Source organism: Wolffia australiana, chromosome 5 (assembly GCF_029677425.1).
Source record: "Wolffia australiana isolate 7733 chromosome 5, ASM2967742v1".
NCBI classification, from domain to species: domain Eukaryota; kingdom Viridiplantae; phylum Streptophyta; class Magnoliopsida; order Alismatales; family Araceae; genus Wolffia; species Wolffia australiana.
This window is the reverse complement of record NC_135839.1, coordinates 7,784,902-7,929,080: the sequence shown is the minus strand read 5'-3', so window position 1 is coordinate 7,929,080 and position 144,179 is coordinate 7,784,902. Positions and strand designations below refer to the sequence as shown.

The following is a 144,179-nucleotide window of genomic DNA, read 5'->3' as shown; positions in this document are numbered from 1 at the left end:
GTAGAGCCCATGTCTCCCGTCGAGATCACTCCGAGGAGATGTTAAAGCGCGCCGTCGAGATCACTCCGGTGCGAGGAAAGAGTTTCAAGAAGCCGCCGCCATCAAGAATCGAAAGAAGCCTTCGTCGAGATTACTCCGGGGGTCTTGGGAGATTCAAGAAGCGTCGCCGACACGCCATCAACCGGGAAATCTGCTCCGAGGAGCACACCCAGATCCGTCAAGAACTCCTCTTTCTTGGAGGGTTCTTGGTTGTTACAGTTCAAGAAAGCCATTTCTTGGTACCTTTTTCCACCCTTCCACCATTTCTTGATCGCCCACCCCCCTTTCCCCCTCGTTTCTTGATTCCCACCCGCCCCGTCTTGCCTTCCTTGATCGCCACCCCTCCTTTCCCATCGCTTTCTTGATTCCTAACCGCCTCGTCTTGCCTTTCTTGATCGCCCCCTTTCCCCATCATTTCTTGATTCCCAACCGCCTTGTCTTGCCTTTCTCGATCGCCTACCCTCCTTTCTCCCATCGCTTTCTTGATTCCCAACCGCCTGCCTTGCCTTTCTTGATCGCCCACCCTCCTTTCCCCATCGTTTCTTGATCCCCAACCGCATCCTCTTGTCTTTCTTGATCGCCCACTTTCTTTCCCCTTGATTTCTTGATTTCTTGATTTCTTGAATTCTTGATTTCATGATTTCTTGATTTCTTGATCTCACCATATCTCCTTGATTCCCCTTCGTTCTCCCCTTCGCCCTCATCTTTCTTGATTTCTTGCTTCCCTGCCTCTACGCCATAACCGTTTACTTGGTTTTCTGCCCCACCCCCACGACTATTCCCACGATACTTGGTTCGCTGTCTTGCCCGCCCACACGACACGCCGTCGTCAGCTGCCGCGCGCCTTGTGCGCCCTCTGCTCTGACTTTTGTTGCACGCCACCCGTGGACTCAGCTCTCTGCTGGTAGTTACGACCGCACCGTCCGCACCCGGTTTTGTCCTCGCCAACGACACTCGTCCGCACGACCCGACACTAAGCATCCGCTCGACGACTTGGACGCCTTGGACTAAGCGATACAAAGGTCAGTCTCGTCTCCCCTCTATAAACTCCAGTATTATTATCTTCGACAGTCTCGTCTTCCCCTATCGCGTCCGCTACCATGATATTCTCGAACATCATCGGATAGGACTAGCCACCTTGTCGAGCATAGGGATTCTTGTGGTAGACGGACTGTCATCCGACTTGGACGCCGAACGCTCCAGGGCTGTTAGATGCCCCTCACTTAGTAGACGTCTAGTAGGTCCAGCGGGTCATTGGGAGTTTGATCTTAGGTTCACTCGTCTCTCATTGATCGGTACGGCCGACGTCGCTATCCGTCAAGTCCTTATCTGCTCATTCGTATTTTCTCATCATTCGGCTTACATCCCATACATTCGCATCATAACCCTGTGACGTGAAACGCGCCGATCGATCCCGGCCGTCGTCGTATCACATCAATGCCCTTAACATGTTTCAAAGACTGATGAACAAGATCCTCCACCCATTCTTAGGCAAATTTGTCGTCATCTATTTTGACGACATACTGATTTTTAGTCTATCTTGCGAGTAGCACCTCCGCCTATAGGAGGCATGCGCCCCCTTACAATGTGAGAAACTCTACACACATCCAAAGAAGTGTAGCTTTTTCATGATGGAGGTGGCCTTCCTCACGTTTATCCAGTCCCTGCGTGGTGTCTTTGTTGTCGGAGGTGGCCAAGGTGGAGGCCATTACAGCATCGCGACGTCCACAGTGTTTGTAGCTTGATGGGTTTGGCTACCTTCTATCGGAGGTTTTTCCCAGGGTTCAATGGCATCACAGCCCCAATCACAGATCCGATCGGGCTAAAAAAGTTTGAGTGGGCAAAAGCCGTCATTAAGGCTTTCGAGGAACTTAAGCACCTCATGAGCAAGGCCCCAGTATTGTGATTACCTAACTTCAACAAAGTTTTTGAAGTCGCTTGGGATGCGTTTGGCGTAGGAATCAGCGAAGTGCTCAGCCAGGAAGGACATCCAATCGAGTACTTCAGCGAAAAAGCTGAACGACACAAAACGTCGATATGACAAATATGAGCGAGAGTTTTATGCACTCGTCCAATCTCTCCGGCACTAGCAACATTATCTCCTGCCGAAATAATTTGTCCTCTACTCAGATCACAGTGCCCTTCGACACTTATGTGATCAGAAAAAGGTCAGCCATCAACACGCCCACTAGATCACATATCCACAAGATTACACATTTGTGATCAACATGATGAAGATGCAAGTCCTTGGTTTTGAGCAGTTGCCATTGGATTACATTGACTGCCCCGATTTCAATAGAATAGTTAGTGCCCTCTAGGATGGGCCCAAGCCTGACTATCGAGACTACTATCTATTGGAGGGGTACTTAAGGAAGGAAGTTGTGTGTGCCCCGCACATCCCTATGTGATTTTGTCATATGTGAAACGCATGCCGGAGGCCTCACTGGCCACTTCAGTGTCAACAAGACTATTCAGGCCATAGAGTACCAATTATTTTGGCCCTTCCTCAAGAAAGATGTTGGAGACATTGTCTCCCGATGCCTAACTTGCTTCAAGGCCAAGATGACCCGGCAAAACGTCAAACTCTACACCCCCCTTCCAAGGCCCACGCGCCCATGGGATGATGTGAGCATTGACTTCGTCCTGGGCCTGCCTACGACCCAACAATGACATGACTCCATCATGGTAGTTCTCGACCACTTCTTCCAGATGACACATTTTGTGCTCTTCTCTAAGAAGGCGGACACATCGGTACCTCCTTGACCTCTAGACCTCTTGCATGTAGAACCTCATGCTAGAATCTCCAAAGATGGCTTTTCATTCGCTCATCATGTTCGGAATATATATCATGACATTCATTCACGCATTATTTCACAAAAAAGAAAAGTACAAGGTTGCTGCCGACATAGGTCGTAGGTCTATTAGATACATAGGGTGATCTGGTCATGGTCTGGTTGTGGGCTGAGAGATATTCTCCAAGGGTCGTTACGAAGCTTCACGCTTGTAGTATAGGGCTTTTTCCGATAGCCCATGTGATCAATGAGAACGCTTACGTTGTGGGCATTCCTCTTAAAAGGGGGATCTGTTCTACCTTCAACGTTAGCGATCTAGTCCGCTACGATCCCAGGCCACCAAACATAGAGCCTCACAGCCCTTCGAGCCTTAGTTGTGATGAGAGTGAGGGATATCCACGGTCTTCCCCCATCCAAACCCCTTCAAGGCGTAAGAATATCGAGTCCGTATTGGAGGAGGTAATTAATGCTATAGGGAGTAGTGGGAATGCAAATTCCTGGTTCACTGGCAGGGCCGGCTGGCATCAGACGACACCCTAATCTGAAAAGCAGAACTTCAGTACCTCCCCCCGGCACTCATCCACCCGTTCGACAACTTCATGGGCTCTAACAAGCCGGAGCTGAGTTCCTCCCACCTGAGGCAAATGATGGGGCACCATCAAGTGGACCAAGCCCAAGCACGATGACAACCACATCGAGAAGCCTGAGCTGGCACCAAGGACCCGAGTTTCAAGTACCCGGCTTGACTGTCGACCCCAACAGTCATTTACCATGCTTTATAATTTACTGAATTTTACGAGGCCCGCTGTGTTTTGGCCCCTATTTTATATTTTCATTTTTTTGTTTCAGCCATCCGGATCGTTAGGGGAATGTCTCCCGTTGGACATTTCCCATGTGTGATCCATTAGGGAAATCAACCCCACCCCCTATATAAGGGTGGTGTGCCCTAAAACTTGCTTGGACTTCTGACATTAATTTTAAGTTCACTATTATTTTCGTTGTCCCATTGAGTTTTCCACTCTTATATAAGGAGGTCACATCAACCTTAGGTCAATCAACAATGACACAGATCGTCAAATGTGGCTGCCACCCGGTTCTTCCTCCACTGTTGAAGAAGAAGACGCCTCTCCTTGTCGGACAAAACACAGCGTCCTCGCCGCTCGACCTGACTGCACATCGATTGGCTTCTGCCCCTTGTCCTGATCGCCGGTCTGAGCCGCCGTTGTCGTCTTCCTCTGCTAATGAAGAGAGATCGCTGCCTTTCCCGGGACAGACTTGCTGCCGCCGCCACTCGATGACTATCCTCCTAATCATCTGTTGCTTGCGTTCAGATTGTTGCTCCCTACCTCTATCACCACGCGTCCTCCATTATTGGAGAGAAGATCCCCGCTCCTCATCTGGGAATAGGCCGTCACCGCTGTTTACAGATGACTATTGTGGTCGACACTTGCCCCATCTCCAATGACTCCTCCCCGCCCTAAATTCCCTCTTCGGCGAGGTCGACAATCCCCTATCCCTCTAAGAAAAGGGAAGCGGTCATCACCATCACCACCAAGACCCTCTGCCCCTGGTGTGGAAACGTTCGTGCCTCCCCAGGCCCCCTCTCTGTCACCCCCAGTTCACTGCTAGGTCAACCTCCTGCACATAGAAGAGGATCGGATCAATCGAATCTCCATCGGGCCTCGTATCCATCAATGGATCGGGCACATCCTTAGGTCTTTCTGATCGATTGGGCTGAGTCATCAATCGGTCAATGCCCGGTTTAGAGTTTGGGTCAATCGAGCGGACAAAGTACAGTCCTCTATTCTATTTCGCTGACCGAATCGCTTGGCGCTAGGCCAGAGCATGAGCCCCTTGTCTCATCCAAACTAATCATTGTCTTAGGTGCCCGGTCCACCGTCGATGTCGACCTAGCACCCAGATGCCCAATAATCGCCCAGACGACCGCTCCATGACTCAGGACTGCTCCCAATCCATATTCTGGCAGGCTCTATGGTCAGCGCCCACTAGGTTTCATTCCTCCCCTCTCCCCTTCAATTTGCGGTATCATTGCCTTTTTAGTGCCATCCTCGACGTTTGCCCCATTTTGTAGTGACAAAATAGGTTTAGCCACCAAAAATATAGTGAGTATTTTTTTCCTTCTTGGTAGTGGACTGAGTCGCCAACTACGAAGGCCGAACATGCTCGAACAGTGATTATCAATCTCGCGCGTCTACCTCCTTATTGTCTGTCAGGTCATTGGGAACCAGACAGGCCCAAGACACCTCCGTGTTATCTAACAATCATGCTATCTATTCGGCTGCTCCCAAATATTGCTCGTTATCAGATTGCAAAGGACACATCATTGGACTGCCGCCTGTGAATTTTTATCGTGTGGTGTAACCTGACCTTTGGCTTGATCGGTCATGTTACATCAATGAATGCTGTAGGAACCTTGGAATCTCTTCAACGGGGAGTCGATAGTGGGAATCTATCTCGATGGACTTTATTACCTACCTACCACGCGTGAATTGGCACCATGCCATCTTGGTGGTCGTCGACTTTTTTTCCAAGTACATGACGTTTATTCATACTACGGCGGAGATGCATGCCAACGACATGGCTCGAGTCTTCATGTTTCACGTGGTAAAGTACTAGGGCTTACACTTGACATTATTAGTGAACGTAATACATGATTTGCGAGACATTTTTGGAAGTCAATGTCCAATTACATGGGCTCCAAGCTCCATTTTGCAACGAACTTCTGCCACCAAACTGATGGGCAGACAAAGCATGTAAATGTGTTGCTTGAAGAATATCGACGGCACTTTGTCTCGACTAACAATAGAATTGGGTGGAGCTACTAGATGCAGCCCAATTCATACACAACAGCAATTGGAGCTCACCTACAAAGCAGGTGCCATTCGAGATTGTAACTGGAAGGCAGACATTAACCCCTCTAGAAATGGTGAAAAGAAAAGGGAATGGTCATTTCCCTACGGTTTACTGATTTGCTTCTGATTACAATGCCCAGATTGAGAAAGTGCATGCGGCACTAGAGCGAGCTACTCCATGCATGAAAAAGAGTACGGGTCAACACAAACAAGATGTAGAGTTCTAGGTAGGTGATTGAAGAGGAACGCCCAGATGTTAAAGGCAGAGAGGGTGAAGCAACAGCACAAAGGATTGGTACCACATTATGATCATCGTTTCCAGGTGGTAGCACCGGTTAGACGAGTTGTTTACCAGCTCAACATTCCATGATGGCTAGCTGTCCATTCGATCTTTCACGCCTTTGTGCTTAAGAAGTACTAGGTGCACCCTGAAATCGCAGAGAGATCCAGGTCTGGCATGCACCGCCGAATGTGCGGGAACAATTTGACTAGGAGGCAAAGGCAATCCAAACGAAAAGGGATATAGATCGAGGAGGAAGCATGGTTGCTATCACAAGATACACAGTACTGGATTGAGTGGAAGAACCGCCAAGATGAGGCAACAACATGAGAGCATGCTTAGACTTCTGGCAGTTCAAGCAGTTTCTATGAGCGTATGAAGCGCAATTAGCATCGACAAGGGCATCGACAAGGGCATCGACAAGTTGAAATGGTGGGGGCATGTAAGGCACTAAAAAAGGCAGCACATTTTGCAGAGAGGCCTGCGTGGTTATTGGGAGGATGTGTCTATGTACAGGGAATCATGATTTGTGATCGAGTCCTTAAGGGTGAAACACTATATGCATCAGGGAGGTGACACCCCACCCTGATATTTAAAGCCAAGGCCCTTTTGGTGCTTGTATTTGTTGCATGCAATGGTGGTAGATCAGGGCAAGGTGGTGTGTGGGCTACGTGCATGAGGCGCTAGCAGCGCGCATGCATGCAGGATGCAAAAGCTAGGTGATAAGTTCAAAAATACGCGTTATATGTCGTTATTTTAAGGTTTTTTTTGAACTTAGGCAATAATATTTATTTTATCCCTTAGTGTTCAAGTAAGGGGTCGAACCTTAGGGAGGCGATAGGGAAATTCAGTTTTCCTCAAATTGGGGATTAGCACTCTAAGTTTTAATAGCTATGATTTTATAGCTTTTGATATATTTTATGATTAGTTACCAATCCTTGATAAGAATTACTTACTAATCCCCTACTAGATTGTTTAAGTATCCAATGGATCTTAGATTTTTTGGATACTTATTCAGTTCTCTTGAACTGAATTAGATCAACAGTTCTCTTGAAACATGTTTTACTTGTTTATTTAACCTGAATACTTAATTCAGCTTGAATAGTGTTTTTATTTTATTTTATTTTTTATTCACTCAGAAATTATTTCAAGAAGAAAATTGATCCCGATCGTTAATACCAATATTTTTATAAGGGATGATCCAAATCTCTAATGGACTAGAGACCGTAAGGTAAAATTTAGGAGTTAAGATGATTAAAATCAAAATTCAGAAAAATGATGAACGTGAATGGGATTGCAAACCTGAGACCAATAGAATTTAAAATTAATTGTAAATGTGTTCAGAGTGAACCTAGAAGTACCAGGAATGCCAGAGAATCGATCTGGGCAACCTTCAAGCAACGAACACTGAAAATTCTCCACGAATCTGACTTGAAATAGCTAAAAAATGCAGCAACGGATCTTCAAATTTCTTCCCCAAATTGAGCTCCAAATCCTCCCCGGTTGTTTCTTGAGTCTTCGAGAAGGCTAGTGATCACTCCTCAAGCTTAAAAATCAAGTAAAACAATAAATTTCAGTTTTTCCCCTTTTATCGTCGTGGAATCAGAAGAACAGCTCTTCCGATTCCGTTATATTCTTTCTTCTTATGTGCGTTGTACGCAGAGCATACAATGCGTCCTTATTTGCTCTGTGCGTCCGTGTACGGGTCTTCCTTCATGCGTACCACACCGATATGTGCGCTTTGCAAGGTGGAAGACCCGCCTAGTGCAGTGTATGCGCTTAATTTACCGAGTTAAGCTGCGCGCGATTGGTCAGCACATAGGTGCGTGTGGTGCGTGTGATGCCCGACATGCACGGCGCTGCGCATGTGCGCATCATGCACCAAAAGTACCGATCTAAGCATTGATTGGTCCACGCTTGTCTTGCATGCCCTACGCCATATAGCACCCACGTGAGCGTCAAAACTGGCCCAATAAGGGCCAGTTAAAAAAAAACATATTGTAATTATAAAAATACCTAGAGTAAATCCTAAAAAATCTGTATTAATGACTAATTTTTTTATTAATTTCTTAAATTCGTTTTATTTTTTTATAGAAATAGATCAATTCAACATTTAATTCCTCCCAAATTTCATTTTTAAAAATGTTTAAAATGTATGAATTGACCTAGTTATTTATAAAAAATCTTATTTAACTTGAAACTTAAGGAAATTCTTCTTTTGACCACAAATCATGATAACGTGCATTAAAAAATAATGTTTTAAAGCATTAAAAACCCAAAAATATGATGAAATTAGCACTTATTTAGCTCCATTTTGCATGTTATCACTAGGCAGCATAAGTGCGGATGACCCAGGCTGGGCCACTTTGCATCGTGCATGCACGTGTGCTATGGGGAGAGCAAGCAAATGTCGCATGAACTGCATGTGTGGGCCATAGGGTGGGCAACTTATTGCCAAGAGAGTAAGGCATAGGTGCATAGACAGCCCCAAGATGGATGTGGGGGATGTGGCACTCCCGCAGGTAGTGCACACAGTAATAAGTTCAAAAAGTACGTGTATATATGTCATTATTAAAGGGTTTTACGAACTTGATCAATAAAATGTATTTATCCCTTAGTGCTTAAGTAAGGGGTCGAACCCTGGGGGGGTGATAGGGACATTCAATTTCTATCAAATTTGGCTTTAGAACTCTTACTTGAACTAATGATGTGGTTTTACTCAAGTGAAATTAATTTTGTAAGTTACATTTCAAATTCAGTTCATCCCAAGCAACAGATATTAATTGCTAAAATTTTTATCAATGAGAATGAAATTTATGATTAGTTAGCAATTCATGAGAAGAATTACAAACTAACCAGATTGTTTATGTGTTGATTTGATCTTAGATGTTGAGAATCTTAGCATTACTTTTTACCAAATTATTTTAATCACTAACCCAAATCAAAATCTGCCACTAGTATTCCTTGTTTATTATACCCAACAACTTAATTTAGTATGGATTATGTTTTTGGATTATTTAGTGAATTAGAAATAGTTTGGACAAGATAGTAAATCCTGATTAGTTATTACAAATTTTTTCGTAAAGACTAATCCAAACTTCTTACGGACTAGAAGCCCTAAGGTAACATTTTATGGCATTTCGCATATTTATCTAATTTATTTATCACGGTTTTAGAATGATAAGATGGTTTTTATTGAATTTTTATTTCACTCTAGTTAATTAGAAATGGTAAATCTGTCCTAAATTAGCAAATTGTGAATAGGATTTGGTATTTTGAGAACTAAGGGACTAAAATGAGTTTTGGTCGAATATCATTCGAATGATTAATATAGACTCATGGAATACTAATTGAATTGAATAGAAAGTAAATATCAGAATTAAGAGGATTAAAATCTGAATTTTGGAAAAACGGCAAACATGAAGGAAACTACAAAAATTGCGAAAATTGAACGCCAAATCAATTGTAAAATGCAGCATTCAAAATAAGCCTAGAAGTACCAGGGATGATCAGAAAATTGATCTGGGTAGATTCCATGCAACGAACACCCGAATTTCCCAAGAATTTTGGCTTGACTTTGGGGAAGAAATGCCGCGACAGATCTGAAAAATTACTACCTAAAATTGAGCTCCAAATCTCTCCTCGTTGCTTCTTGAGTCTTCAAGGGACCTAGGCCTTCTTTCCTTGAGCTTAAAAATCAAGAATGGCAACTCAATTTCTCCTTTTCCCCTTTTATCGCTGCGGAATTGGAACAACGATTTCTTCCGATTCTGTTATTATTCCCATCTTTCGTGCGTCGTACGCAGCGTGCGCGATGCATCGCGATTGGGCCACTTGGCGCCACAAATGCGTCACCCTCGTACGCACGGCACCCGGTGTACAGGTGCTTCACACGAGCGCTGCTTGCGCATACCATGGCACTCTGCCATCCCATTGGTCCATGCAAGCTCTGAGCAATTTAACTTGCTGCGTCGCTCGCATCGAGATAAGTCACACGAGATTGGTCAGTGCAACATTACGTGTGGTGCGCGACACACATTATGCTGTGTACGAGCGTGTCCAGCACTGAAGATGCCTAGGGCTGCTCTGATTGGCCCGAGCGATGCGGCATGTGGTGCAGGACACTGACGATGTTGTGTACATGTCTGTCCTACACCGAAGACATCTAAGGCTGTTCTGGTTGGCCGCTGCACTTCTTGGTGAGCTTTCTGCGCATTTATCGCCCAATTAGCACTTATACTGGCCCAATAAGGGCCAGTTTTGGTAAAAAACTACTTTTAATCTAAAATGGCTGAAAAAAATCATTAAAAATTTATTAATGCAGAAAAAATTATTAATTTTCTATAAATAAAAAATTATTAACAATAAATTTTCTAAAATAAAATTTATTGTTAATTTATTTTTATTTATAGAAATTGATGAATTAAAACATTTTTTATTATAAACATCATTTTAAAAAAATTAAATGAATAAATTGACCTAATTATTTGTCCAATGTGTTGTTTAACTTCAAATTTTAGAAAATAATTCTTTAACATAAAATCATGATAACATGCATTAAAAATTATTATTTTTAAGAATTAAAAGCCCAATAGTATGATGAAATTCTTACTTTACTTGCTCTTATTTGCATGTTATCATAACCCCCCACTTTACCTATTGCTAGTCCCTTAGCAATAGCTGATATACCAATAGTGAGACAAGTCCAAATTTCCCTTGATGCATTGTAATATCGGGTAGTTTGAGTTTCCCCTTCAAGTGCCATGCAAAATTTTCTTATAAAGAACAGACCTTTAAGGAAAAGATTAAGTAGGTCATAAAGGTTCCTCGTTTTTCTCAACAATAGTCATTGAATCTCAATGCCTAAAGATTATAACAAAATAGAACAATGTTTCTTTTTGCATGATTTTTCACCCTTATCCTTTTGTCTTGGTGTTTAGGGTTTAAACTGGACTCCTATGAGCACTTACGACGAGAGCATCCTCTGTGACATTCTTTCTACGAAAGTAGGAAGTACCATCCTAGGTCATCCTTGGATCTATTACCACGATGCCACCATAGCAAGCAGGATGACCACGTGTTCGTTTATGCATCAGGGATGACGAGTTACATTGTACCCTTACACTATGAAGCCGGCAAAGAAGAGGGCCTCGGCCAACCCAGTTTGGTTAGTGGTCATTAGTCGCCCCTTGATGCCTCAAGAGAGGGAACACGATCGCAACGACACATTGTCATGCTCAGCCAGCCGCGCCATCCACCTGGCCACCCGCAGAATCAGCCAGGCCACTTGCGCCGCACACCGTGCCGCCCGCGCTGCCCGCTCAGCTACCAGCGCCACCCGCCGCTCGTGACGCCTTTGCCACTTGTTTGGCCACTCGTGCCGCCTACCTGGCCACTCACGCTGCCCGCCTGGCCACCAGCACCGCTCGCCCTAAGCAAGCACCGTTCGCCCAAAGGCCTCATCCACACAAGCCTTAGACCTTGTGTGGATCCTGCACCCTTCATCTTAGAGAAGGATGAAAAGTGGCGCACCCGTTGTGAATGTCGTACCACCCATGAGCTCCCTTCCGTGCGCAAAGTATGCGCATAACTCCTCGGAGGCTCGCACCACCGGGTTGAGTCCTTCCAAGATCCCATATGGCCAGATTCCTTGTCGACCCCTCGCCCTAGCACAAATAGAATGCCATGCTCTTGCATTCGCCCAGCATGTTTACCCTTGCATTTGCCCAGCATGTTTACCCTTACATCAACATCGTCATGGTAGAACCACAAGTCATAATGCATCGTACAAGTAGGTTGCCGACTTGCATCGCCAGTTCCAAGTGTTCGACGTGGGAGACCGTATGATGATGATACTTCGACCAGAGAGTTATTCCCCTTGGGTCGGCTAACCTACTACCTGTTTGTAGTGCTGGCCCGTTCTCGATCCCCCAACGAGTGGGTGACCACACCTATGTCGTCAAAATTCCTCCGTCGTGGGGAATAAGCTCCACCTTAATGTAGCGGACCTAGCTCCGTATCGAGCCCATTCTTGCCCCTCTGACCCAGCCTTTCTAGAGCTCTTCAGTGTGAGTGAGTTTGTTGCGACCACTTCCCTTACATTTTCCCCTGATTGCCACGAGTCAATCGATTATATACTGCAAGAGGTAATTAACAATGCATGGGATGAGGTATCACGGAGGGTTTTAGTGCGCTGGCAGGGATGTATAGGGGCAAATGACTTGTGGATCATGGAGAATTTATTATGATGTCTGCTTTTGAATCTTCTTCAGCTGCCACCAATAGCTACCCCAACTCATCGGAGTTGAGTTCTTCTGACCCGAGAAGGCTAATGGAGCACCCCAAACGATACCAAGGATACATCATCGGAGCTGCCCTCGGCGTCATCAGCATCACCACCGGTCCGTGTCCAGCCTGAGCGACACGCCAAAGCGTCTGTGAAGACGCTCGGGTTTAAATACCCTAGATTAAACCCGTACGTGCACGTGCTAGTGTTTAACTCTCCATTTTCGTTTGTCAAATTTATGTTGTGTGTTCATCGTGATGAGTTCACCATACTCATCGTGACGCATTCATATTGCATGCTTTATTCATCTTTTTCATTTTCGAGCCGTTTAAAATTTCCCCTTTTTTAGACTGTGTTGTAAAAAGGGGTCCCCTGTTGGGCCCCTTGTCTAGATGTTTGTAATAGGCCCATCATGGCCCTATATAAGGCCATGATGTGGCACAAACATGTTCAGATCTGGTTTTATTTTGTGGTAGTTATTTTCTTAGAGCCAGGTCTCATCGAGAGGAAAGGAGAAGAAGAGAAGGAAGAAGAGGGAGAACTTAGGAGCAATGTCATCAGTTGCCTATAGCCTTGATGCACCCTCACCTATCTGTTCAAAGATCCATCGCACGTCGCTGGTGGATGCCCCACACGACTTTCGCCATTGGGTCAAGTGCCTAGGGGTGACTCTTCACCCTTCGCGTCGTGCCAACTACGAACCTGCCAAGCATCGCATGTGGAGTCCATCACATCCAATTTGATCTGCCTGCGTTCTGCTAAGCGAGAGGTCTACGGCCAGGCATCAGTTGTTGTTTCACAGTAATCCAATTTCATAGGGGGGGATTCACACGTGTCCCTCTGCTGATCAATGCAGGTTGAATTTGTATAAGTTCTGCTACGTGAGAGGTCAACATACCAAGAATCGGCCATGGTTCGACGATGATCCAATATGTGGGCAGGAGACTTGCACGAGCCCCTCCGTTGGTCAACGTGGGTTGCATACCTGCGTAGGCAGGAGATCTGCAAGGATTCCCTGTGCAGAATGAGCCTTCATTAAGAAGACGACATCATCTTCGGCACACCCGAATGCACCACCACGCCAGATGATCATTCTCCGATTCATTAGGTCCACTAGGACCTTTGACCCAATGTGGCATTGCCGCATTTAACCATTTGGGTACTGGACTTTGCCAGTGTTGCCTCCACGCGTCTGACCACTGCTGTTGCGGACCATTTAAACCTGTCACCCAGATGGTTCTAAGGATGTGTCGTTCATCCCAATGCGCATGAGCCACGCTCCTGGTGCATCACATGTTCATCTCCCCGGCTGAATTCTGATCATCTACGACTACCTCCGTATCTCTTGGGCCCATCCCCGTCAACACACTTGCTGCGCTGCATCCATGATGCACCTCACACTGGTCGCTCCCTGTTATACACACTAAGCAAGTTGCGCCGCGCCAAACAATCATTTTGGTCACACCTACCAAGCCATGGTCACTCGCCCATACTGTTGTGCTGGCTCTCTCTTCTGACTCTATCTTCATCCTGAATATCTCCGACTATCGCTCTTGCGCCTCGACACCACCCCGGTCGAGCCAAGCTGTGCCCATCAATAGCAAGCCTCAGCCTTTCTGCCCACATCGGCTCACACATTGATGAAGACAATGATGAGTAATACCACCGCCGATGAGGTACATCGTTCCCTTTGCATATTTTCAACTGCGTTCCACCACGCTCGGATTATATTAGGTGAGAGAAAATTATCAAAAAAACTACAATGTGAGCGAATTCCAAGGTATGGGTCGAGCCTGTCCGTTACGTGTGAGTCCCTACAAAATTATCCTGTTCGACGCCGTGGTCGCCGTCATCACTCTGACAAGGGTTAGAAGGTCACCCTCATTGTCATTCGGCTGTCGCCCCGGAGCTCGCGATTCAACAATTTCTTCTAAGCCGGACCTACATATTCACTCCACCTAGGTCATTTTCACTAACGTAGTTACATTAACGTTAGAAAATCATCCATCGGACATGCCTTCGATAACATTCGTTTCACTATGTATCTATCTATCTATCTATCTATCTATATCTCTATCTATCTATCTATATCTATCTATCTATATATCTATCTATCAATCTATATATCTATCTATCTATCTATATATCTATCTATATATCTATCTATCTATCTATATATAACTATCTGTCTATTTATCGATCTATCTATCTATTGATAAGCTCGATTTTAGTGGTTTTTACTGGTTATTTATCAGTCTAATCGTGTGAGGATTGAGCTTATGCAACACAATTTATAACCTCACTGCTTTAGGGCAAGTAAGGGTCGAACCTCAGAGAGCAAGGAAAACAGTGGTAGTTCTTTTCAGTTCAATCTGTATATTCAAATCTATATTTTCAAATATCAAACTCTCTTAGAAAATTCTTTAGTAAAAGCTACAGAGATTTCTTTAAAGTATTGGTTCACTCAACTCTTCAATTAGATTATCTTTAGTTAGGTTCCACAGAGTTATCTTGGTTAAAACTCAACTGAGCAGAACCGTCAGCAAGAATTTCTTTGCTGACGGTTTGCTGGTGCTCTATGAAGCAATAGAGCAAACACCCTGCGCGCGGACCGCTGCTTGCGCGCAGGGGTGCCACTCAGTCGCCCTGGCAGCCTGGGCGGCCGATGGCCCTAGCTGCTAGCGGCGTGGGCTGCTAGCAGCGTGGGCTGTTGGCTGCCAACAGCATGCGCTGCTGGCGGGTGAGCGGCTAGCGGCTGTGGCTGCCTACAGCTCGCGCTACTGGCAGCTCACACTACTGGCGCCCTTGGCTGCCCGCAGCTCACGCTGCTGGCAGCTTTGGTTGTCGGCGGCTTGGGTCGCTAGCAGCTTCCACTTCTGGCGGCCTTGGCTGCCTGCAGCTCGGGCTGCTGGCAGCGCAGGCTGCTGGCTACCTAGACTGTTGGCGACCGAGGCTGTTGCCCTGGTCGCTGGCTGTCTTGGCTGCTAACAGCCCAGGCCGCCCACCGTTAGGTAGCTGTAATTGTGTTGTTGGCAACCTAGGCGGTTGCCTTGGTTGTTGGCTGCCTGGAAGCTGCCACCAGAGGTGGTTTCACCTGGACAATGGAGAACAACAGGGTTTATTGGGAGAACGAAAGGGAGATGGATTTGAACAAACAGAAACTCGAAACAAAATCAAAAGCGAAACAATCTCTGCTGGAAATATTGGAAGATCACTGGTGTGAATCTTCCAACCCAATCTAGCTTGTCTGAAATGGAGAGAATTACACCACCGAAACTGGAGATATCGCTCCGACCTAGTGTCACGTCCTTGCGGTGAGGCGGAGGTCTTCAATCCCCAGCTAATCTTCAGCTCGTTCCTCCTCTCCAACTCCAAAGCTCATCAGCTCCTGGAGGGTCTGCAGAAATCCTTCCTCTCCAAGCCCTAGCTTCCTTGAGAGAAATTTTGGACAACCCAAAGTGAACTCTCATAGAGTATTTATAGGTTTCTCTTAACACATGCCCAGGGGCATTTTTGGAATTTTCTTCTTCTTTGAGATTTCGCCAGCTCCTGTTGATCCTTGACGTCCTCCTTGGTTGTCTTAACCTGTTTCTGAACTTACTAACCAAAAAATGTCAAATACAATCCACTTGATTCTTCGAATCAAGTGGGGTTAGTAATTTTATGAAATAATGCATATGCATGACAACTCACATGAATTAACTAGATATTCTTGATGCTTTAATGCTTAAAAGTCTAAATATTTGATGACTTATTGAGAGTCATCAAACACCCCCCAACTTAGATCATTACTAGTCCCTTAGTAATGAAATGCAAGTGAGAATAAATGATGATCCCTAGTTGACTTTCGACTTTTGATAACTTTGACTCATGCTCGTTTCAAGGAGTGTCTTCACCAATTGAACTTGACCAACTTAGGAGAAAACTTAGGATCTATTTCAGCCCTTCTACCTCAACTAAGTGCACTTCTGATTTACGGAGTACATATAGTAAATACATAGTATATGGAGTAAGGTTGAGTCAACACCCCAAGCGCACTACTGAACGAGGCATAGAGAACGGTGCTAGTGCTAGCTCAATACTATGGCTATAGTAGCATCGGCTCAAACACATGGGAGACAGCTTTTCCACCTTTATTTTCACTAACATTTGCTGCTTGTTGGTCATGTTTGATGACAATCAACTTTGGTTGCTTACGATGCAAGCTTATGCTTGTTTTGCGCAGTGCAGCTTTCACTTTGCATTTTGGTGGCGCTTATCCACTACCCATGTGCCGTCCTTAGTAGACCGGCAGCTTATTCCCCCGAAGAAGTTTTGTATCCCTCTTGATTCAGGGAGCTTCACTCACGTCATAATAATATTGCCAATGAACCAACACTAACCCTACTCTCCACTAAAGCTAAAAATTTTGTGCATGTAAGTGCTAACTCAACCCGAGGTGGATGGCCAGATGAGAAAAATATGGTGATAAGATATGCGAGTGTGAATAGTAGGATCATTGTGCACCTAGCTAGGCCTATTTCACCTAGGATTCCCTAATTGGCCAGTCTTTCACTTCTACACCTTTGAACAGAGCCTAATTATCATGCGTATCATTGTACAAGCATCTTCTAGGATCATCAAATATCCATGGTTTGGTGGATGCAAAACGAGAAAAAATTTCATGGATGATAGAGTAGGTATGCATGCAACTCTAATTCCCCCCCTCCCCCCATAAAAAGACATGTTCCTACATGACAGGAAGTAAATAAGAGTAAGGGGAAATGGAGATCAAACCATGGAATGGAGAGCGGCTACCGGCATTCGAGTTGTCCATTTACGGTGTAGGTGAGCTTGGATAGGACTGGCTGCACATGAAGGCGCAAACAAAAACGAAGGAAACAAAAACAGAACCAAATAACAAACAGAGAGAGTAAGAAAGGAAACAAAAATACGAATCAGATCATGCTGCTATCATGCGGTGGTTTCTCTATAGTGATATTCATGGGGCTTTGTAGATCTTCCCCTTCTAAATAAGGTTTGAGCCGTTGCCCATTAACAGTGAAATGCTTTTGAGATGTAGGATCTAAGATTGTGACCGCACCATTCTCAAACACTTGTTGGACAATAAAGGGGCCATCCCATCTAGTTTTCAATTTCCCTGGGAAGAGTTTCAACCTAGAGTTGTAAAGCCATACTTTCTGGTTTTCTACAAAGACTCTTCTCCTTAAGCTTTTATCATGAAACGTTTTCATTTTGTCCTTGTAAATTCTCGAATTTTCATAAGCCTCATTTCGTAATTCTTCCAATTCATTCAACTGAAGAAGTCTATGTTTGCCGGCTTTATCTAGTTCCAGATTGAGCTTTCTAATAGCCCAAAGGGCTTTGTGTTCTAGCTCAAGAGGTAGGTGGCATGCCTTCCCAAAAATAAGTCGAAATGGGGACATGCCTAGAGGGGTTTTGTAGGCTGTCCTATAGGCCCATAATGCATCCTCTAGCTTCCTAGAACAATCTTTACCATCAGGACGCACTATTTTTCTCAAGATTTTCTTGACTTCTCTATTGCACAATTCAACTTGGCCATTGGCTTGAGGGTGATAGGGGGTAGTGACTCGATGATGGACACCAAACTTCTTAAGGAGGTTCCTAAAGTTGTAATTTGTAAAATGGGAACCTCCATCGCCAATGATGGCTCGTGGGCATCCATATCTATAGAAAATATTTTTCTCAATAAAATTGATCACTACCTTACTGTCATTGGTTTTGGAGGGAATGGCTTCTACCCATTTGGAGACATAATCGACAGCCATCAAGATATACTCATATCCATGAGAGTTAGGAAAAGGACCCATAAAATCAATTCCCCATAGATCGAAAATTTCTACTTCTAGGATGGGTTGTAAGGGCATTCTATCCTTCTTGTTCATATTGATGGAGGCTTGGCATGCTAAACAGGTATTGTAAAATTTTTGGGCGTCTTGAAATAAGGTAGGCCAAAAGAAACCCGATTCGACAATTTTATGTGTTGTTACCTTCGCTGAGTAGTGTCCTCCTCCGGGCTTTGCATGACAGAATTCCAGAATGCTTCGTTGCTCGTTCTCGGGGACGCACCACCTCAAGACTTGGTCTTGCCCTTGGTGAAACAGCTATGGATCTTCCCAGAAATAAAATCTTGCATCTTTCAACAGCTTCTTTCTCTCGTGGGATGTCCAACCTATAGGAATTTTTCCTGCAACAAGAAAATTGACAATATGCGCGTACCAAGGAACCAATGTTCCTTGTGCGGTTAGGACGTGTTCATCAGGAAATGTATCATTTATTAGTTCAGGTTGGGCGCCTATGATTCGGGAGAGGTGATCGGCTACTACATTCTCACACCCTCTCTTATCCTTGATTTCCAAATCAAACTCTTGTAATAAAAGCAACCATCTAATAAGCCTAGGTTTGGCCTCCTTCTTTGTTAACAAATATCTAATAGCTGCATGATCAGAAAAAACAGTAATCTTACTATCTAGTAAATAAGACCTAAACTTTTCTAATGCAAAAATAATAGCTAACAGCTCCTTCTTGGTGGTGGTATAATTCAGTTGTGTGTCGACTAAGGTTCTCCTGGCGTAGTAAATGACCACGGGTTTCTTGTCAATTCGTTGACCTAACACTGCACCTACTGCAAAATCTGAAGCATCGCACATTAGTTCAAAAGGAAGGGTCCAATCGGGCCCTTGCAAGATAGGCGCATTTACTAAAGCTTCTTTCAATTTATCAAATGCATTTTTAGCTTCTAGTGTTAGTTCAAAATCATTGTTCTTAGACGATAAAAGATTTGTGAGAGGTTTAGAAATTTTAGCAAAGTCGAGAATAAAACGTCTATAGAAACCCGCATGGCCGAAGAAACCCCTAAGGGTTTTTAGGTTGGTTGGAGGTGGAAGGCCCTGGATGATTTCGATCTTGGCCTTGTCCACTTCCAATCCACGGTTGCTTACCATGTGGCCCAGCACTACTCCCTCCTACACCATGAAATGAGATTTTTCCCAACTTAGGACAAGGTTGGACTCAATGCACCTCTTTAATACTTTGGTGAGGCTTAGGAAGCAGTTTTCAAAAGTAGATCCAAATACAGAAAAATAGTCCATAAAGATTTCTAAACACTCTCCCACCAAATCGAAGAAGAGTGCATTCATACACCGCTGAAATGTGGCGGGAGCATTACATAGCCCGAAGGGCATACGCCTAAAGGCGTATGTCCCTACAGGACTCGTGAAGGTCGTCTTCTCTTGGTCATCTGGATGAATATTCACTTGGTTGTATCCTGAATAACCATCTAGAAAACAGAAATATTGTTGCCCCGACAGTTTTTCTAGTATTTGATCCATGAAGGGTAGTGGATAATGATCTTTCTTGGTCGCTTTGTTTAATTTCCTATAGTCAATGCACACCCTCCATCCCGTGGTTAATCTCTTCTGCACCTCCTCCCCTTTTTCATTCACTTCTACTGTCACTCCAGACTTCTTTGGAACCATGTGTACGGGACTCACCCACCTACTATTGGAGATAGCGTATATAATTCCTGCATTTAACCACTTTAAAATCTCTTTCTCAAGGACTTCTCTCATGTAAGGGTTGAGCCTTCTTTGATGCTCTCTACAAGGTCTAGATTCCTCTTCCAAAAATATCCTATGTTCACATATTGAAGATGGAATTCCTCTAATATCATCAAACGTCCAACCTATGGCGTTCTTATGCTCTCTAAGTACCTTGAGCAAGTCTCCTTCCTGTTTAGGAGTTAGTGATGAAGAAATGATTACAGGTAGGGTTTTCTTCTCATCTAGATATGCATATTTGAGGGATGAGGGTAAAGGTTTTAGTTCTAGGCCTACCTCCACTGAAGGGGAGTCCATGATCTCTTCATCTAGCTCTCTACCCTCTACATGTGAGACATATTCCTTTATCACTTCCTCCTCTCCTTCATCTTTTGTACACAGTTTTAATTCTTCATTGCTTCCTAAGGGGCACTTCATCATTTTTGATATGTCAATTTGAACTCTCTCTTTCCCAATCTTAAATTCTACAGTCCCCTTCTCCCAATCCATAGTTGTTTTCGCCGTGACTAAGAATGGTCTTCCTAAGATTATAGGAGCTAAGCTAATGTTCCCCGATATCTTCACATCAATCACTATAAAATCTACAGGTATTTCACAGTTCTCTACAGTGATCATGACATCAATTAACCTTCCCTCAGGTTGCCTAACAGTTCCGTCAGCTAGGAGTAGGTCCATATGTATTTCCTCCAACTCTCCAAACCCACACTCCTCGTATAAGGCTGTTGGAATGATACTTATGCTTGCTCCCGTATCTAATAAAACTTTAGAAAATGTGTTTCCTCCTATTTCACATGTAATGAAAGGGGCTCTGGGATCTCTCATTTTGATAGGGATGGCATTCAAAATGCTAGCGGCATTCTCAGAAAGTTTAACTACTTCCCTAGGCTTCCTAGTGGTGCAAGCATCCTTGAGGTATTTCTTTAGGGAGGGTGCACACCTAAGCATGTCTTCTACAGTAACAGTCATGGTGGCTCTTTTAAAATTCTCTAATAACCTATGTTCATAATCAAGAACAGGTTTTTTTCTATTCAAAGCTGAAGGGTAAGGAACATCTTGCCCACTTGTAGAAGGTAGAGGTTCTTCTGCGTAGGGAAGATCCTCTCCTTCTTCCTCTCTTGGCTCATTCCCCTTCCTAGAATTATCTCCAGAATTCTGATAAGGGTCCTGAAGTTCCTTTCCATTTCTCAACTTTGAGATTGCCAGAACTTCATGATCTTCTCCATTCATCTCATCGTGAGTGGAGTGTTGCACATGATGTAAGTTGCATGGGTTAATTAAAGGTTTCATGGGAAATTTATAATATGCGCAAGGGAGTTCTGTAATTATACCTCGGTGTTCAGAAGGTGCAGGCCTAAAGCTCTCCAACAGCTTCCTCATTTGTTCCTGGGATTCCAACATCTGCTTTGTCTAAAATTCCATCATGACCTGCATCCGCATCTCCATCTCTGCTCGCAACTTTTGGTTTTGCTTCTCTATCATATCTAAAATGACGGGGGTGAATGTAGAAAAATCAGGTTGGTTGTGAGAAGAAACCTGATACTGCTGTTGGGGTCTGGACTGGAACTGCTGTCTTTGTTGGAATGGAGGTTGAGCTGCCGGCTTACTCCCTTGGTGGAAGGTCTCTTCATTTTGAAAATTCGGCCTCTTTTGCCCTGGCCATGGTTGCTGCGGTTGGTTGAAGGCTTTCACATCTAAGAAAACGTTCTTCAAGGTGGAGGTGAGCTCCTCCAATTTCTGGTTGGTTTCTCTTAAACCCGCTTGCAGCTCGCCCTCCTTATCATTAACTTGCAGAACTCCTGCTCTCTTGGGCTGCAGGTTCCTCCCAGTTTCTGCAACTCTCTCCAAAATATCAAACACTTCATCCTCATATGCGGTATAGAAAGTTCCCCCGAAGGCTAAGTTAACCTTATTTTTCATGAAATCTGATAAAGATTCATAGAAAATCTGGGCTAACTGATAATGTTCAATTCCATGATGAGGACATTTCCTCAGCAAGTCATTGAACCTCTCCCATGACTCACTAAAAGCCTCACCTTCATGGGGATGAAAGTTATGAATTTCTCTTCGGTAAAAATTAGTTTTGGAGAGAGGGTAAAATTTCTGCAGAAATTTTCCTTGCATCTCTTCCCAAGAGTTAAACGTGATTCCTAAATTGCGATAGCATGAAAATGCTTTATCTTTTAAGGTAAGAGGAAAATACTTCATTTTCAAGATTTCCGTAGATAGTCCAGGAACGTTTTGAGAAAAACATTTAATATGAAAATCATCGAGGAATTCTAAAGGATTCTGTGCAGGTAGTCCGTTAAATTCAGGTAAAGAGTTAATCAAAGCATTATCATATCTAAATAAAATACCTTCACCTATGTTCAGGTTGACATCGGTTTGTCTAAGGCTACTCGACGGTGTCGACCTGTCCAGCATTGTCCTCCTTCTCTCATTCTGCTGATGTCTCTCTTCTGCCATTGTTTCCTGCTGAATTTCAGGTTCCGTCACTGTAGAATCTGAAGTTACGTCGCGTGCAACGTTCTCTGTAGATCTTTCACCAGCTCTTGAACGTGTCACTACCATAGAACTTCAGCAGAGAATTAGAAAGACAATACGCTGAGGATTTCAAGCCCTGCAGCTTTAGGAGAAGGAGTTGAAGATAACTGAAAACACAGAAAAGATAATTCTACTGTAATACCGTGCTCCCCGGCAACGGCGCCAGTTAATAAGCTCGATTTTAGTGGTTTTTACTGGTTATTTATCAGTCTAATCGTGTGAGGATTGAGCTTATGCAACACAATTTATAACCTCACTGCTTTAGGGCAAGTAAGGGTCGAACCTCAGAGAGCAAGGAAAACAGTGGTAGTTCTTTTCAGTTCAATCTGTATATTCAAATCTATATTTTCAAATATCAAACTCTCTTAGAAGATTCTTCAGTAAAAGCTACAGAGATTTCTTTAAAGTATTGGTTCACTCAACTCTTCAGTTAGATTATCTTTAGTTAGGTTCCACAGAGTTATCTTGGTTAAAACTCAACTGAGCAGAACCGTCAGCAAAGAATTTCTTTGCTGACGGTTTGCTTATGCTCTATGAAGCAATAGAGCAAACACCTTGCGCGCGGACCGCTGCTTGCGCGCAGGGGTGCCACTCAGTCGCCCTGGCAGCCTGGGCGGCCGATGGCCCTAGCTGCTAGCGGCGTGGGCTGCTAGCAGCATTGGCTGTTGGCTGCCAACAGCATGCGTTGCTGGCGGCTGAGCAGCTGGCGGACGTGGCTGCCTGCAGCTCGCGCTGTTGGCGGCTCGCGTTGCTGGCGGCTCACGCTGCTGGCGTCCTTGGCTGCCCGCAGCTCACGCTGCTGGCAGCTTTGGTTGCCGGCGGCTTGGGTCGCTAGCAGCTTCCGCTTCTGGCGGCCTTGGCTGCCTGCAGCTTGGGCTGCTGGCAGCGCAAGCTGCTGGCTACCTAGACTGCTGGCGACCGAGGCTGTTGCCCTGGTCGCTGGCTGTCTTGGCTGCTAACAGCCTAGGCCGCCCACCCGTTAGGTAGCTGTAATTGTGTTGCTGGCAACCTAGGCGGTTGCCTTGGTTGTTGGCTGCCTGGAAGCTGCCACCAGAGGTGGTTTCACCTGGACAATGGAGAACAACAGGGTTTATTGGGAGAACGAAAGGGAGATGGATTTGAACAAACAGAAACTCGAAACAAAATCAAAAGCGAAACAATCTCTGCTGGAAATATTGGAAGATCACTGGTGTGAATCTTCCAACCCAATCTAGCTTGTCTGAAATGGAGAGAATTACACCACCGAAACTGGAGATATCGCTCCGACCTAGTGTCACGTCCTTGCGGTGAGGCGGAGGTCTTCAATCCCCAGCTAATCTTCAGCTCGTTCCTCCTCTCCAACTCCAAAGCTCATCAGCTCCTGGAGGGTCTGCAGAAATCCTTCCTCTCCAAGCCCTAGCTTCCTTGAGAGAAATTTTGGACAACCCAAAGTGAACTCTCATAGAGTATTTATAGGTTTCTCTTAACACATGCCCAGGGGCATTTTTGGAATTTTTTTCTTCTTTGAGATTTCGCCAGCTCCTGTTGATCCTTGACGTCCTCCTTGGTTGTCTTAACCTGTTTCTGAACTTACTAACCAAAAAATGTCAAATACAATCCACTTGATTCTTCTAATCAAGTGGGGTTAGTAATTTTATGAAATAATGCATATGTATGACAACTCACATGAATTAACTAGATATTCTTGATGCTTTAATGCTTAAAAGTCTAAATATTTGATGACTTATTGAGAGTCATCATCTATCTATTTATCTATCTATCTATCTATCTATCTATGTATCTATTGATCTATCTATCTATCTATCTATCTATCTATTGATCTATCTATCTATCTATCTATCTATCTATCTATTATCTATCTATCTATCTATCTATCTATCTATCTATCTATTATCTATTGATCTATCTATCTATCTATCTACCTATCGATCGATCTATCTATCTATCTATCTGTCTATCTATTGATCTATCTATCTATCTATCTATTGGTCTATCTATCTATCTATCTATCTATCGATCTATCTATATATATATATATATATATATCTATCTATCTATATATATATCTATCTATCTATCTATCGATCTATCTATATATATATATATATATATATCTATCTATATATATATCTATCTATCTATCTATCTATCTATCTATCTATCTATTCATGTATTTTGGTATTTATCTATTTATGTTTAAATTTCTCCATCTATGTATCTTGAAATGCTACTATTTATCTATCTTCTTTATCTATGTATCTATCTTCTACATCTATTGACCTATCTATATCTCTATCTGTCTGTCTAGTTGTCTATCTATCTCTATATCCATTTATTTATCAATATATAACTCTATCTATCTATTTATCATAATCCTCTGCATTATCATAATTTTGTCTAATTATCTCTATCTATCTTTTTTATGTAAACATCAAGATATTCATCTATAGTATATTAATGTACCGATGTATCTTTCAAGCTAGATTTCTGCATGCTTGCCTATGATTTTTAATTAGTGATCAGTTTCTGATATGAATCAGGTAATGGATTATTCATATATATGTATCTTTATGTAAATATCTGTTATAATTATTGTCATATTTCCAGTTATGGTGGATTTGTTAACTTATAATTTGTTTGGTCTTTGGGTTTTACTGTTTTGTTGTTTCTAGAATATTTGTTTGTAGTTACTCCTTTATTTTATTGAGTTCTCTCTGGGAAGAGGATTTAGTTCCATTTTTGTGGCTCTCTATTTATTTGTCTAGTCTTTTCATTTATGTAGTTGCATACTTTAGTTATTTGCTTTGCTCCTTTGTATGCTGGGATTGTGTTCATACTTTATTTTATTCTTTGTGAAGGTATTCTTGTCGTTGCCCTCCAACCTAAGTTAATATGATATTTGCTAGTTTTTTTTTCCTTGTATGGACTATATCTGTGAGAATTTTAATCTAGATACTAGACTAAATCTGTGCAGGTTCATCTTAAGCTACAGGAAATAGATGTGCACTTGCTCCTTTGGACATTGTTTCCTATTTCTACAGCTAGACATATCTGTAGCTAGAGACTAGACTATGGTTTTCACTGAGGCCATATAGGTTTATATATCTATTGAATAATCTTAAATACCAACACTGAGTAAAATACCTAATTTGAGATTAATAATTGGCCCCCTTGCTGGGGAGGGGGAGCTTACTTGCACTCGCAAATCACCGTGGTTTATGCAAAACAAAAGGATCTACAGTAAGCATCCTCCATTGATATTGTTATTTATCAACATGGTTGATAGAGTAATTTGATTCTATGTTCACATCTTACCGTCACATCAACTCCATTTAGCTTCAAAATCAAATCTTACCATCGCCACACCATTCACTTACTCACTAGTTCTCATAATTGGCTCATTCTTTAAGCCACTCCTGTCACGCCTCATGTGATCATTATTTTATTCTCGCTTTCACCTATTCATTGTAAACTTGAAATATCACTATCCACTCTCTTTTAATCGATATCAAGACCTCGCCCAGTTATTTCTTGAAACTTGACATCATATTAAGAATTTATCAATCCATATGGAGACGATCTATACTCGTCACTAGCTAGATTTTACTAAGTTCATGTTTATATATTTATTCAGTTATGTCAAATCCAAACAATGAATTAACTCCCAATCATCAATCCATATGGAGACGATCTATACTCGTCACTAGCTAGATTTTACTAAGTTCATGTTTATATATTTATTCAGTTATGTCAAATCCAAACAATGAATTAAAACTCTAGTTTTGAGATTATCCATTGGTGCTGTTGCCATGGAATAGTAGCCACTAAGGATTGTGTAACTTTATTTTGGGGATTTTCTAACGACTACTGAGCTTGATCAGAGAACTGCTATCAGCTCCATGGGACAAGGGACATACATAGATAATGTAAAGTTCTCATCTCAATTACTCTTTAATTTTTGTGTTGTAGAACATATCTCGTCTTGAATGGTAGACGATTACTTATGCAAAATGAAATGAAATTAAAGGATATAAAAGGGAGGCTTCAAATAATAGATGATCCTCTTGAATATTTATTATAAATAAAAATGATGGAATAAGAAGATGAGGATTAAAAAATTTTGAGTTTCCCTGGAATAGGAGCCATTTACTAAGATGAATACTCATAAAGATTAAAGATTAAACTTCAAAATTGATCATAATTTATATCAGGACGAGCTACATAAACTTTTGGTAGAATTTATTTTCATTTGTAAAATATTTCACTTAAATAATGTTACAAATGGGGTTTACAAATATGCAATTATTTCCCTTTAATAGTCAAGATAAAGCTAGAAGTTCATTTACATCTCTATGTGTAAACTTTGATTCGTGGACGGAAATGGAAAATGCATTTCTAATGAAAATTTATTCTGTTGGAAAAATAATGCATACCCAAGAGTGATAAGAGACTTTTGTCAAGGGCCAAATGACTCTATAGGTGAAGCCTGGAATAACTAGATGAGTTAACTCGAAAAGATAGGGAAACCTTTTAAACTGTTTAGGCAGTATTGAGAGATGTGGACAGAAAGATGATAGACACAACCAATGGAGGTAGCTTATGCATAAATATTTGGATGAAGCACTTGCCCTTGTAAAAACATTAGCAAATAATGAAGAAATGTTATTATGTTGCCCTAAATCATAATGGAGAAATGCAAATTCTAAGAGAGGTGACATAATTGATGCGATTAATATTTAGCCTGATATGTGAATTGAACAGCTAGTAAAAGATGTTTCTGATTTAAGTACACGAATTGATAATTTAATTAATCTTATTCTTCTCATCCTTTTCAATTTAACATTTCACATTTTTATTATTGCTCCATCACTGATCATGCAGAAGTAGATTGTCAGTTGGATGAGCAAGTTATGACTATCGGTAGGTCTAAGATGAAAGAACTATAGATCAAAAATCTTAGAATCCTAGAGATAGTGGGTACCCGAGGAATTAGATGCAAAGAAATGCATATAGAAATTCTCCCCCTTTACGACATGAATAATGTACTGTATACTCAAGGCCCAATCACAATAACATTCATCATACTACAAACCCTTTGTATGATCCGTTTAATAGAAACGTGCAGGAGAAGGAAGATAAAACAGAGTGAATGCATACTCAAATGATCGGGACGCTTCAAGAACTTCAAAAGGACATGAAGCATATGAGGTAAGAATTTAAGTCCACGGCAGAGCTCAAACACAAAAGGTAAAATTGACCAGAATGGATTTTATCCATGAAACAGTTTTGACTCCCAACTCAACCCCAAATTTATCCAACGAACTTACATTTGGTTGAAAATCATAGTTTATTACTGAATAATCACAAAGCCATGCATTAATGTCTAAATTGATAAATGAAAATAAATTCCTGATATTTCTAAACTTCAAAGAGAAATAGACGTACCTGTAAAACAAATAGAAGATTCTGTCAAATTTGTGCCTAAGCCAAAATATTTTGTTCCGCCTATTCCTTTCCTTCGTGGTTCCAATAAGTCTCAGCGTAAATCAAACCCTAATGATGTAAGTTTTCCTAAGATTTTTAAGCAAATTAACTATCAATATTCTAGTAACAAATGGAATACATTATATTTCATTCTATGCTAAATGTTTGAAGCATCTGTGAAAACCTAGTTGAAATGACAAAAGAATTGAATCGCCTGAAAATGTTAGTTCTATTTTAAAAAATATTCAAGAAAAGGTTAATGATCCAAGAGTTTCCTTAATCAACTGTGAGATGGTATGAATGATGTTTTCAATATCATTACTTGATTCAGGAGTCAGTCCTGCTATTTTGGCGAAAGCATTGTACGATAAATTTCAATTTGGGTAATTAAAACCTATATTTTTAGAATTATAATTAGCCAACGACTCTGTTAGGCCACCCTATGGATTATTAAAATATATTGCTGTTAAAATATAACCTTTTTATTTCCAGTTGATTGCATCATTGCTAATATGAAGTTGACGAATGATCTTACAAATGCTTCTATCATTCTAGGTAGACCATATTTGCCTACAACTAGGGTAAACACAAATTGGAAAAAAGGTGCTAGTTGAACTTAAAGTTGCAAAAGAGAAAGTGTAAATTAGCATATCTAAATTGATGAAATATGTAGAAAAACCATCTAAAGGTTATGTTTTGTAGATGTCTTTGATCATATTGATTATAAATATTTCTATGCATCATCTCAAGAGCTTCTGGATCCTTAAAATGGTTAGAATCTGGATTTGGTGACTCACTTTCCAACAGTCCTTGGGTAAGCCCTATACATGTAGTCCATGAAAAAGGACAAGTTATTTATACCATAAATGATCAACGGGATGAAATTCAAACTAGACTTGCAGCTAGTTGGAGGTTATGCATCAATTATAAAAAATCAATGTGTTTACAAGAAAGGATCACTATCTGCTGCCTTTCCTTCATCAGATTTTGGAGATATTAGCAGGACAAAACTATGTCTATTTTCTAGATGACTATTCAGGATATATCCCAACAGAAATTCACTTAGAAGATCAAGAAAAGACTATGTTTACTTTCCAATCTAAAAATTGTGTATTTAGAGGAATGCAATTTGGAGTTTGTAATGCATCAACTACATTTCAAATATGGAGGACTGCCTTGTTTTCAGAATTGTCAAAGATTGTCTAGAAATTTTCATGGATGATATTTCGGTCTTTGGTCAAAATTTTGATGCACGTGGGCTAATTTAGAAAAGGTTTTGCAGACATGCATGGAGAGATCGCTAATGCTTGGTTAGGAAAAGTCACACTTCATGGTCCAAGATTGAATAGTAATGGGACACATGGTCAGCTGCCATGGGTTAGAGGTGGCAAGGCCAACCTGGAGTGATGCAAAACATTCCATTCCTCACGAACACCAAGGAACTTAGATGGTTTCTCAGCCACAGAGGCTTGTACAGACGATTCATTTATCATTTTGCTAAATTATCCAAATATTTGATTTACTTAATGGCCAAATATGCGAACTTTCCAAGTAACAGTGCAGGAAAGCATGCCTCCTTACATGTAAAACAATACTTGGTGAAAGAACCAGTTCTACAAAATCCAAACTGGAATCACCCTTTTGAACTTATTTGGGATGCTTCTAACTTTGTAGTAGGGGTGCTGCTTGGTAAACAGATCGGAAATAAGCCAATGGCCATCTACTATGTTACCAAGACCTTAGGAGATTATCAAATCCAAATGCAGGTTGATAATTTAAAGTGAGTGGGCAAATGTTGAAGCCATATCTGGAACTAGAACCTCAACCTATGGAATATGGAACAGACCTTCATGATGAACCACAAGTTTAATCTTGCACTATCAAATTAAGAATAATTCATAGAGTTGCTTCTTTACATATTTTGTTTACTTTAAAACTTTTTAAATAATTGGCTATGAAATTAGCTGCTTGATATTATTAACTATCTTTGTAGAAATTTTTTGGGTTATTAGGAGATTAATCGTGTTGAGGCAAGTTTAGTGAGCACAATAATCCAAGGCAAGAGATTAACATCAACTAATTGGGCATAATAATCATACTTTAACGTCTATTCTCTTTCTATTTTATTTCTCACTTTTCGGGTAATCCAGATGTTTAGTTGGTGGCTGAAAACGGTTGATAATTTCTAATTTATGAATCCATTCAAGTGGGGGGTGAATTGAGTTTCCAAAAATCCACTATTTTTGAAATATTTTCCTTCATTTATTCCAACCCGACCATGGAAAGTTGCTACGCTTTAATATCCTAGAAATATGGGCATACAAGTTAGCCTAGTGTAGCAGATTGAGTACACCCCTTGATGGTAGGAGTCATGATTCTAGAATTATGCTCTCCTCCAGGAGGGGTAGATATCTGATTAGGTAATGAACCAATATGAAAATCAAAATGTTCAATCATTATTTTCCTAGGTTGAGAGCTTCATACCACTTGCCACTACTTGAATCTATCCCATGATAGGGATCTCTATTGGCAGGAATCTTGATTGGGTTATAACTTATCACTTCTTTAAGTCTTAAATGGTAGAATCACATTTTTTGGGTCACCTTCACACATGTTTAAAAACTTTATAAATTAATCCGTTTCTCCTTTCCTCCTAGCCTACCTTAAGACAGTTCACCCATTATTTTTTATCCCTATAGGGACCTATAGATACCATTATCCCCTATTGCTTATGACACAATTTACTCCCATACCTTTCTACCCTTTCCCTTTGTGGTATAATTCTTTCATGATATATTTTGATTTTTATCCTTCCCTTTGTTTTCACCTACATCGTCTCATCTATCATTTTTCTTAGCCGCATGAGACAATTGTCTATAAAAACTACTACTTGATCGAACACCTTTTCTTAGTTTCCATTTTTACTGCAGTATTCAAAAGAAGGGAGGAAAAAATGGGTTTCTTGTTCCGGAAGCGTATGTGCTTATTAGTTAAGGGAAGAATTGGTCAGTCCAGTTATCATCTCATTGTTAGGTGGACATGCAGTTACGTATTCCATTCTGAAATATATCCTCTATTATCATTTATATCTACACCTTTCTGATGCGTTTGGCTCATTCATCTATTGTTAGGAGTAACCTATCTAAGTATTGCCCATTCATCTGTTTTTATCTTGATACAAGTTTCACCATATATGTTTCATGGGAAACAATGGATATTATGTGCTTAAACAAGAGGACAAGAATGTTCAAATTTTACTTTGAAGGAGGAGGAAGGTTAGTAGGCAATTCGAGAGGTAAAAAGTAAGAGAGGGCGATATATAATATATTAAGAAAGAGCATGACCTTGATTATAGTAGCATGCCTGGCGAGAAGTTAGCTCCCCTCCTTAGGACCACCAACACTTTTCAGAGAATCTAAGAGAGTTTGTCATTTGTGGTTCAGTAATGAATGGGGATATTATTATTTAAAAGTGTATTGAGTATTATAAACAGTTTATACTCACGTTTCTAGGATCACAATGTGAAATCAATCCCATGAAACTTTAAAGTCACTCCTAAGGGACTAGTAATGAATTAAGTTGGGGAGGTCTGGTAATAGACAAATTACTGGTTTGATTCTATGATTTTACAAATTTTATGTATTATGAGATAAGTAAATATGTATGCTATCAAGATTAATAGAGTTAAATCTATTTTTTGATTGATAATCTGAGTTTCGTGGATTAATTCAAGTTTTAAATTATTTCTCCATCAACGTATCTTTAATAACCTTAATTTATGATTCAGAATATCTTTTACACTTTTTTGAAGTTATACTTAAATATATGGGAATTTTTCTAAGTCGAGTTATATATTTATTACATTTTATGAAATCATATTATTTGTAATAATTTATTAATCTAGTTTTGGTCTTAAATGTGCTAGCCAAGTGCCGGCATTGGCTTCGTCTAATTGTAACCAATCATGCACTCGCGCAGTGATTGGATATGTTTACTGTGGCATGTTGAGACACACCACATCATGCAAAATTGTAATATTTACAAGCACATGTTTTTCTCGTGTAGGTCGGTGTGATGTGAAGCATGCAAACAAGGATAATATATACTTAAAATCATTGCGGCTATTTGACAATTAAAAAACGCAACTGAAAATGGAAAATAGGAAGTGTTAGTGCCAATTAGGAAGAGAGAAAAAATAAAGGGCAAGGATTGATTAAAATTCAAGACTTGATATCTGATGCTGAACATGCTCAATTGAGCTGACATTTTCAGGGTTTCTTCTTGTCCATCTAATCATCACATCCATAATCTTTGATATATAACTAGAGGTGTGAATCGCTATCAAAATCATACTTAAACTTGCTTCCCACTAATATGGGCTGATTGAAAGATAGTGAGTTTTTGAGATCCCTCAATTATATTCTTCATGGCTTGGGTGTGTGGGAATAAGCATTAGTTAAGAGGGGGAACTTACATACACTCAAATACCCTCGTGATCTCTATAGACGATTAGGATCTACTCTAGGCATCTTCCCTTTTCAGTGCTCTTTCTTGACATGGCCCCTAGCGTAATTTGATCCCACATTCACATCTTGTTGTCACACCACCTTCATATGTCTTCAAAATCACATCTTAGAATCGTCATAACATTCACTTACTTTCAAATTATAGTATTCGACTTGTTCTCTACCTTACTCTCGTCCAGCCTCGTGTCATCATTATTCCATTCTCATTTTTACTTGTTAAGTGGAAACTTGAATTAGCACTCTCTACTGTCCATATCTGGATATCAGTTCTTACATAGTATTTCCTCAAAACTTGACTCCATATTAAGAATTTTCTCTTCTCATCTTGATAATTACCATCCCGAGAATATTAAACTCTTAATTATTATTCCCTGTGGAGACCATCTGTAGTCATCACTAGCTAAAAATTACTAAGTATTTGTTTATATATTTGTTGAGTGATGTCAAATGCAGATACCAAATTAAAACCCTAATTTTGATATTATTGTGATTTATAAGAAAAAATCAGCATGTGACTGTAACAATTTGTTAATATAACCAGTTTATCACCCCATTTTATTATAATGATGAAAAACATCTTTATGCATGTGATTGTCATACTTCATGTGATTTAAGGGAGATAACAGGTGGTCAATCATAATTATGATGGCAGTACCTGCTGACATGTGATTCATTTGGACGATTATGACATGTAATCTATGACTTGTTAGGTACACATAGTCTATTATTTTTCATCCAAAGAGAGGTATGAATATACATGAATTAGATGAGGGTTAGCGACAAGCATCCTTGAGCCAAGACTAAATATTATGATGACAACTGAGCTAGAAGGATTTTGTTCTTTTATTGCTTTTACTGGTTCATGTTTGACCAGCAAAATATTTTGTGCATCTACTCGAAGTAGTTTTTACTTTTGCCATATTCTTACTCTGATGTTTCAGTGCATGCTTTTTGTCTTGGGGTTTTGACTCAAGTCTCTTAGTGCCATTTCTTTGATTTTTTCTATGGTCCCATGTCATGTAATTAGTTCTCCTTTTTTCCCAGTTATGATGTATTGGTTTCCTATTTGCCTACAAAGACGAGGTATAACTAAATATAGAGAAACTGGTGTGCCTTGCCTAAAAACATGATCCGTTCTGATTTTCCATACAACCACTGTAGGTAGATCCATTTCCCACAAAAAACCAGACCATAGTACTGAATTCGGACTAGTGAGAACATTAACAATATAATTCCCTTCAAAAAGAAATATGTGTGATATGTGCTATTCTATGAATATGTGTCACACGGTCAAATCCCGAGCTAGGTCTCTTGCTCGAATTTGGCGTGTGCCGGCCTCAATGTTCAGGGCAAAACACTGAGCAGCCTTGATCTCTTGCAGCGGAAGCTTTGCAATTGTTTAAGATTGCATAGAAGGAGTTAGAGGAGATGGTGGGGACACAGCCACGTAAGGGAATAGGGTCATTGCATTAATATCATAAAAGAGTACATCATCATAGGGATCATTACATCGGGGAAGACGAGGGGTGATACAACGAATGAGACGAGGCGCTTTGCGCTGAGGTAGTCTCGCCACACCGCCTCCAGGCAGTTGCTCCGCACACGCGCGCCCGCTCCTCCGCTAGCAAGTATGCCGGGCTGGGCACCGTGTACCTGCGGGCGTGAAGATCACACATGCCACCCTTGCCTTGACACCAGCTCCCGTGTCTACACTATCGCGCGCAAGCTGCGCGCCGTCGCTGCATTCGACGCCCCCGAGATGGGCGCTACGCGCCCAGCACAACCCGCGGGAGCGCTACGCGCCCTCTATGCCGTCTCGGTGCTCTCAGTGTGCCACATACCTTAGTCTCTTGGAGGGATGTCTCTTGGCCCCGCACCCCGCACACGCAATGTGCGCGCTGCCCGCACGGCCGCTATAGGGTACCCCGCACAACTCCACGCGCTGCAATTGCGCCACGCCGCCTGGCTTGCGCGTCTTGCACCCGCGCGCAGCGCTTCCCGCTCCTGCTCGCAGTGCTTCCCGCTCCCACGGGTAGTGCTCGGGGCTGGCTCATAGCGTTGGTGCCTGCCCGTGGCACTTGCCGTTGGGCTGCGACGCTTGGTGCGCGCACACACACCGATCAGCATGCGCGCCTAGCACACACGGATCCTACCTGATCTGTCCCACCTTGGGCGTGGATGCGCACGTGCACCGTCTGTAGTGTATCAGCACGTACAGGGGCAATGGCCTGATAGATCAGGTATTTGGGCATCGCTAGCCATAATGACTCAGTCCTTTAATGGCGTGAGTTAAAAACACGAACACACCCTCCCCATAAGCACGCAGGCCTCTAGGTAGGGAATGCCCCCTAGTTAGGGGCCTAACACGCCCCCGCCGCCTGAACTTGTCGACACCCTCGTTGACGCCCGTTGCTCCGCTTCATATGCTCGTAGTACGTCCACAAACTGCCATAAGTCCGAGTCGCGCTCCTAGGTGGCTGATTCCTCTGGTCTGTTCTTCTAGTGGATTAGGTACTCGATCTTGTGATAGCAACCGTGCTGTCCTCCCCAGTCAATTTCCCGCTTCGCCACTACTGCATCTACTTCTTGGTCGAAATGTGCCCGCACATTGGGGGCCGCACGCTGGGGTTGGTTCCTCGTCGCGTCTTCGGGATCTGGTATATATTTCTTCAGAACCGACACATGGAAGACCGGATGGACCGCCAGCTGACGGCGAATGTTGAGCCGGTAGGCAACCCCTCCGATCTTCTCCACCACCTCAAAAGCTCCACCATAACGGGGTACCAGACCCTTGTGACACTACTTTGCTTGCTTCATGTTCAACATCTGTGATTTGGTCTTCAACAAGACCCGGTCACCGACTTGGAATTCTACGTCCCTTTTGTGTTGATCGGCATACTCCTTCATTCTTTGAGCAGCACGTTCCAGTGCCTCACGGGCTTCCTCAATGCGAGCATGATAGTCGCGTGCAAATCGGAAGGCCGTAGGGAAATGTCCATTCCCTTTCCTCTTTACAACGTGCGGAGGTGTCAGTGGATGTCTTCCCGTTGCAATCTCGAACAGCGAGTGACCTGTAGCTGAGCTCCGGTTGATGTTGTTGTGCAAATTGTGCTACAGCCAGCAGCTCCACCCAATTCTCATGATTGACCGAAACATAATGCTGGAGGTATTCCTCGAGTATGGAAGTGGCACGTTCCGTTTGACCATCTGTCTAGGGGTGGAAGCCCATAGAAAATTTGAGCTTGGAGCCCATGTACTTGAACAGCGACTCCCAAAAATGACTATTGAACCTTGTGTCTCGATCGCTAATTATGTCCAGTGAAGACCCTAGTACTTTGCCACATAGGACATGAACAGACGAGTCACGCCATCTGCGTGCACCTTTGACATGGTGGGAATGAACGTCGCATATTTGGAGAAACGATCCACGACAACCAGGATGGCGTCGTGCCCACCAACGCGCCAAAGGTAAGTGATGAAATCCATTGAGATAGACTCCCACGATCTGCTTGCCCTCGGAAAAGGATCCAGCGTTCCGGCTGCCTTTGCCTTCTCCGTCTTGTCTTGTGGACACACCAGGCACGAACGAACATAGGCTTCTAAATCACGTTCCATTCCTGGCCAATGATAGCTACTGGAAAAGAGTGCAAGCGTCCGGGCCTGCCCTGGGTGTCTAGCATGGGGAGCGTCGTATGCTTTGTAAAGGAGCTTCCAGCGCAACCCATGCGCACGCGGCACATACCACCTGTTCCCATTTGCGTATATGATGTCGTCCTCAGTCCAAAATCTCCTTGTCTCCCCCCAGCAATGCCCTTCATCAGGCGAACAGCTTCTGGGTCATCTTTTAGCAGCAACTTGATTTCGTCGAGGATACTTCCTTGGACTACTGAAAATGCGGCCACAAACACTTCTGGTTCTTTGTGGCTTAGGGCGTAGACAACTTGATTGGCGCACCCCAGCTTGTACCTCAAATCGAAGTCAAACTCCGCCAGGAAGTCTTGCCATCTCACTTGCTTTGGTGTCAGCTTCTTTTGGGACTCGAAGTAATTGGTGGCCACATTGTCAGTATAGACCACAAATTTCCCTCCGAGGAGATAATGGCGCCAAACTCCCATGCAATGGACCACCGCTGTCATCTCCTTCTCGTGTATTGAGTACCTTCTTTCCGCGTCACTAAGCTTGCGGCACTCGTAACCATCCTATATCAAGACACCTCCAAGTGCGAAATCAGACGCATCAGTGTGTACCTCGTACGGCTTGTAGAACTTGGGCAATCGGAGCACCAGCTCGCTGGAGACTGCACTCTTCAACTTGTCAAATGCTCTTTGACACCGTTCTGTCCACTGCCACTTCACATCTTTATTCAACAAGTCTGTTAGAGGGGCAGCTAGTTGAGATAAGCCTTTGATGAACTTCCGGTAGTAATTAGCCAACCTAAGGAACGATCTCAGCTGTAGCACTCCCTTCGGCTCCTTCCAATTCCTGATGTCCTTCGCCTTCGAGGGATCCATGTGCACACTTCCCTTCATGACTAGGTGTCCGAGGAACTCAATCTCCTACAAGGCAAACTCATACTTTTTCGGGTTGAGGTAGAGCTCATGCTCCTTGAGCTTGGCCATCACCTTCCTCATGTGCCTTACATGGTCATCCAAGCTCTAGTTGTATACAAGAATATCATCCAAGTACACAACAACAAAATCAGCGATATAATCCCAAAAAATATTGTTCATAAGGCAGCAAAATGTCGCAGGAGTGTTCGTGAGCCCAAAGGGCATCACACAAAATTCGAAGGATCCGTAGCGAGTCACACACGCTGTCTTTGGTTCATCCCCCTCCTTGATCTAGACTTGGTGGTACCTGCTCTTCAAGTCCATCCGTGAGAAGTAGCGAGCCTCACCGAGCCTGTCAAACAGCTCTTCAGCATTCGGTACAGGATATTTATTTTTTATTGTTACCTTGTTCAATTCTCGGTACTCCTCACAAAGTCAGAGTGACCCGTCCTTCTTCTGGAAGAGAACTGGAGCGCCGAAGGGAGCCTTGGACGCCCAGATGAGCTTGCTCTCCAGCAATTCTTGAAGCTGCTTCCTCAGCTCCTCCAGGTAATTGGGGGGCATCTTGTAGGGTGCCCGTGCAGGGGGAATTTAACTAGCAAATAACTAGTAAATTTAACCCAAAGTGTCTTCCAAAAATAACTAGTAAATTTAACATCTCAATCGGAGATGATAGTTTTGGGCACCCCGTGTAATTTGACAATGTTGTCAAAGAAAAGTCGGGCGACTCGGGATGCGTCGGATGTCCATGAACATGGCACAAAATGTGCCATCTTCGAAAATCGATCAACTACAACCATGACGGAGTCGTGGTTCCTAGATGTCTTAGGTAATCCTAAGACATAATCAATACTAACCTCTTCCCACGGCTTGTCGGGAACGGGAAGTGGAGTATAGAGTCCGGTGTTTTGTTTGGTAAGTTTGGCCCTAGCGAATGTTAGGCATCGAGATATAATCTTCCCCACATCTCGTTTAAGGGATGGCCAAAAAAACTGCTGCTCCATGGCTTGAATGGTCTTGTTAACTCCAAAGTGTCCGCTCAACCCGCCGGCATATATCTCCCATATTAAGAAATCACGTAGGCAAGTTCGGGGAATGCATAGCCGCTTGCCGTGGAATAAGTACCCGTCATCAATATAGTAATCCCGCAATTTAGGGATTACGTTCTCGCGGACCTGCGCTAAAATTTTCCCAAAATTGGGACAGTTGATGTAATCGTCTCGTAATTGCTCAAATCCGAGGACTTGAGTCTTCATCATGTTCAAGATCAAGGGTCGTCTACTTAAGGCATCGGCCACGACATTATCCTTGCCCTTTTTGTGGCGAATAACAAAGGTAAAATCTTGCAAATATTCTATCCATCGCGCATGGCGGTCGTGGACTTTGTGTTGGTCATGGAGGTGACGTAACGCGCTGTGGTCAGAAAATAGGACGAACTCCTTTGGCAAGAGATAGTGACGCCAATGGCATAAGGACTGCACCAATGAATAGAATTCTCTGTCGTAGTTATCATACCTCTTACGTGTATCATTCAACTTTTCACAAAAATACTCTATGGGATGTCCTTCTTGACTTAGGACTCCCCTTATTCCGACATCGGAAGCATGACATGATACCTCGAAGACTTTGGCAAAGAGGGTAATCTCAGTATTGGTGCCTCCGTCATGAGCTTCTTGACCAGCTCAAACGCGTGATCTGCTGAGGACATCCACTCAAATTGTTCCCTTTTGAGGAGGTCAGTGATAGGTGCAATCACACCACTAAACCCCGGTATGAACCTCCTATAGAAGGTAGCAAGTCCAATGAAACTTCATACATCATGCACATTCTTCAACTTTGGCCAAGAGGTGATCACTTCCACTTTAGCTGTATCGGCCGCTACTCCCTTTGATGACAGTATAAATCCTAAAAAGGATACCTCAGATACGAAGAAACTGCATTTCTTCGGATGCGATACAGCTTTTCTTGGTGTAGGGCGGCGCAGACTTGTCGTAGATGTTGGAGATGATCGCTCCTCGTATAGCTATAAACTAGAATATCATCAAAATAGACTACAACAAATTTTCCTATAAATGGGTGCGAGTACTTCGTTCATCAACCTCTAAAAAGTACTCGGGGCATTAGATAGCCCGAAAGGCATGACGTTCCATTCATAAAGACCATCTTTTATTTTGAACGCCGTTTTCCATTCATCTCTGGGTCAAATCCTGACCTGATGATAGCCACTTCTTAAATCTATCATTGAAAAGATTGGCGCCGACCATTTCGCCGAATAAGTATTGTACTCTAGGTATCGGAAATCGATACTTCGCCGTGATTTTGTTTATAGCCCTAGAATCACAGCACATGCGGCAAGTTTCGTCCAACTTGGGTGCAAGTAAAGTTGGCACAGCACACGGACTGAGGCTCTCTCTAACCAATCCTTTGGAGAGCAGATCTTTTACTTGTTCGTATAGTTCCTCATACTTGATCGGGTCCATCCTATAATGAGGAAGATTTGGGAGGGAAGCTCCCGGAACTAAGTCTATGGCATGCTGAATATTCCTCAATGGAGGAAGCTCGCATGGTAACTCAGTAGGGAAGACGTCCCCAAACTCCTCTTTTAGTTGAACTACCTCAGGGTCCTTCGGCCTTGTCTTTTCCTCTGCCATAGACGGAGATATGGTTAGTGCAAAGCATAGTGGCAAGGTATCATCTACGGGCTCTAGGTCTCGCCTAAAGATACACCCATTGGTGATAACAGGTCATGGTTGTGAATGATCCTATCTAGAAGTGGGAGCCGGTGATGGGACGTGAGGGCGGGTCGAGGGATACCAAATGAGGCATCGACCTCCATAAATGAACGAACAGTTGTTCGCTCATCCGGATAGCTGGTCATTGTGATCAAACAACCAAGGTCGCCCGAGGATAATACTACCAATTTTCATTGGTAGTACATCACAGAGTACCTGTTCATCATATGTGCTCATCTTTAACGGGACATAATATTGCATCCTTACCGGTAGGCTGGATGCGTCAATCCATGACACATTGTACGGCGTTGGGTGCAGTATCAATGTGAGTCCGAATTTCTGAGCTGTGTCTTCGGAGATGGCATTGACACAGCTCCCACTATCTACTATAAGTTTATAAGTACGTCCCGCAATTTTGATGAACAAATAGAAAATAGACGTTCACTGAGTAACATCAGCGTGGCTCGGAATAGGTGGCTTTGGCGACGTGGTAGAGGTGTGAGGTGTGGTTGATGTAGTAGGACCGGAAGGACGTCTGCTCGTCCCTGGAATAGCAATGGCCACAGGACTCGATCGTACCGGTGTGGTGGTAGCTAAACGCAAAGGGGTACTAGAACTGTTCAACTTGGCACCCTGCTGGATGCGTAGGGTCGCAACGGGTTGAGGAGAAGTCGGGGGAACTGGGGTTATCTAGATATAACCAAGGGGCTCCTCTAAGTCCTCTCCTTCAGGGCACTCTCCCGGATATTCATCTACCTCCAAATCATCCTCCGGTGGTATATCTAGTGGGTTCCCATGGATGTCCATATGCAAGAGTGAGGGACATTCAGTGCGGCGATGTCCAAACCCTTTGCATTTAAAGCATTGCATAGGTTCACGAGCAGCCATCGGGGCTCTAGCGGTCGACACTACGGAGGGTGTCAGTGTGGTCGGAACGGGTGTTAGAGTCGGTGCTGGTGCTCCCGGGCGCGGTGTTGCATGGGCTCCTCGGGTCCATCCGGATGTCTCTCGAGTTGTCGAACTCGTGGACGAGTCAGTAACACTCGCCCGAGGTGCAACAGTAATTGGTGTAACTACATCATCATGAGAGTATTCATTACTCTCGACTAGACTATAATCTAAGTCTACGGTGCTAGGGTTTTTCTCTAAGACTCTAACTCCTAAATCTAATCGGAGTCCATGGACGAAAAAGGCAATTTGAATCTGAGGGCTGTCTACGAATTTACACCTCATGCGATATTCCTCAAATTCCTCAAAATACTTGTTGACCTTTTGCCTTCCTTGTTTTAGATCCATCCACTTGAGCAAAAGGTGGGTCATATAAAGCTTAGGGATATATTTATCCTTAAGCTTTTGGGACATCTCGTCCCACGTCATGGGAGGATCACCATGACATCGGGCAGCTTCCTTTTCATTCTTCCAGAAAATCTTAGCTTGCCCTCTGAGACGAGCTTCTGCATAGGATACGCATAGATCATCCTCCATCTCGTACCACTGGAAATAACTTTCCAGATCTGATTCCCAATCCAAATAATCCTTAGGATTTCGTGATCCCTCAAAGATCGGTACTTCTATGCCTACGCTTTTCTGAATCATGGCGCGATGCGCCTCTCGTCGTCTCTCTTGTTCATCATCCTAATGACGAGCAGGTGGCGGCCGGGGAATTTCCCGTTGATCTACGTGGCCTAAATAGTCCTGGACAAGAGCAACCGGTGGAGCCGGTTGGGGATAATAAGCTCCGTCCTGGGCATACCCTTGAGGTGGGTATGGAGCTATCAGTGCTCGGGGCACAGTTTGGGTGATTTGTCCCTGGTACGGGGGTGGTGCATAAGCGGGAGCTAGAGTGGGTTGACTAGACACACCTAGTGGATACACGGGTTGTGGTGCTGGTGGATATCCCGCTGGATATTGCAGCGGTACCGTAGGAGGTGCAGGCATAGTACCTTGGGGCTGGGGCACGGGTACATGTGCTGTACTATAATAAGATTGGGGTCCAAGGTTGGGCCCATAAGGGATAGGAGCGGATGGAGGGACGGTAGCGTATGCTACTCCGTTCGGTACCATCGGTTAAGCCTGCGTGTAGGGTGCAGGAGGACGGGTTTGAGGGGGAACTACTCCATATGGTTGGCTCTGTGGCTCGTATTGGGGAGGTGCTCGTATTTCCGGAGGGTAATAATTCCTATCGTGAGGATAGGACCGATCTTCATGGTATCACTGGTGGCGATACCCTTCAAGGGGCGGCGATCTCCTTTGTTGATGCTCCTAGCTCCATTGCTTGTATTGTCGCGGTTGGTAGGTAGGTTGACCATAGGGGCGTGATGTTGTAGGTCTTGGGGCCACATAGGCTGGAGCCGGAGCGGGACTGCTCGGCATAGGGGCCTTGCCTGGGCATTGAGGGACATCGCTGGTCCAGCTGGTAGTCATGGGACCACCGGATGGAGCTCGAGGACTAGGTGCTGCAGTAGCGGAGTTCCGATCTTCGGATCGGGCACGCTGAGCCGAAATCACTATGCCACTATTTGGAGTGGGGACCCGAGTAACAGGTTCTCTAACCGGAGGAGGAAGAGGCGGTATTGGTATCTCCTCATTCCCTAAGAGTTCCTCTTGATATTGTGCACCTAAGGGATCTTCATGAGGAAGATCCCCCTCGATTGGATCAAATCCATGATCCTCATCATGTTCAACCATGTCTGCGTTCTGCAGTTGGGCTCGCGTACGAACCATATTATGGTCAACTTCTTTCGATTCGACTACGGAAAATTATCTAGATGATGGTATGAAATGAAATGAAATGACATGCTATAATGCAGATGATCTTTGAGGTATGAGGTGCGTAAAAGAAATGAAATTCAAATGATATGCTACCCACCGTGTTAAAGAAGAGTTAACACGACCGGCTCTGATACCAATATGACGTAATACGTTGTCAGCTGGGATCGACGGCACGTATTACGTCACAACTATACGCGAGAGATGATTATTTAAAGCTGATGAGTTATGCAACTTTTTTAAGAAACTCTATTTGAGCGCGAAGGACGGTCTGACTAAGGGGAAATGACTCAATAAATCCTCGAGAAATGACTCGGATAGTAGACTCTAAATGACCCTCAGAATCGACGAACAATTGCATGACGGAGAGGCAGTTCACGGCCCGTCGGAGTTGAACCGTCACTATCAATGGACTGGTCGTCAATCACAAGAAAGTCCCTACATCTCGACAACTGTGGTTATCCTATCGAATCTTAATCAAAGTCGACAGAGGAATTCGATAGGGGGGACGACACTAGAGAAAATAATGATACTGAAATTTAAAAGGGGAGTCGGAAGTAGAACCTGGTAATAATCATTCCTCGGACCGTGAGCGAGAGATACCCAGGAACCACCAGTAGATGCAGACATAGCAGCGTGTGGGCGGTCGATGGGTTGAGTAGTCGGAAGGCTGGAACTCTGGGCGGGGGCACGAATGCGAGGCTCCAAGGAAGGGCGACAAGGCTGGCGAGCGGACGGCAAGGTTCGCTCGCGAGATTCCGACAAGGAGGGCCGCCCACAGTTGGAGTGGCAAGTGTGCTGTCACGTGCGTGTTGGCGGGAATCGGGGCCGACGGCGCGCACACAGTCACACCACATAGGCGGGCGACAAGATCGGGTAAGCGGATGGCAAGTTCGGTGCGAGCGCGCGACCTAGTGTTGTATTCGACGGCGGCGACAACAGGTGGCCAGATCTGCCGACGGCAACGGTGGGCTGTGATGGAGATCCGGCTTCTTGCGGTTTCCAGATGTGAATCCGCCAAGAAAACTGGATCTGGTTGAAGGAGCCTCCAGGCAGCACGATCTCATGACCTAGCTAAAGAAACGAACTGATCACTCAAAGAAAGAATGGACTAAAGGAAAATTAGAACAATTTGATTTTCCAATTCTCAAGTCTACTTCTCCCTTGGGCATACCTTCCCCTTATATAGGGAGGAAGGGTGCGAAGAGACCGTCCTTAGAGGAGGAAACCGTCGCGAGACGTGGTCCTCTTTACAAGTATTTCAAAAGCAGAAATGAAAACATGGACGAGGCCCAAAACAACGGCCCAATCCAATCGTCCTAAAAATTACAAGTAAATGAAATAATAAAGAAACTTACAAAAGATCACGACGAGTACTTGAATCCTGGGTCGCGTACGTCAGCACAAGCAGCTCGAAGTGGTTGGGCTCGTCTAATGTCGGTGTTGGCGCGATGGCCCCCCATCAACGTGTACCGGGGAGCCATTTGATCTCATGGTCCACATCCTGCTTGGGCGGCAGCTTCGAGCAGAGTTGCGCGGGCATCATCCCAGCAAACTCCCGTAGTACGTCCGCAATCGGCCCCGGCAGTCCTCCCGCGGCTGCCCCGGGGTTGTTGTCGTCGTCGTCACTCCAACTAAGTGCTACTGAACGGACTGCCTGCCTTTCACCCTTTTGCCGGGGTGTCAGCCCTCGTATGGTGACGAGGAAGGTCTCTTCCCCCTTCCTCAATCCGTCCTTAATTTGCATGGCAAACAAGAGAGGGGTGTTTCACTGCTTCTGGACCCCTTGGTCCCTCACAAAACATGGGTAAGATCCCTCTGGGAACAGCAAGCCGTGATACTGGGGAAACACAACAGCGCCTGAACCCATTAGGAGGTCGAGACCCAGGACGACCGTTAAGTCATCCATGGGGGACACCATGAAGTTGGTCCCGCCCTCCCACGTTCCCACCTGCACCAGCACCCCCTTGGCCACGCCAACGATGTCTCAGGCCTCCAAATTGGCGGCCTTGATTTTCCCCGTGCTTGGAAAAAGTTTCAAGCCGAGCTTCTTTGCTACCCGTTATACGAGGACGTTGTGTGTCGCCCCCGTGTCGACCATGGCCGTGGAAGGCTTGCCATTTATCAGTACTGAGAGGTGCAAGAGGTTTAGACCCTCATACTGGACTGGGACGCCCCCCTGTAGTGCTGCTAAGCACTGGAGGGGGTTTAGGGTCACCGTACTACTACCCCTTGGAACATCCAGTTGGGCTGGCAGTAGGACCATCGCATTAACGTTGGTGGCCACCGCCATTCCTCTCGGGCAATCCCTCGTGAAGTGGGGGCCTCCGCAAGCAAAACAAGTCAACTTGTTCCCCCCACCTCCTAGATTCTGTTTCCACAGTCTCGGGCTCTTGCCCTTGTCTCGGCTCTTGCCATGGCCTTGCTTGAACTTCTGTTTCAGGCCTTAACTGCTTGTACTGTTGGTGCCTCACCGCATTTCTCGCGCGGCCTGTTCCCCTTCATGGGTTTATCCTCTGCTTTGGCAGGTCTGGCGGGGCGGAGCTTGGTTCCTTCAGCAACTTTGTAGGCCGAGTTTAGGTCTCTACAGTGCCTCCTCTCAGTCTCTATCTAGAGCCAGTGGGGAAGGCCCTTGGCGAAGCGATAGAGCTTGTCTGCCTCAGACATGTCGGTGATCCTCCGGATTATGGACACAATATGGCCCACATATTCCCTTGGATTACCCGTCATCCTAAGGTTTTCAAGTTCTCCCCTCGCAATCCACGTCGTGCTGAGCGGCATGAAGTTTTCCTTTATCTCCCGCATAAAGTCTCCGTATGTGGGAGGTGGCCAATTTCCACACTCCACTCGCTGTCGCCACCACAACTTTGCCTCATCTGTGAGGAATTAGCTAGCCTGCAGTACTTTTTCTCATCTGAGAGATCTCTTTCACCAAAATACCGGTTGCAGTTATATAGGAAATCCGCCACTGCATCTTCCCTAGGGGACCCATCAAACTGCGGTGGAGGGAGTGAGTGTTTCTCTCTGTCGTCGCCATTGGGACGGTTTATGGGGGCCTCTTCCAGCTTTTCCACCTTAAGTTTTAGGGTCAGGACCATCTCGGTCAGCTGGCGGATCGTGTCTTTGTGTTGTCTCAAACCTCTTTGAGAACCTCATGCCTTTGGCGGGTCTCTCCCCGCAAGTCTTTCACATCCGACTTTATCTCGTCATGGTTCTTGTCAATGTGGTCTTCAAACCCAACATGTTCTTGTGCATCAGGCGGGAGGTGAGCCTCTGCTCTTTCTCCTTCAACTATCTCTCTTCATGTAACTGTGTGCGAGACGACTCCATCTCCTCAACTAGAGTTAGAAGCGCAGGGGGAGGCGATCCAACCTGGCTCTGATACCAATTGTCACTAATTTCGGTCTTTATTTCATGTTATTAGCATGATTTATGCATTTAAAAGGCTTAAATTTGGGTTGTTATCATATATTTACACAAGAATAATGCTTCCAAGTAATTTCTGATTTTTCCCTAATTTTCTGTTAATTATATGAATTTTTAAGGATTTATTGAAGCTCGAAATAATTATTTTTGGATGAAAATGGCACATTAAATACACCTATAACTCTTGGCTCTCTTTAGGGGAAAAATCCTCATACCCCGACATGCCGAGGTAAAAAAAATATTAAAAAACAAAACCATGAACATATCATTTTTTACAATGAATCGCATCAACCTCCGAGCGATTGAAATAAGAGGAGGCTATCGCTTGCTTCGAGCGATTAAGAAATGCGGAGTTTTTAACTGTCAGAGTGAAAACATTAATAATATTTTTAGAACGGTGTGTTGTAAAGGATATTCATTCATTGGAAGAGGACTGAGAAAGGAGTTGATTGACTTGAAATTGCAGAGAAAGTGCATGACATTAAATCAAAATAGAAATAATTTTATAAGGGCGTATTCTAATATAAGTAGTGATAATATCATCAATGAATTTTGGGATCAATTGTATAAGGATATAGTGGAAAAGTTACCAGATTTTGTAGAAAAAGAAATATTTAATACACAAGTTTATAGGAAATTGAATGAGTACAAGAATAAGGGAATAAATGATAAATGGAATGAGTCGGATTTAAGAAAATTACAAATGCAGATTGAAGATATAACTAGAAAATTCGATGAAAATACTATATTTACTGAAACTCCTAATTTAATCAAACGATTGATAGGAAAGAATCTTATTAGCGCTAAATACTATTTGAAAAAATACATTACTAAAGAACTTTATGATAGCACTATTGTTCAATTTGGTGAATATACGATAGAAGCTATTCTTATATATGCCTTAAGTGTGTCCTTTCACAGTATTCAAGAGAACTCGGTTGTGAGCGTATCTACATTTTTGGGACTAATAGATAGAATTGTTATGACACAGGCTAATATAATTAATAAGAATAAAATTAAAAATAGTCGAGTTGATAGTAGTAGCGAAGGTGATATCAGTCATAAAAAAGGTAAAGAATTTGAAATAGGTAGAAGATTGCTTGAGTTTATGATTGAAAGAAAATTGATATTTCTTGAATCCATTTCCGCAGATGATAATAAATCTGTAGTTAAAAAGAATGGACAGGCTTATATAGAAAAACATTTATTCGTTGTATGCAACTTTGATTTAAGTATTCTCCCGTTGAAACTCAATCTTCCAATGGTTTGCAAGCCCGTAGATTGGCAACATCCATCTGATGATGATGATTACATTGTATTTAAATTTCTTAATGAAGAAATAAAGAAGCCTTTTGTGTTATCAGACCTGAAAGGTGGTTATTTAAGCTGTCCTTCCTTAAATATACATTACAATCTTCTATCATCTCATAACCTAAATAATTTCAATATAGAATTAGATGATTCTAAGTATAAGGAAATGTGCTCCATATTGAATGGGCTTCAGAACCAAGGATTTAAGATAAATAAAAAGGTATTGGAGTTCATTAAGAAGAATCGTTCTACTTTAGAAAAAATAGGTATTCTTATGCCTAGAATACTAGCCCGCGTGAATCTTAAAGAAGTCTTCGATCTTTTGAGGATATCTTTTTATCAGAATAAGGATATAAAGGTAACTTATCGCCTTGATGCTCTTTTAAAAGAATTATCTATTAAGGTACAAAAAGCTAGGTATGAAGATTTTATAATCACGTTAGCTTCCGCATATGAGGATTTTGTCTTTTATCTGCCTGCATTTATGGACTTCCGTGGTAGAATTTACCGATCAGGTATCTTGCATTTTCATGAACGTGATCTTTCTAGAGCTTTAATAGTCTTTGCTAACAATATTCAAGAAGTAGAAGGGTGCAAAGACTCGGTAAAGGACATAGTAACCTCTTCAGATGCCTTTAAGTATAAGAAATTCTATCTTTATGATGATGCTCTTCAATGGTATAAGAAAATACAGAGTTTAATCTATGCTTCTGATGAGAGTTTAATAAGCTTCGCTAAGGATGATAGCGATCCATTTCAGTTCATATCCAAAGTCCTATGTTACGATGTAGTTCAAGAATATAATAAAATACCAATAACGCAAGATGCCTCTGCTAGTGCCTATCAAATCATGAGTTACTTATTACTTAACGAAGAAATGGCTATGAGAACGAATCTTATTCCTCACCCTGATGGTAAAATACAAGACGTATATACCTACTTGCTCCAGGATTTAAAAGAATTTATTAATCATCGAATAAATGATAAGGTAAAGATGGATATCATTGAATATAAGTTAGATAGAAAGCTCATTAAGCTTATTTTTATGCCATTGATCTATGGAAAGACATTGATTAGTATAGAAAAAGATATTAGGAGTACATATGGACAATTACTAAGTAGAAAAGATACATATAACCTCGCTAAACTTAGCGATGAATTCTGGAATCATAAATATCCAGACATAGTAAATTTAATGAAATTGATCAACATCGTTAGTTGGTTTTGTTCTGCAAAGGATAGAGCTATTTTCTATAGTATACCTTTTTTCACTACAAAACAGGATTATATGGCTTTCAAAAAAGAATGTATAAATGTTTATGAACGGAGTACAAAAAAGAGACGAAAAGCTACTTTAAGTATACCAACCACGATACGGGATAAGCGAAAAACACTATCAGCAACATTCGCAAACTTCATTCATCAAAAGGATGCATACATAGCCATGAAAGTAGTACAATCATTATTGAATCAACAACTTGAAATCTACACAGTACACGATAATTTTATCACAACTCCACCTTATGTAAAAGTAATACCTGATATATATATCAAGGTCTTTATTAATATGGGTCATCCACTTAAAATAATTAATCATTTTATTAATCAAAATCTCATTCTTCCAGAAAAAGGAAACAAAATAAGTAATGAGTCTATCCCATTAACATCTGATTATCTTGAAGATTTCTTTAATACCATTTCACCAGCTAAAAATAAAAAGAAATGGAATATGGTAGTATCACACTTTATTAAGTGTTACAAGAACTATGTTGATTCTGTGTGCGGTAACCAAGTGATTGATTCTGATGAACATTATAATGCTGTGAAGTGGAATCAATTTAAGAAACTTATAGAAAACAGAAGTAACAATTACAGCGTGCATTACTAAAATAAAAGATAGAAGGAGATCCCTGTGGTCATGCCACCCCGGATGTAGTCTACTCTAATTAGTTTTTTAGTTGAAGATTTAGGCGAAGCGGGTTAACAAAAGTCACGATCGGTGGGTTGAAAAGCTAAATGCTGGTTCGAGTCCAGCTCGTGACAAGAACATGACTATAGAGAGGGATAAACTCATCATACTGTAGTCTGCTAGCCTTACAGCACTTCCTTAATCACTCTTGAACTAAAGAAATTCGCTTCAAAGAAGGTTTAGTTTAAAAGTATGATTGGATTTCAAGAGATAGTATCTCCCTCGACGGGAGTCACAAACTCCACCAAAAAGGAAATAAGAGTCAATATGTGTCTTTTTTCAATACTGTATTATTATAATAGGTGTGTTTGAGTTATAGGTGTGAGGTGTGAGGTGTGAGGTGTAAGGTGTAAGGTGTGAGGTGTGAAGTGTGAAGTGAAGTGAAGTGTAAAGTGAAGTGAAGTGAAGTGTGAAGTGAAGTGAAGTGAAGTGTGTGAAGTGAAGTCAAGTGTGTAAAGTGAAGTGTGAAGTGTGAAGTGTAAGGTGTGAGGTGTGAGGTGTAAGGTATGAGGTGTGAGGTGTGAAGTGTGAAGTGTGAGGTGTAAGGTGTAAGGTGTGAGGTGTGAGGTGTGAGGTGTAAGGTGTGAAGTGTGAGGTGTAAGGTGTATTTTTCATTCATTGGAAGAGGACTGAGAAAGGAGTTGATTGACTTGAAATTGCAGAGAAAGTGCATGACATTAAATCAAAATAGAAATAATTTATAAGGGCGTATTCGTCTATTCATAATTATGGTTACTGGGAACGATTAGTAAATTCTATTGGGACTTCAAGAGGGAAGATTAGCTATCCTGGTAAGATATATGCTTATATGCACTTCATAGAACCCTACCCTAGAATTAATGATTTTGAAGTGCTTACATATGGATTTCTACTCTTGCTAGAGCAGTATGCTTCTAAAGTTAAGTCGAAGTACGTAAAATTTACTATGGGTTATATCATGAAATTACCTAATATTAATGAGATCGTATGTACTTTAGGGAAGGCTATTCCATTGTATGATACTTTAAGTAATAATAAAATACCCAAACAAATGATCTATTTTAATGTTGAACAACTTGTGAGGTTATACGGTGAAAAATATCAGGATGTTGTGATCAAAGGTATCTTCATATATATATATTATGAAGTTGATAAAAAAACCGATTCTATTAATTCAGACTTTTTTCCTATTATTACTTTATATGATAATATGATTTCAGATATTATCAAAGTTATGTATTCTGATATTAGAAATGCTAATCTACCTGATGTTAAATCACTTAACTATAAAAAGTGTCGTATATCATCTAAGATAAATGCACTTAAAGCCAAATATAAACAGAAATGTAGGCCTTTCATTGTTGCCGATATAGAGACTGTAATGTTAAATGAAATTCATGTCCCTTATGCAGTTGGTTACTTAGTGGTGAATCTTGATGATGATCTAACTTCCATCCCTTACTATTCGATTAATACATTCTTTAGTGAGGATCACATATTTTCTATCCCAAGTTTGAAGAAAGGAGTGAGAAAATATTATCTGATTTTATCTATAATTTGGAAGAATATGTAAAATCAAATAAGAAATTTCGCACTGTTTATTTTCACAATTTTTCAAGATTTTATGGTATTTTTATTATGAAGTATTATACAGATCGTGGTGATAAGTATAAAATAAAAACCTTGATGAGGAATCATAGATTGTACGAGTTGAAAATTTATGTTGGCAATAAATTATTAATCCGTTTTAGAGATTCTTACACATTGCTTCCTAGCAGTCTTGAATCATTGTCTAAAACTTTATGCCCTGAATTAGGCTCCAAAGGTTCTATCCCACATACTTCTTTGACTGTCGAGAATATTAAGGATCATAAAGAAGCTATATTAACTATCTTCGTCAGGATATTCTTGTCTTAGGAGGTGTGATGAAAAAAGCTCAAGATATTTATTGGTCTAATTATGAGATTGATGTCGAAGATGTGATGACAGTCTCAGCCCTTGCCCTTAAAATCTTTCGTAAGAGATATTTTGATGATAAAATATTTCATATCAATATACCTACTAAAAGCCAAGACACCTTTATTAGGCGAGGCTATTATGGAGGGCATGTCGATGTATATAAGCCATATGGTGAAAATCTTTACTACTACGATGTGAACTCTTTCTATCCTTATATTATGAAATCCTATCCGATGCCTTCAGGGATCCCTGTCTGGCATAATAATTTGGAAGATACTGATTTGGAGAACTTATTTGGATTTATTGAAGCCTATGTTGTATGTCCAAGTACTATAGAACATCCATTCTTGCCATATAAGGACAAGTTTGGCACTTTAATCTTTCCTACAGGTAGATTCATTGGAGTCTTTTATAGCGAAGAGTTGAAGTTCGCACGTAATTTAGGTTACGAGATAATTCCTCTTAGGGGCTATTTGTTTGAGAAAAAACCTAGTCCTTTCGAAGTTTTCATCTCAGACCTATATAAAAGCAGACTTGAAGCTAAGAAAAAAGGTGATGTTCCAATGACATATTTTTATAAAATACTAATGAACTCACTCTATGGTAGATTTGGTATGAATCCTGAAAGTACTGTCACGGAAATCTGCAATCAAAAACAATACGAGGAATTGATAATGAAAGACACATTTCAATCTGCAGAGAAACTTACCGATCATTACTATATTGTGAATTCCATTACCAATTGTTACTCTCTACCCGACGATGACTGGAAAGCTCCTAAGATGTCGGCTGTTCACTTGGCAGCTGCTATCACGGCTTATGCTCGTATTCATATGTATCCACACATTGCTAGATCAGACTGTTATTATACTGATACTGACTCCATAGTTCTAGGAAGTCCTCTTTCTGACGATTTAGTATCTTCTACCGAATTGGGTAAGTTTAAACTAGAAAACCATATAAAGAAAGGTATCTTCTTAGCACCTAAAAGCTACATGTTGGAAATAGAAGATGAGGGAACTATTCTTAAACACAAGGGGCCTGCTAAAGATTTAATCACTGCGGATTGGTTTAAAAAGCAATATGAAGATCCATCTATAACAAAGCAAATGTCCACTGAAGCCCATTTCCGAATAGATTGGAAAAAACTACAGATTGGAAAGAAGAATATGAACATAAGACTAGGACTACCAAAGAGTTCGAAAAGAGAGAATGTCTATGATGCAAATGAGGACTGGGTAGGCACACGCCCTATAAATGTCGTTGACCTAAGAACTCAAGATGCTAATACTATTCTTAAATATGAGCTATTTACTAAGAATAAGAAGAAGCCCTGATAAATCTACCCTTTAACTTAATCCGACAAATGAACAACCCCGCTCAAACTGAATCCGAAAGATCGACAAGGTGGGACTAGCCCCCTTTCATCACTCCGACTTACTTATCTTTGGTGGAGTTATAGGTGTATTTGATTTATAGGTGTATTTGATTTTTTTTATAGGTGTATGTGTTATGTGTTATGTGTTATGTCTTATGTATACTATTATATGTGTCTTTTTCAATACTGTATTATTATAATAGGTGTGAAGTGTGTGAAGTGTAAGGTGTGAAGTGTCTTTTTTTTCAATACTGTATTATTATAATAGGTGTGTTTGAGTTATAGGTGTGAGGTGTGAGGTGTGAGGTGTAAGGTGTAAGGTGTGAGGTGTGAAGTGTGAAGTGAAGTGAAGTGAAGTGAAGTGAAGTGTAAAGTGAAGTGAAGTGAAGTGTGAAGTGAAGTGAAGTGAAGTGTGTGAAGTGAAGTGAAGTGTGTAAAGTGAAGTTAAGTGAAGTGTGAAGTGAATTGTGTGAAGTAAAGTGAAGTGTGAAGTGTAAGGTGTGAGGTGTGAGGTGTAAGGTGTGAGGTGTGAGGTGTATGGTGTATGGTGTATGGTGTGAGGTGTGAAGTGTATGGTGTGAAGTGTGAGGTGTATGGTGTATTTTTGGCGGATCCCCACGATCCGAGCTGTTGAAATTGGAATAGGTTCGGCAGCGTATCACGAAATCTTGGTGATCTTCTCTATCTGATGAATGAGGAGTCCGTTTTGACATCGTCTGCCCTGCCCCCCCCCCCCCCCCCGAGTATATGATTCAGCAGTAATCACTTAAGGGTAGATTCATAGAAACCTATGGTAAAATCCCCACCCGTAACCCAGCAGATAAAGTACATTACATAGTCCGTTTTAGGGATTGGTGACTTGACCATTCAGTGACTTTGGCACTGAATGTTCCCAAAACGAGTACTATCTGGTCGGGTGAATTAGAGAATAGACAGACCTCTGTTGGCATTCCAGCCTTCCTTCTCCTTTCAGGCCTATCCGAAAGAGAATCCAGTACCTCTTCTCTTGGTCGTGAATATCTGAATAGGCCGAACTGGCCCCCGTGGATATCTTTCCTTCGGAACATAACAATTAGAATTAGGCTCAGTCAACTGGAATGTGTATTATCCATATGGGAGATCTTCCAATTGAGAAGATGCATCGACCTGAGACGAAGAGAAAGGTCTATCTATTTTCTTTAATGATTCAGTTAAACCAATGATTCGTTATTGGAGCAGATAGCACATTTCATCGGACATGCGTATTTTTTTCCGATGGATTTACATGGTTTCATTAATGGAAATTTTTGGATATAGTGAGTAATAGGCTCTGGTTGTTCGCCATTCAAGAATTCTTGTTCAGGCAGTTCATATCATCCATACATAGTGTTTTGATCTAAGATTTAAATTCTTCCATGTTTCAGCAGTAGCATATTGGTCCATGGAGCTAAGGTCAAAAATATGGAATAAACAAGTGTTTCCACGACTCTACTGCCCGGTCAATTCTGTTCCACTTAATCTCTTTTTCATGGCCACATATCTTTACAGCTAAGGAATGGGAAATCCTCTCCCTGTTACATGAATCAAATGTTTCATTTCATCCGGAAAAGCCATCTCTTTCTCAACAATGTCTTTGTCATTTGATCCAATAGCCTTCCGTTAGATAGGAACAGATTTGATAAATACTGATAACTCTCGGATAGAGTATTAGAACAGAAAGATCTATTAGATAATGAACTATTGGTTCTAAGCCATCTCTGGCGATGAATCAACAATTCAAGTGCTTTTCTTGCGTATTTTTATGAACCAGCGTTTATATATAGATGTAGGAGGATTTTTTGGGAAGTAATAAGCCCTTTGACATCTCTTCATCTGCAAAGAATTCTCGTGAAAACACAGAGACAAAGGGCTGATCTTTGAATAGGAAAAAGAATGGATCCGCAGGTCCCAAATGAATTGGCTTATTCGAAAAGCCTTGTTCTTTGGAAGATCTATCTCGTGTCTGGTACTGCATGGTTCCACTCTGCAAGAACTCCGAATCCTTCTGTTGAAGCTCATTCTCTTTATGAAAAATGATCCGTTTGCCCCGAAATGACCTGGCCCAATATGGAAATCCCAATTCATTGGTCCTTTCAATACAATCAAATAGATTGCCACAAGGGCGCCATATTCTAGGAGCCCAAACTATGTGATTTAATAAATCTTCCTCTATCTGTTATGGTCGAGGCTCCTTCCCCTTCTTCAAACTCCGATTCGTATTTTTCATATAGAAATCTCTGATCAACGATAGAACAAGATCCATTTTGCATCATATCTAACGGATTCCTTGGTTCGGACTGAAGAAGCAATGTCACTCGATTATTATCAAACTGACTGCAATCTTTTTCTTTCCGTGAGAATCCCACCAGAGCGCCTTCTACTTCTAAAAGGCCATGAACTAGATCAGAATCATTCTGAACAAATCCAAACGAAGTAATCCCATTTTTTTCATCGGGTCCGGATGGAGACCAAAGATCTTGAGCGACCGATCCGGCAGAACAACTCAAAAGATAAAGAAGTATCGTTAATTTCTTTATGCTCGTTCCAAGTTCGAAGTACCATTTGTACAAATAAGAATCCCTTTCCTTACATGATTTCTTCTTCATATAGATAGATATAGGATCTATGGGGCAATTACTTAGAAGTACATTTTGTGCAACAGCCCTTCCTATCTGATAGAAAAGGATCCCATGATCCTGAACCGATCTGACCTGGGATCGCAAATCCCAAGTTTGTCTATGAAGAGCTGATCTAATTGTATTAGTTTCTATAATTGATTTCTTCTGTGTAATACTAATTGATAGGGCCTCGTTGATAAGTGCTACAAGATCTCGTGCATTGGAACCCACGGTTATGGACCCGAATCCGTTAGTATGGAACATTTTCTTTTCCAAGTGAAATCCCCTAGTATATGAAAGAATGAAAAAGTGCTTTCGTTGTTGTGGAATAAGAAGCCTTCGTATCTTAATGCATGTATTTGATTTATTCGGAGCTATTAGAGCGGGATCCACTTTTTGGGGAATATGAGTCGAAGCAATAACAAGAATATTTCTAGTGGAACTTCTTTCACAGTCCCTGGAGAGATAGTTCACTAATAAACCGAGGGATAAGTAATTCGACTCATTCACATACAGATCATGAATGTTTGGAATCCATATTATGCAAGGAGACATTGCTTTGGCTAATTCGAATTGAGGGGTGATATCAAATCGGTCTATTTTCGACGTCATATACATAGTTAGCACATTCGTCATAGTTAGCAGCTCCGTCTCAAGGTCATTATCAATATCATCACTATCATCAATATCGATATCGTCAGTATCATCAAGATCAATATCGTTACTATCATCAATATCGATATCATCAATAAGATAACCTTTAGGCTTGTCATCCAGGAACTTGTTCGGAAATACCGTAATGAAAGGAACATAAGAGTTTGTAGCTAGGTATTTGACCAAATATGATCGTCCAGTTCCTATAGAACCTATCACTAAAATACCCCTAGAAGGAGATAGGGCTAAGCGGAGCGAAAAGGGTTTTCCATGAGATGGGAAATGAAAACTATTAGCCCCACACGAGGTTTGTGAATAATGATTGTCTGATAATGAGCAAGGAATATCCGTCTTTCTGCTAAACAGGATCTATTGAACTCATAATTCATTAGAGACTTTTTATGAATGTCAACTAAGTATCGTAAGTAAATTGATCCCAGTTGTTCAATCATTTGATAACCAGAGTCATTCTTTGATAAATGATCACTAAACCGTGCCTGGGACTCGAACCCGGAGCTAGTCGGATGGAGTAGAAAAGTTTTCTTTAATAGAAAAAGAACCCTCCCCAAACCGTGCTTGCAGTTTTCATTGCACACGACTTTCCCTATGTATACATCTAAATTTTAGATTAGATCCCGAAAAGAAAGTGTAAGAAAGCTGACAACTCAATTGATTCAACCACTTATATATGAGCATTTCAGTATAAAGGTGACTTTTTGACGTTTATGTTAGAATTTTTTTTGATTCGATTTAATTTAGAGAGCTTTAGAACAACTGAATCATAAATGATTCACCAAGTCATTGATACGAAAAATATCCAAATACCAAATGGGTTCTTTATATAACTGATGTAAAGGATAAGAAGTTCTTGATAACATTAAAGAAAGAACTTTTTCTTCTTCCATAAAAAATCTTCGAAAAACTCTGAACCTAATCTTTGCAAAAAAGTGCGTACTGTCGTTTTATGTTTACGCGCCAAAGTTCGAGCACATGAAAGTCTAAGTATATACTTTATTCGGTACAAACTTTGTTTTTTTGAAGTCCCACTGTAATAATGCGAAAGGTTTCGACATAATCTACCAAATCGATCAATAATCTCCGAATCTGACAAATCGGTCCAAACTGGCTTGCTAATAGGATTCCCCGATAGATTACAAAATTTAGCTCTGGCCAATGACCCAATAATCGGAATAATGGCTATGATAGTTTGAAATTTTGGAGTAACAGTATCTATTAAAAAGGAATTATCTAACATTTGACTTTTTATGGATGAAGGATTCATTTCTACACTTGAAAGATAACCCAAAAAAGACAAAGAAAAATGTGGAAATTGGTTTATGTGTATCCTACTGTTTGCAGATCAAAAGTGAAAATGAAATTGCCATAAATTCATAAAGTAAAATTTCCATTTCTTCAAAAGAAGATGAGTCCCTCGTGAAGCGATAATGGATTTTCCTTGATACCTAACATAATGCATGAAAGGATCCTTGAAGAACCCTAGAGGTTTCTGAAAATCATTACAACGAATTACTCCAATATCTTTCATTTTTCCATAGAAGTGTGTTCGTTCAAGAAGAGGCCCAAAAGATGTTGAACGTAAATAGCATGATGACTTACGAAGAAAAAGAAATATGGATTCACATTCAACTACATAAGAATTATATAGGAACCTATATAGCCTTGCATTTTCTTTTGAAAAACCATAACTAGATTTATTTGTAGTAATGCAATTACTCCAATTGTGATAGTCATGAAAAAACAATTGTAATAAATGTAAAGTGGGAACATCATGTATCCAGCATTGTAGAATTTGAATCAATTTTTCTAGATGGACCGGATAAGGTATCAGTATATCTGATACATAATTTAAATGTGCAAATTTATCCTCTAAAAATGAAAATATTGAATGAATAGATCGTAAATTCTGATATTTCGGTATTTCTTTTTTTTCTTTGAGCGAGGATACTAATCACAGTGAAAAGGGAATTTCTACAACGATAGCGAAACCCTCTGATAGCATTTGATAATAAAAGTTCTTGTTGTGTCCGACGAATCTTTTTTGCTTAGCATTATTAACAGAATGTATCAAGCTATTCTGTTGGTATAGTCTCTTAATTAACCGTTTGACAAGTAATGAGCTATATTTTTTGGCAGAACCTGAAATATCAACGGGTTCATTAAAAGTTGATGCGTTTACATTTAAACTCTGATCATGAGCAAGTGCATAAATATACTCTTGAAAGAGAAGTGGATATAGCAAGTGTTGTTGTTTAAATCCACCTTTTTGTAAATTTCCTTTGAATTCTTGCATGAAAAATTATAGTTGAACAAGAGATAGGAATCTTTTCTTGGGTGATCAAATGATACATAGTGCGATATGGTCAGAACTAGAACTAGTATGTCTAAAAAAAATAGGCATACAGTAAAGAAAAGTAACCCCCACAAGAGAGTCCAATTCTGAGATTTTCTTCCTCTCTTTCCGTAGAAAATAAATTTATGTTAGTTAACATAACAAGAAAAAGGTGAAAAATCGTTTATTTTTGCAACCCAATCGCTCTTTTGATTTTGGAATTGATTTTAGTTATCAATATGCTCTTTCTTTTACACACTTATATCCACTCTACCGTATCTATAATGGAGAATCGTTAGGATTAAAAAAGTAATTAATGATTCACTACAGAATCCTGTCCCGTATCAGGCACTAATCTATTTTTAATGTATAATTAGATTAGATCGGGTACTCATTCAAATTAAGAACATAAGCTCGTCACTTTTTCTTTTCCTAGAATTCGAGCCATAAAACTCTATCCATTTATTCATTTGACCGAAGAGTAAAATTAAATGTGAACTCATTTTGTCCCCTTACTCATGAAAAACTATCGATTCAGTAATGATGACCTTTTTCAGAGTTCTACATTAATTTTTTATAGTAATTGATGACTATTACGACATGCTATTTTTTCCATTCATTACCTTTCAGGATCAGTCGTGGTCTTATAGACTCTACCAATAGTCTGGACGAATTCGTTCCTTCATCCAAATGTGTAAAAGATTATAGCCGCACTTAAAAGCCGAGTACTCTACCGTTGAGTTAGCAACCCTGTCTGTATAATATATGAATAGAATATGTTAAGTTAAGAGTCGATACACTCCTAATCTAAATACAACCAATTAAACCAATCTAACCAATATAAATATTAATGGAAATCGATGCATTTACTTAGAATTACACTGGAATTATATTTGTTCAATACACCATTGTCAATATGAATTAGATGAAACTAAATCCCATTTTTGTAAAAGAGAAAAGACTTGTGTTGGATTGGCACAACATAAACTCTATGAGAATTTTGTCGAAAATATAAGCAACAAGTGAACAATATCTAAAGTTTCTTTAGTCACTAAAACGACAAAGGATTAACTTAAATACTCTTCCTTACAAAAAAACAAATATTTAGTAAAATACAAAGCTATACGATATAAAGGCTATTAGTGCTAGACTTTATGAACTGCCTTTTAGTTTTTTTAAATACTTCAATTAATTGAAAGTTCTTTTTTAAACAATTCCGCCTTCTTAAAAATATCATGAACAGTTCTTGTGGGTTGAGCCCCTTTTTCAAGAAAATCTAGAATAACCGGAACATTTAAAAAAGTTTGATTCTTTATCGGATCATAAAAACCCACTCTCCGAAGATCTCGTCCTTCTCTTAGGGATCGAACATCAATTGCAACGATTCGATAGATTGCTCATTGGGATAGATAAGCAAAGCCCCCCCCCACAGAAACGTATAAGAGGTTTTTTCCTCATACGGCTCAAGAAAGAATGATTCTAAAACTAAAATGTTTATATTGACTCAAAATAAAAATGCACTGGACATTTTTATTTAGCTTTAAGATTTTTCATTTTAAGTCATTGAATATGTTTAAATATCAATAAAAATCACAAGTCATGTCATAATATCGCCCTCAAATAATACAATATAAAGGTAAACACATTTATCTCTATAATATAAAACTCAAAATATGAACTTAATTAGACTATGATTTAAATTGTTTTATTTTTACATAAAGACAAAAACTTCATTCATTTGTCCTCATAACTCAAGTAGGAAGCTTTGAAAAATTCCAATTCCTTGAATTTATTGAGTTGTCTCTAACACCTTTTTGTCTGTCTCATCTCAAATCTGATTGCTTATTATTCTTTATTCTAATTCCTAAATTTGAGATAATTTAATTGTCAAGACACTTCAAAATTGTGTTTTGTTTCTTGTTACGCAATCCTTAACCTTTATTTTATCGAATCCTTGGGTTTAGACATTACTTGGTGATCTTACTTCTTTGAAAATGGCAGCAACAGACCTTTTCTAGGAAAATGATACGAAAAAATCATTCTCCTGTAATACACTTTTGATCGAAATAGTTTTACCTTACCGATTCTAACAAGTTTGACTTTTTCAGTTTAAAGTAAAATTGTTAGAATTTTATTTTTTTTTCGATTATATATAGAGATATGTTTTACAAAGTAGTCCAGCTTCTTAATTGGCATTAACACTAGATTCGTACACAAGATATGATAAATCAATCATTATTTTATACTCGAGCTTCATCGCGTACTATTTACTTCTAACCCTCGAAATTGGGTCCCTAGTAAATCAGAACAAACCATGTCGAGACAAGAGCATCCTCATTTAGATAGAAAATGGCGGATATAAGAATCCACATAAAGGATCACGTCCTTCAAGTCGCACGTTGCTTTCTACCACATCGTTTCAAACGAAGCTTTACCATAACATTCCTCTAATTTCGAACCGGGATGGAATTGATTCAATATGGAATCATGAATAGTCATTGACTCTGTTTAGTACATACAGACCTTTTTTTTATTTTCTCCATTGACTTTTTAGTTAGTTAGGAATAAAAAAAGTCTTTATCCTAGGAAGGCTCGGCAAGAAAACCAATAAATCCAAAGATTAAAATTAAAGTTTTTTTTAGATGTATGTCAATTGGAAGTAAAGGTATTTTTTTTCTTTTTTATTAAATTAAAGTTCCATTTAAATCAGGGGACTGAATCATTTATTTTATAGTAAATTAGTAAATAAAAATTATATTTTGATTTAAAAATGAGTCATTAAGAAAAAACCCCTATTTAGTCTCCAAACAAAAATTAAAAAAAAAAAAAAAAAAAAATTTAACATACCAAAATTTTATTTTATTTTTTTTATTTTATTATATTTTTATTTTTATTAAAGTGCCAAATAAAAAAAAAACAAAAAAAAAAAAAAATTTTTTTTTTTTAATTTTTTTTTCTTTATCCTCTCTTATTCTTCAAAAAATCTTAAAAAAAAATTTATGTTTTTTGAAAAAACTTAATTTATTCTTCTTTAAAAAAAATAAAAAAAATAAAAAAAATATATTTATATATATGATCCCAATCTAAAAAAAAAAAAAAAAAAAAATAAATAGATAAGATTGAAAAATTTTGAAGAAATTTTGAATTAAAAAAAGATAAAAAAAATAGATAGAAAAAAAAAAAAAAAAAAAAAAAAAAAAAATGGGTATATTATATAATATATATATATATATATATATATATATATAATATTAAATTTTTTTTTTTTTTTTTTTTTTTTTTTTTATTTTTTAAAAAAAAAAAAAAAAAAAAACTATATAATATATATATTATACATATATACATATACAATAACACATTTAATTTTTATTGTTTTTTTTTTTTTTATTATTTTAAAATATAAATTATTTAATAATTTTTTTTTTGAAAAAAGAAAAAAAAAAAAAAAATTATATATAACTAAAAAAAACATATATAATATATAATATATATATGGGTATATATTTTTTTTTGTGTTTTTTTTTTTTTTTTTTCTTTTTTTTTTTTTTTTTTTGATTTAAAAAATATATATTATATTTTATATTTTTCTTTTAATAGCTCTACTAAGTTATTTTTTTTTTTTTTTTTTTTTTTATTAAAAAAAAAAAAAAAAAAAAAAAAAATAAATATGTTTATATTATTTTAATTTTTATCCATTCCATTCTAGTTAGTTTTTTTTTTTTTAAAAAAAAAAAAAAAAAATATAAAGGGGACTCTAATAAAATAAAAAAACCTCTATTCTCTGATTTAGTCTTTCCTCTCTTCTCTGATTAGTCTTTTCCAGAGAAAGACTCTGAGTCCCCTAGTGACTTATTTTTTTTTTTTTAATAAAGGGAATCGATATTTTTTGTATTTTCATTCAGCAGAATGGATCTGGGACGGAAGGATTCGAACCTCCGAATAGCGGGACCAAAACCCGTTGCCTTACCACTTGGCGACGCCCCATTTAGATTTAAATTTGATACTAATCAAAATTATTAGTGTATTGTGGGACATTCGTCAATTCCCTATTTCATTGCAGAGAATATAAGAATAAAAAAAAAAAATAACTATAATATATAGTTCTAGGCAAATCCTCTAATTCCTTCCGGTATTCTAATACGTAAAACGTATGACTATAGAATAACATAGAATTTCATTGATCATTACATATAATTCAATTAAGATATTGTATGAAAGTATAATTCCTTGTATTCTCTTTTGAATTTGAAAATGTAAGGATTTTTGATTTGGATTTTTTGGGGGGAGTTCAAATCAAAGCAAAAGAAGGCTTTTTTAGTTATTACTTACCTTCCTTAGTCAAATTCCCTTATATCCATTAGTCAATAAAAATTTAATAATCTCTAAAAAAAAATCTTTGTTATGCTTAATATATTTTTGAATTTAATCTGTATCTGTCTTAATTCTGCTGTTTCGTCATCAAGTAGTGTTTTCTTGGGAAAATTGCCTGAGGCTTATGCGATTTTTAATCCACTCATAGACATTTTGCCCATTATACCTTTATTTTTCTTTCTCTTAGCATTTGTTTGGCAAGCTGCTGTAAGTTTTCGATGAAAGTTAATTTTTAAATGAAAAGTCTACTGAAAAAATGAAATTCAGCATTTATTTAATAAAAAAATAGTTGAATTGTAAGTCATAATATGAATCTTACGTTCGTTAGACATCCTCATTTAATAAATTCAAAAAAAAAAAATGTGAATTCTTGTAGCTAAAACGAGGGATAAGTTTCAATCTGTGATTTTTGAAGTTATCGCCTCTTTTCCGTGAGCAAGTACTTTACTTTTTTGTATCTTCTGTTTTCCACAAAAATATATAGTTATAGAGTTAATTTTATAGTTATACAGTGAATATAATATTAGAATAAGCTTTTCAGTAACGAAGAAATGATAATCTTGAAAAACAAATGGATTAATTTGAAATTCAAGTTTTTTTAGAAAAAAGACTTAATAAAAAAAAGATTTCTTCTTTATTCTTTTTTAATATTTTTTTTTCGTGACTGCCATGTCAAAAGAATACATGTGTTACATAACTCAAATGGATAATCTATTCCCTTTTACCCCAAAAATGATCCTATTTTGGAGATTGTGTAATGCTTACTCTCAAACTTTTCGTTTACACAGTAGTGATATTCTTTGTTTCTCTGTTCATCTTCGGATTTTTATCTAACGATCCAGGCCGTAATCCAGGTCGAGAGGAATAAAAAAATAAGATATTTTCATTTGAGAATTTATTCTTGCTTTTTCTAAATATTTTTGAAAAATGGCATAATTTAACTATGATAAAAAAAAATATCACAAAGAAAACGATGTATTTTTTTATTGAAGGTTATCAAGTGATCAGAGAAAACGGAGAGAGAGGGATTCGAACCCTCGGTACGAATAATTCGTACAACGGATTAGCAATCCGCCGCTTTAGTCCACTCAGCCATCTCTCCTAATTAGGAATTAGGATTTTTTATCTTTATGTGCTACTTAAAATACTATACGAATTCATTCATAAAAATCTTATTTATTTTATCTAAAATCTCGTTTTATTATAATTTAAAATTATCTATTTGTATATAATATCAATTTTGTATATAAAAGTGTATAAACTCTAGATCTAGATTTTATGAGTTTATTTATATTGTTTATATACGAGTATAATTATAGATTATAATTATACATTTGAATTGAATTACCTAGTAAAATTTACTATTTTGATAGAATACTAAATTATTAGCTAAATAATCTAAAAAAATGTAATAAATTAGTAAAATATTAAGAAAAAAAAAAGGCATATTAACATAGAATATATATAAATACTAAGAAGAGTTAGAATATATAAATTAACTAAGAATAAATTAAATCATCAAAAAGTAAATAGACGATACACGTAAATAGGATACCTATCAATCTGCTTTGACTTGAACACCAAACAGCTATCTCCACTAGAAAACTCCATTTTTTCCTAATTTTTATTGGAGTTCCCCGGCCTGGCTAGTCCTAGCTGGGCCGTTACTTTTTTTACCATTAATTAGTCCGAAATCAATTGATTTTTTTTATTTATTGGCATTTGAAATTGACTTATTTTTGAAGCAACAAAAAGAAACATCACTACAAAAATCTGGGCAATTTTTATTTCTATTACTTAGACTTCTTTAGTTTTTATAGTTTAATTCAAGAAATTTTCTAATCTATGTAGTATATGATTCTCTCACTAATAAATAGACTAGTATATTAGTTTTCTATTCAGATTACAACATTGCATGTTATGTGATGTAGTAAATATATAAGTCGAACTCAACTTTTAATTATATAGAGCCATATATATGTATATATAAGTAGTGTAGTTATAATTATAAACTTATTATAACTCATTGTAGTTATATATAATATAACTCACCGACTTCACTTCTTCAAGTAAGAAATTTTTTTTTTGAAAACTGCAGCTTTATCTAATTCTAACTGACCCTAAATAAATAAAATTTTTAAATACCTACCCTAAGGCTAAGTAGGAACTAAAAAAAAATAGAGTTCGGAGTATTGTCGACTATTAGTATTTCTAACTTAAATAGCTCTTTCAAATCGGAACTTTCAGTACTGACTATCCCTAAACTGAAAAGTCGAGACTGTTTTTACAGTGAAAGAATATTTTATAGAGTATATATTCAGCCATATATATTTTCTTTTGAGGTGATGTTTAATCAAGTGACTGGAAAAAGGCAATACCTCTATACCATTTTTGATCATTCTGATACAATCAGATTATATTTCAATCGTTTAGTCGACAAATAAGTCATTCATAGACAATAATGAAATTGTAGCGGGTATAGTTTAGTGGTAAAAGTGTGATTCGTCCTATTAACAACTTAAATAGTTAAAGGGTCTTTTGGTGAATATTCCAATAGGAAACTTTATTTCTTAAAAAAGGTTAATCCTTTCTCTCTTAATGCTATATTTGAGAATAAATCTAAATTATCGTGATTTGTATCTAAATCGTCAGTATTTATAAACACTTTGGATCATATCGAATCACGAAGCATAATTTTTTTCGAGTTTTTTCAACTCTTCCAAGAAAATGAGTATCAGCAAAGGGATCCATGGATGAATATAAAAAGTTTATTTCTAATCGTAACTAAATCTTCAATTTTTATATTAAAGGATTGGAGCCAAATAGCTAGAAAATAGTGGCTTTGGTTTACTAGAGCCATCAGCATATTTTTCAGCTCGGTAGAAACCAAATTCTTTTTTTCTCAGGATTCCGCGAGTCGAAATAAAGAACGAAGTAACTAGACAGATTTGGTAAAATTTTCCTCTTCTAGAAGGATCATCTATAAAGCAAGTAAAGGAAGCTGACATAGATGTTATGGATATCATTTTTCAGATTTATGATGACTCCCTCTTCATACAATCAATATAGCAAACATAAAATTTTTATGTTTTTCCTTCTTGTATGCGTTAGATCTGAGACAAATTTCCATAAAGGAGCCGAATGAAACGAAAATTTCATGTTCGGTTTTGAATTAGAGACGTTAAAAACAATCAGCTAACGTCGACTATAACCCCTAGCCTTCCAAGCTAACGATGCGGGTTCGATTCCCGCTACCCGCTTTATTTATAATTTTTGTAGATCCAGCATTGATTCATATATACATACTAGACCCTTTTTTTACCAAAACCCTGCGCATGCAATCCAACTCTTTATCTTTCTTTATTTAATATGATTTAATATATTTACATATTAAATCAAAAGAAAACAGGAATTAAAAGCAGCGTCCATTGTCTAATGGATAGGACAGAGGTCTTCTAAACCTTTGGTATAGGTTCAAGTCCTATTGGACGCAATTTATTTCCATCTATTTTTTTTTAGATTATTATACCAAAAACTTTTTTTTGTTTCGTTGAATAAAAATTCGACTGAGAGAAATTTCCACAAATTACTCTTGTAGTAAGAATAACACTATAAGAGTCTTAAAAAAGACTCATAATCTTAGTTTTGCTCCTGTTGTAGAAACAATTCCATGCATTCCTGAATAGCCTCTTTCAAAAGGGCTTCTGCTTCCGAAGTGAATGTCTTGGTGGAAGATATAATTTCTTGGAACTGAGGTTTATTCTTTTTTAAGTAGGTACGCAACTGAACCAGAAATTTCCTTACCTGTCCAAGTTCTAACGAATCAAGATAGCCATTTGCTCCAGTAAAAATAGTAGCTATCTGTTCGTCCACTCCAAGCGGTGCAGATTGGGATTGTTTTAGCAATTCGCGTAATCGTTGGCCTCTTGCCAATTGATTTTGAGTCGCTTTATCAAGATCAGAAGCGAATTGAGCAAAGGCTTCTAATTCTGCAAATTGAGCTAGTTCCAGTTTTAATTTACCAGCGACTTGTTTCATGGCTTTAATTTGAGCCGCGGATCCTACTCGGGACACGGAAATACCTACATTAATAGCAGGTCGGATTCCAGAATTGAACAGATTCGCGGATAAGAAAATTTGGCCATCTGTAATGGAAATGACATTAGTAGGAATATAAGCTGAAACGTCTCCCGATTGAGTCTCAACTATTGGTAAAGCAGTCATACTTCCTTCACCCAACTCATTACTTAATTTAGCGGCTCTTTCCAAAAGGCGGGAATGCAAATAAAAAACATCTCCTGGATAAGCTTCACGACCCGGAGGTCTTCTTAATAGAAGAGACATTTGGCGATACGCTTGTGCCTGTTTTGAGAGATCATCATAAATTATTAAAGTATGTTGTTTTCGGTACATAAAATATTCAGCCAAAGCTGCTCCTGTATATGGAGCAAGATATTGTAATGTAGCAGGCGAATCTGCCGTTTCCGCTACCACAATAGTGTATTCCATAGCTCCGCGTTCCTGTAAAGCAGTTACTACTTGAGCTACAGAAGATGCTTTTTGACCAATAGCTACGTAAACACATATTACATTTTGACCTTTTTGATTTAAAATGGTATCTGTAGCTACTGCTGTTTTACCTGTCTGTCTATCCCCAATAATTAATTCTCGCTGACCGCGTCCTATAGGTATCATAGCATCAATAGCAATAATCCCTGTCTGAAGAGGTTCATATACGGAACGTCTAGCAATAATACCTGGAGCAGGAGCTTCAATTAAACGAGATTCAGAAGCTGCAATTTCCCCCCTTCCATCAATAGGTTTCGCTAGAGCATTTAGAACACGACCCAAATAACCATCACTTACGGGTATTTGAGCAATTCTTCCTGTTGCTTTTACAGAACTGCCCTCTTGTATCAGCAAACCATCCCCCATTAATACAACGCCAACATTAGTTGATTCCAAATTCAAAGCAATACCTACAGTACCCTCTTCAAATTCTACTAACTCACCCGCCATTACTTTATCAAGACCATGAACACGAGCAATGCCGTCACCCACTTGAAGTACGGTACCGGTATTCACAACCTTTACTTCTCTAGTATATTGTTCGATACGTTCACGGATAATACTACTAATTTCGTCAGCTCGAATGGTTACCATTAGCGTCTTTTAACTCTTTTTGGGAAGCAAAGGAAAAAAAATAATGCCTAAATTCTAAACTTTCTAAACTAAAGTGAAAGGACTATTCTTCCATACCCCCTAGAATGCCAATATTAGCACTGATGGTACGAAAATGTAACTCACTATTCAAACAACTATTCAGAGTCCCTAGAGCTCCTTGTAAAGCTTGTTGGAAAACTCGTTGACGGACTTGATTAATCGCTCTTTGTTGTTCAAAAAGAAGAGTTTCATTTTTATAATTTTCTAATCGTTCCAAATTCTCAGAAGTCGCCTTAATCAAATTTTGTTTTTCTCGTTCTATCTCGGAGTATCCATTGACTCGATAGTCATTGGCTTCCGTTTCCACTTTACGTAAGCGTGCCCGGGCTTTTTCAAGCTGTTCAATAGCTGCTTGACGTAACTCTTCTGAATTTCGAATAGTCCTCAAGATCCTCTGTTTTCGATTATCTAATAAATCATTTAATGAAAGTAGATTCTGTTAACATTAATTTCATAACTTACATTATCTCTTCCCGAACCAAACATGAACCTTTCAATTCATTTGGCTCTCACGCTTCATTTTTGAATTTATGGGACTTCCATATATTTAAATGTAATGAGCCTACCCTCTTTTTTATTTCTGTTCGGATTGAAAGATATCAAAAATTATCTTATCCAAGACCAGACTCTTTTTGGAGGACTCTTCTGACTAGACAAGAAATCTTTAATAGTCAGCAAAGTTGTTTTTTTATTCTATTGATTTTTTTTATTCTATTGAGATTATTTTGAATAATTATTAAATTAATTATAATGAGGTTTAGTTTTTTACTTTTATTGATTCAATCAATATCGCTGTCACTATTCAATCCAAAAATAAGTAGTCTATACATAGGTTGTCGATTCAGCATAGCATTAATTAGATAAAAAGGAGGTGACTTTTTATCTAAATGGTTCAATAAATTTTTTTTTATCGATATGAGTGTTCTATATCGGATAAATTATCAACTATGTATTTTTTTGAAACCATCTTAGTAATAACATAGTGGTAGAAAGAATACCATGTTTAGTATGCTTGGACTTCAAGCAGTTTAGCTTTAACCATGTTAATCGTCTCACATTATTGGTTGATAGAGAATCAAAGTCAATTTACCAATGAATCACGAAATGCTATGGTTCTTACATATGATTTCTGAATTTATTCAGAAGTAATTCGTCGAGATCATGCACATTTTTTATCCTATTTTATTAAAAAAATAAATAAAGTGCAGTTGGTTAGATCCAACTTTTTTTTTGAAATACACAACTCGCACACACTCCCTTTCCAAAATAAAAGAGTACACCAATTACTACGCTTAGATTTATTGGATTTGTTGCAAAAATATCGGTATTAAACCCAAAACCTCCGGCGGATGGCCAGTGGCCCAAGGAAACAAAAGAATCAGTGACATTTTTCATATACTCTCCTCTTATAGATAGGACTAACAAAGAACAGAGTTCTTTTTGTATTACTCCCCCCCCTTTGCTTTGGTTGATTTCTTTTTTTATGGGATTTTTTTTTAATAGATTAATTTAATTGATAACTTTTTAATTTTTTCTTTTATAAATAATAAATTAAAAATGACAATTACAAGAATATACTTATTGGGTTAGGTCCTGGGTATTTTGTCAATTGATAAATACCTTGTTTGTTGCGTTGGAACGCATACTAAAAAAGGTTTCCATTAGACTACGAACTAAAAACGGGAAGGAAGAAAGCGAGAGGATCTGCTAATTACTAATCCTAAAATCAGTCCTTCCCGGAGGTATTCTCTCAACGAATAAGTAATTGTTATAGTGCAATTTAGAGCTAATTCGAATAAGCAAAAAGCTAGTATAAGTCAAAAAACACTATTACGTACTATTTTATTCGAGAATTAAACAAATGGATTAGCAAATAAAAGTGCTAACGCCACAACTAGTCCATAAATTGTTAAAGCTTCCATAAAAGCCAAACTTAACAATAAAGTACCTCGTATTTTACCTTCTGCTTCTGGCTGTCTCGCAATACCTTCTACAGCCTGACCCGCTGCAGTACCTTGACCAACTCCAGGTCCAATAGAAGCAAGTCCTACAGCCAATCCAGCAGCAATAACAGAAGCGGCAGAAATCAGTGGATTCATGATAAGCTAAGCTCCTCGCAAAAAAAAAAAAGAAATGGTTAATGATACAATCAAGGAATACATCAGCAGAAAGACATTAAAATATCGCTTTTTGTTGTTATCTGTGATAGAGTTTTTTTGTTTTAGATAAATCTCTATGCATAGCATCTTATTCTAGTTATTACATTTGTTTATTCTAAAACCTTTTTTGATCCAATCAGTCAGTCTTCACTCTTCGACTTCCTTAAGTTCAGAGTTGATCTGGTTATTTGTTCAATCCCCAATTACAGAAAAAACGAAGAACTTTCTAGTTTAATCCCATTTAAGTGCAGTGAGCAACCAAAAATATATAAGACCCTCACTATAACTAGTTAATTTATAATATGACATATACATTTGTTTCTTCTATAACGTAAACCGCTTATTGAAAATAATTATAGAATACGTTTTTTGAACCATTGACGAAGGCTCGTTATAGTGATTTGACTTTTTATATTTATAAGATAAGTGAGTTTTTTATATTTATAAGATAAGTGAGTTTTTTTAGCTTTACGTGGGACAAAGATAACAATTTATAGTGAACTAAACTCAAAAATAATAATATTAATTTAAGAAAAACAAATAAAATACACTATAAATACAATCAAATTTTATAAAAGGAAGAAGTATATAATCTAGACTCGAAGAGAAATAAATAAAAAAATCTTAGGAAAAATCCTAAGATTTTTTTATTTAAATTTCAATGATATGGTATAGCTTTCTTTACTGCTAGGATTCTCTACCTTACCTTATCTATATAAGTAAATTTATATAATCGATTAGAATTCCTATAAAATCGATTACATAAAAAGGAACTTTCTAAAAAAAACCGACTCTTTGTCAACTGGGCTAAGGGTGAGAAAAAACTATCAAAAATTAGTTAATGGTGACCCTCCATAGATTCACCTATATAAGCTGCGGCTAAAGTTGCAAAAATAAGAGCTTGAATACCGCTTGTGAATAACCCAAGAAACATAACAGGTATAGGAACTACTAAAGGTACTAAAGAAACAAGAACAACAACGACTAATTCATCAGCCAATATATTTCCGAAAAGTCGAAAACTAAGTGATAACGGTTTTGTGAAATCTTCTAGGATGTTAATTGGTAAAAGTATTGGAGTTGGTTGAATGTATTTACCAAAATAACTCAAACCTTTTTTGCTAAGACCGGCATAAAAATAGGCGACAGAGGTCAGTAAAGCTAAAGCAACTGTAGTGTTTATATCATTGGTGGGCGCCGCTAATTCCCCATGAGGTAACTCTATAATTTTCCAAGGTAAAAGAGCACCTGACCAGTTAGAAACAAAAATAAATAAGAACATAGTTCCAATAAAGGGAACCCAAGGACCATAGTCTTCTCCAATCTGAGTTTTACTCAAGTCTCGAATGAATTCAAGGAGATATTCGAAGAAATTCTGACCGTCAGCCGGAACGGTTTGTGGATTCCGAACAGCTAAGGTAACTGAACCTAATAAGATAGCAATTACGACCCAAGAAGTAATAAGAACTTGGGCATGGACTTGTAAACCTCCTATTTGCCAATATAAATGTTGGCCTACTTCTACACCCGATATATCATATAACCCTTTGAGTGTGTTAATGGAACATGGTATAACATTCATATTGTCCTCTGACAGAAATCTAACTTAAAAAAAGAATTATTTTGATTTGATTCAACCATCTCTTTCTCAACTGACCCATTTTAATCATAAGTGGTCTATTTAGGATACTAAGTACTTAATAATATCCCAAGTCCGACTATTTTCGTTTTTAGTTTTTTATGAAATACAGGAATAGTAACCGATCCAATAAATCAAATATCTATATAGAGTTTATCGAAGTAATTGACTTATCTTATTAATAATAATAATCAATGATTTCTTATATAGCTAGAACGCCCTTCAATGATTGCAGAGACTAATTTGTTAAGAATCAATCGGATTGACGCGATAGCATCGTCGTTAGCTGGAATCGAAATATCTGCAAGATCTGGGTCACAATTTGTATCAATTAAACAAATCGTCGGAATACCCAAAATGACACATTCTCGGAGAGCCGTATATTCTTCTTGCTGATCAACAATAATTACAATATCAGGTAACCCTGTCATATATTTGATCCCACCCAGATATGTTTGCAGCGTAGATAATTGTCTCTTCAACATTGCTGCATCCCTTTTTGGGAGACTGTTCAGTTTTCCCAGCCTTTGTTCCGCTCTTAAATCCCTGAACTTTTGAAGTCTCGTTTCAGTAGTGGACCAATTCGTTAGCATACCACCAAGCCATTTTTTATTAACAAAATGGCAACGAGCCTTTATTGCAGCGGATGCTACTAAATCAGCTGCTTTATTTTTGTGCCAACGATCAAAAATTGTTTTCCTTTACTTGCTGCATCAAAAACTAAATCACAGGCTTCTGATAAAAAACGCGCAGTTCTCGTAAGATTTATAATATGAATACCTTTACGTTTTGCGGATATGAAAGGTGCCATTCTAGGATTCCATTTCCTAGTCCCATGACCAAAATGAACTCCTGCTTCCAGCATTTCTTCCAAATTGATGTTCCAATATCTTCTTGTCATTTTTCCCCACACTTGCTTCCTCTTTCTTAAAAAAAACTAAAGAGACGAGGTATGTAAAATAAATAATTGTTCCGATGGAACTTTATACGGAAGATTGACCCTTGATATACGCTCCAAAACATTAATGACTTTAAATTCAGTATGATCTACCCCGATCATCAAATAAAAAAATGACCGGCTAATAAAATTATATAAATATAAAATAAATAAACTTATTTTGACTTTAGTTTAGGCATCGTTGAATCGTTTCAATGATTCTTCTGATGTCTACTGAAAATTATTTGGCATGCAAGAACTCAAAAATTCTCTATGGTGAAATAAGATATCTATCATCTTTCCTTCGAACAAATTCTTATTTTTGATTTCCAAATGAATGTTTTTTTGCTGCCTTGAGTGGTGTACTAATTTTTTGAATCCGGTACCAACAGGTATAATTCCCCCTAGAACAACATTTTCTTTCAACCCTTTCAACCAATCAATACGACCTCGTAAAGCAGCTTTTGCTAAAACTCGAGCAGTTTCTTGAAAACTAGCTTCAGATATGAAACTTTGAGTATTAAGAGATGCCCTCGTTATTCCCAATAAGATTGCTCGATAACAGATTGCTTCATCCAAAGCACGCCCTGCTCGCTCCGCTCGCAACAATCCTATAAGTTCTCCGGGTAAAAAAACATTAGACATTCCATCTTCTGAAACCACGACTTTTGATGTTACTTGACGTACAATAATTTCTATATGTCTATTATGGATCTGTACCCCTTGGGATCGATAAACCTTTTGGATCTTATTAACCAAGGAGATCCGGCTTTGGGCGATCGTTAGCTCAGTACTAATCAAGAACCCCCAAGGTGTGGCCAGAATTCTTGATATACGTTCATTCCATGCTTTAACCCTCTTTTCCAGATTTCTTGATATTGACTCAATCGAACGCACTTCTAAAACTTGTTCCACTTTTGGAAGACCTTGCGTTATGTCACCCGATCTTGATTTTTCATATATAAATGTAACCAATGTATCTCCCTGATGAAGGGTTTCTCCATAATGACCGTGAACCGTCGCTCCTGGAGTAGCCAAATAAGGTTTAGCTGATCTTATAACTAAGTAGTCAACATCAACAATTAGAACTTGACCCGATTTTTTCTGTGATCCGTATTTAAGTAGAGATACATTTTCACAAAAAAATTGTCCAAGGCTAATAAGTGTGGCTGTTTCATCACAAAAAGCGGGATGGAAAAAATGCCAATTTAAATGAAATAAATTAAAAACTATCTTACGGGCTGGCTCAGGATTATAAATACCCTTATTTTCATCTATAATAAAAAATTTAAGTCCTTCAAAAGTCTGACTAAATTTGTTAAGTAAGAAATATTTTTTTAACAAAGTGTTATTATAAGTTATTAAATGGCAAGATGAATAAAAGTTGGCAATTTTGAATACTACTGTACCTAAAGGACCTAAACAATTCCTAATTGGAGCTACGGGATCCGCTTTAATTGATTGTTTTGTCACAGTGGTAGTGTTAGATTTCAAACCTTTGAATGGACCAATTCGAGAATAGTTCGATGATAACAAAATTTTCAAAGATTGAGATTCCTTATTTCTATTCAACAACGTACCGCCTGTTCCTTTATGTGTGGGAAATGATGGAATCTTTGTTTTAGAAAAAAAAGGATTCATATTGTTGTAATCTAATCCATTATCGCTAATCAATCCTGAACCCACCTTACTATTTCTTTTTCCGGTGTACAAAAGGGGGGAGTTACCTAACTCAATTCTTATGAAATCGCAAATTAGATCATTTGTCTTTATTTCAACAAAAGAAGCATGACTACCTTCTATAGAACTATTTTGTTCTTGGTCCCAATTCAATACTAAGCAAGTCCGAACTAATTGAATACTTGTATTAGAAATGTCTCGAATTGGCTTGCCATTTCCATAAAGGATATAATTGACAACTCTAAGTTGGATGTTATCGCCTTCCTGCAAAAGATCTTGTGGATAAATTTTGGCTAAATTGATGCCATCCGCGATTTCATATGTGACTACGGGTCGAACTGAAACAAAATACTTTTTCTTAGTAGGTGTGATCCGTTGGACATAGATCCAATTTTTCAAATGTTTGTATTCCTTGGAATCCATTTTTCCCGTTCCCGGTGGTATCAAGATGCCGCTATGCCTGGATATCTTATCTGTCTCCCCAGGAAAATGGATATCCCCAGAAAATATTTTTAGTTCTATTATTTTTTTTTTTCTCTCCACTCGAACCAATCCACCTACTCGGCTTCTTATATTTAAAGTGAGTGGTGTATCCACTCCTATAATACTATTGTTCCGGACCATTATCAACGAAGATCCTGGTAAGACATGCACTTCCTCGGGAATGAAAAAAAATCGATCTACTTTTTTTAGACTCAATTCTTTTGCTCCTCGGTATTCAATCAAATCCTCTTTTTTAAGGATTGAATCGACCTCTATAGCCCCATATTTAGTAATTCCAGAACTGTTTCTTCGGTATCGGGGATCGTCGAAATAAGCAAGAATACTATTTCTACGTAAAATACCATTTATGGGTATTTCAATCGAAACACCAAAATGGGGTAGGAGTTCTTTATCACATTCGTGATCATATTGTACTGGAATTATGAATTTATTTCTTCGCCTCTTGGCTAAAAAATCAGCATTTTGGTGCAGAATTAAAGGATATTGTTCTAAATTCGACTGACCATTGGATATGCTACGATCAGGTCTTGAATAATGACGAGTCCTCCCCTTTTTTTTACTAGAAGAATCCGAACTAAACAATGGATGTCTCGCTAGATCCTTAGTTATTGCTAGGTCAGAAATATATCTTTCTTCGAGAGAAACAGAATCAGCATTTATTTGATCTTGATCCTTGTGAAGGGAAAAAGAAACAATACTGTATCTTGACGTACCTACCGCTAATATCCATAAATGACTTGTTTTTGGTAATAGATGCACATTACCATAAGTATATTCAGGTGCATGGTAGACATCGGTACTCCAGTGCATTTCTCCTTCTGATTCTGAATAAATATGTTTTCGAACCTTCTCTTTAAAATTTAAAGTGGCTACTCCGGAACGAATCTCAGCAATCACTTGTTCTGATTCTACGTATTGATCATTTTGCACTAAAATCAAACTTTTAGCAGGAATATTTACATTATGAATAATCTCCTGACTTTCAATAATTACATACAGATCTGTTGAACATAGAAAAGCAGGATGCCCATGACGGGTACGCGTGGGATGAACTAAATCCTCGTTGAATTTGATTTTTCCATTAAAGGGAGCTCGTACATGTTCAGCAGTCCCCCCCGTGAATACTCCGCCCGTATGAAAAGTTCTTAATGTTAGTTGAGTCCCTGGTTCCCCAATTGACTGACCCGCAATAATACCTACCGCTTCTCCCAATTCGACCAGGTCACCGTGAGTGGGACTACGACCATAACATAATTGACAGATCCAAGAGGTACTCCTACAAGTAAATGGAGTTCGAATACGTATTGGTTGTGCTCGAAAACTTATGAATCGATTGACAAGTCCAATCCCAATATCTTGATTTCGGGCGGCAATGCATCGCGGCCCGATATATATATCGTCTGCTAAAACACGACCAATTAGTGTTTGGATAAAAATGCGTTCTGGCATCCCCTTTCTCGGACTTACGGAAATACTTCGAATAGTACCACAATCTGTTCTACGTACTATAATGTGTTGAACCACTTCAACAAGTCTACGTGTCAGGTAGCCAGCATCTGATGTTCGTACAGCAGTATCTACAACTCCTTTGCGGGCCCCGTAGCAAGAAATTATATATTCCGTCAAAGAGAGCCCTTCCCGTAAATTGCTTTGAATGGGTAAATCAATCATTTGTCCTTGGGGATCGGACATTAAGCCTCTCATACCTACTAATTGGTGTACCTGAGATGCATTTCCTCTAGCTCCCGAAAAGGACATTAAATAGACTGGATTAGAGGGATCAGTCATCCGAAAATTAGGATTCATTTCGTGTCTCAAATATTCGCTGGTAGCATACCATATTTCAATGGATTGACGTAATTTTTCTACCGCGTGTACATTGCCATAATGATGGTGTTTTTCCAAAATTGAACTTTGTTGTTCAGCATCTTGCACTAACCAGCCCTTAGAGGGTATTGTTAAAAGATCATCAATTCCTAATGAAATAGATGTAGCAGTGGCTTGCTGGAAACCCAGAGTTTTCACTTGATCTAGAATGTGTGATGTATAAGCCATCCCGAAGTGATCTATTAATCTGCTAATAAGTCGTTTCATGGCAGCTCCATCTATCACTTTATTGTGAAAGACCAGATCGGCCCGTTCTGCCATAAGTACCTCCCTATTCTGCTGAGTAGGATTCTACAATAGGTCTGAGTCAGTGATTCAAAAACTTCCTTTACTCAATCTTGATTCACATAAAAATTCAGGAATTATGATATCATTAAAGCTCCAATTCTCATGAGTCTCCCCTAATTACTTAGTTTAGCTAGGATACGAGTAGGCTCGATAAAATCCTTGTATCGCTTCTTCTATTTCTCGATAAAAAGAAATATGACCAACAGTGGTTCGAATGTATATAGAACTTATTTCTTTTTTGACACTTCTTACTATTAAATAGTGTCTATAAATTTCATGGTAGGTACCAAAAGATTCATATTGAACTTCCAGCGGAACTTCCCTGGATCCAATAATGACACGTTGATCTAGTCGCCAACGGAGCCACAAAGGACTATCCAAATTGATTCGTTTTCGCCGATAAGCTCCAAGTGCGTCATAGGAACTGGAAAAAAAGGGTTCCTTATCTTTCGTCGCATGAGAATTATTATTGCCAAGAGTTTGATTTTGATCGTTTTTGCAATTAGAGAAATTATAGCGATTTGCACAAATTCCTCGACGATTCCCCAGCGTTAATACATAAAGTCCAATTAGCATGTCTTGAGTTGGTACAGAAATGGGATCACCAATAGCTGGAGACAATAGATTCATATGAGAAAACATAAGTAACCGAGCCTCTGCTTGAGCTTCTAACGATAAGGGTACATGAACAGCCATTTGATCTCCATCAAAGTCTGCATTAAAACCCTTACAAACTAATGGATGTAAACATATAGCACGACCTTCCACTAAAATGGGTTGAAACGCCTGTATGCCCAATCTATGCAAGGTCGGTGCTCTATTGAGTAACACAGGATGCCCCTGCATGACTTCTTGAAGTATCTCCCATACAATGGGATCTTTTTCTCGAATTTTACTTTTAGCAATCCCGATGTTGGAAGCAACGTGTTGTCTTATTAAACCACGAATTACAAATGTCTGGAAAAGTTCTATTGCTATTTCTCTAGGTAATCCACATTGATGTAAGGAAAGTGACGGACCTACAACAATGACGGAACGACCCGAATAATCGACTCGTTTACCAAGCAAAGTCTCGCGGAATCTTCCCTCTTTTCCTTCAATTACATCTGAAAATGATTTGTAAACTTTATTATGCCCGTCCCTCATTGGTTGTCCACGTATACCATTATCCAGAAGTGTATCTACGGCTTCTTGTACCAATTTCTCCTGACACATTACTAATTCACCCGGTGTAGATCTACTTGTTGTTAGTAGATCAGTAAGAGTATTGTTGCGATAAATAACTCTTCTGTAGAGTTCATTAATATCCGAACTCATTAATTTACCCCCATCTATCTGAATGATAGGTCTTAACTCAGGAGGAAGAACAGGTAATAGGCACAAAACCATCCATTCTGGTTCTACATTTGTTCGAATAAAATGTTTAGCTAATTCCATGCGTCTAACCAAAAAATCCTTTCTTCTTCGAATTTTTCTATCTTCCCATTCATTTCCGGTGGACCCTTCATCTCCTAATTCTTTCCATTCTATCAATGAATTATCTGTAATAATGCGTAAATCCAAATCGGCTAATTGTTCTCTAATAGCACCTGCGCCAGTCGAGATTTCTCTATTTCGAAATGTTTCAAAGCCTTGGGTAGTAAAAAAAAGTGGGATGCTGTATTTCCAGGATTGGATTTCATATTCGAATGAACCTCGTAATCGTAAGAAAGTAGGTTTTTTAGCTATTGGCCTAGCAAAAGAAAAATCAAGATAGGTTCCTCAAGGATTCCCCCCTTCAAAATCGGACGTGAGGGTTTACTCTCATCCGGCTCAAGTAGTTAAGTCAACTAAACAAAGCGATTATTTATCATTTTTCTGGCTTTGTTTAAAAAAACCCCAAAAGAACTACTCTTTACTCAAGTTCTCAGTAAATAAAGGGAACCTATATTTGATTGATTCATTGTTCATCGGAAATGAAAATTTTCTAAATGACTTATTCAATTACGACATACTAAATGAAATCTAAAAATTTTGAGTAGTCTACTTCCTCCGAATGATGAATCTTTTTTTGAAAAGAATAGTTTTAAATTCGGAAGGGATTTACTTGTCGATATATTATATATGCTATCCGATCTTTTAGGTCCCTACTCACCTCGATGGTTAGGCCGTGATGTCCCTTGAAGCATATATGCGATGGATAAACTCCTATAACCATGCTATATTTGCTTACTTAAACTTGAACTGAACAGAAAAAGTTTTTTTGTCACGAGGTAGAACTAGCAATTCTTTTTTATCTGGTAAAGAATCGACCATAGATCAATTCCCCTTTTTTTGGAAGTATTGAATACACCCATAAATCTGAGCTTCATGTTACTCGTCCCAATAGACATGTCAAACTAGGGGCATCCCAATCAGATTCAATGGGATGACAGTTTCTCAGTTCGAATCTGTAAAATGCTAATTTCGATCAAATCACACATCGCAGTATACTAGGCCCTCTAATTCCTTAAGTGGTTTATCTAAAAGATTCGCGATATAACTAGGAAGGCGTTTTAAATACCACACATGAGTTACTGGACAGGCGAGTTTTATGTATCCCATTTGATATCTTCGTACACGAGAATCAACAAACTCGACTCCACATTGTTCACAAAATTTTGGGTCTTCCTTTTCAGCTCCGATCACTCGATAATTTCCACAAGCACAAATTCCACTTTTTATAGGTCCAAATATTCTTTCACAAAACAATCCGTCTTTTTCTGGTTTATTGGTTTTGTAATGAAAAGTGTAGGGTTTTGTCACCTCTCCGACTACCTCCCCATTAGGTAGAATTTTGTTAGCCCAAGCACTTATTTGTTCAGGAGAAACTAGTCCAATTCGAAGTTGTTGATGTTTATACCGGTCAATCATAGAATAGAAATTCTGATTCATTCAGATCAGATCAAGCTTCCTTCCTATTAATCTGAAAATTTTTCTCAGATACAAGAAAATGATTCAGTTCCAGAGCCAAAGATCGTAGTTCTCTAACAAGCAATCGAAAAGATTCTGGGGCATCCTCAGGAGTAACTATTGTTCCTCCAATAATCGTAGTACCAAGTACTTCCTGACGAGCTCTAATATGATCTGATTTATAAGTAAGCATCTCTTGTAAAATATGAGCAACGCCAAATCCCTCTAAAGCCCAAACTTCCATTTCTCCCACTCGTTGGCCACCTTGTTTTGCCCTTCCTCTAAGGGGTTGTTGTGTAACAAGTGCATAATGTCCACTGGAACGTCCATGGATTTTATCATCAACTTGATGAATTAATTTAAGTATATAGGACCTGCCTATTAGGACAGGTTGTTCAAAAGGATCTCCAGTTCTTCCATCAAATATTTTACTTTTTCCTGGATATTCGGGTTCAAATACCCATGGATTTTTTGTTTGCTTACTTGCCTCATATAATTCTGAAAACACTAGTTTTCTTGAAGCCTCTTGCTCGTATCTCTCATCAAAAGGGGCTATTCTATAATGTCTATTTAAAAGATCTCCCGCTAAGCCGAGCGAACATTCAAATATCTGTCCAACATTCATTCGTGAGGGTACTCCTAAAGGGTTGAAGACCATATCAACCGGAGTTCCATCTTGTAAATAGGGCATGTCTTGTCTAGGCAAAATTTTAGAAATAATACCCTTATTCCCATGTCTTCCTGCTACTTTATCACCCACTTTGATTTCACGTTTCTGTGAAATATATACACGAATCATTTCTGGGTTATAACTGGAACCCCCTTTTTTCTGGATCCATCTCACATCAATTACTCGACCCCTTCCACCTATAGGTAGTTTTAGAGAAGTCTCCTTTGCAGTGGAAACCTGAATACCAAGTATGGCTCGTAATAATCTATCCTCTGGTGCATACGACGATTCATTCGCTATCTGAGGCGTTAATTTACCTACTAAAATATCACCTGTTTCCACCCAAGATCCGAGCAGCACGATGCCATTTCTGTCTAAATTGCGGAGTAAATGAGCTTCTAAATGAGGTATTTCGTTAGTAATTCTTTCAGGGCCCTGACTTGTCATATGAGTTTGAATTTCATATTTTCGGATGTGAAAAGAAGTATAAATATCGCTATAGACCAAACGCTCACTTATAAGTACCGCATCTTCAAAATTGTAGCCTTCCCATGGCATATAAGCTACTAATACATTTTTTCCCAAAGCGAGTTCTCCCCCAACGGTAGCCGCCCCGTCGGCTAAAATTTGTCCCTTTTTAACATATTTACCCCGTTGAACCTGAGGTTTTTGGTGCATACAAGTATTTTTGTTCGAACGTTCATACATAACTAATGGAATAGTTAGAGTGTTTCCATTACCTGAGAAAACAATTTGGTGAGTATCCGTAGAAATAACTTTACCCTCATGTTCGGCTATAACTGAAACTCCCGAATCTAAAGCCGCTTGGCGTTCTAGTCCGGTTCCTACAATGCACTTCTCGGACCGAGAAAGCGGAACTGCTTGACGCTGCATATTAGAACTCATTAACGCCCTATTGGCATCATTATGCTCAATAAAAGGAATGAGAGAGGCTCCAATCGAAAAATATTGAAAGGGAAAAATGCTTCGAAGATGAACCTGTTCCCAGGCAATAGTCAGGAATTCTTGACGGTATCGAGCAGGAACAACCTGTTCTTCCTGAATACCTCGATTTAAGGCCAAAGAATTGCCTGCCGCTATCATATAATATTCATCTCTACTTGGTGATAAATAAACCATCCGTGCTTCTTTTTCTTTTGATCTCTCAGAGATTTCATAAAATGGAGTCTCTATGGATCCCCAATGACCAATCCTTACATGAATAGCTAAGGATCCAATAAGTCCAACATTAATTCCTTCGGAGGTGTCAATTGGGCAAATACGTCCATAGTGACTAGGGTGGATATCTCGTATCCGAAAACTTGCAGTTCGACCTGTCACCCCTCCAGGACCTAAATAACTCAATTTTCGACCATGAACAATTTGGGTTAATGGATTAGTTCGATCCAAAACTTGAGATAAAGGGTGTAGACCGAAAAATGATTCATAAGTGGTTGTTAATGAAGTTGAAGTTACCAAATTTTGAGGAGTTGGTATCAATTTATGCCTGATTGCTCCAGATATAGTTCCTCGAACCGCATTTTCTAAACGACCAAGAGCCAGTCCGAATTGATCCTGCAACAGATCTGCTACAGAACGAATACGTTTATTTTTCAAGTGATTCATATCGTCAAGTGTACCCATTCCAAATTTCATTCCAATCAAATGATCTGCAGCAGCCAATACATCTCGTGGTAACAAAAATGTATTGTTCTCAGGTATATCAAGATTTAATCTTTGGTTGATATTTCGCCGCCCAATTCTTCCTAATTCACATCTTTGTTGAAAAAATTTCTTTTGTAATTCCTTACACAAGGACTCAGAAAATACTGGATCCCCACCTACACAAGCAAATTGTTGATAAAACTCCAAAATAGCATTTTCTTTTGACCCGATCTTTTTTTTTTCCTTATCATTTAGGAAAGACAAGAAAATTTCAGGATAACAAACATTATCTAGAATTTCTCTTAGATTTAAACCCATAGCTGATAATAGAACGAGAATGGAGATTTTTTGTTTTCTACTTACACGGGCCCAGATCCTTGCTTTTCTATCAATTTCTAATTCTAATCTGCCTCCCCAATCTGATATTATGGTGCTGGTATAGACCGAGATGCCGTTATGGTCCAATTCAGAACGGTAATAAATACCAGGACTTTGCAATATTTGATTAATTACAATTCTGTAAATTCCATTTACGATAAAGGTTCCGAGGGAATTCATTATAGGAATGTTTCCAATAAATACTGTTTGTTCTTTCATATCTCTATTGGTTTTCCAAATTAATCCCGCAAGGACATATAATTCAGACGAATATGTGAGTGATTCATACACAGCATCTCTTTCTTTTCTCAAGGGTTCTGCCAATTGATATGTTTCCACAAATAATTTAAATTCAATTTCTTGATCTGTATCTTCAATTTTTGGAAACTTATTAAATTCTTCCATTAAACCCTGATTAATAAACCTACAAAATCCCTCAAATTGTATCTGACTAAATCCAGGTATTGTGAACATTCCCTCATTTCCATCGCGGAGCATTTTAATCTTAAGTTTCCTGTTTATCGAAAAATCCCATTATTAGTTCGCCTCTTCATCGATCCATATGGATCGCTCTAGCAATGATGGAATATATATTCTGTTTACTGAATTACATAAAATTTTAGACAACTCCATATATGTATTTCCGACATATCAACGGATCTGAGAAAAAGAGGTTGAATAAAAAGAAAATAAAGAGAATTTTCGGCGCAAATTTGACTCGAATTTGCGAAAGATACAAATGGAAATAAATTGATAAATTCCTGGAAAATCTTCTGCCGCTTTGTAAACTTAACTTAGGGAGTCTTGTATAGACTATCCAAATTTATCCAATTTCGACTTATTATTTATGATATTATGATGAGATTGGGTACCAAAAAAGGGAGTTAATTGGCTTTCACGTAATGCGAGAAAGCCATATTATAATAATAGGGAGGAGTAAAGAGTTTTTTGAACATGACATACTCAACAAATGATTAGAAGCTTCTTTTGTAGAATTCGAATTCATACAATACAATTAAAATACATAAGACGTTTTTCTTGTATTTATGAATTAAGTACAGTGAGCTAGTCGTAAATTTGATCTGTTATGATAGTTCTACTCAGGGCAACACAGGTTGTGCCATATCATAAATTTTCTAGTTAAGGAAAAATTAAAGCACCATAATTCTAATATTTCTAGAAATATACAAAGAAGATACCCGCTCGCTCTGTATCTATTACTTGTGTTCTGGGGTTTATATTTATATATGTACTTAATATACATAATTAGTGTTATGAGTCAAAATCACAATTGAAAAAGGGATTTATGTATATTCTATAGTCTATTACTTATATTATATATATAAATAAAATATTTTTTGAGTTTAGTACTTAATACTAATTTATATATGTAATAATATAAAATGAGTAGTAATTTCTTCATTTTTTAAGATTTTATTGAAAATGGTATTGATATTTTTAGAATTATATTATATAATAGAGTTTACTTGAGTTTATCTCCAGTAATATTCTACTGGGATAATATTGATACTTAGTGAGACTTTTTTCTCATCAAAAAAAAAGAAGCTAATCTCTATTTATAATAAATACTAATAGACAATTTATATTTCTAATATAAATAGCATTTATATCTAGCGTTTATTCTTTTTATTTGGCGACATGGCCAAGTGGTAAGGCGGGGGACTGCAAATCCTTTATCCCCAGTTCAAATCTGGGTGTCGCCTGATCAAGAAAAAATCGCGATTTCTTAGACTATCCTGCTGGTCTAAACCTAATTCTTCGTAAAGAGAAACAGACAGAGCGAAAGGTTTAGGCCTTTTTTTTTTTAATACTTAATTCTAAGTAACCATCGGTTCTCAAAAAGCAAAGCCTGTAATTCTTCAAACTAGGTAGTTTTCAGTATGTTACGAACAAACCAAACTTGATAAGTAACTAACAAACAGAAAAAAAAATATTAAGAGACAACTATGAGATTCATATCCACCATAGTAAGAGATAGGAAATACTATTTTAGTCATGACTGAAAGAGCAGAGTCGAAAAATAACAAAAAAGAGACTCCTTTTTTATTTTAGTTTTCGGCTTAGGTTTAATAGGAAACACTATCAAATCTTCATACTTTCATTAGTTGACTATACAATCAATATTAAGTTAAGTGAGTAAGTTTCTACTGAGTCAATTGGCTAGGCTGAGGGGAAATTGATTTCTCAGTTATGTAAGTAACTAAAAAAAGATACGTTGTCTCTAAACTGGAAAATCCTAGTGATAAATAATCACTAGTCATTCTTGATTGATTGTACCCTCTCCTCTAGAAATAGAATAAAGGTTCAATTTTGACATTATAGGAGATTGGAAAACAACAAGACTATAAGAACGCATCATATTTCAAATTGTTTCACAGAATGATAATAGGTTTAGATAAAATAGAATTATGAAATAGCAATTTATATACCTTACCTTGCTGGTGAGGTAGTTATATCTCTGTTTTTATTTTGTTGCTTATAAAAGTGAACAAAAATGTAAGTCTTACTATTCCTCTATCTTTATCTTAGGATAAAAGCCTTGGCTTGATATTTAGAAAGTATGTCTATCTTATTTGTGTCTAATCTTTATTGAATTCATATAACAGAAATGTTCTAACTATAGGAACTTGTTACAAATCTATTTATTGGATGATCAATAGGGGTAAGTCATAATTCCATTTTGACTCTGCCCCATTGATTCTACTATGATTAGTAATCAATAATGGAATAATTCTTTCATATGATAAGGATAGGAGATATATCACATGGATATAGTAAGTCTCGCTTGGGCTGCTTTAATGGTAGTCTTTACATTTTCTCTTTCACTAGTAGTCTGGGGTAGGAGTGGACTTTAGAGGTACTTTTTATTGAGTCATAAAATTGTATCAGCTGTTTAATGTTTTACGACCTGTTTGTTTGAAATCAAGATGTCTATGCTTTCAAATTCTGCTACAGTGAAATAGCAATAATAAACTACAATACACTAATAAACACTAACCATTTGAGCAGAAAATGAAATAACTAAATTCTCTAGGTGTATTTGTAAAAAAGGCAACGGAATATATTTATATTAATAAGATTTTTCATGATAGGCTTTTTTTCAACCAAGTTGTTACTATATCTATTTTTTTCTATTTTTTGATTTGTTGAACAGGTTCTTACGGCTATTATAATAACTAAGAACCAAGCCAACGTTCTTTTTTGCTTTATGTGATTTCTTCTTTGTTTACTTTTACTCTTCTGAGATAAATTTGTTCTGTTATTACTATTTTAATACATACTTTCTACTCAAGCTTGTAGTAGTGAACACAGCCACCAGGGATAAAACTTTTTGTGTTGAGCGATCTACGTCTCATAATTTAACATTTAAAATTTCTAGAAATTTTCTTTATTTAGGCTTTATCAACAAATCTCAAAATCTGATGTAATGTCATGTTTAAGTATGACTTAACAAATGGGCCAATTGACTCCTCTTTTACAGATATAAAGAAGTGATCATACAAGGTGGCATCGATTATCAGTTTCTAGATTGATGAATGACTTCTTTATAACGCTAAAAAAAGAAGAATGATTCGAGTTCTTTATTTCATTTTTTTTATATGTTTTATAGAAAACTAGCCCCCATTTTTTTTTTTTTTAATTGAACAGTTTTCATCTATCTCGGGATACTCAGTATAAATTAAAAGAGAGCTAGAAAAATCTCTGGACCTTAAATTATGATTTATTTTTGATTGGTCAAAATTCAAAAGCGACGAAAATACGAAATAACTCGAAATTTGAGTTTAGTTGAATTTATATATTTATTTCCCTAATTAAAAAGTCTGTGTACAGACGTATTGGAGATTGATCTCCGTTGTCAAGCCCATATCTGTCTACAAATATATAGTCTCTAAATATAGAGATGCTACAATAGAACACACGATAGTGTGGTAGAAAGATTTATATTATATCATTTAGTTCTTTCTACCATACTATCTCCACTAGTGTCGATTCCAGTCCAATCATTCCATTTAAGACTTGGAGTTTAAATCCCTTTCTTTAATGACGGATAAGAAATCAAAGTCTCAGTTAACTTAATCATTTTGGCTCACTGTTTTCACGTAGATGATAAGTAAAAAAGCAGTAGGAACTAGAATGAACAGTGCAGTAGCAATAAATGCGAGAATATTTACTTCCATAATCTTATTGTTTTTTTCTTCGCAATAACTCGGGATCTAATCCCATAGAGGTAATAAATTTGACTGCTATAATCTAATTTGGATTAATTGTATCCTAATGATACTAAATGAAATCCGTGTATGAATAACAATATCTAATCTATCAAAGAGATTCATCATCGAGAATTGAATAGACTAGTATAACATAGGAAGATCTTTTATCCATACCAAGTAAAAAAAGGGATTCCTGATTCTCTAACGAATTCATTGAGTTTATGTTTTCACTCTTTCTTTTTTAGACTAGACTATAAAAAAAGGTCCCTTCATTTTTTTTTGTTAGATTTCTCCCATTAATTAGCTCATGAGATATCATATGACCGACCGGTATTCCATTGGCCATCCAAACAAACAGTAGAAGTGCAAGAAAAAAAGTCATTAATATAATACAATTAATATAATACTAATAACTTATTTAATAATAATAAACTACTAATTATAACTTAATATATATCATTTTTTTGTAGATGAAAAATTCTCTGTCAAGCTGATTTTGGTAAGATCATTAGGTATCATGCAATAAATACCATATATAGACTCCTTATATGTGTACTCCTATCCTACTAAAAATATTAATACTCTATAAAAATATTAATACTCTAATATATTTCATGGATTAAGAGCAATCGAAAACGTCATGTCAGACCTTTCCTTTAGAGTATCCATCAAACTAATAAATAGAGTGATACCACCAATTCAATTGTCCCAATCCACATAGATATGTCTCCTTGTTCTGAAATTGTTAATGGCTAGTAAGTATAAATTGTTCTATTTGTGTGATACTAAATCGAACATTAAAACAAAAAAAGAGAGAAAGATGCCTACCTAGAATTATATGTTGCTCCCCGTTTTATCCTTGTGCGTCGGGAACAATACAGACAGAAATTCAAAGATTTATCGGGTCGTCGGATCTTAGTTCGGGACTGACGGGGCTCGAACCCGCAGCTTCCGCCTTGACAGGGCGGTGCTCTGACCAATTGAACTACAATCCCAGCAGGCTGGACAGTATGTCTATTCTGTCTATTCTTAGGGTTTCCTAAGAACACTCTATTTGCTGTATTATAACATAAACACGAATGCTATAGGGATATCCAGCTAGACTAGATATAGCCTATACTATATCTAGTGATTCATATAGTAATCATAACACTGGTTAAATAGTAACCTGTAATAATTACTATTGCTTTAATATTTATTAGTTATTTTTAATATAATAATGATAAAAAAGAACACAAATTAGACTTTTATTTATTCTTACATACATATCAGGTATTTCTAGAAAAAGGTGATGTCATACTCAAAAGAAAGCGGAAAGGCAAACTTTTGGGCCGAGCTGGATTTGAACCAGCGTAGACAATTGCCAACGAATTTACAGTCCGTCCCCATTAACCACTCGGGCATCGACCCAGGAAGAATCCATATCATATACATATATAATAGATAATTGATATGGATATGGGCTTCTCAATTATTACTAAGCCACGATGAACTTACTTTCCCAGTACCCTACCCCTAGGGGAATTCGAATCCCCGCTGCCTCCTTGAAAGAGAGATGTCCTGAACCGCTAGACGATAGGGGCATATCCGCCCGACCACCATCATACTATGATCATAATATGATCAGTTTTTTGGAATTGTCAATACAATAAATAGAATCTAAAAAAATGGAAAAATATACAAAAAGGACCTAGTAATTGTAAAAATGTAAGTACTGGTCTGATTATAAAGAGCTTTTCAACTTTGATGATTCCCGACCGACCCTCTAGGTAGGAGGTCATAAATGTGTCATCCGCTATGATCTATTTATTATACTCATATAATATAGTCATATATACTATATAATACAATAGTGTAGACTTATTTAATAGGTCAAATTTGAGATTTTATTATTTGAGAATTCTTTCCTTATATAATCTAATTAGGTTCGGTTCAATATTCATTATTTATTTAGTTAGACTAAATATAATAGGAAAAGATAATAGGAAAGTTCCCTACCTATTCTCTTTAATGAACTAGACGATATTAAATTAAGTTTATATTAAGCTAGCTAATAAGCTAGATAAGTTTAGTAAAAGTCATAATAAAAAAATGAATTATAAATTTCTTTTCTTTTAATTTAATATTAAACTCAATTATAATATTCAACTTTTAATTAATATAAAAGTCCTTACATGAATATAAAAATTCAGAATAGATAAATATTAAGTAAGATATATGTTTTTTCTATTAAAGAAATATGTCTTAAAATCATATGTATTAATATGTTTCTATAATATATTCTATTATTTATATATTAATATATTTATCTAATATTATAGAATTTAATTAATATATTAAATAAAAAAAAAAAGAAAAAATATTCAAAAATATTAGTAGATTAACAAATAAAAAAAGTAGTATATCAAATTAGTTGAAGTAGTGATTGATCGAAGATCAAAAGTATAGAAATTTTAGTTATTGAATTTAATTTACCCTAATAGATTTCTTTAAATAAAATACGATTTGATCTCATACATCTCTGTAAGATTTGTATATGTAGGAATTAATTCAATATTGTTCTCATGATCCCTCAAAAGCAAAGACAATAGATCAAATACAATAGCTAAAGTAACATTGAAACAATTCACTTTAGTTTATTGGTAAGGTTTTTGACGAACTTTCTGCTAGACTTGACTTAGGACTTCAACCCTTTAGTTTTAAATCTATATAATTTCTTGTTCCTGCATAAGTTCCTATACATCTATATGTAGATGTAATATATGGACATATATACCCGCGGTAGACTCATAATGGAAAATTGAGAATTTAGTGAGTTTTAAGCCCTTTTAACTCAGTGGTAGAGTAACGCCATGGTAAGGCGTAAGTCATCGGTTCAAATCCGATAAGGGGCTTTTTTTTTGACCCAAATTTGAATCTTCATTTTTTAGGGGAGAGTATAATAGATGGATCTTGTTGATATTTGTGAAAAAGATAACCATATTAGAAACATAAAACACCTTTTATCATGAATAGTTCTAGTTATGATTAAAACCTAGTTATAAAGTTGTTCACTATATTTTAGATAATAAAAAATCTTTAAACCTTTTAGGGGAGGAGGAGTCGATCCTCTATTGATCTAATAATTGTTACCAGACTTCCTTTGCTTTTTTAGATCTATTTTTCGTCCTAACCCTAGGACATTGCTATTCTAGATCTCTGATCTATTAGATATTAATCACCAAACCAAAGTCTTCCTAATCTCTACAGTCTCCCAATCAAAGCCATAGTTAAAGTAACAAAAAAAAATAAGTGGACCTGACACGTTGAATCATGACTATATTGGCTATTCTGATATTCAAATTCTATAGAGATGAAATTCTAAAAGCGGACTCTTTTTTTTTGACTTTTTTTTTTAACTTTAACCATCCAAGAATTTGTCGATATCTCCCGTTTTCATCTTCTTTTTACTGGATGCTCCATAGGAATAATTTGCTATTCCTTTTCCCCAAAAAGAAAACTTTATTTCACTAATAAATTTTTCAATCTCTTTCTTTGATTACAAAATAAGATATTTTTTTTGAGCCAAGTCAATAGAGAACAAATACAATAAGGGGGTTTTCATTTCTAGTTTACCTTTATTTAATATTGAGTTTAGTATTTCAAATTTAATTTAGATTTAGGAGAAAAAAAAACTACAATACGATATTTTTTGATCTAACGAGTAAAGGTAAAGTCAAAAGATACATATTCGAAGTTTCTTTTTTTCTTGGTTAGGCCCGCTAAAAAAGTACTCTGCATTCGAGTTAGAGGACAATTCGGGGTTCAGTTCAAAATTGTTGTTTTTAAGAAAAAAAAGTAATAGTAAAGACTAATCAAATCAAACTAACTGATGGATTTACCTAGGTCGGTTTGTAGTCTACTAATTTGTAGTCTACTATTAGTAGTCTACTAAAGGAAGAGTTTGTATCTTCGAAACCCATTCGAAGGGGTATTGGGCGATTCTTGGTATCGTCTATATAAAATCGAAATATGATATACCCTGGAAATAAAATGAGATGAGGTGTTCGAAAATGGTTGAAGTAGTTAAATAGGAGGATCACTATGACTATAGCCCTTGGTAGATTTACCAAAGAAGAAAATGATTTATTTGATATTATGGATGACTGGTTACGTAGGGACCGTTTCGTTTTTGTGGGTTGGTCCGGCCTATTGCTATTTCCTTGTGCCTATTTCGCCGTAGGCGGTTGGTTCACAGGTACAACTTTTGTCACTTCATGGTATACCCATGGATTGGCGAGTTCCTATTTGGAAGGTTGCAATTTTTTAACTGCTGCAGTTTCTACTCCTGCGAATAGTTTAGCTCACTCTTTATTGCTTCTGTGGGGACCAGAAGCTCAAGGAGATTTTACTCGTTGGTGTCAATTGGGTGGTCTGTGGACTTTTGTTGCTCTTCATGGGGCTTTTGGGCTAATAGGTTTCATGTTACGTCAATTTGAACTTGCTCGATCTGTTCAATTGCGACCTTATAACGCAATCGCTTTTTCCGGTCCAATTGCAGTTTTTGTTTCTGTATTCTTGATTTATCCACTGGGTCAGTCTGGTTGGTTCTTTGCACCTAGTTTTGGTGTAGCAGCAATCTTTAGATTCATCCTTTTCTTCCAAGGGTTTCATAATTGGACGTTGAATCCATTTCATATGATGGGAGTTGCTGGAGTATTAGGCGCTGCTTTGCTATGCGCTATTCATGGTGCTACTGTAGAAAATACTTTATTCGAAGACGGTGACGGTGCAAATACATTCCGTGCTTTTAACCCAACTCAGGCTGAAGAGACTTATTCAATGGTAACTGCTAACCGCTTCTGGTCCCAAATCTTTGGGGTTGCTTTTTCCAACAAACGTTGGTTACATTTCTTTATGTTATTTGTACCAGTAACTGGTTTATGGATGAGTGCTCTTGGAGTAGTCGGTCTGGCTCTGAACCTACGTGCCTATGACTTCGTTTCCCAAGAAATCCGTGCAGCAGAAGATCCTGAATTTGAGACTTTCTACACCAAAAATATTCTATTAAATGAAGGTATTCGTGCTTGGATGGCGGCTCAGGATCAGCCTCATGAAAATCTTATATTCCCTGAGGAGGTTCTACCACGTGGAAACGCTCTTTAATGGAACTTTAGCTTTAGCAGGTCGTGACCAAGAAACCACCGGTTTTGCTTGGTGGGCCGGTAATGCCAGACTTATCAATTTGTCCGGTAAACTACTTGGAGCTCACGTAGCCCATGCCGGATTAATTGTATTTTGGGCCGGAGCAATGAACCTATTTGAAGTGGCTCATTTCGTACCGGAAAAGCCGATGTATGAACAAGGATTGATTTTACTTCCCCATCTAGCTACTTTAGGTTGGGGGGTAGGTCCGGGAGGAGAAGTTATAGATACTTTTCCATACTTTGTGTCTGGAGTACTTCACTTAATTTCCTCTGCAGTCTTAGGCTTTGGCGGCATTTATCATGCGCTTCTGGGACCTGAAACTCTTGAAGAATCTTTTCCATTCTTTGGTTATGTATGGAAAGATAGAAATAAAATGACCACAATTTTAGGTATTCACTTAATTTTGTTAGGTCTAGGTGCTTTTCTTTTAGTATTCAAAGCTGTTTATTTTGGTGGTGTATATGATACCTGGGCTCCAGGAGGGGGAGATGTAAGAAAAATTACCAACTTGACCCTTAGCCCAAGTGTTATATTTGGTTATTTACTAAAATCTCCTTTTGGAGGAGAAGGTTGGATTGTTAGTGTGGACGATTTAGAAGATATAATTGGCGGACATGTATGGTTAGGTTTCACTTGTATACTTGGTGGAATTTGGCATATCTTAACCAAGCCTTTTGCGTGGGCTCGCCGCGCATTTGTCTGGTCTGGAGAGGCTTACTTGTCTTATAGTTTAGCTGCTTTATCTGTATTTGGTTTTATAGCTTGTTGTTTTGTCTGGTTCAATAATACTGCTTACCCTAGTGAATTTTATGGTCCAACCGGACCAGAAGCTTCTCAAGCTCAAGCTTTTACTTTTCTAGTTAGAGACCAACGCCTTGGGGCTAATGTGGGCTCCGCTCAAGGACCTACTGGTTTAGGTAAATATCTAATGCGTTCCCCAACTGGAGAGATCATTTTTGGAGGGGAAACCATGCGTTTTTGGGATCTACGAGCTCCTTGGTTAGAACCTCTAAGAGGTCCAAATGGGTTGGACTTGAGCAGGCTGAAAAAAGACATACAACCTTGGCAAGAACGCCGTTCAGCGGAATATATGACTCACGCTCCTCTAGGTTCTTTAAATTCCGTGGGTGGCGTAGCTACCGAAATCAATGCAGTCAATTATGTATCTCCTAGAAGTTGGTTAGCTACTTCTCATTTTGTTCTAGGCTTCTTCTTTTTTGTGGGTCATTTGTGGCATGCGGGAAGAGCCCGTGCAGCTGCAGCAGGATTTGAAAAGGGAATCGATCGTGAATTGGAACCTGTTCTATTCATGACCCCTCTTAATTAATTGAATTGATATTTTTTGATTTATATATCTTTTTTTGTTCTGGCTCGGCTAGACGTAGGATAGCCGAGCCAGAACAATTTATAACAGTATATTAGGCCAATAAAAAAAGATTCAACAAGAAAAAGGAGAGAGAGGGATTCGAACCCTCGATAGTTCTTTAGAACTATACCGGTTTTCAAGACCGGAGCTATCAACCACTCGGCCATCTCTCCAAAAGACAATTTCTATTTTATTTCTACAAATAGAACATGGCCATATGAATTGATACACTACCCTGTTAAAGTGACATTCTAGATAGGGTCTATATATGTATTCATTTGTATGTATCTATGTGTATATTGATAGGTATATACAGGATCTAGTATATCTATTTGTTAGTTAAATATATAGTAAACTAAATCAAATACTAAATAAAGTGGTAATAACTTTTAATGAATGAATTGATTCATGGTTAAATCCCGCCATGATGCATTTTCTCAAAATTTTAACTAAATAAGGGATCAAATGGTATAGTTTATTTGTTGGTAGCTTGGAGGATTACAAGCATGACTATTGCTTTCCAATTGGCTGTTTTTGCATTAATTGCGACTTCATCAGTCTTACTGATTAGTGTACCTGTTGTATTTGCTTCTTCTGATGGTTGGTCAAGTAACAAAAATATTGTATTTTCTGCTACTTCATTATGGATTGGATTAGTTTTTTTGGTAGCTATCCTCAATTCTCTCATCTCTTGAACTTTTTCTCCGGCATTTCTTCCATCCAAAACACAGCTACTTCTAATAAAATTCTTCTTTTGAGATAGATTTGAATTAAAGTTTGAAAACAAAAAGAAAGATATTTCTTTTGTTTTATTTTCAATCATATCGTTGATATCATTTTTTGATTACTTATTTTATCGTATCTATCGGTTTTTTGGAATCGGAATCTTCCTGAAAGAAGAAGAAGAAATAGTATCAGGTCCTGCACAAATATGATCCAAACGCATATATGATATATCATATATGTCATATATGTGTGGACATATGTGTGCGTATCAAAAAAGCGGATATGGTTTAATGGTAAAATTTCTCCTTGCCAAGGAGAAGTCGCGGGTTCGATTCCCGCTATCCGCCCATGGGGAAGTCATTTACTATGATTACTAATTTAGTCTAGTTTACTACTAGAGTGTCGTCGTTAGATGATTCTGTTTCTTTATCTACCCGCCAATCGAAAAACAAAACCTACCATCCAAAAACAAAAAGCTTATTAAGAACTAGATACTAGAATAATACCACACCTAAAATAAGAAAATAGTGAGATTATCTAGATATGTATATTTCTTTTATCTATTTTGATTTGATCAAAAAACAATGTTGCGGAGACAGGATTTGAACCCGTGACCTCAAGGTTATGAGCCTTGCGAGCTACCAAACTGCTCTACTCCGCGTTGAAGAACTAAGTGGACAAAAAGAATATACGCCCCTTTACCATATCTATATAATTAGAATAGTCCATTTATACAGAATGGTAAAGAGGGGCCACTCCATGATCATGGATCATAGAGATTTATAAAAACAAAAGTGAACGGTATTTTTATCCTTACCAACTAGACCTTGTAGCGCCCGGTAACAAACATGTATTAACCATTTCTCGAAGTATGTGTCCGGATAGTCCAAAGTGTCGATAGTTACCCCTAGGTCGTCCCGTCAAAAAACAACGTCGATGAAGCCGTGTGGGTGCACTATTACGTGGTAGGGATTGCAATTTTCCATGAATTTCCCATTTTTCACTCAACGACGGAATTTGGCTTATTTCTTTTTTTAAGGATTGACGAATCAAATGATATTTCTGCTCCAATTTCTGTCTCTTGCTCTCCCTCTGAATCAAACTTTTTCTTGCCATAATTTTCAGTTCCTATTATTTTATTATCAAAAATATAGTTCGGATCTTAGATGTAGAAATATAATAAGGGGGCTTCCCCTTATTCATCAAAATAAAAGGAATGAAATTCTTGACGATACAATACAGGACATAAAACGAATAACTAAATTAACCAAATTTTCCTGATGTAGAGGCAATCAAGAAAGCCGCATAAGTGAATATATAACCTACAGAAAAATGGGCCAATCCGACCAATCTTGCTTGGACAATAGAAAGGGCCACTGGTTTATCTCTCCATCGAATCAAATTTGCTAAAGGTGTGCGCTCATGAGCCCATGCTAAAGTTTCAATTAATTCCTGCCAATAACCGCGCCAGGAAATTAAAAACATAAAGCCAGTAGCCCAGACAAGATGTCCAAATAAGAACATCCAGGCCCAAACCGATAAACTATTCATACCAAAAGGGTTATATCCGTTGATAAGTTGTGAAGAGTTTAACCATAGATAATCTCTTAACCATCCCATCAAATAAGTGGAGGATTCATTAAATTGTGAAACATTACCTTGCCATAGTGTAATGTGTTTCCAATGCCAATAAAAAGTAACCCATCCAATGGTATTTAACATCCAGAAAACTGCCAAATAAAAAGCGTCCCAAGCCGAAATATCACAAGTACCACCTCGTCCCGGGCCGTCGCAAGGAAAACTATAACCGAAATCCTTTTTATCCGGCATTAATTTAGAACCACGTGCATCTAAAGCACCTTTTACTAAAATCAAGGTAGTTGTATGCAAACCTAGAGCAATAGCATGATGAACCAAGAAATCTCCAGGACCTATCGTTAAGAAGAGTGAATTACTACTCTCATTAACAGCATTCAACCAGCCAGGTAACCATATGCTTTTACCGGCATTAAATGCGGGGCCAGTCGTTGAAGATAAGAGTACATCAAAACCATATGAAGTCTTACCATGAGCGGATTGTATCCATTGGGCAAATATAGGTTCAATTAAGATTTGTTTTTCCGGAGTACCAAAGGCAAGCATCACGTCGTTATGAACATAAAGGCCTAAAGTATGGAATCCTAAAAACAAGCTGGCCCAACTTAAATGAGATATGATCGCTTCTTTATGGGCTAACATTCTTGCCAATACATTATCTTCATTCTGTTCCGGATTATAATCTCTAATGAAGAATATAGCTCCATGAGCAAATGCTCCTGTCATGATGAACCCTGCGATGTATTGGTGATGAGTATATAACGCAGCTTGAGTAGTAAAGTCTTGGGCTATAAATGCATAAGCAGGTAAGGCGTACATGTGTTGAGCTACTAAAGAAGTAATAACACCTAAAGAAGCTAGAGCAAGACCTAATTGAAAATGAAGGGAATTATTGATTGTGTCATAAAGACCTTTATGACCACGTCCTAATCGACCTCCCGGTGGGTTATGCGCTTCTAAAAGATCTTTTATACTATGCCCAATCCCAAAGTTAGTTCTATACATATGCCCAGCAATCAGAAAAATAAATGCAATAGCTAAATGATGATGAGCCATATCAGTTAGCCATAAACTTTGGGTTTGTGGATGGAATCCACCAAGAAGAGTTAAAATAGCCGTTCCCGCTCCTTCGGAGGTACCAAATAAATGACTACTAGAATCCGGGTTTTGGGCATAAAGATTCCATTGACCTGTAAAAAGTGGGCCCAACCCTTGCGGATATGGTAATACATCTAAGAAATTATTCCATCTGACATATTGCCCCCTCGATGCAGGAATTGCTACATGAACTAAATGTCCTGCCCAAGCCAAGGAACTTACTCCGAAAAGTCCTGACAAATGATGATTAAGACGAGATTCGGCATTTTTGAACCACGAAACACTTGGTTTCCATTTAGGTTGTAGGTGTAACCAACCTGCTATTAAAGAGATAGCAGAAAGAAATAATAGAAAAAGAGCTCCAGTATAAAGATCCTCGTTGGTGCGTAATCCGATTGTATACCACCACTGATAAACACCAGAATAAGCAATGTTAACTGGGCCGAGAGCACCTCCTCTAGTAAAGGCTTCTACAGCCGGTTGACCAAAATGAGGATCCCAAATTGCATGAGCAATGGGTCTTACATGTAAAGGGTCCTTTCCCCATAACTCAAAGTTTCCTTGCCAAGCTACGTGAAACAAATTTCCGGACGTCCACAGAAAGATTATTGCTAACTGACCAAAGTGAGAAGCAAAAATGTTCTGATAAAGACGTTCCTCAGTAATATCATCATGACTCTCGAAGTCATGCGCGGTAGCAATACCAAACCAAATACGACGAGTAGTGGGGTCCTGAGCTAAACCTTGGCTAAACCTTGGAAATCTTACTGCCATAATGCCTTTCAAATCCTCCTAGCCATTATCCTACTGAAATAATTCTTGCTAAGAAGAATGCCCATGTTGTGGCAATTCCACCCAGAAGGTAATGGGTTACTCCTACAGCACGTCCTTGTATAATACTCAAGGCTCTAGGCTGAGTAGCAGGAGCAACTTTTAATTTGTTATGTGCCCAAACAATAGATTCAATAAGTTCTTGCCAATAACCACGACCACTGAATAGAAACATTAAGCTGAAAGCCCATACAAAATGAGCACCTAAGAAGAAAAGACCATATGCAGATAATGAAGAACCATAAGACTGAATTACTTGAACTGCCTGTGCCCATAAAAAGTCTCGAAGCCAGCCATTAATAGTAGTGGAACTCTGTGCAAAGTTTCCGCCTGTGATATGAGTTACGACCCCTTGATCACTTACAGTGCCCCAAACATCCGATTGCATTTTCCAACTGAAATGGAAAATGACTATCGAAATCGAATTGTACATCCAGAATAGACCTAAGAAAACATGATCCCATGCGGATACTTGACATGTACCCCCTCTTCCAGGACCATCACAAGGGAAACGAAAACCAAGATTTGCTTTATCAGGTATTAAACGGGAGCTACGAGCAAATAGAACACCTTTTAGTAGTATCAATACAGTCACATGGATCGTAAATGCATGAATGTGATGAACCAAAAAGTCTGCGGTACCTAACGGAATAGGTAATAAAGCTACTTTTCCGCCTACTGCTACTAAGTCACCTCCCCCCCAAGTTAAGCTCGTACTTGCTGTTGCACCAGGAGCGGTTGTACCAGGTGCTAAAGCATGGGTATTTTGTATCCATTGTGCAAAGATGGGTTGTAATTGTATAGCGGTATCTGAAAACATATCTTGAGGACGCCCTAAAGCACTCATGGTATCATTATGAATATACAAGCCGAAACTGTGAAAACCTAGAAATATACAGACCCAGTTCAGATGTGATATGATTGCATCACGGTGTCTAAGGACACGATCTAATAGATCGTTGTATCGAGTAGTTGGATCGTAGTCTCTTACCATAAAAATGGCTGCATGTGCAGCAGCTCCAACTATGAGAAATCCACCAATCCACATATGATGTGTGAACAATGAAAGTTGTGTACCATAGTCAGTAGCTAGGTATGGATAAGGGGGCATGGCGTACATGTGGTGAGCTACAATAATGGTTAAAGAGCCTAACATAGCCAGGTTAATAGCTAATTGAGCATGCCATGACGTTGTTAGGATTTCATAAAGACCTTTATGGCCCTGACCGGTAAATGGACCTTTATGAGCCTCTAAAATGTCTTTCAAGCCATGACCAATACCCCAGTTGGTCCTATACATATGACCAGCTATCAGGAAAAGAATAGCAATGGCTAAATGATGGTGTGCAATATCGCTCAGCCATAGACCTCCTGTTACTGGATCTAATCCTCCACGAAAACTCAGAAAATCTGAGTATTTTGACCAATTCAAGGTAAAAAATGGAGTTGCTCCCTCAGCAAAACTAGGATAAAGCTGAGCCAAAAGATCCCGATTCAAGATAAATTCATGAGGAAGTGGTATCTCCTTAGGATCTACTCCAGCATTAAGAAATTGGTTAATCGGCAAAGATACATGAATTTGGTGTCCCGCCCAAGAGAGAGAACCAAGTCCTAGTAACCCCGCTAAGTGGTGATTCAACATAGATTCTACATCTTGGAACCAAGCCAGTTTTGGGGCAGCTTTGTGATAATGGAACCAACCCGCAAAAAGCATTAATGCTGAAAAGACCAATGCACCAATTGCAGTACAATATAGTTGTAATTCACTAGTTATTCCAGATGCGCGCCAAAGCTGAAAAAACCCAGAGGTTATTTGTATTCCTCGGAAACCGCCGCCCACATCACCATTTAATATTTCTTGACCCACTATTGGCCAAACCACCTGGGCACTAGGTGCAATGTGAGTTGGATCACTTAGCCATGCTTCATAATTAGAAAAACGAGCGCCATGGAAGTACATGCCACTCAGCCAAAGAAAGATAATGGAGAGTTGACCGAAATGAGCACTAAATACTTTTCGAGAGATCTCCTCCAAATCATTGGTATGACTATCAAAATCGTGAGCATCAGCATGTAGGTTCCAGATCCAAGTGGTAGTTTCAGGGCCCTTGGCTATTGTTCTTGAGAAATGGCCGGGTTTGGCCCATTGCTCAAAAGACGTTTTTACGGGATTCCTATCCACCAAAATTTTAACTTCTGGTTCCGGCGAACTAATAATCATTGAGTCCTCCTCTTTCCGGACAACACATACAAAGAGACCTGCCAACAGTCAAGTTTTTAGTGAACCTCTGAGAGATAGATATTTATGATTAGTTCCCTTTTTCTTACTTACCATCTATCTATTTATTTTTTTAGTTATTCACTAGAGCAATTATGATATTGAAGTCAATTCGGGGCAAGTGTTCGGATCTATTATGACATAGCGATTAGGTGCTCAACGGACCTTTTTAAATCTTTAACCACTTTCCAGGTCTCACGAAAAAACGCTTTTTTTTATAATCTCGCGCATTCCTATCCTATATAAATAGGTAAGTGTCATATGCATCCAAGTGGATGCATATAAGAAATGAAATAGTTTAATTACTCTACTCTAATTAGAACTACTTTAATTAGAAATCAAAACATAACCTCATTGATAATTAATACCATCAGGATCATTCCAATATCTTGTCTTTATCTCTATTTATAGATTTAGTTAACTTTAAAAATGACTAAAAGTCTCTAGTCTCTTTTTAGCTATAGTCTCTACTCTACTCGATTCCTACATCCTTCTTGCTACCCTATATATATGACACGATAAAAAACTCAATATAATTTTTTTGTTACAAAAGGAAGGGATATAATGAAATTTCTTGATTGGATCTTTATCAGGGCGAGAATACTGTTATTTGATTTTATTTATTTAATAACCATTTGCAGGACGCAACAAACCTATTGTGATGAATTAAAAAGGGAGAGTGGTATTATTCGAACCGTCTCGTTATCTTCAACCAATTTTGTGCTTCAATATAATTACCTGGAGTAAGCGCTATAGCTTGTTTCCAATACTCAGCAGCTTGATCGGACCAAGCCTCTGCAATTTCAGAATCACCCTGTCGAATGGCCTGTTCTCCACGGTCGGAATAGGTAAATCAATTCCTTTCCTTAGAACCGTACTTGAGAGTTTCCTACCTCATACGGCTCAGCAATCAGTTATTTAGACGGACGTTGCATCTTACTCTACCCTATCTAACTTAACTGAATGAAATTTCTGATAAATTTATCCCTTTTTTTGGGGGGGGGTAAACAGAAGAAATTACTGACATAAGTTTCAAACTCTAATTTAAATCATTAAATTAGTTTTATCTTTTCTCCCACCTTCAGAAGAATGAAATATAGGTTAGGTATGGTATTTCCCATATCGTTATATTTTTCTGAAAGGTAACTATCTCGGTTTCATAGATGAAATTTATATAGAATTTTGGAAAAAGACTTTCTTCTATTTCTTCTAGAGTATATATAAGAAAAAAGACTTACTATCTTTGGGATCTGATGCTACACCGCTGCTCAATACCTTAGTGGATCAACTCTATTACATAAGTTGATTCCTAATTTTTTATCTCATCATGTTATCTCATCATGTAAGATAAATAAGCAGTTTTTATTTTATTAACTGAGAACCTTGCTAATGGATCTTTACGGTGCTTCTTTTATCAATTGGATCCTTTATCCATAGAAAGAGTATATAGGCTTCATATTATGTTGGTATTTATTTTGTTCCCCTGAAATCTCTTTCTTTGCTACAGCTTATAAAAATCGTTGCTTTCAACGATGCCTATGTAGAAAGCCTATTTCTTTTTCTAGTATTTCTCTTTGATTTACTAGCCGATTTGATCCTTTTTTCTTTCTTTCTATAGTGGAGATAGTCGCACGTAATGACAGATCACGGCCATATTATTAAATGCTTGTGGTAAGAATGGATTGCGTTCTAGTGCCCGAAAATAATATTCCAAAGCTTTTGTATGCTCCCCATTACTTGTGTGTATAAGGCCTATATTATAGAGTATATAACTTCGATCATAAGGATCAATTTCTGGTCGCATAGCTTCATAATAATTTTGTAAAGCTTCCGCATAATTTCCTTCAGATTGAGCCGACATCCGTTACGGTTGTCATTCTATTCAAAGAATCCCCGTTCCAGAACCGTACGTGAGATTTTCACCTCATACGGCTCCTCCTTTCTGTGCATACTCTTAAAAGGAATAATCCGTGGGATCTATAAATCAAAATATCCTTTTTTATGAACTGATAGGGACTGGTATTTTTACAAGAAATCTCTAGCCATCCTTCCTGCAAGAGGTTTTTATATTACCAACAATCATATAAGTGTTAGTTAGATAGAAAAGGTAACTCCAACAATTTCTTTGTCCCTAACGCCCCATTTTCAGGAATTAGTCACTTCAACGATCTTCGATGGTTATATGGGTATCCAAAATACAAACGAGATGGATGTTTGTTGTCCCAACCATTTTTTTGATTAGTCCCGATACCGATAAGTAAGTAAAAGGGGTCATTTATAACAAAGTTTTCGCGTTGTTGATTTCTAAGTGTAGTGCTTCTTCCCCTATGCCACCCATTCATACTACTAATGTAATGTAAACTAGAATTGACCTGCCTGCCATTGCAATATCTATAGGTATAACCTTTCGCTCAATACTCAAATCAACGATTCAAGCATCTGAGGCCGCATCAATCGAGGATACACGACAGAAGGCATTGTTTTCTCTCCAAGATTAACTTCACCTTCACGAAGGGTAGGTTTATTTACATAAAATATTTTCTTTCTATCTTGAACCCCAGAAATGTCTCTTTCTAGTAAGACTGATAGCTAAAAAAAAAAATCAAATCGCACCATCTCTGTAATAGGTAAATGCTTCTTTTTCTCCTGAAGTTGTCGGAATTACTCGTAATAAGATATTGGCTACAATTGAAAAGGTCTTATCAATAAAATTTCCATTTATCCGAGATCTAGGCATAATTAGCAACCCATTCTACAATTCTTCTCATTTACCTTAAGGCAAATGATCTAACAAACAAGTGAATTGTACAGTACGAAATAACATAAAAACAGACTAATTCTAAAAAGATAGACTAGACTTTACACTCAAATTGTGCCCTTTGTCGGGCGAGATAAGATTTACTATAATTGTAATTTCATCTAAATTTGGCAGTATCTCAATGAATAGAACTATGTATGACCCGTTTAATTTAACTAAGTTTTTAATTTAAAGAATCAAGAGCTTTATATTCCTCCACTCCAGATTCTGAGAACTTAAGTTAAGAAGTTTTATTTCATCATGATTCAAAGAAAAGAGAAAAAAAGAAATATTCTCTATTCACCTGTTTGTTTTTATAATGTGTCTAATACACTATAAAGTCGAAATAGAAAAACTTACGGAAGAATTCATCCATTTGTAATAGATCCATGGGGTAGATAATTAGAGGAGTTGCCATTGAGACATCAGGGGTTGACTCGAAAAAGCGTTTTTTACAATAGAACCATAGTCTAAATCTAACCATAGTCTAAAATAGCGATACTTCAGTCAGTTGATTTAGTTGAGGTTAAGTCATTGGTATTATTCAGTCTAATATATATATTATATATATATATAATAAAAAAATATTTTCGTCTTACCAAATTGTAATGTCTATCCCCTTTTCCTTAATTCTAAAAATCTATTGACTGTTTTTTTTTTTGAGTATTTTATGTGTGGAAAAGTTTTTCTATTTCCATCATTAGAATGGATTGGCTATACCTATACTGCAAAAATAGGAATTACTCGCTATTCAGTCGGTTTGTGGTCAATAATAAGATTATGTTATGTAGGAGAGATGGCCGAGTGGTTGAAGGCGTAGCATTGGAACTGCTATGTAGGCTTTTGTTTACCGAGGGTTCGAATCCCTCTCTTTCCTTTTCTCTACCTTCACTTAATTTACCACGGCTACTTAACACAATTTATTAAATAATGATTTATACCTTTATTTCTCCTCTATTAGATTTCTACCTTTATTTGAGATGAAAGATGATATTTTCTATTCCCAATTACTGTAGTATAAAAATACCAAAAAACGCGAAAAAGGAATGAAAATTTTACTCCTGATTCTTGTAATACAGAATTAGGAAAAATCTAGATCAAAAAGACCTTAGCTTAAACTTGGATTTCCCTTAGCTATTTTTCTCTCTCCGAAAAGGGGACAAAATTATCCAAGCCTTTCCTTGTGATTTTTGTTTGTTTAAGTCTGACGAGAATAATATTCTACAACTAAGAGCTCATTTATTTTCAAACCGAGCCACTTACTATCTATTATTTGGTTTACTAATCCTTTATTCTCGATTGAATCAAGAGTCAAATGTTTTGGTACTTCCTCATGGGGGGATGAAGAAATATTATTTTGAATCAGAGCTTTTGATCTTTGATTATCCTTTGTTGAAATAATATCCTGGGGTTTGCAACGATAACTTGGTATATCTACTATACGACCATTAACTAAAACATGTCTATGGTTAACTAATTGTCTGGCTGCAGGAATAGTCGAAGCCATGCCCAATCGAAAAAGGATGTTATCCAAACGCATCTCAAGTAGTTGTAGTAAAACCTGTCCTGTTGATCCTTTGGCTTTTCCAGCGATATGCACATATCTAAGTAATTGGCGCTCTGTCAAACCATAATGAAAGCGCAATTTTTGTTTTTCTTCTAAACGAATACGATATTGTGATCTTTTACCGGAACGCAATTGGTTTTTAAGATCACTTCCGGATTTAGGCCTTTTACTAGTTAGTCCTGGTAAAGCCCCCAGACGGCGTATTTTTTTGAAACGAGGTCCTCGGTAACGAGACATAAAAACTCCTTTATGTTATTATTTTATTGAAATTTCATAGAAAAAAATCTAAATTAAGGCTGAACTAAAGCATAAACAAAGCAAAGAAAAATCTACGTAAGTATTAGAAACAAGAACGAAATGGAATTGTATCTATATATACGCATTTTTTTACATGTTTTATTAGAATTAGATATTTTCTATTATAGTTTATTTAGATTTTATAGTTATAGATAGATATCCATATATATTGAGATACATGTATAGAGATATAGATACGAGATTAAGACTACGTTTTATGATGGGTGTTCTTTCTAGAGTTGTTGGATAGAAATCTAATTACTCCAATTTTTGATTCATAGGTGGAAGTTAATGTCGCATAATATAATAAATGAGCAACTCAACATTTCACGAAAGGAAAAAAAGAGCAGTCTTTTGACTTTTTTTGATGTCAAGAGGGTATCATCAATCATCAAAAAATCAGATAATAGGGAAAAAGCCAGCTATCGGAGTCGAACCGATGACCATCGCATTACAAATGCGAAGCTCTAACCTCTGAGCTAAGCGGGCTCACATAACCAAACTAACTTATAGCACGCAAATTATGAGTATCTTGACTATTTACAATTCAGTTTATTTTCTTCTTATCTTCTCTTCATTTCAGAATTATTGTATAGTCTTTTCTTTGTATGTTATATTTTTTGTCTATTATTATCTTATATATAGCCTATATTATATATATCTCTCTAGTCTAGTATTAGAGTCCTTTTTGTCTAATGTAATAGTATATAGTTGTGTATTTATTCTTATCTTAAACATTGATTAGCATAAAAAAAAATATATTACTTAACTATATTATAGTTAATTACAAAAAAAAAACAAATAAGTTAACTTAACTATTATAACTAGACTATTTATTAGCTAATCTACTTAATTCTATAAGAACTCTATTAGACCTTATATATTATAAGAATATAAGTTTTATATAACAATACCAAAACTTACTAAAATCCAATTTGACTATATTAAAAAGTACTAATAAATTTTTTGAATAAATTAGTTAAATTAGTAATGGAAGGAACTAATATATATATAATTTTAATATATAATCAAAATTCATAAGATAAGAATGAAATACTTAAATTGATAATTAAATAGAACTATAAAAAATTATAAAAATGTATTCAATATGAATTGAGAAATTCAATAAAAACTTTTTTTAATCTAAAAAAAAGAAAAAAAAATGAAATTAAATTAGAACAATTAGAGTTATACTAGGGTCTTATTATATATAGTCTTTTCTTTAGTCCCATCTCTTTTATTCGGCATATAGCAGATCTAGTCTAAGATAAGGATAAAGATACAATCCAGATCATAGTTTTCTGGTTTCATTTGTAAAGTAAGTAAATAGGACAAAACAGAGAAGATTAAATATCGACCGTTGCAGTATTCCATGTACCGATGTAAAAATCAAGTGGGTAGAGACATAGATCTAGGGATATATCTTATCACTATTGAATTGCAGATATATCAATGATAGAATCAATTTCGATTGGGATATGGATCATTTGATAAGGTTAAAACGAGAGAATAGATCAAAAAAGAGCCGTAAATACTTTTTCGCTATACTATAGAAATCAGTAGCTAATTTAATTAACTCCACATTTGGATTTCTAAAATAGAAATAAAAGAAGTGGAAGGGATGACAATGGAATTCCAGTCTGAAATAAAAAGAAAGGGGATATGGCGAAATAGGTAGACGCTACGGACTTAATTGCATTGAGCCTTGGTATGGAAACCTACTAAGTGGTAACTTCCAAACTCAGAGAAACCCTGGAATTAAAAATGGGCAATCCTGAGCCAAATCCTTGTTTTGAGAAAAAGGATAGGTGCAGAGACTCAATGGAAGATGTTCTAACAAATGGAGTTGATTGCATTACGTTGGTATCTGGAATTATTCTTTCTATCTAAGAAAGGCTAACCCTCTATACCAAACACACACGTATATATACTGATATTTCAACTGATTAATCAGGACCCGAATCCAGAATATTAATTTAAATATTTAATATATCTATAAATAGATAAATTAAAATAAAAAATTTTTTAATTTCAGATTTAAAAGTTATTCTGAATTCATTCCAATTTAAAGTAATAGTGGAATATTCAGTAATCAAATCATTCACTCCAGAATCTGATTTATTCTTATTTTGACAATAAAATAAATTGGACGAGAATAAAGAGAGAGTCCCATTCTACATGTCACTACTGACAACAATGAAATTTATAGTAAGAGGAAAATCCGTCGACTTTAGAAATCGTGAGGGTTCAAGTCCCTCTATCCCCAAAAAAACGATTTGACTTCCTAAGTTTTTTTCCTCTTTTTCATCGGTGACTCAAAATTGACTGTATTTTACATTTACTCTACTCCTTCACTAAAAGATCCGAGCACTTTATGTTTAGACCAAGGGTTTTTGTATACGTACAAATGAAGATATATGGACAAATAGTCGAGAATAGTGAAGTGACTTATTCACTAGTAACAATTTCTAGTGTTAGGTTATCCTTTCACTTATAATATCAATCTTGAAATTCCTATTTACGTTAAGACCAAAAAAGTCAAAAAAGTTTTAAACGCCTATTATTTTTTTTTGTCCTGTTATTTTAATGAACACAAACAGAAGTACTAGATGGAGTAAGATAAGGTGATGCATGTCAAATAGTATAGTCGGGATAGCTCAGTTGGTAGAGCAGAGGACTGAAAATCCTCGTGTCACCAGTTCAAACCTGGTTCCTGACAACTAATTAATTCTCGGAAGAATAGAATACAAATTCAGCAAGAAAGAAAGGTCTGAGTACATTAATAGAACTTGATACGTACTTATTCATCCTTATAGCTTATAGTTAGATAAAGAGGAGGATTTGATGACTTTAAGATAAGTGCTGTGGGTGTGGGGTTAAAAATTCCATTATACTCACTTTTTTGTCTTTAAATTATGACTGATCTCATTGATTCAAAAAGTTTCGTTTTTCATTTTTTACCATTATATTTCTTATATTTTCTAATTCTATTATTATTATGTACTTAGATTAATATTATTAGATCTAATTATATTACTAATAAAAGAAATTTATTAATGAATAAAAATAACAAAAATGCATAATAATTCCAAGAAAAAAGTTCACTAACTTTATCTATATTTTAAGTAATATATAAATCAAAAAAGTCAAAATAGCACCCTAACTTATAGGGGTTGAAAGATAAAAAGAGATCAAATTAATTATCCTTTTTATAGACAGTACAAATTAAATCTGATTCTTTTTGATTAGTGAATTTTTTTTTTCGATGTATTTTTAATTTATTCTTACTTGTTTTACTTTACTTTATTTTATGGGATTTATCTATGTGATATGCATGGTACAAAGTTCATAGTACAGAACCCTTTTCATTCATTCTATTGTGTCTCCTTATCAAAAACGAAGAGCATTTTAAATGGGGTTAGGAATAATATAAATTAACTCTTTTTAACTGATGCAGAATACGAATTAGAATCAAGTAACTCTGTTTTATAGGGAACAGACCTTAAAGTAAAAGTATTCTTTGACTTGAAATATGAAGTTGTATCATCTAAGTGACATAAGTTTCTTATCATTTAATGAGCATCTTGTATTTCATAGAAATTGGGAGTAATATAGTCCTTACGTAAAGGCCAACCTATCCAACTTTCAGGCATCAAAATACGTTTAAGGCGTGGATGATTATCATAAGAAATTCCTAACATATCATAGGATTCACGTTCTTGAAAATCTGCACTCCTCCAAACCCAGAAAACAGATGGGACTATAGGATTTTCCCTTGGGACAAAAACTTTTATACATACTTCCTCCGGTTGATCAACCCCATACTGTATTCTCGTAAGATGATATACACTAGCTAAAAATCCACCTGGTGCGACATCATAAGCACACTGAGAACGTAAGTAATTGTAACCATACACATATAAAATGACAGCAATGGAATCCCAATCTTCGGGTTTTATTTGTAAAGTCTCTATTCCTTGATAATCAAAGCCCAAGGATCTATGAACAAGCTCATACTTGACTAGCCAAGCAGATAAATGACTCTGCATCTTCTTGATCTCTCCCACATTTGGATTTATAGAAGTCTTTCATATTGACAATGAAATTTATACAGATTGAAGCTTTTTATGATTCTCCTTAACAAAAATAACCTGCTCAATTGACTCTTTTTTGTGAAGATATTGAACTTTTGGATCTAAATAATTCTTCAGAAGTTATTTCTGAAGTAGATGATGATTGATAAAGCAATTCTTGATTGTAATTTCCAGTATGAATACTGCGTTGAACATTAAATTTATGATTGGTAGTAAAACATCGATTTTCTTGTTGATAACCAATTCTATCTTCATAGATTTCTCGAGATATCTTCTTACGAAGTTTCGTTATTGCATCTATAACTGCCTCTGGTTTAGGCGGGCAACCCGGCAAATAGACATCAACTGGAATTAACTTATCGACTCCCCGAACGGTACTATAAGAATCGGTACTAAACATCCCTCCCGTAATAGTACAGGCCCCCATGGCAATGACATATTTAGGTTCAGGCATTTGTTCATATAATCTGACTAAAGAAGGAGCCATTTTCATTGTTACTGTGCCGGCTGTTAAAATTAGGTCCGCTTGCCTAGGACTTGATCTTGGTACTAATCCATAACGATCAAAGTCAAATCGCGAGCCTATTAATGCAGCAAATTCAATAAAACAACAACTGGTACCATATAAAAGTGGCCATAAACTCGAGAGTCTTGACCAATTTGAAAGATCATTCAAGGTAGTTGAAATAACTGAATTGGGTATTGTTTGGTCAAGTGACGGCAACTCAATCAAATTCATAACTGTCTCAATAGACTCTTTTTTATTATTTGAATATTCATGAGCTAAGACCATTCCAATGCTCCTTTTCGCCATGCATAAACTAAACCAACAATTAGGATAAGCACAAAAATTAAAGCTTCTATAAATACGGATACACCTAATACATCAAAACTCATTGCCCACGGATAAAGAAAGACGGTTTCAACATCAAAAACAACAAAAACTAAAGCAAACATATAATAGCGAATTCGGAATTGTACCCAAGCATCCCCTATAGGTTCTATACCCGATTCATAACTAGATAGCTTCTCCGGTCCTTCACTAAGGGGAGCTAAAACTCCAGAAACAAGAAATGCCAAGATAGGAATAACACTTGATATTATGAGAAATGCCCAGAAAATATCATATTCGTAAAGCAGAAACATAGATGCACTCCTATTAATTAATGTGGAATAGACTGAATTAGTCGATTCGAATTAGAATTAATTGTCAATTCGTCCAGAACAGTTTAACTTAAGTCAAATAAGGATTCTATTATTCTTAGCCTTAGTGATATAACATATAGGCATTAACAAAAGAGGAATTTCTAATCTATTTAATTCTTTTTTTGAATAAAAAAAGTCAGGTATAGAATGTGGCTATTGAGTCAATACAACTATATACAAAAAGGAATACATGCAATAATTATATTATCTCTTTGTGACCTATCCTAAATTTCTATTCTTTTATAAAATACTAGAATTCTTATCTGTAAAATGGAGATAATTTTTGTAAAATGGAGATAATTCTTAATTTTGTTAATTAAATCTCTTTAAGGGCTAGGAACCAAACTAGAATTTTTTTCCATATAAAAAACATTAGTTGGATCTCGACTGTCCCCACCGACTTTATAACAAAAAATAAAAAGAAAGGTGTTTTGTAGAGTTATAATGCAAAAATATTTTGAATAGTAATACTAAAGTAAAAAAAAAAGGTCATTTGTAATGAACCGACTTCTTTTTTTTACAGGAATATCACTTAGTCAGATTAACCCCTATTCATATTAGTAAGGCGAATCTTAATTTTTACTACAAGATAAATAAAGTAAGTTTGTTTTGAGGCAAACCCATATAAGTCTAGTAGAGTGGACTAATAAGTGGACTCAGAAATTTGACATAAGATACTTTCTAATAGTAATAGAAAATAATAACATATTAGCAAAATCGAAAGATTTGAGAAATGAAATATCGAAACCAACTGAATTCATAGAAATCGAAGAGGCTTAGATTTGTTTGAGTAGGTTTGTCGTTTTTAACCGAGATCATGTGACGATTTTGAGTTAACTTAAAAACAAAGGGATTAGGGATACATACCAAAGTCAAAAAAGACTATCACAAACCAAACTCTTTGATGAAGGTACTATAATATAAAATGGTTTTATCTCATTTCATTCGACGATTAACAAAAAAAAAGAATGAATTTTTTAGCGGATCAGAGATTTTATAAAATAAATAGAACTATTAATTGTATCAATTGAAGTCAAATAAATAAAATTTGGGTTTGCATTTTCTTGTACATATGACTCGATGTTATGAGAAGGTAATACTTCTAGGTCTAGGGACTCACCAACTAACTAGTAAAAAACTAGTAGTAATAAGATTAGGAAAAAAGAATATGTAAATATTCAATATAAGGTATAGGGCTATACGGACTTGAACCGTAGACCTTCTCGGTAAAACAGCTCAAACTTTTTATTATCAAAATGATTCGAACTGTTTCAAAGACCCAACATGCATTTTTTTATTGCATTGGGCTCTTTCATTAACTGATAAAAGGATCAGTTAGTCCACCATGTTTTTTCTTCAACAAAAACAGGAAGATAATCAGATGGCTCCACTTGCTCTGATTCATTATCATTAGTCGAATCATGATCTAAGAGCAATACCAAAGTGTTTCAAAGAAGGATTACTTTGACGTAGGTCTGTTTAGGGTTATGGCCTAGATCCAACTAAGTGAAAGTTTAATGGAGTCTCTATCGTTCCGCTCTAAGAGTCAAATATGAGACTTCTTACACCTTAAAGTTCATAGGACGAAAAGAGGTTTTTAAGGCCCTTATACTCGTTATACCTAACATTGAATAGACTGGGTATTCACCTTATCAATTCTCAAATCAATGATGGGCTTTATTTGGCATCAGAATTCACACTCGAATCGGACTGACCAAATAGTTGTTATGTCAGGCTATTGTTCTCTTGTTCTCTTGAATCCATGGAGTAAGACATTACTTTATCAATAAGATCAATTATTTGATTACTTGATTGACTCCTTTGAAAAAACATTGGCGCACGTGTAAACGAGTTGCTCTACCAACTGAGCTATAGCCCTTGTGATAAACATCTTAACATATAGATAATTTCTTGTCAAGATGGGTATTTGATGATCTCCATAATAATTCTTTGCCCATTGCTTTTTAATTAATTTAAGGATTGGTATTGCTTAGAAATCCTATTCTATATATAATCCCAAAAGTGATAAGTTGAATTTTTCTTTGTAGTGATAAAAGACCTACTTAACTCAGTGGTTAGAGTATTGCTTTCATACGGCGGGAGTCATTGGTTCAAATCCAATAGTAGGTACAACTTATTAGATACCAGTTATTCCGGTATCTAATAAGTTTTTATACTCATTTCATTTTTTTGTTGTATTTCTTAGATTAGACTTAATCTCATTGTTTTCCATTTTTGGGCTCAAAATAGACAGTCTTGTCTAATAAAGAACTTCTTTTTATTGTTCCGATGCATCAACATCAACTAGCGGAAATAACATTGATAGCCTCTACTCGTGTCTTAGCTCGTCTTAGAGCTAGATTAGCCTCAATTGCTTGTCTTTTACCTTCTGCTTTACGCAAATTTTCTTCCGCTTTTTCAAGAGCTTCTTGAGCTTCTTGCGGATCAATATCAGTACTTATCTCTGCATCATTTCCTAGAATGGTGATCTCATTATTACCTACTCTAGCAAATCCGCCCATCAAAGCCACCGTTACCCATTGGTCTGTTAGGCGTATTCTCAATAGACCTATATCTACAGCTGTGGCAATAGGAGCGTGGTTTGGTAATATACCAATTTGGCCACTATTAGTCGATAAAATTATTTCTTTAACTTCTGAATCCCAAACAATTCGAGTAGGCGTCAGTACACTAAGATTTAAGGTCATTTCTTCAAATTGCTCTCCACTTCTAAGTTTATAGCTTTCGCAGTAGCTTCATCGATGTTACCCACCAAATAAAAGGCCTGTTCAGGAAGACTGTCTAATTCGCCTGAGAGAATAAGTTTAAAGCCCCTAATGGTTTCTTCAAGGCCAACATATTTCCCTGGAGAACCAGTAAATACTTCCGCTACAAAGAAGGGTTGTGATAAGAAACGCTCAATTTTTCGTGCTCGTGCTACGGTTAAACGATCCTCTTCGGATAATTCGTCTAATCCAAGGATAGCGATAATGTCCTGCAGTTCTTTGTAACGTTGTAAAGTTTCCTTGACTCTTTGCGCAGTTTCATAATGTTCCTCACCAACGATTGCAGGTTGTAGCATGGTTGACGTTGAATCTAAAGGATCCACTGCTGGATAAATACCTTTAGCAGCTAATCCTCTTGATAGTACGGTAGTCGCATCTAAATGCGCAAATGTCGTTGCTGGCGCAGGGTCAGTCAAATCGTCTGCAGGTACATAAACTGCTTGAATAGAAGTTATAGATCCCTCCTTTGTAGACGTAATTCTTTCTTGCAAAGAACCCATTTCTGTACTAAGGGTAGGTTGATAACCCACCGCAGACGGCATTCTACCTAATAAAGCCGATACTTCGGATCCTGCTTGGACGAATCTAAAAATATTGTCAATGAATAGCAGTACGTCTTGTTCATTAACATCTCGGAAATATTCCGCCATAGTTAGAGCGGTCAAACCAACTCTCATACGAGCTCCAGGCGGTTCATTCATCTGACCATAGACGAGAGCTACTTTTGATTCTGCAATATTTTTTTCATTAATGACTCCGGATTCTTTCATTTCCATGTAAAGGTCATTTCCTTCACGAGTACGTTCGCCTACTCCACCAAATACGGATACACCTCCATGAGCTTTAGCAATGTTGTTGATCAATTCCATAATCAGGACTGTTTTACCCACTCCAGCTCCCCCAAATAGTCCAATTTTTCCTCCACGGCGATAAGGGGCTAAAAGATCCACTACTTTAATCCCAGTTTCAAAGATTGCTAATTTCGTATCTAACTGGATAAAGGCGGGTGCGGATCTATGAATAGGAGATGTTGTGCGAGTATCTACAGGACCTAAATTATCAACAGGCTCACCAAGAACATTGAAAATTCGTCCCAGAGTGGCTCCACCGACTGGAACGCTTAGAGCAGCTCCCGTATCAATCACGTCCATTCCTCTCGTTAGACCATCTGTAGCACTCATAGCTACAGCTCGAACTCGATTATTTCCTAATAATTGCTGTACCTCACAAGTAACTTTAATTTCCTGACCATCCGCATCTTGACCTTGAACTACCAAGGCATTATAAATATTGGGCATTTTACCCGGGGAAAAAACGATATCCAGTACTGGGCCAATAATTTGAGCAATACGCCCTAGGTTTTTTTCTTCCAATTGTGAAACCGCAGTCCCAGAAGTAGTAGGATTTATTTGCATAATGATGATAAAGTGAAATATGTCGAAATTTTTTGGAATATTATATTTCCGAATAAAAAAATGTCCGATAGCAAGTTGATCGGTTAATTCAATAATAAATGAAAGTTAGCACTTTATTTAGTTGGTACTATCCAACTGAATCTAATTCAATCATTTACTCATTCAATGAATGAATTTTCAAGTTTAACCACAATTTTGTTTTTCAACTAAAGTAGATGAAGATGACTAAGAAGCATGAAGAAGTGTGTTTCTTTTATCTACCATTATAGATAATTCCATACATATCATATCTTATTTTATGATTTATGTAATTATGTAATTCGAACCTGAACTCTATCTATTATTCATTTTTTCTATCTCATTGTTCATTTTTTTTTATTTTTTCAGAAGGATTTTTGCCCATTTGTGGGTTAGACTATACCTTTTTGATGGATGAGTTAGGTTAATTTTTACATCTAGGATTTACATATACAAGATATATCACTGTCAAGAGGGATTTTTTTGAGTATTTAGAAAATATTTAATATTGAAATAAGACAGTTAGATAACTATTTAGATAAGAAAGACATTTAAATAAAACCAAGAAAGCGATAAACTACAAACTTGCAAATCAAAGGTTGGGTTGCGCCATACATATCAAAGAGTATACAATAATGATGTATTTGACGAATCAAATACATGGTATTATTAATTAATTGAGAATATTAATTGATAATTGAAATTGAATTGAAAAAATTTGTAAAAGAATTGATTTTCTTTTCAAATGTTTCATTCACGCCCAATCCATGTCGAGTAGACCTTGTCGTTGTGAGAATTCTTAATTCATGAGTTGTAGGGAGGGACTTATGTCACCACAAACAGAGACTAAAGCAAGTGCTGGATTCAAAGCTGGGGTTAAAGATTACAAATTGACTTATTATACTCCTGAGTATGAGACAAAAGATACTGATATCTTGGCAGCATTCCGAGTAACTCCTCAACCTGGAGTTCCACCTGAAGAAGCAGGGGCTGCAGTAGCTGCGGAATCTTCTACTGGTACATGGACAACTGTGTGGACTGATGGTCTTACCAGTCTTGACCGTTACAAAGGACGATGCTACCATATCGAACCTGTTGCTGGAGAAGAAAATCAATATATTGCTTATGTAGCTTACCCATTAGACCTTTTTGAAGAAGGTTCTGTTACTAACATGTTTACTTCCATTGTAGGTAACGTATTTGGGTTTAAAGCTTTACGAGCTCTACGTCTGGAAGATTTGAGAATTCCTCCTGCTTATTCCAAAACTTTCCAAGGCCCACCTCACGGGATCCAAGTTGAAAGAGATAAATTGAACAAGTATGGTCGTCCTCTATTAGGATGTACCATCAAACCAAAATTGGGATTATCTGCGAAAAACTACGGTAGAGCGGTTTATGAATGTCTACGTGGTGGACTTGATTTTACCAAGGATGATGAAAACGTAAACTCACAACCATTTATGCGTTGGAGAGACCGTTTCTTATTCTGTGCTGAAGCAATTTATAAAGCACAAGCTGAAACTGGTGAAATTAAAGGGCATTACCTAAATGCTACCGCAGGTACTTGTGAAGAAATGATCAAGAGAGCTGTGTTTGCTAGAGAATTGGGTGTCCCAATTGTTATGCATGACTACTTAACTGGTGGATTCACTGCAAATACTAGTTTGGCACATTATTGCCGAGACAACGGTCTACTTCTTCACATTCACCGTGCAATGCATGCGGTTATTGATAGACAGAAAAACCATGGTATGCATTTCCGTGTACTAGCTAAAGCATTACGTATGTCTGGTGGTGACCATATTCACTCTGGTACCGTAGTAGGTAAGCTAGAAGGTGAGCGTGAGATGACTTTAGGTTTTGTTGATTTATTACGTGATGATTTTATTGAAAAAGACAGAAGTCGTGGTATTTTCTTCACTCAAGATTGGGTATCTATGCCTGGTGTTATCCCTGTAGCTTCAGGTGGTATTCACGTTTGGCATATGCCTGCACTGACCGAGATCTTTGGAGATGATTCCGTACTACAGTTTGGTGGCGGAACTTTAGGACACCCTTGGGGTAATGCACCAGGTGCAGTAGCTAACCGTGTAGCTTTAGAAGCTTGTGTACAAGCTCGTAATGAGGGACGTGACCTTGCTCGTGAAGGTAATGAAATTATCCGTGAAGCTTGCAAATGGAGTCCTGAATTAGCCGCTGCTTGTGAAGTTTGGAAAGCGATCAAATTTGAATTCGAACCAGTAGATAAGCTAGATGTTAAATAAAAACTAAGCTTACCTAATTCAGTAATTCCTGTTTGTTCTCCTAATTGCAATTAAACTCGGCTCAATCCTTTATTAGTAAAAGATTGGGCCGAAAAAATGAGGATCTTTTGTATTTACATATATCTTTTTTGCATATATCTTTTCTTTTATGTATCAATATATACAGAATGTACAGGGACAAGGACCTTACTTAGAATCAATATATCCACGATATAAATCCAAGACTAAGTTAAGGTTAAAAAAAAAGACTTCTTTTTTTCTTATGTTCTATACATAATAAATCCTATGGATCCTTGGGATTGGTGGATTAGTTAATATACCAGAGTTGCAGACCATAGCTCAAGCTAGGGAAACGTGCCTTCCACTGATCCTGTATATTGTCTTTTTCGTTCCGTGTCGCGTAGACGAGAATGAAGTCAGTAAACTAGTATTTATACTTTGAATAAGATGATAATTTGTACACAATATGAGAATAAATCCTTCTTTTGTATTATAATTGAGCAAAAGATTCGATGATTTAAATCCTAAACCTAAATATGATAAATCAGAATCTAGATTGATATTAGACCCCGTATTCCAGAACACTCTAATTAGTTCTTTAAATTAAATAAATACTTAACTTATTCGTATTACTTAACGTAGCGGTCCAAACAAAAGGGCTGAATCTCTATTAATTCTAAATCCAACAAAAAATTGTTTATCGAATGACTATTCATCTATTAGATTTTTAAATAAGCGGTGGTAATACTATATGGAAAACCCTTGGTTCAACTCGATCTTCTCTTCTCTACTGATAAATTAGAAACAAGTCTAGGTTAAGTAGATCGATGGATAGTCTTGGTCCTATTAGATATACCAATGCAAGTGAAGACCCGGTTTAAAATACTATGGATAAGAACGTTTCCAGTTGGAATGAGAGTGGGAGTTGTAATTTCAGTAATGTTGACCAGTTTTTGGATATCATAGACATTTGGAGTTTCATTTCTGACGACACTTTTTTAGTTAGGGATAGTAACGGGGACAGTTTTTCTATATATTTTGATAGTGAAAATCAGATTTTTGAGATTGACAATGAGAGTACTTTTATCACTGAACTAGAACGTTCTTTTTCTAGTTCCCCGAATTCGAGTTATATGAATAGTGGATCTAAAAATACTAGTCGATACTCTTATCGTTACATGTATGATACTCAATCTAGTTGGAATAATCATATAAATAGTTGCATTGATAGTTATCTGCGTTATGAAATCAGTAGTGAGAGTTACATTTCAGGCGAGACCCATAACTACAGTGATAATTATGTTTATAATTTTATTTCTAATGAAAGTATAAGTGTTAGTGAAAGTAGTAATTCTACTATCAGAACTAGTATTAATGCCAGTGATTTTAATATAAGAGGAAGATCTAATGATTTAGATATAAATAAAAAATACCGACATTTATGGGTTCAGTGCGAAAATTGTTATGGATTAAATTATAAGAAATTTTTTAGGTCAAGACTGAATATTTGCGAACACTGTGGATATCATTTGAAAATGAGTAGTTCAGAGAGAATCGAACTTTTGATTGATCCGGGCACCTGGGATCCTATGGATGAGAATATGGTCTCGACAGACCCCATTGAATTTCATTCAGAGGAAGAACCGTATAGAGATCGTATTGATTCTTATCAAAAAAAGACAGGTTTAACTGACGCTGTTCAAACAGGCATAGGTCAACTAAACGGTATTCCTATAGCTATTGGAGTCATGGATTTTCAGTTCATGGGAGGTAGTATGGGATCTGTAGTCGGTGAGAAAATCACCCGTTTGATCGAATATGCGACTAATAAGTCTCTACCTGTTATTATTGTATGTGCTTCTGGCGGAGCACGCATGCAAGAAGGAAGTTTGAGTTTGATGCAAATGGCTAAAATATCTTCTGCTTTATATAATTATCAATTAAATAAAAAGTTATTCTATGTACCAATTCTTACATCGCCGACAACAGGTGGGGTTACAGCCAGTTTTGGTATGTTGGGAGATATCATAATTGCTGAACCTAATGCCTACATTGCATTTGCAGGTAAAAGAGTAATTGAACAAACATTGAATAAGACAGTACCCGACGGTTCACAAGCAGCTGAGTATTTATTTCAGAAGGGATTATTTGATCTAATCGTACCACGGAATCTTTTAAAGGGTGTTCTGGCTGAGTTATTTCAGCTCCACGGTTTCTTTCCTTTGACTTAAATTTTTTGTTAGTTATTCTTTTTTTTTTGTTTGTTATTTTTTTTTTTATTTACTTAATCTAATTAGATTAATCTTATTTATATTTTATCTGTTTGATTTTTTTTTAGGTCAAAAAAAGAGAAATTTAATGTAAATGTACTAGTGTTAATGTAATATATCAAAATAAAAGTGAATATATAACCAAATTTAAGATATAAATGAATAAATATCTAGTAATGAAAATTATATTATATATAAATAGTGTTTTTAGATATTAATATAAATTATACTAATATAAATAAAAGATAAAATATAGATAAATTTAAACTATAAATAAGAATTGAATTTCAATAGCCTAAAAAAATAGAATGTCAAAATTTTATTATATTATATATAATTAAAAAAAAAATAGATTTAATTTCATAATTTATATAAAATTATATATAGAATAGAATTTATAAAGTACTAAATAATAATTAAATATCATAATGAACTAAGAATTATTTTTATTTTCTAGATAATATAAGAAACTAAATATGAAATAAAAAAAGATTAAATATACCTATGATATACCTATTTGATAAAATACAAAAGTAGGTAGTAATTGATGTAACCTCTCTAACGTCCGAAACTTTTTTGACTATCAATCCCCCTGGAATTAGTTAGAGTCGCGAACTTATAAAAAGTTAGTAGTATTTTAGTTTTCTTTTAGAAAGAAGATAAGAAAAAAAAACGAATAAGTTTATTAAATGGAATTATCATACATATTCGTGTCAAAAAAAAGGGTCCACTTAACGTAGTTTTACATTTGTTGCATTTATTAACTACTTTATAGGACTTTTTATATTACTTTCCATTTATTAACTACTAAATATTACTTATAATAGATATATATTTATCATAAGATATCTTTATCAGAGGTTAAAATATTAAATCGAGGCACCCATTCTATGACAGATTTCAACTTACCCTCTATTTTTGTGCCTTTAGTAGGCCTAGTATTTCCGGCATTTGCAATGGCTTCTTTATTTCTTTATGTTCAAAAAAATAAGATTGTATAACTCATCTATGGGACCAAATCTCACAAAGTTATTTTAATCAACACTGAATCATTTTTTTAGTATCTATTTTTGAGTAGAATGTCGATATGATATGGGATTGCTTGTAACGACAAATTCATAAAAAAACCTTTTCCACGTGTATACATTATATCCGTATAAATGCATGTATATGCAGGTCTAGCTGGTTAAAAAAGCATCATCCGATATTTTTGGTTTCATATAAAGTGGAAAATCAATGTATCTAACCAATTACTCTTAATGGTTCACATGAAGTGCTAGTTGATGAGAGTTACCTCGGGAGCAGGAAAATAAAAGTCAAATTTATTTGGTTTATTCTCCGAATTCCAATCGAATGCAATTGGATCTAGTATAGTATGAACTGGCGATCAGACCATATATGGATAGAATTTATAACAGGGTCTCGAAAAACAAGTAATTTTTTCTGGGCCTGTATCCTTTTTTTAGGTTCACTAGGATTCTTAGTTGTTGGAACCTCTAGTTATCTTGGTAGGAATCTGATATCTTTATTTCCATCTCAGGAAATCTCTTTTTTTCCACAAGGGATTGTAATGTCTTTCTATGGAATTGCGGGTCTATTTATTAGTTCCTATTTGTGGTCCACTATTTTGTGGAATGTAGGTAGTGGTTATGATCGATTCGATACAAAAGAAGGAATAGTGTCTATTTTTCGTTGGGGATTTCCGGGAAAAAATCGTCGTATATTCCTTCGATTCCTTATGAGTGATGTTCAATCAATCAGAGTGGAGGTTAAAGAAGGCCTTTATACTCGACGTGTGCTTTATATGGAAGTCAGGGGCCAAGGAACTATTCCCTTAACTCGGACTGATGAAAATTTAACTCCACGAGAAATTGAACAAAAAGCTGCGGAATTAGCCTATTTCTTGCGCGTACCAATTGAAGGTTTTTGAACTAAAATGGGGGTGCAATGACTACTTTCTAAGCTAAGTATAAGGGAAGGAATTCAGGAATACTCTTCGTCTTTTTTTAATACAACTCAAGTTTATCTTCACAACGCTTGTTCGAGTAGAACATGTTATATTGTATATATTTGTTGGGTTGATGTGGTGACCTATAGAAAAAATCAAAGAAACAGGGAGGGGGCGCATCTGCAATAAAACGACTAAAATATAATAAGAATTCCTTTTTCGTCTGCCCTTTTTTATGTGTATGTAATTCAACTCAAGTTTTTCAGACTATTAACAAGTCTAATAAGACTAGATTGATCACATATACCCCAACCGGAGATTTTTAAATAGAGAATTCATGTTTTGTTTTTAGTTGAGCAAAATATGCCATTTTAGAATTGATAGATTAAGTACATAAAAAGAAAATTTCAGTGAATTTATTTATTTTTTTTGTCAACTGATCTTTTATCTTCTTGGTTTTGACGAAAGAAATACTTGGATCTCTGATCATCATAAAATTAATCTTTACTTTAGTTTTACCACCTGTTTCCGATTTGATCATCACTATTTTTCATAAATCTGAAATATCTTCTTTCCTCGGTGTATAACTTTTTCAAAAAATGAGTTGATCCACAGATGGAGTTTTTTTGTCTTGAAATAAAACTCAAACAAAGACTAGTCTTTATTTGAGTTTTGTTTCGAGCAGTAATTGAAAAGAGAACAAAAAAGGATGCAAGACATTTGTTTCTTGTTCAATTCAAATAGCTCAGAACTCTATTCGCTTATTTTTTATACGAAACAAAAGCCTATTTTTCTAGTTCTCTATTTTAGATCTAAAGACTAAAGAAATGAACTAAATAATTATCTCTATATAAAAAATGGAAATAGATCCATAGGTTCCATACCTTGCTTGTTATATAACTCATGCTTCAAGAAAAGATCATATAAGAGAAATCAACAAATGAAGCAGGTTTAGTAACAATTCAAAAAAATGAAAAAGAACAAAGTGAAAAAAAAAAAAATAAAGCTTTTATTTTCCTTCCATATATTGCAGCTATAGTATTTTTACCCTGGTGGGTCTCTCTCTCATTTACTAAATGTCTGGAACCTTGGATTACTGATTGGTTAAATAACAGGCAATCGGAAACTTTCTTGAATGATATTCAAGAGAAGAACATTCTAGAAAAATTCATAGAATTAGAAGAACTTTTTCTGTTGGATGAAATGATAAAGGAGTACCCCGAGATAAATTTACAAAAGGTTCGTATAGGGATCCACAAAGAAACAGTACAATTGGTCAAAATGCATAATGAATATAATTTAAATAGTATTTTGCATTTCTCGACAAATATAATCTGTTTCGCTATTCTAAGTGGTTATTTTATTCTGAGTAATAAAAAACTTGTCATTCTTAATTCTTGGATTCAGGAATTCTTATATAACTTAAGTGACACAATAAAAGCCTTTTCGATTCTTTTAGTCACGGATTTATGGATCGGATTCCATTCTCCACATGGTTGGGAATTAATGATTGGTTCGGTATACAACGATTTTGGATTGGCACATAATGATCAAATTATATCCGGTCTTGTTTCCACTTTTCCAGTTATTCTAGATACAATTGTAAAATATTGGATTTTCCATTATTTAAATCGTGTATCTCCGTCCCTGGTAGTGATTTATCATTCGATGAATGAATGAGACTGAAGAATTTATTGGATCTCCTTATATTAATCCAATCTGAATCTTGCTTCGTACATAACGAAATTTTAATTTGACTTACTCTTTCTTTATACTTCTACCTGTTTAGTTAAAGTATTTGTATTCCAGTACAACGACAGACTCGTGGATAGGGAACTAGACTAGCTACCTACCTAATTTATTGTAGAAATTTGGGGATCAATAAGAATAATTGGACCATGCAAAATAGAAATACTTTTTTTTGGGTAAAGCAGCAGATGACTCGATTTATTTCTGTATCGATCGGGATATATGTAATAACTCAGACATCTATTGCAAGTGCATATCCCATTTTTGCGCAGCAGGGTTTTGAAAATCCACGAGAAGCAACGGGACGAATTGTTTGTGCCAATTGTCATTTAGCTAGTAAACCCGTGGATATTGAGGTTCCGCAATCTGTGCTTCCTGATACTGTATTTGAAGCAGTAGTTAGAATTCCTTATGATACACAAGTGAAACAAGTTCTTGCTAATGGCAAAAAAGGTGGTTTGAATGTGGGGGCTGTTCTTATTTTACCTGAGGGATTTGAATTAGCCCCTGCCGATCGTATTTCTCCTGAGCTGAAAGAAAAGATCGGCAATATTTCTTTTCAGAGTTATAGTCCGACCAAAAAAAATATTATTGTCGTGGGTCCAGTGCCTGGTCAGAAAAATAGGGAAATAGTCTTCCCTATTCTTTCTCCAGACCCCGCAACTAATAAGGACGCTTATTTCTTAAAATATCCTATATACGTAGGGGGAAACAGGGGACGGGGTCAGATTTATCCTGATGGCAGCAAGAGTAACAATACTGTCTATAATGCTACATCCGCAGGTGTAATAAGCAAAATAGTACGTAAAGAGAAAAAGGGATATGAAATAACCATAACTGATCCATCGGATGGGCATGAAGTGATTGATATTATACCTCCAGGACCGGAACTTCTTGTTTCAGAAGGTGAGTCTATTAAACTTGATCAACTATTAACGAGTAATCCAAATGTGGGGGGATTTGGTCAGGCAGATGCTGAGATAGTCCTTCAAGATACCGCACGCGTCCAAGGTCTTTTGTTCTTCTTAGCATCAGTTGTTCTAGCACAAATCTTTTTAGTTCTTAAAAAGAAACAGTTTGAAAAGGTTCAGTTGTTCGAAATGAATTTTTAGATATAGGTATTTCTTAATACTAAGTTGATAAAAAAAGGAAAGGACGAACTTTTTTTGATTGAGGGCATCATTTTTAATAATCATAAAGATTTGTACAGTCTTTTTTGTCTGTTTTATTTATACGCTTTTTTGAGAGATATCGAGATTTTATTACCTTTAATTTCTAGTACATAGTACTACTAATGGATATTAGGTATACAAAGACAATACACAGGAACCAACTACCTGGTCAAGTATAACTAACAAAGAAAAGACAAATGCTTCTAAGGGGTTTTTATAGTCTTTCTATTCTTCGATTCGACACAAAAAAGGGATATTCCTTTTTTTATTGTGTCGAATCTAAGAATAATATAATCCTTGTTTTCTCCTGTGCGTGAAAGATAAATGACTTTTTTGTCCTTTTACAAATCTATTAGAACTTTTAAATTAATAAGAATTAGTGAACAAACAAAAAAGGGCGGATGATTTTTAAAAAAATGTTTGATAAAATTGAATTCCTTCAATCAATTAGTCAATTCCCTTAATTTTATTTTTAAAAGAATTAATAACAAAAATTTCACAAGTTATTTATCTTTTGTTTTCTTCTTTTTTCTTAGGCTCTGTCATATTATATTGAAAAGTGAATAATTTATACACACCTTTTTATTTTCATAATATTATCACAGTGAAATTTTGCTCTTACGTATAAATAGAATTGGATTTGATGTGTATCATCCATAGAATGGATCCATTACTTTTAAAAGTGAAAAAAAAAAATGGAACATCAATGATAAGGAGATAATAGAGAGAGAAGGGAGCAACTCTCAATTCTCATTAACGAATTCACTTCTTCAAAAATAGAGATAATCCAAATCAAAGGAATCCCATTTTAAAAGTATTAAACTAAAATATCAGAACAAGCGATTTTTTTTCGGATATTTTATTTACAAGTAAAAATAGTAGTGATTGTGTTGAATAAAAAATTTTCCTGCTTTCTTTTAGCTTATGGAATGACTTAAAGGTTCGTTATACTCTAAAAAAAAAGTCATATAATAACTCGGCAGGACCGTACCCTTTGTTTTATTTGATTCGAGGGTATGGTCCTGCTGAGTTATTAGTTTTTGATGTGTACAATTCTGCTCATCTTATTACTAGAGAGATGAGCCTAATCCGGAATATGAACCGTAAAAGAAAAGACCAACTAAACCAATCACAAGAATACCAGCTACAGTACCTATCAGCCAAAGAGGAATCCTTCCAGTAGTATCGGCCATTTATCCCACCTTCCTCCACATTTCATCAAGTGATCATGCTAGAGACAAAAACAGTCATGGATAATTATGAAGAGAGTATCCTTCCGAATGGGATAAGAGAATCCTTACTATTTTGTTCTTTCCCTTAACCTTAATTGAAGAAATAATTAGAAAATAAAACAGCCAGTACAAAAATGAGTAATAACCCCCAGTATAAACTGGTACGATTTAATTCAACATTTTGTTCATTTGGATTTGATTGTGTCATAGCTCTATAATTTGGATTAGGTTTATCGTTGGATGAACTGCATTGCTGATATTGCTCCCAAAAAAGAAACGGTAGGTACAGCTAGTCCATGAACAGCCAACCATCGCACTGTAAAAATTGGATAGGTTCGATCTATAGTCATTGGGGACCTCCTAAAAGGATCTACTAAATTCATCGAGTTGTTCCAAAGAATCAAAACGTCCAGTAATTAATGGAACACTTTGTCGGTTCTCTGTAAAATATTCGTTTGGCCGAGGGCTTCCAAACACATCATAAGCTAAACCCGTACTGACGAATAACCAACCCGCAATAAATAGGGAAGGTATAGTAATACTATGAATTACCCAGTATCGAATACTGGTAATAATATCAGCAAAAGAACGTTCTCCCGTGCTTCCAGACATGCTGAGCTCCACATATTCTTGTACAGTCAAAAAGGGGAATCGATTCTGTAAAAGATGGGATCAGTAAATAGAAAACTACTGATATAACATCTTTGTAAGATCGTCAATATTGTACCGAAGGTGTATTTAGAGTATACCGAATCAGTATAGCTATCCTTCCTCTGACACAGCAACGCATTTTAGAACAGTATTAAAATGAAATCCTATTGAATTTTTGCCTATTTTTTATTGTTGCTTGTCTATGTGTATGTTATTCAACACAATATACTTAAACTTCACGTGTTTATTTATTAGTATAAATAATAAAAATTTTTATTGCTGGTTTAATAATATAAATTCCTGATTTTAGTTTAGTAAAGTTCGAATAAAAGGTTTCTGTTTCTAATATAATTCTTAATTAAATATTATATGAAATTTTTTGATAGTGAGGCAATACAATAAATGCTAAATCCATTTTAAAAAAAGTTTTTTTTTGCTCTACCTTTATTTAATTATTTAATTTCAAAAAGTGGATGCGTCATACAATAGACTCTAAAAGAATAAGATATAGACGTTAATGAAGAGAACAAATAAAACAATAGTTCTAGAAATCTAAATTTAGAATGCAACCTTTAGTTCAGCTAAAGGAAAGGTTCCTTTTGGACCTAACCAGAATAGAATTAGAATCTAATGATCCAACTACCTAAGAGGATATGTCAAAAAAGACTGGAGAATCTCAAAAGATAATGTAGTGGAAACTCCTAACGCTCGAATTGAGTTGTACCCCCAAAAATAAAGTCAAACTTTATTTTATTTACTAAATACTATCATCGGATACCTTTTTTTATCTTCTTATTGGATTGGAGATTTTTGATTTATTATGTTATGGTCAATTGCTTCCTGCTAAATCTAATGAGTTAAAATAGTAAATAAATGAATAGGGTTCAAGCATTAACGTACGAGTTGCACAATGAATCGCCGATTCATAATTATAGGATTATATTAAATTAATTTAGATTCACAAAATTCAATCTTTTTTATCTCTATGTCATTCTATCTTTGTTAGTATTGTTTATAATGACTGATGAATCAAGAATTTTAAATTTGAATTAATTCTATTCTGTTGGTATTTTTTTTTATTGTATCTTGCAAAAAAAAATAGAAGCTTAGGTAAATGTTTTATGAGTCTATGTAGCAAAAGAATATATTTTTTTGGGTGTTTCATGCTTACTATAACTAGTTATTTCGGTTTTCTGTTGGCTGCTTCAACTATAACCTCAGCGCTTTTCATTGGTTTGAACAAAATACGTCTTATTTGAAGTTAACTGAGTCAAGAATAAAAAACAACGAATATTTCTATGAGATTTCAAGTATTCTAAGGTTCTTCTCCATGTCAATTGCTATAAAGGGTAATTGAGATTCACGTATGATTCAGATTAATATTTAGGAATAACTTGTACCTCTCCTTTTCCTTTACTTAAACAAAAAATAAATCGAAATGATTGAAGTTCTTCTATTTGGAATTGTGTTAGGTCTAATTCCTATTACTTTGGCAGGATTATTTGTAACGGCGTATTTACAATACAGACGGGGTGATCAACTGGACCTTTGATTGATTAAGTAAGATTTCAATCTTTTTTTTTGATTGACCTCCTCTTTGCAGGAGGTCAAATTGCAGTTGTAATTCAACTTTTGAAGGTAGTTTATTGTTATTCACTACAACAAAGAATATAGTCACGCTCTGTAGGATTTGAACCTACGACATCGGGTTTTGGAGACCCACGTTCTACCGAGCTGAACTAAGAGCGCTTTCTTATGATAGAAAATACAACTGTAGGGAAAAGAATTCCTTTTGTACGCTTAGCGTAAATCAAGAAAATAAATCTTGGATGCATAGAGTAGGATAATAATGAAAGATTATGTCTAATTTTAAGCGATCTCAATTAATCCCCCGTTACTGCCCATAGGAGGAGTAATAGGTAGGGATGACAGGATTTGAACCCGTGACATTTTGTACCCAAAACAAACGCGCTACCAAGCTGCGCTACATCCCTTTTTTCAATTGTTGTACAGTGTCATTGTACAAAAGCCCGGCCTTGTTTTCCACATTATTATTTTATTCTTTATCTATCATATCATAAAATTGTCTTGCCATTTCTTTTTTATTTTTTTGTTTCATATACATATAATAAACTATATACATCTGAAATGATGTATAAGCACAAAAAGAATGACAATTTTGTGTTGATCTTGAGGAAGAGGGGATCTTTTTTTCGATTTTATAGGGGAAGCACCGTCTACTCGCTGATTGCACATAGACATTTTAGTTAGAAATGTTGCATAACATAAAAATACGAGCGATCCTTTAGTTACTTTCAGTATCTAATTATATATGTATTACACTAAAGAAGGAGAATTTTCAATGCAAGATCTAAAAACATATCTCTCTGTGGCACCTGTACTGAGTACTCTATGGTTTGCTATTTTAGCAGGCTTATTGATAGAAATTAATCGTTTATTCCCGGATGCTTTGTTATTCCCTTTTTTTTAATTCTAATTCGAATTATTGATATCAAAATCAATCAAGTAAATTATAGATATAAACAGGTCTCTGTGACTCATTTATATCACCGCCCCTTCTTTTGATTTATTTAGGATAGTAACAAAATCTAAAGACTAAAAGGTTACGGCAGCTGATTTGTTGTTTAAGATAGAATTTTCTTAGTAGAATTGAAATAGAAATATGGGTCTAATAGAAAGACAGGTTCCACAAAATAAAATACATAAATGAAGTCCTATTGATTAGACTACAAAAAATCAATATATAGTTAGAAAAAGTTGTATCAGTTAATAATTATATTACGTTATAATAAAAACTTTAGAAATGAAATTTGAGTAATTTCTATTGAATTTTTTCCTTTCTTCTTCTTCGGTTCGGGTTGAAAAGAGAAGAGTTGAGTCGGTCCGAAATCCAAATCAAAGGAGGTACATGGCCAAAGGTAAAGATGTCAGAGTCAGAGTTATTTTAGAATGTAACAGTTGTGGCAGAAATGAAAACGGTGCCACTAAGGAAGTTCCGGGTGTTTCTAGATATGTTACTCAAAAGAATCGACACAATACACCCGGTCGGTTATAGGTGTAAGGTGTATTATTATAATAGGTGTGTTTGAGTTATAGGTGTGAGGTGTGAGGTGTAAGGTGTAAGGTGTGAGGTGTGAAGTGTGAAGTGAAGTGAAGTGAAGTGAAGTGAAGTGTAAAGTGAAGTGAAGTGAAGTGTGAAGTGAAGTGAAGTGAAGTGTGTGAAGTGAAGTGAAGTGTGTAAAGTGAAGTTAAGTGAAGTGTGAAGTGAATTGTGTGAAGTAAAGTGAAGTGTGAAGTGTAAGGTGTGAGGTGTGAGGTGTAAGGTGTGAGGTGTGAGGTGTATGGTGTATGGTGTATGGTGTGAGGTGTGAGGTGTGAGGTGTGAGGTGTAAGGTGTGAAGTGTGAGGTGTAAGGTGTATTTTTGGATGAAAATGGCACATTAAAAAGTTTATTTCGACATTTATCAACATGGGAATTAATCAGGGAATTTTCTAGAATTTTCTAGAATTTTTACAATTTTAGGAATTTTCTGGGATTTATTTCAAGAAGAAATGCATTTATTCTATGAAAAAAGGGCATATTTATAAGAGAAAAAAATGTATTTATGCAATTTCTAGACTTTTCGGGGCCTTTTTGCAACGTTTCGTTGCAAAAAGACCCTGAAAACAGCTCTCGGTCGCCACGGCAGGCGTAAAGATCCTATTTAAAATCATTCAGGGTTTTATTGCAATTTTTAATATATATTTTTTCTATGTTTTAGGAGAAATCGGAGGAGAGAGAGTGCGCCAGGGGCATATACGCAATTACTTTTGGGCGGCGTCCAAAAGCAATTCCAGGCTTTTTAAGGACTTTTCTGCAAAAAGGAGGATTTGCGCCAGCCAATGAGAGAGCGACACGTCATTGCGTGTTTAAAAACGAAACTAATAAATAAATCAATTTTAAATCCAATGGATTAAATTGGTTTAAAATTGATTTATTAATAACTTTCGATCCTGAAGTCCGATTGAGATGATTTTTTTATGGATTTGTTCGTCTTGATCCCCTCTTTCTATCTGTATGGTTAGATCATTCAGATATAGCCTACATTGATAGATAAATATTAAGTACTAAATGGGGGTAAAATGGTGATTTTTACCCTATAACCTAAGTATAAAAGCTAAATTTCGAGAGGGGGAGCTCATTCTGGATGGTGCTCTATCACAGCTGCAAGACAGGGAGGAGCTCTAGCTTGGATCAAGTTATCTGGTACTTTTTTTCCTTTATTGTATTTGAACTTTTATGGATTTTGAATGAATTAGGTTAAGTTGTTTGTTTCTTCATCTCTATTCTGATCTGAACTTCTAAATCGCTTGGCTTGAGCGGCATGTACAAGCCCTGATTAGGATTGAGAGGAGAAATTGAGGGATTTACCTTGGCATTCAATTGCATTCCAAAAGAAAACTCTAAAAAATTTAGTTTTAATTCTTAGGAGATTAAGATTTCTCTTTTTATTTCTGATTTAGCAAATTCTCAAAACCAACCAAAACTTAAATCAAAAATTTCTTCCAACCTCTCTAATTGAATTCTTTGATCCATCCAATTGGATCAATTAATTCAATCTAGAGCCCACATTTCTTCTTTTCATCTCATCTCTTCTACCCCCCTCTCTAAATTCTCACCTAATTAGGGTGACTTGATCCTCATTGAAGATCAAATTCACTCTAATTAGGATCTAAAACACCAAAAATAAAATCAAATTGAAATTCCTACTTGCCTCCCTTGGACGACACTCATACTTATCACTATACATATTAAGTAGAGTTTTATAAATTTTATTGCATAAGCCAAAAATTCACAACGACAAGGGCTAAAAATTTTGCGTAATTTTCACCCCTATTTTTGGCTTATCAGTCACATGGTCAAATCCCGAGCTAGGTCTCTTGCTCGACTTTGGCATGTTCCGGCCTCAATGTTCAGGGCAAAAGACTGAGCAGCCTTGATCTCTTGCAGCGGAAGCTTTGCAATTGCATAAGGATCGCATAGAAGGAGTTAGAGGAGATGGTGGGGACACATCCATGTCACGGAATAGGGTCATTGCATTAATATCATAAAAGAGTACATCATCATAGGGATCATTACATCGGGAAAGACTAGGGGTGATACAATGAATGAGACGAGGTACTTTGCGCCAAGGTAGTGTCGCCACACCGCCTCCAGGCCATTGTTCCGCACACGCGCGCCTACTCCTCTGCTTGCAAGTGTGCCAGGCTGGGCACCATGCACCTACAGGCATGGCGATCACACACGCCACCCCTGCCTTGACGATCACACACGCCACCGCTGCATTCGACGCCCCCGAGCTGGTGCTGCGCGCCCAGCACTACCCGCGGGAGCGCTACGCGCCCTCTATGCCGTCTCGGCGCTCTCAGTGTGCCACATGCCTTAGTCTCCTGGGATGTCTCCTAGCCCCGCGCTCCGCACACGCAATGCGCGCACTGTCTGTACGGCCGCTGTGGGGCACCCCCCACAACTCCGCACGCTGCAACCGCGCCACGCCGCCCAGCTTGCACGTCCCGCACCCGCGCACAGCGCTCGGCGCTGGCGCGTAGCGTTGGTGCCTGCCCGTGGCGCTTGCCATTGGGGTGCGACACTTGGCGCGTGCGCATGCACCGATCAGCCTACGCGCCCAGCACGCGCGGGCCGTACCTGATCCGTCCCGCCTTGGGCGTGGACAAACACGTGCACCGTTTGCAGTGTATCACCACGTACAAGGACAATGACCTGAAAGATCAGGTATTTGGGCATCGCTACCCATAATGACTCAGTCCTTTAATGTTGTGAGCCAAAAATACGGACACGCCCTCCCAATAAGCACGCAGGCCTCTAGGCAGGGAATGCTGCCTAGTTAGGGGCCTAACAATATGTGGTAGAACTTTATGCACCAGTCTTTTAAGTTCCATACACCGATAACAAAACATTGTTGAATTATGTTCCACCCAAATGTCATGATACCCCTCTTGTGGCCAATCCCAGATCACCCTTTGGCGGTTGTATCAGTATTAAAGTTGTAATATGCGCATGTTGGAGACAGCCAATGAGTACATTAAATAATCAGAAAATATGACATTTTTGCACTAGTAAGATTCCGACTAAAATGTTCTTCCAATTCATTAAGGGATGTTATTTTTGTAGTATTGGTAGAATGTTTTAAAAGTTTGATTGAGTTTATCGCAATATGAGAAATGGATTTTTTACTCAGATTCTTACCTTTCCTCTTCCTTGGATTTGTGGTTTCCAAATTTCACAAACATGAACATGCATGAATATTGTTTGAGAGTGAATACCTTACTTTGTCCAGATTTTGGGTTTAGGGAGAACTTTAACTATTGAACGAGCGAGTTTTACCTTGGAGTGATATCCGATCTATCAATCATCCAATTCCAAGATAATGTTATCCATTCATCGTTGCAGATTTGCTCATTCATGACATCAAACTATGTATATTTTATACATCATACACATTTAAACGAAATTTGTAATTCAATATCTTTTAGATTCATAATCAATGTTAAACTATTCCTAAATATTCACCAGATTAAAACTATACCCCAGTATAAATTGTCATATTATAAATGTAAGAAAATAAATCAATTTTTAGACCTTTAATCCACAAGTTCTCCCATGCAGTTTTGGTAATGAAGTTCCCATGGTAAGCCAAGGTTGACATTAATGGAGTGTTATTAGAGAGATAAACATTTGGGTTCCTAATTTGTGGTACGGTGGTGTTAGTAACCCCATCTTGGATGTGATAGGGATCCCACTCCTGGCTTCACAGATCCTCAACCATCACCTGTTTATCTCAAACTTGGATCTTTGGGAGGGTTACAAACAACCTAATCATGTCCCAGTTTTGTGCCACACCAGGACATCCCCATTTCTGAAACATCAAGGTATAACTTCTATCACGTATTCTTAGCTATGTATGAGATTTTTAACGCTTTTTGGTGCTCATCAATTAGATTTACTTCATATGATATTAACGTACATGGATGTAGTTCGTGGTACCCTTAAGGTGTCATTTTTAAGAAAGGACTGCGCTCTATTCACATGAAGGGTTATTGTAGCATTGGTAATATGTCTAATGACTAGTCCCCTATCATCTCTATAATGGTCTACTGATTTCGAGTATGTGCTATAATGAAATTTTACTTCCATCGTTGTTGGACCACACAAAATTAGCCATCCATTTGTGAACATAGTGTATGGTTTTCTTTGTTCACTGATGCGAACCTTGTGCTAGGTTCGGATCGGAAGGGGAAGAGGACGAGGCGAGGCTGGAGATTCTTGGGGTAGAGAGGTGAAACGGGAATGGTAGGAGAGAAGGCCGAGGAAGGGTGATAAGGATCGGCCGGGGACGAGCCACCTGAAGATGCGGTGATGAAGAGATGATCACGAGGATGGGGATTGTGGTGGGAGACAGAGCATGGATATTGAAGAGACGAGAGAGAAACGAAACCAATTATTACTTAAGCTCAAACATTCAGTCTGCCCTCCTCAAAGGAGGGCTTTGCTATTTAAAGGCAACACAGAGAGAAAGGAAGCGTAACAGCATGAGGATAATGCCCCCGACGCATCTAGGGAAACCTATCATTCACCAAATCCAGCTACATTGTGAATGGGTATGTTGTGCGTCATGTGATTTATGAAAATTGCTTTTATGCGTGAGGATTACAGTTTATATTTCCATCCATCCAGTTTCCTGCAAACACTGTCTAGCTTATTATCACATAAAATAGTGTGGACTTTGAATAGAGGCAGCGAAGATGTCAAAAGATCATAATTCCAGAGTGAAAGTCAGTAATGTTTGAATTTTTGTTTTGAAGTGTATAAAGCTCTTTTTGCTTTGCACAGTTTTATCTAGTCAACACTTCATTGTGTTGTAGTAATTTCTTCAAGTATTCATTAAACATTTCTTTCAACTTTTAAAAAATAGTGTATCATCTTCTAACAACAAATTGGATGTGTGAAGTACTCATATTTCCTATAGTATGACCTAATTGTAGAGGCTGTCATCTTAGAACAGTTGTTTCTACTCAAAACATTCTAAGGAAGCTTAAATGAACTAGGTGATATTGGGTCACCTTGTCTTAGGTCTCTTGATGCTTGGAAAAAGGAGTGGAGTTCCCATTTACTTTGAATGAAAAGTAATTCAGTTAAACACAAACTTTATCAAATTGATCCACTTTTATGCAAACCCGAAATTTCTAAAACTGAATTCAGAAAGGGCAATTCAACCTCATCAGATGCCTCCTATATATCTAGTTTATTTTGAAGAATTTGGCAACCAATTTTATTATAGGATTGTGTTACATAATGCAGGAGATCAACACTCTTTATAATCTTGAATTTAGGGTCTTTACTTTGTCATTTTTAATTAATATTATTCAATAGAAAATTATTTAACCGTACTTCAAAATAGTTAGCTAGTGATGAGTATGGCTTGTCTCGAAAGAGAACAATGATTATGGATTTCCTTCTCTTACTATAGTGATTATCGCCATGAGAGAGTTAAAGACGAGAAAAAGAATAGGCGAGCTAGTGATGTCAAGTAAAATGATGTAAATGTTATAATTCAACTTAAACTAGTTAAGAAAAAGAGGAAATAAAAGTAGAATTATGGGACGTGTTACAATAAGAAGAAAGAAGACATGAAGGATATGATACTGATGAAATGCATGAACAATGTGATGGTAGAGCGGGAGATGAGATTATGGGTACGTAATGGAATGAAATGATAGTGAAAAGTTATTACAAAACCCTAATTAAACTAACAATGATGCCAGAAAAAGAACAACGTAATGTGAAAATGCTTGATCCTTCAACTTATTTAAAGTTATTTGATCCTTACGTTCCATGAGGATTACGGCCATTTGCGAGTGCCGGTGAGCTCCTCCCATCTCTTATGTGTCTTCCCACACACCCAAGACACCAAGAACACACTTTATGTATCTCAAAACTCACTATCCTTCAATCAGCCCATGCAAGTAGGAAGCAAGTTCAAGATGAATTTCACAATGATCCGGACATCTATTTATAGATCAGATGGTGTGAATGGAAAGAGGAGGGGAAGCCAAAGCAGTGCTGAAAATTTCAGCTTAATCAGAGTTATAGATTGTCATATATTGCTGTTTAAAGTTCGAACAATGCTCCAAGGATGTTTTCACTCTCCTCGTCATTGTCTCTGATGCTTCTTGCCAAATCACTGAAATTTGGTGTATTCTCATCTTCCGTGCGCACACTTTTGAGAGTCGCCATGTGTATTTGTTGCGGGAAATAGACAACCGAAAATGATTTTGTATTCTATTTTAAAAAGTTTCATTGTAACATTCTTCGCAGCTCACGTGGTGTCGCGTGAGCGCGCACCACATCATTGCTTTTCTTTCTTTTACAGACTCAAAATCTAACAATTGCGTGCCACGTGTACACGCATGGGGCACAAGTACACACCGCAGCATGTCGTGCTGCCCCGTAGCTTGCCTTCCTGGTTGTCTATCTCAAATAAAAAGGAGAGTGGTTTTTTTTGTCTTTTTCTTCCACGGCCCAAGTGCTCGCCTTCCTCCTTTTTTATTCATCCACGTCCTCCCTGTGCCAGAAAATTCAAAAAAATTGTTAGTCATAAATGCAATGATGGTTTCGCCAATTGTGATGCCATGATTGCTGAGCTAAATGACTGGCTCACACCAATCATTAATTAAGTTAATGATTGGTTGTCGACAATCATTACCGCTAAGCTATGATTCATCGTCATTCGATGAATCGAGTAGGGACATGTGGCAGCGTGAGATAAAAACAGCCTCGATAATCTTCTAAAGTTATATTCAATAAAGTAAAATCCCAAAGAATACAAATAAATATATATTTTGACGTAGGAAAAATATATATTTCCAAATTTAATGTTAAAAATTCCATAAGAATCATATTGCATCTTAAAAATTATATTCTTTTAGAATCTATTGTCAGCAAATCCAAAAAAATACATAAAAGGCAGACAATTGAGAACATCAAAATATATTTTATCATGTTATGTTTGATAAGATGCAAATATAAGTAATTTAATGCAAATAAACATGTAAATATGATCAGATCAGGGTGCTAAAATGCATGTTATAAAGTCACATAGATAGTTTTCCCTTTAAAAAAACCAAATGATGTAACATTGCATAACCCGATAATCCATAACCAAATGACTGAACATAATCCTTGATTTAGTATTTTAGTTACAATTTATATGTAACATTGCATAACCCGATAGAGCGCATCCTTGATCATGATGATATCATTTCTATATTAGGTCTAAGTGTAATGAAAGTTGCTTTCCAATATTTGGGTAATATTACTTTTATCAAATGAAATGGATCGCTAGTAGACATCTGGTATTATTAGGTACCTACAATTTGTAAAGAATAGGGTTGTAAATCCCACAGTGATGGAGCAGGCCAGCCTGTTCCCCCGGAGACGTCTTTTGAACCACCGTCGTCGTCATCAACAGCCCCGCCGTTCGCATCCAGCCCTATCGGCATGCCAAGGCGTTAGTGAAGACACCCGGGGTCAAATACCCCAGATGAAAGCACGTCGGTATTTTTCTCGTATTTTGATTTTGTATCGCCTTCATCATTTTTATCGTGTCCGTATGATTGTTTTTGCCGTGTCTGTATCCAATTTGTCATGTTCGTGTTCCTATCGTTGCATGTCGTATTGTTTTATGTTGTCGAATACTCATCAAGATCTATGTTTAATTTTTCTATGGGTTAATAGCACGGTACGTCCCAAACTTTTTCAAAAATCTGAGATATAACCCAAACTTTTTTTTTCCCACAGTACATCCCAAACTCCCTAAGCGCACGCTGGCATATCCCGGTTATGACGTGGAATGCACCGTGGCTGCCAGGTGGATTTCTGGCGGAATCCACCTGGCAGCCACGGTGGATTCCACATCATAACCGGGATTAACCCTTTTCTCTCTCTATCATCGATCAAAATTAGGTGAGAGAGAGAGAGAGAGAAATTCTAGAGAGAGAGACGTTCTAGAGAAAGAGAGGCGTTCATTGTCGATATGTGTTTTTATGATAAGAGAGAGAGGCATTCTAGAGAGAGAGCGAGAGAGAGAGAGGCGTTCATTGTCGATATTTGTTTTCCAATAAGAGAGAGAGGCGTTCTAGAGAGAGAGAGGCATTCTAGAGAGAGAGAATGTCTCTCTCTAGAATGTCTCTCTCTCTCAAGAACACGTCTCTCTCTCTCGCTCTCTCTCTAGAACGCCTCTCTCTCTTATCAGAAAACATATATCGACAATGAACGCCTTTCTCTCTAGAACGTCTCTCTCTCTAGAACGCCTCTCTCTCTAAAAAATCTCTCTCTCTAGAATGCCTCTCTCTCACACACTCTCTCTCACCTAATTCTGATCGAGGATAGAGAGAGAAAAGGGTTAATCCCGGTTATGACGTGGAATCCACCGTGGCTGCCAAGTGGATTCCGCCTAGGTGGATTCCACCAGAAATCCACCTGGCAGCCACGGTGGATTCCACGTCATAACCGGGATATGCGGGCGTCCGCTTAGGGAGTTTGGGATGTATCGTGGCAAAAAAAAGTTTGGGTTATATCTCAGATTTTTGAAAAAGTTTGGGACGTACTGTGCTATTAACCCTTTTTCTATTAAGGGGGGTCCTATGTGTACAACTCTACCTAGTAAGGGCACATGTGTCTTTACTAAGGGATCCCCTGCCCTTACTAAGGGCCATCGTGCCCCTATATAAGGGGCACGATGGAGCCCTAGCCAATCAGACCAGGAATTTATCAATTGGGAAGTTCCATTCTTTCTTGGTCTCATAAAGGAGAGAAAGAGGGGAAGAGGGGGAGGAAGGAGGAGAGAGGGAAGACAGATATGAACGGGAGGGAGCCACGTTGTGGCTGCTGTGCTACCCCATACGTTCACTTGGCAACGTTCGCCTCAGGCCAGGGAGGGGACGTGGTGCGGGGGTATAAATGGCTAATCACCATATTTACACTCATCCCTCTACTCTTGGTGGAATATTGAGCTTGATCGGAGACATACTTTAGGCTCCATTAAGATAAGATCCCCAACAACTCTCTCTCTCTCTTCTCTTCTATTATAACTTTCTCTCTCTTTTTATCTTTATCATTCTCTCTCTCAGGTTTGCATTCTCTCTCATTCTCTCTCTCCCTCGGTGTCCCTGGCACTCTCCCTCTCATCACTCTTGCTATCTCCCCCTTGTTGTCTCTGTTTTCTCTCTGGTGCCCTCTCCCTCTGGTTGTCTCTCTTGGTTCTCTTGCTTGCCCTGTCTACCGGTCTCCGCCTTTTCTATCTTGCTTTCTCTTGCAGGCTTTTTTTTTATTGTTTCCCGCTCTCTCTTTCTTTCTCCCTCTTTTCCTCACTCTCTTTCGCTGTCTCTTTTTCTCTCTCTGTATCTCTTCCTCTCTCTCTCTTCCTTACTCTCTTTCTTACTCTCTCTCTTTCTCTCTCTTGCTCACTCTCTCTCTCTCCAACACGCTCTCTCCACGGCTTTCAGTTTCTAGATGTGTAAAAAACACATGGAATGTTATTATTTTTTTGTTTCTGCCATACGGAAAGCAATAACAAAGGGGAGTAGTCAAGCGGGTTATATGAGGCTCTGTGTGATTATGGAAGTGGCTTAAGACTACTTTTCGTTGTTGGTACCTTCTTATCGAATTTGAACATTGACCATTTTGATGCCTCCTGAATAAAAACATCTTTTGCAGATTCACGTTCACCAAGATTTATGAAAGTAAGCTTATGATAACTGAAGGATTTATGATGCTATGATTAAAAGCTTTAATGACAACCTTCTAAGCCATTGATAATTTCACTGATGAGGACAAAATGTATGGCCATAGAATACTTGGCTCAAATATTTTTCATGACAGCCATTTATACCCCAGCACCACGTCCCTCCCTTGGCTGGACGCGAGCGTCACCAAGTAAACGGACGGGGTGGCCCAGCAACCGCCACGGTTGCCTCATCCACCATTGCAGTCATCCACCATGGTTGATCATTAGCGCACTTGGCCCAACAGGTGTATCCCGTGGATACCACGCCACCCGTGCCTCCCGCCTATGGTGTTGCACTCAACGTGACACTAGCACTCGACGTTGCACGCCTTTTTTTCGAGGCCCGTCCTATGGACCGACTTCGTACATGATACCCACGGTTCAGTCAAAGGTTGCACCAGCATCATGCGCACCATATGCGACATCGATCTACTTAGGGCAGAATACCCCTCCGTCACCATCAGCTCCCATCACTCGAAGTTTACCTACAAAACATCACATTACGTGGCATTCACGAGCAACCTGGACCTTCCACCTTGACCAGCCATCCCAAGGCCGCTGAGCCTGCTCCAGATACCCCGCACTTTTTGCTTGTTCTCGAGACTCCCGATGATATGCACGAACGCAAGAGGGATGACCTCTCGGGGCCCCAAATAGCACCCCCACGTGAGCTTCTCGAACTGCACTGTCACATGTTTCTGTGACGAGATCAACGATGGATATATAGATGATATAAATAAAGAGGGAGGGAGAGAGAGAGATAGAGAGAGAGAGAACGAGAGGGAGAGAGAGAGTGAGTGAGGGAGAATAGAAATCAGGGCCCTTCTCCTGGTTCTCTCTGAGAATGTTATATCTACAACATAGAAATGTTTGTTTCTAAAATAACAACGTAAGTAACATAGTAGGGAGAGTGTTACACGGATGGACAAACATGTATCATAGCTGAGAGATATAAATAGAGACACAATGTGGTCCTTCATAAAAAGGTGAGAAAGTTGTAGCTTAAATTGCATTAAATAGCCCCTCTGGAATCTCGGACCTGTATTTTTTGTTACCCGAATGATTACGGTAATACCACGATCAGCTGTTGTTTAATATGTAGAAATGATTGGGTGCCCATTTCTTTCTAGCTGTGGAAAAAACACAATAAATATTATTGTTTCTTTGGCTCTCACTTTCTCTCTCTTACGTCCTCTCTTTATCGCTCTCTCTTGGTTACTTGCTTCTTTATTGCTCTCTTTCTATCGCTTTATCTCTCTCTCTCTCTCGGATTCCTCTCTTTCTTGCTCTCTTCTCTCGCATTCTCTCTCTCTCGCTCTTGCGTACTTCCTCTCTTTCTCGTTCTCTCCCTTACAATCTCTCTCGCTTGTTCTTGCTCTCTCCCTCGTGTTCTCTCCCTTGTTTTATCCCTTTCATTATCACTCTCTGTCTTCTCTATCTGTTTCTCTCGTGCCCTCTCTCTCTCATTGATCTCCCTTCCTCTCTCTCGCTTGGTCTCTCTCTCTCTTTCTCTTCCTTTCTCTCACTCTCTCTTGTTCTCATCCTATCCCTCTCTCTCTTTCTTTCGCTTGCTCTCTCTCTAGTGGTTTCATTTCTCCTTTTCTCTCTCCCTCTCTCTCACTCATTTGTTCTCTATCGCTCTGGTGCTCTTGTTCTCTCCCTTTCTCTCTATCTCTCTATCGCTCTCATTCTCTCGTCCTCTCCCTTTCTCTCTCGCTCCGCTTTTGGCTATCCTCTTGTGTTCTCTTTCTCCCTCTGGACCTCTCTATCTCATTCTTTCTTTCTCTCTCTCTCTCGTGCTCTCTCTTTCTCCATCGTTCTCTCTCTCTCGTGCTCTCTCTTTCTCCATCGTTCTCTTTCTTTCTTTTTTCTCCTGTTCTCTCTTTCTCTTAATTGTAGTCTATCCCTCGGACTCCCTCGCTTGTTTGTTCTCTCTCCCTATAGCTCTCTCTTCGCTTGTTCTCTCTCACTCTCTCCTTCTAGCTTTCTCCCTCTGGCTCCCTCTCTCGCTTATTCTCTCTATTACTCTGTCCCTCTTGCTCTCTCTTGTTTTTTCGCTCTCTCTCTCCACGGAGAAAGAGTGAGTGCGTCAGTGCAAGCAAAAAAATTGAGAGAAGCAACAAATTAAATAGAGAGCCACGGAGTGAGCGCCAAAGAGAGCTAAAAAAATTGAGAAAGATTGATATATAGAAAGAGCCCAGGACTGGGGGCGAGAGCGGGTGAGAGCGAGAGAGAGAGAGAGAGAGAGAGAGAGAGAGAGAGCAACAAAGTGAGTGAGGAAAAAAACAGAGTAACAACGATGATGATACAAAAGCAGACATTGAGGGACTAAGAACGATGGAAATACAGAGACGACCAGTGAGGGACTAAGAAAGATGGAGATACAGAGTCAGACAGCGAGAGAAAAAAAAACGATGAAGCTGGAGATACATAGAGAGACAGCGAGGGACTAAGAGAGACGGAGATACAACAACAGACAGCGATAGAGTAAGAACGATAAAGATACAGAGCCAGAAAGCGAGGGACTAAGAGCAATGGAAATAGAAAGACAGACAGCGAGGGACTAAGAGGGATGGAGTTAGAGAGATAGACGGCGAGCGTGTAAGAGCTATGGAGTTACATACATAGACAGTGAATGTCTATGTTGTGAAATCAACACACGGTCTTGAACACAAGTAGAAGATAGAACGATAGAATGATATTCAGAAAACGAAAGATAACTTATCCATGATCCATACTGCCTTAAATAGAAATGGCTGTTCCTTAGGTATGAAATATGATTAACTAATTTAAATGAAGTCCGGTTGCAGTTCATGATGGCGCACCATGAATTGATGAGTCCCAAGACTTCTACTTACTGCGGGTGGCGGCGGTATTGTCTGAGATGTTGATTGCACCTCCTTTGCCAGGTACTGGTCACACGTACTGTTGACAGTCTAGGAGCGATGGAGATACAACGACAGACACCGGAAAAGTAGAACCGACGGAGATACAGAGGCAGACAGTGAGGGACTAAGACCGATGGAGATACAGAGGCAGACAGCGAGGGATTAAGAGCGATGGAGATGGAGATGCAGAGACAGACAGGTAAATGCATGCATTCCGCACAAAAATCGAGCCAAAAACATATGAAGTGTCAAACCCATCAATCACTTGGACCAAAAAAAAAGGCGCGCGAACAAACTCAGAAAAAAAACAAAGAAAACTATGGGTAGCCCTTTGAAATCTCGAGCCCAAGCTTTAGCTTCGCCGAGAAAACGAGCCGCAAAAATGGGGTTGAGTTCCTCCTGCGTTCGGTCAAACAAGTTGAGCCGCGTTAAGTTGCCTTCGCCACATTGAGAGAGAGAGACCGAGAGACAGAGAGCAACAGAGAGAGAGCGTATGAGAGAGGGAGCGAGAGACTCAGCGACCGAGATAGACGGAGACTAGGAGAAAGAGGGAAAGGTCTTTGTTTCAATTGAGTGATAACTGTGAGAGGGGAAGAAGAGGCCAACAAAAGTCAACGTTCAGTGATTCTGGAGGACGAAATCAGATCGCCATCATGGAGCGATGCACAGATGTTCCAGGATGGGCCAGTGAACGTCACGTGAAATCGAGAGAATTGTAACACAATTCGTTAATTAGAAAGATCTGACAAATCACGCTGTAGGGACCATGACTCCGTTATGGTGATCACGGTGGTCGAGTTTGAGAATAAGGTGCGGGGAAGAGATTCTGCCGGTCGTTTCCGTAGGACAACGAAGAAGGCGAGAACGATGCCAAAAGGGCAATATTGAGTCACCGATATGCAAAGAGACGCCTGTGTATTGACCGATTACAGGCCACTGGTGGCCGTGATGAGATCCCGGTGAGGCACTGGAGATGACAGAATCCCAAATCGTCTAAGGGCACCGGTAGAAGTTCTCGTCAAATCTTCAAACTCTACCCGAGAGAAGGAGAACAGACTCACAGTTGATCTTCGCCGCCGACGCTGAGAACTCTGGGTTTTCTCACGGCCATGGCAAGAGCTGCTTCGACGGAGAGGAATCATGCAAAATCTGCAATCTTCTGGTGATGCAATCAAGAATCGTAGATCCACCGCAGAATGGCTGATTCAATGATCGACGACAAGGATCCAGGCGGATGGCTTGGACGAACTTGGACAACAAATCTCTCGTAGAGGGAGGGAAGAGATCGACGGATCTCCAGAGTAACAACAACATACGATGCTTCTCTTATTATTCTTCTCGTATCAAAACAATAACTCTCTCTAAGGAACAATAGCTGCCAAAACACTATTCAGATCTGGATTTTTTTCAAAACAACATGCTCATTCCCACGTCCCATTTACTTTTAGTGGGGTTGTGGCAGTTAGGGGACTAATGGGTCCTTTTTGAGGGAAGCTTATTGGGCTTCCCTTAAAAGGGGTCTTTTAGGGGAAAAGAGAAGTCAATATGGACTCTTCTCCTTTCCCCTAAAAGTTACAATTAGAACACTAAAATAACAAACACGACATGAGGGAGAGGTCTGTACTCATGCAGGAGGGGCCTCCCTACAATCCAAAGCCCACCAAAAGGAATTAAAACAACCTAGGATAGGCTCGTACATGAAGAGTGAGCTGTCAAAATAACATAAAAACTCATGACACGAAGCAACACGTCGCCAATGCCAATTCTTAAATCTGATAGTGGAAGTATGGGTTCTTCATGTCGGCTCGGCTCTGCGAAGTGGCTGGTGATGAGTCTGAGCGCGATCGACTAGATGATCCTCCATCAATGAATTTCAGTGGGAATACTTTTAGATCAAAAATTACTACCTTCAAAGATAAAGACATTAAAATGTAATTATTACTTCCCTTCAGAAAACCTCACTATTTGTTGTCGTTCTTTCCTCAAATTCTCTTCTCATCCACATTTCTTCATTCTCAGTTTATCGTCCGATTCCTTCGTTGCCAAGTTCAAACCCCTATAACTTTGTCAAGACTTTACCAAAAGATGTTATTCCATTTTCTACAGATCAGTATGGATGTTATGAACTATTCCTAAGTGGAATAAAATCTTAAACCATACGTTAAAGATGTCAAACTTACGTTAAAGATGTCTGAAATTTGGAGGCCACCCTTTTCTCCTTTACATCCTGAACCAATCTACTCCAGAAACCATGAGTCCATGTTCTATAGATTTAGACTGATAATAGCAATAAGTATCCTTTGAAAAAATGCAGAAAACTGCTTAAAATTTCCAATTTTGTGATCTCTAAAGCTTTTGGACTGCGATTTTCAGAGAGCAATGAGAAGGAAGTTTGAGATTAGTGCCTAAAACTACATATTTGGACTTACAAATTCAAAAGGGCATAATGGTAAATTTTCAACAGTCCTGCATTCATGTGTTTTTTTTATGATTAGAAAATATGAACATGATATCCTTATAATTTAGAATTTTTATATTTACTATTTTAACATAAGTTCCAATTACCTATTAAGTGCTAACAGTAAAAACTAGACATTATGCGAACAATTTGAGGTTTAAAATAATCTGAAATTTTCAGGTATATCTACAAAACCATTTTACTCCAGATATGGCCACTAGATAGTAATATCATCATGTAATTATTTTCATTTAATCATCTATAAATTCATCCTTATATCCCCAAAGTAGTACTTAGAAACTTGAAGAAGTTATTAAACCAATCACATGAAGTCAAGTTCATAAAAATATTTGAACATTTTGAGAGAATATATTTATCTTCATTTCATATAAATACAAGTCCTACATGTATGAGTTGACGAAGAGCACCACTTCATTTCACCTACAACCAATCAGCTAGTTGACTGAGGACCTATAGAGCTTGATAACAACTCCGATTGAGGCAAGCCTTACTTTGCACCTTCATCAAAACAAAAACAAAGAATTTAATTAAAATGCCCTTACATCTTGATTTTCAAAATCCTTGTTTGAAGTATCCATCCAATCATGTTTTACCTCATCCCAACAAAGGGTAAAGAACTAAAAGCTAATTTTGGCATACTTAATATACTTTCAGATTATAAATGTAATTCATTGAAAATTGAATTGATGTTATAAATGTGCATTTAGAGGGGTGACAACT

At 37.6% G+C, this 144,179-nt stretch overlaps 15 non-coding genes across 15 annotated transcripts; 7 read left to right on the top strand and 8 right to left on the bottom strand.

The window, feature by feature from the left end:
* The first annotated feature begins 21,816 nt into the window (after nt 1–21,816).
* On the top strand, nt 21,817–21,925 carry LOC144704036 (small nucleolar RNA R71). Its single transcript, XR_013581724.1, has one exon. It is a non-coding gene; the product is annotated as a small nucleolar RNA R71 (small nucleolar RNA).
* A 41,574-nt stretch (nt 21,926–63,499) lies between these two features.
* TRNAS-GCU (transfer RNA serine (anticodon GCU)) lies at nt 63,500–63,587 on the bottom strand. Its single transcript has one exon. It is a non-coding gene; the product is annotated as a tRNA-Ser (tRNA).
* A 2,319-nt stretch (nt 63,588–65,906) lies between these two features.
* On the top strand, nt 65,907–65,978 carry TRNAR-UCU (transfer RNA arginine (anticodon UCU)). The gene has a single exon. It is a non-coding gene; the product is annotated as a tRNA-Arg (tRNA).
* Nucleotides 65,979–84,099: 18,121 nt separating this feature from the next.
* On the top strand, nt 84,100–84,170 carry TRNAC-GCA (transfer RNA cysteine (anticodon GCA)). Its single transcript has one exon. It is a non-coding gene; the product is annotated as a tRNA-Cys (tRNA).
* Nucleotides 84,171–87,599: 3,429 nt separating this feature from the next.
* On the bottom strand, nt 87,600–87,673 carry TRNAD-GUC (transfer RNA aspartic acid (anticodon GUC)). The gene has a single exon. It is a non-coding gene; the product is annotated as a tRNA-Asp (tRNA).
* Nucleotides 87,674–88,005: 332 nt separating this feature from the next.
* On the bottom strand, nt 88,006–88,088 carry TRNAY-GUA (transfer RNA tyrosine (anticodon GUA)). The gene has a single exon. It is a non-coding gene; the product is annotated as a tRNA-Tyr (tRNA).
* A 1,412-nt stretch (nt 88,089–89,500) lies between these two features.
* On the top strand, nt 89,501–89,572 carry TRNAT-GGU (transfer RNA threonine (anticodon GGU)). Its single transcript has one exon. It is a non-coding gene; the product is annotated as a tRNA-Thr (tRNA).
* A 3,743-nt stretch (nt 89,573–93,315) lies between these two features.
* TRNAS-UGA (transfer RNA serine (anticodon UGA)) lies at nt 93,316–93,404 on the bottom strand. The gene has a single exon. It is a non-coding gene; the product is annotated as a tRNA-Ser (tRNA).
* An 829-nt stretch (nt 93,405–94,233) lies between these two features.
* TRNAG-GCC (transfer RNA glycine (anticodon GCC)) lies at nt 94,234–94,304 on the top strand. The gene has a single exon. It is a non-coding gene; the product is annotated as a tRNA-Gly (tRNA).
* Nucleotides 94,305–94,544: 240 nt separating this feature from the next.
* TRNAM-CAU (transfer RNA methionine (anticodon CAU)) lies at nt 94,545–94,618 on the bottom strand. The gene has a single exon. It is a non-coding gene; the product is annotated as a tRNA-Met (tRNA).
* An 8,729-nt stretch (nt 94,619–103,347) lies between these two features.
* TRNAS-GGA (transfer RNA serine (anticodon GGA)) lies at nt 103,348–103,434 on the top strand. The gene has a single exon. It is a non-coding gene; the product is annotated as a tRNA-Ser (tRNA).
* A 1,403-nt stretch (nt 103,435–104,837) lies between these two features.
* Nucleotides 104,838–104,910, bottom strand: TRNAT-UGU (transfer RNA threonine (anticodon UGU)). Its single transcript has one exon. It is a non-coding gene; the product is annotated as a tRNA-Thr (tRNA).
* Nucleotides 104,911–107,067: 2,157 nt separating this feature from the next.
* TRNAF-GAA (transfer RNA phenylalanine (anticodon GAA)) lies at nt 107,068–107,140 on the top strand. Its single transcript has one exon. It is a non-coding gene; the product is annotated as a tRNA-Phe (tRNA).
* Nucleotides 107,141–126,901: 19,761 nt separating this feature from the next.
* Nucleotides 126,902–126,975, bottom strand: TRNAW-CCA (transfer RNA tryptophan (anticodon CCA)). Its single transcript has one exon. It is a non-coding gene; the product is annotated as a tRNA-Trp (tRNA).
* Nucleotides 126,976–127,146: 171 nt separating this feature from the next.
* Nucleotides 127,147–127,220, bottom strand: TRNAP-UGG (transfer RNA proline (anticodon UGG)). Its single transcript has one exon. It is a non-coding gene; the product is annotated as a tRNA-Pro (tRNA).
* Between the last annotated feature and the right edge of the window lie 16,959 nt (nt 127,221–144,179).